The sequence below is a fragment of the Bombyx mori genome, chromosome 11 (genome assembly GCF_030269925.1).
Source record: "Bombyx mori chromosome 11, ASM3026992v2".
NCBI lineage: Eukaryota > Metazoa > Arthropoda > Insecta > Lepidoptera > Bombycidae > Bombyx > Bombyx mori.
In genome coordinates this window covers 13,988,961-14,133,139 of record NC_085117.1, presented here as the reverse complement: position 1 = coordinate 14,133,139, position 144,179 = coordinate 13,988,961, and the positions used below count along the sequence as shown (strand labels likewise).

At 37.6% G+C, this 144,179-nt stretch overlaps 2 protein-coding genes and 1 long non-coding RNA gene across 5 annotated transcripts; 2 read left to right on the top strand and 1 right to left on the bottom strand.

The window, feature by feature from the left end:
- Positions 1–69,680: 69,680 nt before the first annotated feature.
- On the bottom strand, positions 69,681–80,042 carry LOC134199719 (uncharacterized). 3 transcript variants are annotated; one of them, XR_009974331.1, is made up of 5 exons: positions 79,653–80,042; positions 78,295–78,412; positions 78,047–78,192; positions 71,884–72,036; positions 69,681–69,880 (listed from the first exon to the last, which is right to left on the bottom strand). It is a non-coding gene; the product is annotated as an uncharacterized LOC134199719 (long non-coding RNA). The 3 variants fall into 3 exon arrangements; XR_009974332.1 differs by lacking the exon at positions 78,295–78,412; XR_009974330.1 differs by lacking the exon at positions 79,653–80,042 and having other exon boundaries at positions 78,295–78,502.
- Positions 80,043–80,129: 87 nt separating this feature from the next.
- LOC101747147 (sodium-coupled monocarboxylate transporter 2) lies at positions 80,130–93,697 on the top strand. Its single transcript, XM_004932902.5, has 10 exons — positions 80,130–80,425; positions 81,247–81,371; positions 81,868–82,020; positions 82,693–82,912; positions 84,038–84,308; positions 85,658–85,746; positions 85,823–85,931; positions 87,323–87,484; positions 88,295–88,479; positions 93,379–93,697. The coding sequence occupies exons 1-10, from the start codon at positions 80,226–80,228 to the stop codon at positions 93,674–93,676; spliced, it is 1,812 nt and encodes a 603-aa protein (XP_004932959.1). The 5' UTR covers positions 80,130–80,225; the 3' UTR covers positions 93,677–93,697.
- Positions 93,698–109,786: 16,089 nt separating this feature from the next.
- On the top strand, positions 109,787–114,337 carry LOC101741741 (uncharacterized). The gene is made up of 5 exons (XM_012696158.4): positions 109,787–109,942; positions 110,208–110,260; positions 110,810–110,992; positions 112,388–112,512; positions 113,367–114,337. Exons 1-5 carry the CDS (start codon positions 109,918–109,920, stop codon positions 113,743–113,745), a joined length of 765 nt encoding a protein of 254 aa, XP_012551612.2. The 5' UTR covers positions 109,787–109,917; the 3' UTR covers positions 113,746–114,337.
- Positions 114,338–144,179: the final 29,842 nt, after the last annotated feature.

The window sequence follows — 144,179 nt, the reverse complement described above, 5'->3', positions numbered from 1 at the left end:
CGGGAACGAACGTTTTATTGCCGCCCATATAACGTTTTAAAAGTTAGCCAGTTTCGCCGCGCGACCGCCTTTCCTGTGCCATTGTGTAGTGTCACTTTTGTTTTTATACAATAATTACAGTTATCGAGTTTTTTTTTTTTATAATCCTTTTATTATATACACGACAAATTCTCGATAGTTACGACTCAACTTTCACTGAATTATGACTTCGGGGCCCTCATATAAGTGAATGACAGTTGATATATTAGTTTCACAATTATGTAGTTTTCGATTTATTTTATTCTAAGCTTTTTATTGTTCTCTAGCTACAAAGACTTTTCTTTATTTAAGTATATTAGTAATGAACAAGCCTTCGTAATCAAATAGGTCGAACGTTTTTTTTAGGATTGAATGATTACCGGTGGCCCAGTGACCTTTCCAGTTTCACCAAGACAGATGGGCGAGCAAAGGCTTAGCCAGGAGGAGTGGGATTTGCTAACAACTTCCCGAGCGCCTCCGAAGGAGACTTAACAACTCAAGAGCAGCTGCTTCGCGAATGAATATTCTACCGAATTGGAATCGCGACCCGCTGAGAAGATCCGGCGAGAAACTCAGCGAGCTGATGCATGGGTAAAGGTCAAACGTCCGGCGTATTGTACTCAGTGAGTAAAACGTACGTGGTAAAAACCACTGAACAGCCTCATGACTTTTTGTTTAAGCACAGTGATAATTTAAATGAACACAAATTTAGCCTCATGGCTATTCTGTGTTATCTACAATCTCTTTATGTCATGCGAATAATGAGCCCATTTATAAAAATACTAACTGTACCCGTCCGCTTCGCTGGCCATTTAAAACTAACATTATTATTTCTCACCCCCACAAAGATTCCCATCATGAACGCCCCCGCAACTGGTATAGGGAGCCCAACACTCATATAAATATTAGCCTATCAATTAAGTACATGTATTTTCTATGTGGATACCAAGTTTCAAGTCAATCGGATGCATGGTTCAATAGTTATAAGGGAACATCCGTAAAAACCACTGTAGATTTATATATTAGTATAGATGTAATTAGCTTTCAAACACACACTAATTGATACCCGTATACTGTTTATACAAATGCAATGAGATCAATCTGGACAATCAGTTTGGATGTAGCTCGATGATACACATTATCGAATCTAATACTAGCTGGTTCCTCATTTATCTAATATTTCCGTAAAATCGACGTCCTAGATTTGTTTACAAAGTTAAAATGGAAACTAATAAAGGCATTAAAAAAAAACTAACACTCTTAAAAAGTAATAAATACCTAAGCAAAATCCGGGGTGACCTCAATTTTGTTGCACGCCTCGCGCTAACTCAATCAGCTTTCTTCATACAAAACCAACTATGTTTCCGTTGTTAGCAACTTATTTTGCATTCATGGAATATTCTTAAGCATTGTTCGGGGCATAGAGGCATAAAGCTGCCGTGCGGGGACCACGGTGCCATCCAATTTCCCATTCATATATCGAAGCCAATCGTCGAGGTAATTCCGTAGGCCTGCAACGATTGTGACTTGGCTAATGCATTTCGGTATGCACGCATATGCATGTGGGTATGCAAATGTGCGCGCGAAGAATTTCGTATTCAATGTAAGGTTGCTTTGTGGGATGTAAATACATAGATGACGACCCCATGAATTGATAGTTTTTCTTTATTTGTTATACTCAAGTTCTTTGAGCGGCTAATTCTCAGACCAAGTAACTAAAAGGTCTAGTTATATTGAATTTCCCGGAATGGAGCTTATCGTTAACTGTCAAACAATCACCAGCCATGAAGCGTCCTTCTTGCTCTTTGGATTTCCGCGTTTTCGGAACATAACAAATGTTCCAACGTTCCATTAAATTTGGCGCATTCATTAATTTATATACTTGTATGGTGTTAAAATAAAGGATTGATTAGTTACGGTGTTTGCTTACTACACAGATCTCAGTCAAAGTATGACATTATTCTTTCACACGATTTTTAGTTAAGTCTAAGATAAACAAATGTAGTTAATTTGGAATTTAAATTAAAGTAATTGAGTTTTGAGTAGTTGAACATAAATGTCATTTGGAGGTTTTTTAAGCAGACACTGTAAATCATGTTCAAATTGAGTATTTTAATCGAAATCACTACGAGCAGTATTTCATTAATGCGTCCATTCTTTTTTTAGTTGTACGCCAGTCATCATACATTGGTCTAAATATCGGATATTATTTAGCGTGTAAACTTTTATTTTTTGTTTCGTTTTACTCTTTGTTTTGGTTTTTTATGAAACACTATTACAATCTGTTTCCATACGTTAAGCAAGTATTAAAATATTAATTACTTAGCAAATATTAATAATAATAGGTTGGGGAAAAAGTCTATTCGCATAGTATGTATGAATAGTATGAAAGAATAGTATGTATGAACTTGTAATAAAATCTCTTTGCGTGCTGGATAGTCTCGTGCTCATCATACGGGACTTCTTGTCGAACCGCTCTTTTCGATATCGAGTCGAGGGAACCCGCTCCTCCCCACGACCTCTCACAGCTGGAGTCCCGCAAGGCTCTGTCCTCTCACCCCTCCTATTTAGCTTATTCCTCAACGATATTCCCCGGTCGCCGCCGACCCAGTAAGCTTTATTCGCCGACGACACGACTGTTTACTATTCCAGTAGAAACAAGTCCTTAATCGCGAAGAAGCTTCAGAGCGCAGCCCTAGCCCTAGGACAGTGATTCCGAAAATGACGCATAGACATCAACCCAGCGAAAAGTACTGCGGTGCTATTTCAGAGGGGAAGATCCACACGGATTCCCTCCCGGATTAGGAGGAGGAATCTCACACCCCCGATTACTCTCTTTAGACAACCCATACCCTGGGCCAGGAAGGTCAAGTACCTGGGCGTTACCCTGGATGCATCGATAACATTCCGCCCGCATATAAAATCAGTCCGTGACCGTGCCGCGTTTATTCTCGGTAGACTCTACCCCATGATCTGTAAGCGGAGTAAAATGTCCCTTCGGAACAAGGTGACACTTTACAAAACTTGCATAAGGCCCGTCATGACTTACGCGACTGTGGTGTTCGCTCACGCGGCCCGCACACACATAGACACCCTCCAATCTCTACAATCCCGCTTTTGCAGGTTAGCTGTCGGGGCTCCGTGGTTCGTGAGGAACGTTGACCTACACGACGACCTGGGCCTCGAATCAATTCGGAAATACATGAAGTCAGCGTCGGAACGGTACTTCGATAAGACTATGCGTCATGATAATCGCCTTATCGTTGCCGCCGCTGACTACTCCCCGAATCCTGATCATGCAGGAGCCAGTCACCGTCGACGCCCTAGACACGTCCTTACGGATCCATCAGATCCAATAACCTTTGCATTAGACGCCTTCAGCTCTAATACTAGAAGCAGTCTTAGGGACCCCGGTAACCGTACTCGTCGAACTCGACAAAGAGGTCGACGTGCAACCTAACCTATGCATCAGCCCGCTGAGTTTCTCGCCGGATCTTCTCAGCGGGTCGCGATTACGATCCGGTAGTAGATTCATTCGCGAAGCAATTGCTCTTGAGTTGTTAGGTCTCCTTCGGAGGCGCTCAGGCAGTTGTTAGCAAATCCCACCCCTCCTGGCTGAGCCTTTGCTCGCCCACCTGTCCTGGTGAAATTGGAAAGGCCTTCGGGCCACCAGTAATCATTCAATCACAAAAAAAAATCTCTTTGGCTATACTATTTGTATCTGGCTGGTTTTGGTATCAATAAAAGTTTAAATTTTAAATAAGATAATTCCAAATCGAAATTTGTTTATTTATTTTTCGTACTGCCAAGATGAGTGAATTTTAAGTTTTTCTCAACTTGGTTTTTTCTTCGTTTTCCTATGTCGATACGAAGCATACATTCTTACATACGAGTACTATGTTCCATATAAACGTAATCATTTCAAAGTATGATCGCTCGTCGCCAGCAAACGACATTTCAAACCAGACGTATACAGTCTCAATTTGATTTCCTGCGAACGACGACATTTCATTTTTAAGTAGCAATCACGATATGGTGATTTCAATTTCATGAAGTCTTATGCAGCTCTGGTATTGCATCGAGGCGATATAGAAAAAAAATACAATAATAATTTTATATAATAATAAATAGAAGCTAATATAATTTTATATAATAATAATAAAATAACAAATAGAATAATAATTTTCGCGATCACCTTACTACCTCTTTTGTTAGCAAAACCGTCATGCGCTTCGGGTGGAACATTATTGTCATTACTGATGTTAATAACCCTTAGATTCCACCAGCTTCCACTTAGATACCAGCAGGTGACCATATGCTGATTCTATCAGCGGCAGCCGATGCGTCTAATCTTTAATTCTAAATAGTATAGTAAGATTCGTTAAACTGTGAATAGTCACTGGGTCAATAGTGATTTATGGGCATCAGAGCAATGTATAATATAATGGGGCAGTTTTGTCCTTTAAACATACTGCGTTAACGAATTAGGCTGGAATGAACTGGTGGTAGGACCTCTTGTGAGTCCGCGCGGGTGGGTACCAACGCCTTGCCTATTTCTGCCGTGAAGCAGTAATGCGTTTCGGTTTGAAGGGTCGGGCAGCCGTTGTAACTATACTGAGACCTTAGATCTTATATCTCAAGGTGGGTGGCGCATTTACGTTGTGAATGTCTATGGGCTCCAGTAACCAATTAACACCAGGTGGGCTGTGAGCTCGTCCAACAATCTAAGCATTAAAAAAAAGGCTGAATGTCTGTCTGCCCATTGAAACAACAAGTGTTACATAATTTAAAAATATCCCTTTCTTGACAGAAAACTTACCCCATAAAATGACAACGTCGACTTAAAAGTAAAAACATTAACATTTTAATTTTTTTTTTTTATTAAATCGTACGTAAACATCAAATATGATCTTAAGTTTATTTCAAAACATTTAAACGTAGCCAGTTTTACGAGGTCCACGAGGCAAAGGCAATATTTAAGATAAGATACGCACCTAAGTTGCTGCAAACATAATAAAAAGCATTTATGTTAATACCAGCAATTATCTTTATCTATTTATACATTTAATAAAATTATAAACAGGTTTTTATTTGTTTGCTTGTCTGTGTATTTTTGTTTGGATAATTCGCTTTAGCTGTACCAATAGGGTTCCGGTTAAGTACATTCGAGTTTAGTCTTCACAGAGTTTTTTTTTTTGCTTAGATGGGTGGACGACCTCACAGCCCACCTAGCCACCATCCACAACGTAAATGCGCCACCCACCTTGAGATATAAGTTCTAAGGTCTCAAGTACAGTTACAACGGCAGCCCCACCCTTCAAACCGAAACGCATTACTGCTTCACGTCAGAAATAGGCAGGGTGGTGGTACCTACCCGCGCGGACTCACAAGAGGTCCTACCACCAGTAATTACGCAAATTATAATTTTGCGGGTTTGATTTTTATGACACGATGTTATTCCTTCACCGTAGAAGTCAATCGTGAACATTAAAATTTGTTGAGTACGTATTTCATTAGAAAAATTGGTACCCGCCTGCGAGATTCGAACACCGGTGCATCGCTCAACACGAATGCATCGGACGTCTTATCCTTTAGTACATTCGAGTTTAGTCTTGACAGAGTTCGACTGAACTGCTTTTCAAAACTTAAGCTCGGATTACTTTTAGATAGAATTGTTGTTGCTTTCATGTAAATCCGTTACTTTAATTATTATTGTTAATCGTGGTCGTTAATCTCGTGCTTGAATAAAAAAGAATAAAGACCATCCTTTCCTTCCTGTTGTCACTCGGCCTTCCCTCTGTTTGCTTCATCCTCAACCTTCAGACTTAGATTTAATGTGCATGTCATATAAATAAATATTAGTTCTCTAGAATAACGTGAGCCAAATAAATGATGATAATTATACACTTTTACACTTTCATTTTAAAAACATCCATATTAATTCCAATTATAATACGGCTGAAGTCATAGGACATGTTATGTTTGATATTGTATTCGCGTATGAAATTCGCGATCATGTATTCGTTATTAATAAACCCGTTTGTAAATGTATACATCGTTTTTTATTTTCTTTTTTATCTATATATTAATACGTGAAGCAAAAACTTTGTATCCCTTTTTACGAAAATTGCGCGGACGGGGGAGTATGAAATTTTCCACACTTTTAGAGAATATAGAGAAGAAGTGCACAATGCTAATTTTTTTTTTAAATAATGCATAAAAGATACCTTAAATCAATAAAGAAAACATTACACAAACTACATACCATGTATTTAACGTACACACGCATGCATACTATTTATTGTCAAACATTTGTTCTTGACGTCTGTTGTCAAATTGAGAATAGATTAAATATTGTTTGTCTGTATTAATATTTTTTTATAGTGTAGCCGTGGCAAAATTTGTGATTATGTAAGTATAAAATATAATCATAACATAGTGTACAAACTTATTATTCCAATTAATTATAGTCGAATTTCGACTACTGCGGGACCTCTAGTTATAATAGATCTTTGTCTTGAAAAATAATACTCTATAACTATCAAGGCTTCAGAATATTCAGACAGTGAATTAATCTTTTAGTGCTTAGCCATTTGATTGTCATATTGTCAGTTTTCTAATCGTTTTCATTCACTTCGTTCTAGTTACTATCACTACTGTGACAGTTGCGACTTTTTTTTGGTAATGTAGAAATCGCCGGCTTTTCTTCCTACGCATTGGGAGCGACAGGAGTATACCATTGATGATGAACCGACTGAAATCCTGCTATCGGTCAAAAACTCGAGACTCAACAATGAGACTCATCCCCACCATCGTACCCCAAAACCGTGAGCATTCTGAATAACGCTATATACCTGACATCAGAAAACTCAAAAGAGACCGCTGTCTCAAACGAACGCATTTAATTTGTGATTCTTATTGCGTTTTAGAATTAGGAAGCATCCGAATGTCCTTAATTCTAAAACCCAATCTTTACTTCTAATTACATTTTGCACTCGCGTCTCCTTACTGCTATGCAAATAAGGGTCATAATCATAATAATCGCGCAATCAAATAACTATCGATTATATTAAACGAAGCATTCGTACGCAACTACACTCGGCTTTATCTCATACGTTATTGCATTCAATCATCATACGTATTGTATTGAAGTGCTTAACTTTCTCATTACTAGGAATAGTTGAATTAAATCTATGTTTATGTCGAGTGAAAGTTTAATGACCTACCCGAGTGTAATCACTTATAAGATACAATTTTTCTTTTTACTTATAAGTATATATAGTGTATGTAATTCAGTAGTATCACTGGTGTAGTTTATAGTTCCTCATTGCTATGATAAGGCAAAGAGTTTCAGCGGACTCCTCATAAGAGACGATAAACACTCACCACCACCACCACCTGAAGTCGTCGTGGCCTAAAGGATAAGACGTCCGGTGCATTCGGATCTAGCGATGCACCGATGTTCGAATCCCGCAGGCGGGTACCAATTTTTCTAATGAAATACGTACTTGACAATTGTTCACGATTGACTTCCACGGTGAAGGAATAACATCGTGTAAGAAAAATCAAACCCGCAAAATTATAATTTGCGTAATTACTGGTGGTAGGACCTCTTGTGAGTCCGCACGGGTAGGTACCACCGCCCCGCCTATTTCTGCCGTGAAGCAGTAATGCGTTTCGGTCTGAAGGGTAAGGCAGACGTTGTAACTACACTGAGACCTTAGAACTTATATCTCAAGGTGGGTGGCGCATTTACGTCGTAGATGTCTATGGGCTCCAGTAATCACTTAATATCAGGTGGGCTGTGAACACGTCCACCCATCTAAGCAATAAAAAATAAATAAAAAAAGATCGTTATAATGTGTAGACAATAATGTTCGTCTGTCTACAAAACCAATTATAAATTTGCTTACCTTCTAGAAAATATGTACTTCGTATTTGTCTGTTCTGAATCCACTAAATCGATAACATAATAATCGTAATAATCGACAGTAACCGATATAAATAAAACATAAATGAGCTAATCGCTCTAACTCTAAAACTTACGTTAATAGGATTTTTTTTTTAATAAGTCAGCATTAAAATTTTAATTTAAATGTAAATTTCCAGATATTGTATATGGTCCGATTTAAATTTGACCCTGTATTTTAATTAGTAATCTATACTAATATTATAAAGCTGAAGAGTTTGTTTGTTTGAACGCGCTAACCTCAGGAACTACTGGTCCGATTTGAAAAATTGTTTCAGTATTAGATAGTCCATTTATTGAGGAAGGCTATAAGCTATATAACAGCACGGTAAGACCAATAAAGAATGTTTAAAAATAGGGTTTTAAATAGCTCCTTAACATTCTATAATTCAAAAATATCTTCACTTTCTACGTAAATGAAGTGGGGGTTAAAATTTAGCGTTATGCCAAAGTAACTATTCCACGCGGACGGAGTCGCGGGCAAAAGCTAGTTTAGTAATATTTGCATAAATAGTTTTTTTGTTTCATTAATTTTAGACTGCGCTAGTTTTATATAGCAGGGATTGGTAATACCACCCTGTTTTTTTTCTGATTATTCTCCAACTTGAAGAGTTTTTTTTATTTTTTATTGCTTAGATGTGTGGACGAGCTCACAGCCCACCTGATGTTAGCCCATAGACATCTACAACGTAAATGCGCCACACACCTTGAGATATAGTTCTAAGGTCTCAGTATAGTCACAAGTAGGATAGCGGTAGCCATTCAACTGAGGTTTCGACATCATGTCTTAAGATGGTAGGCAGTTTTAATGGGTTGCAGTGATCACCTAAAGCCATTAGCTTGTTTACTAATAGTCTGCATCGCTCCGATGCAATTAATAATCCTTTACTGTGCACAATCAAATATCGATATAACATTACTTTATAAAACATTTCTAAGGAAATACTAAAATTGCGTTAAATTATCATTCGAACGCGAAGTCGATTTGCATTTACACAGCAATTGGCTGTGACTGGTAGACGTCGGCTTACGATTTTATTAACCATCCCCAACGGTGAAGTACGAAATAGTTTTGAATAGGCAATTTACGTTCACACAGTGTCCTCTAATAGGCGAATTATAAGCTTGAAGTTTCAAGCCTTCTAGAATAAAATAACGAGTTACTACATAGTGTTATTGTACCTATGCACAATTGGGTTTTAGATCGGAATAAATATTTTTGACATGTCGTTTTTGTGTCACGTAAATCTATATATTAATACGTGAAGGAAAAACTTTGTATCCCTTTTTATGAAAATTTCCACACTTATAGAGAATATAAAGAAGAAGTGCACAATGCTAATATTTTTTTTTAAATAATGCATAAAATATACATTAAATCAATAAAGAAAACATTACACATTTTTTTTTTTCCTACCTAAGCTGATAGCCTTGAGAGGCTATGTCAGCGTAACCCTAACTTTAGTAGGTGAGCTCACGGGGCTCAAACCTGACGAACACACTACATACCATGTATTTAACGCACACACGCATGCATACTATTTATTGTCTAACTTTTGTTCTTGACGTCTGTGGTCAAATTGAGAATAGATTAAATATTGTTTGTCTTTATTAATATTTTTTTATAGTGTAGCCTTGGTGAAATTTGTGATTATAGAAGTATAAAATACAACCATAATAGTGTACAAACTTACAATTCCAATTAATTATAGTCGAATTTCGACTACTGCGGGACCTCTAGTATGTTCAAATAAATGAAACAAAAAATGGGAAAGTTTTAAAATAAATAATAACTCTACTAGCATCTCTAAAACAACAGTCTTAACAAATCTATAGATCGTAAACACAAAATGGCGACCACACGTAACCCTAAAAGCCTATTACGTGAAATTGTCTGCAATTTCCTCGGTATCCGTTAAACGATTTGCAAATGCCGATTTCACATACGTCATAATTCTTGGGCACACAATGAAATTGCAACTCACTTCTTTATATTTCCGTCTATTTGTTTTGTTGAACAAGATGGTTGGTGAACAAGGACTTATGGCCTGAAGCTTCAAAGATTTGAAAATAAATCGTACGTAATAGTATGTTGTTTTTATTTAAGTTGAGTTCCGAAGCACTCCAAAGTACCGAAAAAATAATAATTTGCGTGATTACTGGTGGTAGGACCTCTTGTGAGTCCGCGTGGGTAGGTACCACCGCCCTGCCTGTTTCTGCCGTGAAGCAGTAATGAGTTTCGGTCTGAAGGGTAGTTGAAGTTGTAACTGTACTGAGATCTTAGAACTTATATCTCAAGGTGAGTGGTGCATTTACGTTGTAGATGTCTACGGGCTCCAGTAACCACTTAACACCAGGTGAGCTGTGAGCTCGTCCATCCATCTAAGCAATAAAAAATATATAATAAAAACGTAAATTTTATATTAATGTATTTTGTTATTTGCTTATAAACATTTCCTAGTTGTTACATAATACAAGGTCTATGAACTGTCATTTTCTGAAGAGCGATTCTCAAAATGTAGTAGCCGTTAATACAAATTTATTTAGTTAATAAACCTTATTTGAGAAAAAAATTTTTTAAAGTAACTAACAACTCCTTTGACAAAATACAAAATCAGAAGCTAACGCGAAAACGAAATTAGGAATGTGAAGAAAAAATGAAAGCTTCGACATCATTTTTTTTATAACCCTTTCAATTACTTTAAATACAGCACGAGCTATTAGGCTCCTAGGGCCGTGTCACACGAGACATGTACCGTGCCTAATAGGAAATATTAAGTAGAATACACGAAACTGAGCCCTCCGTAATATAAAAAAGTTGAAATAAAATCTAACGACTGCGGATCACGCATCGAACTAGGCCGAATTAAAAGTTGACTGTAATAAACAATAGAACGCCGATGCCGACGGCCTATCTGCGTTTGTAACCGGTAGTATAGTGTGTTGGAACAATGAAGGCATATTTTTTTAAATTCAAGCTCTAAAATCGGCAATAGGTATTGCCTAAGATTTTGTATGCAAACGACTAATGTATTTGTCAATATTGTGTTCCTATTTTTATATTGAAAAATAAAAATTTAAGCAATTGTGATGAAAGAAAGCAGAGGACGTACACTGCTGAGGATCGCTAAGATGCCGAAGAAAAAACCTTTTTATTCGACTAATAAAAATGAATTTGAATTAGAAACTAGGAGTAAGAGCGGGGGCACACAAAGCATACCACACAGAATTCACCGTATCGGCGGGCACATGAGCGGTTCGGTGCCGCAACGTTGTTATTTCTTGTTAGAGCGGGGGCAAGCGATGCGTTGCGGCGCCGCACCACAAAGATTTCACCGTATCGGCGGGCACATGAGCGGTGCGGCGCCGCAACGTTGTTATTCCTTGTTAGAGCGGGGGCAAGCGATGCGTTGCGGCGCCGCACCACAAAGATTTCACCGTATCGGCGGGCACATGAGCGGTGCGGCGCCGCAACGTTGTTATTCCTTGTTAGAGCGGGGGCAAGCGATGCGTTGCGGCGCCGCACCACAAAGATTTCACCGTATCGGCGGGCACATGAGCGGTGCGGCGCCGCAACGTTGTTATTCCTTGTTAGAGCGGGGGCAAGCGATGCGTTGCGGCGCCGCACCACAAAGATTTCACCGTATCGGCGGGCACATGAGCGGTGCGGCGCCGCAACGTTGTTATTCCTTGTTAGAGCGGGGGCAAGCGATGCGTTGCGGCGCCGCACCACAAAGATTTCACCGTATCGGCGGGCACATGAGCGGTGCGGCGCCGCAACGTTGTTATTCCTTGTTAGAGCGGGGGCAAGCGATGCGTTGCGGCGCCGCACCACAAAGATTTCACCGTATCGGCGGGCACATGAGCGGTGCGGCGCCGCAACGTTGTTATTCCTTGTTAGAGCGGGGGCAAGCGATGCGTTGCGGCGCCGCACCACAAAGATTTCACCGTATCGGCGGGCACATGAGCGGTGCGGCGCCGCAACGTTGTTATTCCTTGTTAGAGCGGGGGCAAGCGATGCGTTGCGGCGCCGCACCACAAAGATTTCACCGTATTGGCGGGCACATGAGCGGTGCGGCGCCGCAACGTTGTTATTCCTTGTTAGAGCGGGGGCAAGCGATCCCGGTCGCAGACGGGACCCACAGCACCCAATCTGCGTGCTGTGGGTCCCGTCTGCGGAGGAGATGCTGGACTCCTACCGGGCGCGTCCGTAGGTGGCGGATAACGGGATCCTCTGGGCGACATTCCCAGAGGTATCGTCCGATCTTTTTCGTTGCAAGGATTCTTAGGTTTAGGTCCTAGGCTTAGGATTAGGTTTAGATGTAGGTTAAGGTCCTAGGTTTAGGATTAGGTTAAGGTTTAGGTTTAGGATAGTTTAGTTAGGCTTTGCAACGAAAGAGATCGGATGACGCGGACCAAATCAGCACTAGGAGGAGCGGAAGGCCTGCGCCCTCCACACTTTTCACCAAGTGAAGAGTGCTCCTTCTGGAGAGCGCATTTTCCGATGGCACTGGTTCGCCGGCGTGCCGTCAGCGGTGGCACCCTGTGCCCCGTTGTCGAGGAGTGAGCCGGAGTTGCATTTCTGCGACTGCTGGCCGCTGGTTGCCATGTCCCCGGCTTCGGCTACAGGGGAGAGCCCCTCAGATATGAGGGGTACCGGTTCACCGGCGTGGCTCCGTGGTTGCTCGTATCGAGCGTCGGGCGGTTGTCTACTGAGTTGCCCTGTGCACTCGGTAGACTGCCGGCAACCCGTAATCCCCACTATGTGGGGGACGGCGGCCGCTGCCGCAAGGCACGGGGCTGCGAGGACGCAAACCTCTATAAAAAAATACCCCAATCCCAAGCTCTGATGCCCGGTGAGGGGATGAATGGCTGGAGGGAGTCCAGTCCCAAGGGCATCACCCGATCCCAGGGGACCTCACCCCTGGTTAAATAATAAAGGAAAAATATGAAATGGACAGTTGTCAAGAGATAGTACCCCAGGAGGGTACCTCCCGCTTGGCGGGAGGAGAATCCCTCCGTGCCTCTGAGCAATCGGAGGCACGCTGCCCCTCGTATTCTGGGGGGGGCAACAACTGCCACGAAGAAGAGGGCGGTAGCACGAGCCGCGAAAGGGAGAGAGTCCTATTCGTGCACCCCGAACGCTGCGACAGTGCGCTCTCACTGCGCTCGGCGCGAAGCTCTGCAAGGGGCTGCGCTTCGAGCGGTCGAGAGTCGCCACTGTTTGCCCGGGATAGTACCGGACGATTTGTGAGCCGGAACAAGGCTGATCCGAGGACTCGGAGGAAGCGGAAGACGGTCAAACGACCAGTGACTCCCGCTCTCTCCGACTCCTCGGAGATTGAGCTCGCGCCTGCCAAATTTTTGGCAGTCGAAGATGTGCCGGCGGATGCTACAGGATCATCTGCCAAAGAACGCGGTCGACAAGATCTTACGGTGACCTACGGAGAACCGGCTGTCACCACCTCGGTGCGGACCGGAGCCTTCCGCCGTAAAGAAGCTGGTCTGGTGAGAGAAGGCGAGGTCGAGCGACTAACCTGCTCCCTCACAGAAGTGGACACAATGGACCCGCGGAAGGCGGTTGAAATTTCACTGGAAATTGTTTCCATGGTGGCGGCCAAATCAGGCTCCCTGAAGGGCACGTACGTGCGGGCCCTGAAGTGCGTGGCTGCCGCCGTAGAGAAGCTATTGGACGAGTTTCTACGACGCACTAGCACGGAGGAAGTAACCTGTCTGCGGTCGCAACTGGAGCGACTGTTGGCAGAAAACTCAGAGCTTCGAGCGGAGGGCGTGCGGGTGCGGGAAGAGATGGCCGAAATGCGTGCATCCCTTGACGGTTTCTTGGGACAGCAGGGTAGATTAGCCTCTCCGTCGCCCCCGTCCCCATCAAATGAAAGAGCGGAAAATGAGAAGGACAAGGAAATAGAGGAACTGAAAAAACGAATAGCAATCCTCGAGGCCCGCGCCTCCAAGGTTGAACGCGCAAGGCCTCCGCTGGCGCACGAGCGCCAGGCGCCTGCGCCGTCACCGTGCGACGCCTTAGCTGCACTGTCACGCACAAGGGCTGCAGGTACCAGGGTGGGTGCGGCACCTTCGGCACGCGCGTCCTCCAAAGTGGCCGCGTCAAACAAGCCCGTTGGACGGCGAATGGCAGTCCAGCCCGTGAGGCGTCAGGCTGATGCTTCTGCCCCGCTCCAGCCTGCGAAGGCGGGGCCTGGCAGAAGCCGCAAGAATACAAAGGGGTGTGTGAATGCCGCCCAGCCGGCGCAACGCCCACAGCCCCGTCCACTACCTCCAGCCTCGTCCAACATGGAAGCAGCCTGGACGACGGTAGTGAAACGCGGTCGAAGGAGGGCGCTAGACGTTCCTAACTCCCGTCCCGTCCCGACGGTCAACGCTCCCCAGGTAATGGGTCGAGCAGTGACTGAGGGAAAGAGAAAGGGAGGGCGCAAGGCAAGGAAACCGCGCGCCCCGCGGTCGGCGGCTGTCGTATTGGAGCTGCTGCCGGCTGCCAAGGAAAAGGGCCTCACCTATGGGGAGGTGATGGCCCGGGCGCGCGTTAGCGTCGACGTGGATGCTTTGGGCGTTGAGGGTGGCCTCCGAGTCCGGCACACCGCCAATGGGGCCCGGTTGCTGGAGTGTCCTGGTGCCAACACCAGCGCGGTCGCGGACAGGGTAGCAGCCCGGCTCCGCGAAATCCTGCCGGACCCAGAAGTGGTGCGTATAGACAGGCCCGTCAAGATGGCGGAAGTCAAAGTGACGGGCCTGGATGAATGCGCCACTAAGGAGGAAGTGGCCGCCGCCATTGCATCGCAGGGCAATTGCGCCCTTACGCAGGTGAAGGTAGGAGAGCTGCGAAGCTCTTACTCTGGAGCCTTCACTGTGTGGGCGCGTTGCCCTATGCAGGCAGCCACACTCCTGGCTACGCCTCCACAAGGTCGGCCCGCCGACTCACCAGGGAGGCTACGCGTAGGCTGGGTGATAGCCCACGTGCAGCTACAGAAGGCCCGCCCCTGGCGATGCCTCCGGTGTTTCGGCACCGGGCACGGCCTCGCCAGGTGCCCGTCGGCTGTGGACCGCAGCGGTCTTTGTTTCCGCTGCGGCCAGCCCGGTCACAAAGTATCCCGGAACACCAGCGGCACCGCCCGGGCGGCCTGGTAGGGCCGCCGTACCGCGGAGACTGACGTCGTTGGTTGTCGACTATCGCCTCGACGACCCGTCGGTCGGGCGTCCTCGGGGTGGCGCCGCGTGTCTGGTTGTAGTGTTGACCGCGGGAACCCCCCTACTCTGAACGGGTTCTGACCCCGGACGGAGATCGGACGTCGGGTGTAAGAGTGCAGGGGAGTCGTTTAGTGGGTGGGCCCTAAAATCCTTGGGCCCGCGATCTGCTCTCAACACCTGCAGATCGTTGAGTCTCACATACCCCGCGCGCCCCCTAGGCGCGGGGACCTCGTAGGAGGTTCGGCCCCCGGCCCGAGAAAAAAAAAAAAAAAAAAAAAAAAAGGGGGCAAGCGATGCGTTGCGGCGCCGCACCAAAAAGATTTCACCGTATTGGCGGGCACATGAGTGGTGCGGCGCCGCAACGTTGTTATTCCTTGTTAGAGCGGGGGCAAGCGATGCGTTGCGGCGCCGCACCACAAAGATTTCACCGTATTGGCGGGCACATGAGCGGTGCGGCGCCGCAACGTTGTTATTCCTTGTTAGAGCGGGGGCAAGCGATGCGTTGCGGCGCCGCACCACAAAAATTTCACCGTATTGGCGGGCACATGAGCGGTGCGGCGCCGCAACGTTGTTATTCCTTGTTAGAGCGGGGGCAAACGATGCGTTGCGGCGCCGCACCACACAGAATTCACCGTATCGGCGGGCACATGAGCGGTGCGGTGCCGCAACGTTGTTATGTCGCAGTGGCGATGCCGGCGCCCCAGCAGCTCTGGACAGTCTGTTAGTAAAAGTCTGTGGCGGAGTCACTCCGACGCCGCCACGCGTTAACTCCTCCCCACCTCGTCTCGGTGGTTGCCAGTCCAGTACGTCTCCGCAGCGCAACGCATTATGAGCCCCCGCTCTTACACTTAAGCAAATGAGCGGTGCCACTCCGACGTCGCAACGCATTCATCCTTCTCCACCTCGTTTTGGTGGTTGTAAGTATGGCGCGCCGTCGCAGCGGCATCGTGTGCCACCGCTCTAAGTCCTTGTAATTTTATCCCCATTGTCAGAAGTATTTCCACTGCTGCACATAATTATAGTACAATGATCGGTCCTGAGCTGTTTACGTAATCAGCAACGATTCCGAGGATTTTCATTAGCTCACCGATTATGTTTTATTGAACTTTGATTTTTTTTACGAATCGCATCAAATCAAATTCAGTTCTAAAAGTAGATTTTCATTTTCTCTTTCGTCGAAATTTATAATTATTTTTTGTAAATAAATCGTAAACTCTCGTAAGGTTTTTACGATTGTAATATTAGGAGTTAGCTCTTTACTTTTCGAACATACCATAGTCATAGCAACAAATAGCTGTTTAGTACAAAACATTTAGTGAACGTTCGCTGATTTTATTTTTTCTACGAAACGTAATGGTAAATTTTGATTGGTGAAGTTATTAGAATATGAATTACGGATGGGAAGATACCACAAAATCACGTGAAGCCGGTATTAATGGAAATTATCCGAGAAAACAAAAAAAAAGGATCTATTTCTTTACCTATCAAGTTTTAGGATTTTGAAATTGCTTTATCGTGGTCCTCGGTTACAATTGACTGTTTAACTCGAAGTCAATTTCATTATCAATTGAAATTTTCGGATGTAGTTAAACAATCGATGATATGAATTGACATATTAAGATATTAGGACAATTGGAGGATTGAGGATGCGAGTCTATAACTATTGCACCCTCTGAACGACAAGTAATACAAGCTTGCCCACTGAGTTTCCCGCCGGAACTTCTCAGTGGGTCGCGTTTCCGATCCGGCGGTATATTCTGCTGCGAAGTGTTGCTCTTGCTAGGGCCAGTGTTAGCAAAACTTTCCGTTTGAGCCCCATGAGCTCACCTACACGTTAAAGAGAAGCTGAAATAGCCCCTCAAGGTAGGAAAAAAAGTGCAAACATGACGATCCCATCAGAAAACAAACAAACAAACAATGTGTATAAAACACACACAAAAAAGGTAAACAAGAATAACAAAAACACACGTTACATTAACAGACAGTCGTTTAACTTCCGCAGAGAGAAAAATTACCATAAGTAGGTAGCAATTACAGAATTGCCATAATGACGCCCGCTTAGGCATTCACAAACGACTTAGGAAATAATTCTTAATACGACATTGATTAGCTTGTAGTTATGAAAATCAGACGGATTCCCATACGTAGTTAGGGGGACATGGGCCCCCAACTTTTGGAATAGCCGTAATAGAAATCGAATCGAAATAGAAATAGAATCTAGTTTTAGTTGGGTTTTGTGTTTTTAGTTTGATGTCGTTCAATATTCTCAAATTCTCAATACAGTTTTTAAGATCGACCCTGTCTGACTATATGTCTTAGAGACGACCAACGAAAATCTTGAAGTCCCACTTGTATTGTGTAACCAATGTACCTTCGTCCTCAAATCACACATAGGCAAACCACGAAACTTGCCCTTACAGGCTTATAATACCTATACCACCAGTAATTTATCATTAGGTAATTTATCATACCGTTTTGTATTTTCTTAATTTTCTTCTTAGTATAAATGTTAGCTATTGTTTAACTTCGATAAATTGGTATTCGCCAAAGAATTTCATTAGGATTAAGATAGTGCGTATTACTAAACATTAAAGACTAATTATTCAAAGCATAACAGATAAATTCTAAAACCTACGGTCAATTACTCACAAATTAGACAATTAAATCACAACATAAAAAAATAATATTCTCGAGTACGTTCCTGTTAAAACTGCACGCATATAATGACAATTTAAAGACCTAAAGGTCGATTTTATTATCATATTGTATGATTCTCGTGGAACTATTAACCCTTATGACAACAGTGTAATGATACGACAGCACGCAAACCATTTTTCTTATCGGCGTTACGACGACTTGAATCAAATTGGAAGTCTTTAAAGAACTGTAATGTTATCTGATTAATGCTTTATTTTGATATAAGGGTACATCAATCATTCGAACATTTAAGCATGACGTCATTGTGATTAGTGAAATGATTTTCATTATTATATATTTTCTATACTTTGCAATCTTCGTTACATTAGGATTGTTTTAATTTTATGTTGATTAGTACAAGGCTTTAGCTTTGCATGACAGTACTATTCTTCAACGCACTAACTGGGTCTAATATTTCGTCCACTTATGTATATATGAATAGCCACTGGGAAGGTATTTTCTTAGTCGTGTATAATCTAATATATAAAATTCTCGTGTCACAATGTTCGTTCCCATACTCCTCCGAAACCGCTTGACCGATTCTCATGAAATTTTTTATGCATATTCAGTAAGCCTGAGAATCGGCTACTATCTATTTTTCATACCCCTAAGTAATTAGGGTTGTCCACCCCTAACATATTTTTTTTATTTGGACTTTTTTTTTGTTATAATGAGGTATTATGTGGTTGAATGAGGTTTTGTTATTTTTATTATATATTCCCTCATCGTTCACAGCACTACATACCTCTTTCACTCATTTACCACATCCTTACACACTTACAATAAGTTTTTTTTTTTTTTATACACTAGAAATTCCCTAGAAATCTTATATATGGCAAAACAATGTTTGCCGGGTCAGCTAGTAACATATAAAATTTAAAAAGCGAAATCCATTGCTTAATTAGAACTAAATACTTTTTCGGTTTAATCTCGGCCTTTTTTTTCATTATGCTAATTACGATGCTTCGTATACTTGACAGTTATCGTGGCCACAGACGACTCAGTCGTAAAATTAGTTTTAATTATGTCTACAATACTCGAAAACCGAACAAAATACTAGGTTGTTATTTTTCATAACAATATACCTACATATACATAGTTCGCAATGTACACTAATTTTTATAAATTGAAGTAACAAGACACGAAGTAATGAGAAAATATCCAGTAATAATGTGAACTAAGTAACAAGGGGGCGGTCCAATTTAACTAATTTATTAACCACTGTATCGATGGGCCACTATTCAGAAATTAGCTCGCATACTACCTTCATCGCATCGTGCATATTAGAAAATTTCGCCAAAACGATTTTGATATTTGAACATATTATCATGAAACTTATTTTGTTTCTAAATATTTTGAAAATATTGTATTTGAGGTCTATTCTAGAAAAAGAAGTAACGGTTAAATAATGATAGAGTTTAGGAGATGCAAAGAAAAATTGCAAAGTTAAGCACTAAATGTTTTTATTCAAAAGCGATAGTTCACATGGATCTGGTCATCGTTCTCGTCGAACCCGTCGCTCGCGACGAAGGTCTCGGCGAGTAAATTAACCCACAGACACAGCCCACTGAGTTTCTCACCGTATCTTCTCAGTGGGTCGCGTTTGCGATCCGGTGTTAGATTCTACGAAGCACTGCTCTTGCTAGGGTTAGTGTTAGCAACGTCATCAGGTTTGAGCCCGTGAGCTCACCTACTTGTTAGGGTTACGCTAGAATGACCTTGAGAGGCCATCAACTTAGGTGAAAAAAAAAACTAGAATATTCTGATAAAATGAACATAATAATAATAAAGACATGGAAGTAAATTTATAATATGGCTAATGAAAATCATAAGGCTGTATGTATGTCAAACAGGAATTAAATTGGAAACAGGATATTACGTTTTTTAAAGTATCAAAACGATTTCAACCGCCGTCTGTCCACGTCATGGCAACTCATAATAGGCTTGAAATTTTCTTATAGCTCAACTTTAACATAGATTTTCTTCATCGCGGGGGTGGCTTCTGGCTAATCTACGTACACAGGGTTATTGCCGTTCTAATCTAAATTGATGGGGCGTCCAGAAACCGGGTATTTTTTCATAACATTAGTAATTTCTTCGGCGTAAAATAATATAATAAACATAAGCCCCAGTTTCATTACTTAAGGCAGTCTATTAAACTAGCCGACGTTAAGGGAACGATTACGGTGCTTTATGACTGAGTGTTTTGTAACCGAATTAGGATATTCGTACGAACGTTGTTTTTACTGTCTTATTGGGATTCTAATAAAATTATGTTTGATGCTCAATAAAAATAAATTCATTTTTGTATACGGAAAGCGTATAAAATCTCCGGTTGCTTTCTTCTTCTTCTTTGTCTCCACCTTATCCCACTAGGTGAGGTCGGCATAGCGAGTTTTTCTTTTCCATTCTCCTCTATCAGGCGTCATTTCAACAGTCACTTCTCAATCTCTCATATCGTCATTCTCACACTACATCCACGTGTTCTTCGGTCGATCTCTTCTTCCCTGTACCTTGCACTACAATTTCCGTATATCTAGTCCTACGAGGTCCACGCGCCTATAGGGCGTGTGGGACTTGACGATCTGCAGGTGTTGGGAGCAGACCTATATATAAATATACCTATATCTTGTCCTAACTTAGTCTAACCTAACCTAGTCTAGGTTGCTCTAAAATATTAATAAACATGAAATACTTCAAGAACTTGTCCGGTCCGTACTTTTTTAAATTTTAATTTATTATTGACATAATATATTTATGTTTAATGCACTATCCCATTAATGTATGTTACGTTATTAACAGAAATCGGTTATGAAACCGGTCACCATCCTCGTCGAACCCGTCGCTTGCGACGAAGGGCTCGACCAGCGAATTAACCCACAGACACAACCCACTGAGTTTCTCGCCGGATCTTCTCAGTGGGTTGCGTTTCCGATCCGGTGGTAGATTCTGTGGAGCACTGCTCTTGCTAGGGTCAGTGTTAGCAGCTCTCCGGTTTGAGCCCCGTGAGCTCACCCACACACGCTAGGGTAAGCTGAAATAGCCTCTCAAGCCATCAGCATAGGTAGGAAAAATTTTTTTTAATGAAAAATCGCATTGAAATTGAGTTAAATTATACGCAGAATAATAGACGAGGCACCAATTGTCACATGCGCATTGCTCATAATTTGTCACAGACACGTGAGTTAGCGGACTCATTGGCGATCAATTATCCGCAATTTGAGGCACTCGTTCGCAGTATGACGGTCCGGTCGCACTGACAATTTGTACGAAACCACTAATTGTTTACAGTACAACCGCTTTCCAACCACAAATTTGTGTCACTCGTCCTTAGCGTTAGCTAGATAATTAATGTTCGGCTGTTTCATCACGGCTTCAATTGGTCGACGTAGATAAATAAATAATGGCATTCTAATTTTAAAATGACGGTAGCCATTTTATAGGTTTTCACTTGGTTCATTAAAAATCGTTGCCCGTGTTTTTTATTTTTTATTGCTTTAATGGGCGGACGAGCTCACAGCCCACCTGATGTTAAATTGTTACTGGAGCCCATAGACATCTACAACGTAAATGCGCCAACCACCTTGAGATATAAGTTCTAAGATCTCAGTATAGTTACAACGGCTGCCGCACCCTTCAAACCGAAACGCATTACTGCTTCACGGCAGAAATAGGCGGGGTGGTGGTACCTACCCGTGCGGATTCACAAGAGGTCCTACCACCAGCAAAGGTATACCGTGTAGGTATGTTGGTATTTTCTGTGGTTTAATCCTTAAAATATTTCCAAAATCATTACCTTAATTTGAAAAAAGCGACGTACTGTATACTTTCCTGCTTGCATAGTTTAGAAGTTTACACAACCTAACTAAAACTATTCTAGACCGCAGCGATTAAAAGTCACAAACATTAGACTCATCTGCACCGCACAATTAAGCGTGATCTATTAAAACGAGCAGAGATTCATGCAAATGACCCTATCTACGTACAGACAATCAGCACCAATCAATAGTATATTGGCAGGCCTAATGACTAGCCAAGGATGCCGGACGGTTGTCACCGATAATAATTGGTACTCGCCGATCGTAATTGGACTGTCTCGATAATAATTGGAATAATTAAAGCGATCTAGTGCGTCGCCGATTTATACGTTGTTTATTGGCTTGTGACGTAGAATTTATTTGATGATCACGTGTTGGAGCGGATTGTTACTAACGTTACAATCTTTATTAATACTAGCTGACCCGGCAAACGTTGTCTTGCCATATATAAGATTTCTAGGGAATTTCTGGTGTAGAAAAAAAAGTAACTTGTTGTAAGTGTGTAAGGATGTGGTAAATGAGTGAAAGAGGCATGTAGCGCTGTGAACGATTAGGGAGTATAAAAATAACAAAACCTCATTCAACCACGTACTTATGTAATGCCTCATTATAACAAAAAAAAATGTCCAAAAATAAAAATAGGTAAATGTTAGGGGTGGACAATCCTTATCACTTAGGGGTATAAAAAATAGATAGTAGCCGATTCTCAGACCTACTGAACATGCAAATAAAATTTCTTAAAAATCGGTCAAACCGTTTCAGAGGAGTATGGTAACTAACACTGTGACATGAGAATTTTTTATATAAGATATTTCTTCTGTGCGTGTGTTTGTCATTGAACTCCTCCTAAGCAGCTGAACCGATTTTAATGAAATTTTCTGTGTACCTTCAGGTGGATTCGAGAATGGTTTAGATTTAAAAATCAGGCCGGTAGATGGCGTTGCAGTCGGTATCTAGGTTACGTATCTTTCCTAGAAATAATTTATATGGCAATACAACGTTTGCCGGGCGAGTTAGTCTTCATATTATATTTCTGTGAATGAAATGACATTTAGTGTACTTATACCCGTAAGCCGATTTTGTATTTCCTCACGGTTAAAAATCGAATATCCAAATTTTAGTCTCGCTAAAATTCGATTATTATTATGTTAGGGTTAAAATATGATTGTACATATTAAATAAATCAACATTCCTTATTAGTTGCGTATTTGTAATTTATAATACCTAACAACTGTATTGTAGACTAGAGATATATTTTATTTAAAATCCCGGACATTTGACAAAAATATGGTTTCTCTGTACAAATGCCCGTACTTAAATATGGCCAAATATTTTGACATAGAAAAATTAAATACGTTTTTAGGCTTTAGATTTTATTTGGGTACTGTTTTTTTTATACCATAAGGTATATAAATGAGTGGACGAGCTCACGGCCCACCTGGTGTGAAATGGTTACATGTGCCCATAGACATATACAACGTAAATGCCGCCACCTTGAGACATGAGTTCTAAAGTCAATTTTAACAGTACAACGGCTTCCCCGCCCTTGAAACCGAAACGCATTACTGCTTCAGGGCAAAAACAGGCAGGGTGGTGGTACCCCATCTGCAGACTGTCAAGTTCAACATACCCCGCGCGCCACCTAGGCGCGGAAGCCTTGCATGATGTTCGGCCCTATACCCAAAAAAAAAAAGTTCGGTGGTACCTACCCGTGCCGAGTCACAAGACGTCCCATCACCAGTAAAAGTAAAACTCATCGGAACAACACTATGTTGGTATACAAAAATCAGATGTTTGTTGGGAAAATAAATTGTGGGTAAAATATTATTACCTTTTTTTATTACCCACACACGGATCATAGGAAAATTGTAAAAGAAGCTTAAAATAGATAATCTCATAATATTTCCAACATAACAATATTGTAGCCCAATTTGGAATATAAAAAAATATATACCAATATTGGACAAAAGCAACAATTAGTATGAAAACATTGGACCACCGAGGGGCGTCAAACCCACGCACGTTCTAATATACAATAAACTAGAGGTATAAGGAATCCCACACTTTGCCGAGCAATTGTTGTGTCCGGTGTTAATAAAACGGCATATATTTTAGCTATTTTGACAGTTTGAAGCCGTTTCTATAGCTCAATACACACTGTCTTGGACGCTTGACAAACATTCTTAGTGACGACTGTACTTTATCGCGTCAACTAATATTTTAATTTCATTTTTATTGCTTCATTCAAATATGCAAATTTAATTCTCGTATAATAAATGTTACAACTAGTTAATAGCAGCAATTTCAGAATTTGAGTGTCATATTTTTATTCAGGTATCTATATATTAATACGTGAAGCGAAAACTTTGTATCCCTTTTTACGAAAATTGCGGGACGGAGGAGTATGAAATTTTCCACACTCATAGAGACTATAGAGAAGAAGTGTACAATGCTAATATTTTTTTTAAATAATGCATGAAAGATACATTAAATCAATAAAGAAAACATTACACACACTACATACCATGTATTTGACGCAACACGCATGCATACTACTTATTGTCAAACTTTTGTTCTTGACGTCTGTGGTCAAATTGAGAATAGATTAAATATTGTTTGTATTGGCGAAATTGTGATTATAGAAGTATAAAATACAATCATATTATAATAGTGTACAAACTTACAATTCCAATTAATTATAGTCGAATTTCGACTACTACGGGACCTCTAGTTGTAATCATTTTAAATAAGAGTCTACTTTCATATTTGAATAGAAACAACTCTAATTTGTAACTAGTACAACATTACTGTAATTTTAAGCACCTATAAATTGACATTATTTTTAATATTAAAACCCGTAATCCTGCAATAACATTAGCTCTCACTAATTCAATTAAGGCTTGGTTTCTGAAGTTTGCATTCTCTGTCTTTCGTCATCAACGCAGTCACGCAATAGTCTTTGACTGGAAGATGCTGAAGTTCGGTCTCTAATATATCCTTCTGGTCGGTCTAGATAGTCTACCGATTTAATTTCGACCGGACAATACATATATAGAGAACTGGATGATTTCATTTATATATTTGACACAGACAAAGCACTGAAAGGTGAGCTTTGATCTCGTCAATTAAAGCAGTCACTAGTTCCATAGCTTTCGTTTTTTTCGAGACTCTAATTTACATTACTTGCTTAGACGTTTTTTTTTATTATTTCGCGAATCAATAAAAAATTAAATTCATCTTTAAATTATGTTGTCGTTTCGTAGTGACAGTGTGTATCGACAATAGTTGGAAGCGACTAGTGAACCGCCTACGGTGTTCGTGAAAGCTTACAACTTGATTTGTGATTTTAAAGATTATTGCTCGTAGAAGTAGTTATTGGATTTCCGTAATTTAGTTTATTTGAGATTATTGATCTGGTGCTCTACGTAGTTCGGCTAATGTTGAATAGCTTCATGTTAATGTGCTAATGACAGAAAATGTTTCTGAGCTCCCCATTTATAATATGCACATATGTTATCTCATTGTTGTTGTTGTGTTATTAAAAAAATGATTCGAAATTATTTCCATAGCAAATGTGAATAATAATTTTTAGGTGGAACAGAGCTAAATTAATATAGTTTATTAAACAGTACCATGTAGTGAGTAGAAACAAGTATGACCCCTAATAATGTACTATGCTTCAATTCCACTAATGACTACTCGATTTTAAGCTGAAGACAAGCTGATGAGCTGCTAGTGCACCTGGTTAACTAGTTAAATTGTTACCGTTTCCCATAAACATCTAAAAGTACGTCACCATTCAATCTTAATTGTTTTTCTATCAAAGTTGTCCGTCCACCTTCGAAGCCGGAACGCACATTCGCTTTGCAACAAAAGTAACCAAAATAGTGATGTTCTTTTCCACTCGTAATTGAATATTTAATAATTTTCAGCTTCCATTCAATTTTAATACACGATGTTTTTTTTTATTACAGCAATGGCTGCAATTTAAAGCAATATAAATATAATAAAATAGCAAAATTATAAGAAATATAAAAAAATAAAATAGCAATCTATAGTGTCTCGCCTGACTTTTATTGCGGGTGGCAATTGAGATCTGGTGTTTTTTTTTTGTTTTTTTTTTATGGCATAGATGGGTGGACGAGCTCACATCCCATCTGGTGTTAGGTGCTTACCAGAGTCCATAGCAATCTACAACGTAAATGCCGCCACACATCTTGAGATATGAGCTCTAAGGTCTCAGTATAGTTACAATCCACCCTTCAAACCGAAACGCATTACTGGTGGTACCTACCCGTGCGGACTCACAAGACGTCCTACCACCAGTTCTTCTTCCTATTGGGCATTGTTAGCTAGAAAAATAGTGACTATTTCGACATGCGCTTAGTCGCGTCTCTTTATATGTACAGGCGTACCAGTTATCTTACTCATAGGCCACAATGACTTTACTACCAAACAAATAGATAGATATACCTATATGAACTTGCCATAACTATTCTTCTGGGGCGGGCAGCGTAGTTACTTGCGCCCACAGACATCTACAACGTAAATGCGCCACCCACCTTGAGACAAGCTATAAGGTCTCAAGTATAGTTACAACGGCTGCCCCACCCTTCAAACCAAAACGCATCACTGCTTCACGACAGAAATAGGCAAGGTGGTGCTACCTACCCGTGCGAACTCATAAAAGGTCCTACCACCAGTAATAAACCTTCTAATTCTTTTATATCTTCTTTGTTTAGAAGAGCATAAGTACACAATACATTACTCAGTTTCGCTGTTCGTCTCCCGTTTCGATCTAATAATAAAGTACGTTGACCTCATACGATATTTCTTATATCCACAAAAACAACGTTACAAAGCACAAAAAGACGACAAAAAACGCACACACACACACACACACACGCCTTTTCTTTTTATTTATTTATCTTGCATTTATGACAATTTTATTAAGGTAAACGCGGAGCCTACGCGTCTTCTCTCTGCGTTCATTCATTAAAACGACGTGTGTGTTTAAAAATAATAATATGATACGCACTAAGCGCGTCCCTTGGCGATGTCCGTGTTAAATTTAAATAAGTCAGTCCAATGTATCGGTGATAAAACCTTGTGTGTAGGACTTTTGGGGATGAGTTATGTGAGAGCGATTGCTAGCCCGAACTCCTGTTTAAGAACTAAGCCTTGCTGTAATGACTACTACAGCTGCTCGGCGAGTGGCCTAAAGGATAAGACGTCCGGTGCATTCCGATGCACCGGTGTTCGAATTCCGGTGAAAGAATAACACCGTGTAATAAAAATCAAACCCGCAAAATTATAATTTACGTAATTACTGGTGGTAGCACCTCTCATAAGTCTGCACGGGTCCGTCATTGCTGATGTTAATAATGTTTAGATTCCACCAGCTTCCGCTTAGGCCCTGCCTATTTTTGCCGTAAAGCAGTAATGCGTCTCGGTTTGTATGGTGGGGCAGTCGTTGTAACTATACTGAGACCTTAGAACTCATATCTTAAGGTGGGTGGCGGAATTTACGTTGTAGATGTCTATCGGCTCGGGTAACCACTTAACACCAGGTGGGCTGTGAGCTCTTCATCTATGCAATAAAAAAAACAAAACAAAAACACTAGATCTCAATCGCTACCCGCAACACAAAGTCAGGCGAGACACTCTAGATTGTTAAAGTGATGACGTAGGGTCAGCAGAAATATATCTATAACGTAATTTTATTGCATTTAGGATGATGAGTCGTCAAGTAGTACGGGATTTAATAGAATGACTAAGAATGCAACTCAATAAACAAATACAACTGCCAAATATTCAAACGAGCAGACGAAGTTAACCATAAATGAAATGTACGGTAACACACGTTCCCGAGTGCGCCTTATCAGTTGGATCTGAATATTCAAACGCATCCTCACGAATTATTTCATTACCGGCGGCTTCGTTTTAACAGCAGGCACGTGACATGCTTACACGTGAATGTGTCTTCCAAAAAAGGCTGGCTCCCTATGTTTTGGGAACTACATTTAAGGGGTTTTCTAATCGCGATTTGAATAGAGTTTTGCACCCGTCACCGTCTTTAAAACATATAGCTCTATAGCGACCCGCCCTCGCTTCGTTTCGGAAACTATAATTTATTATTGATTTCCCCACTATTTAATGGATGTTATTATACATATAAACATTCCTCTTCAATCACTCTATCTATTGAAAAAAACGGCATCAAAATCCGTTGCGTAGTTTTAAAGATTTAAGCATACATAGGGACAGAGAAAGCGACTTTGTTTTAAACTATGTAGTGAAGCCGCACGTTATATAACATTTTGAAAAAAATTATGAAAGATTCGTTAATGTCTGTTAATGGAAGCTAAAGTTTGACTGTTTAATTAGTAAATAGAACTATTTTCAACGTTTGCCTTGATTTACCATAAACATCCAATTAATCTGATTCCTCGCGAGACTAATCTTGATTCAACCCACGCTGTTTCCGAGAATGTATTAAAAATATAGGTACAAGCCTTTTTTGCAGTGGAAATATTACAGAGAAGGCCTAATATTCTTGAGGCAAACGACACAGTTGACGTGATTGTGATATCATTTAGGTACAGTACAGAGCTTGAATATCGTCCTACTAGCGACATCTGTTGATGGATAGTATTACTGAACTAATTTCGTTATATTTATTTTATTATTTTTCGTTGAATTAGATTATAATAGTTTGAATCACTAATTTAGTTTAACACAAATAAATTTTGCGTCTTGAAAATTATTAAAAAGCTAAACACATGGAACGGACTTAGACAATTCTGCCAAAAATATAAATCGATAGTGTGCTTGAGAAATGTACTCGAAAGATTTTTTGAATAAAGCAAATTTGTTTTAGGTTCCTCTACGACATCATGGTATTTATACAGTCGTAAAGTTTAAATTATTGTGTAATATTGAAAATTCAAGATATATTTAACCAAAAAATTGAACTAGGTAAGTAAAACTCGTTTATATAAATAAACAGTCGTGTTTTTCATAGCATACGGGTTTATAATTGTAGACATAATTAAAATTACTTTTACAGTCTGATCGACAGATGTCCGTGGCCTCGAAAACTGTAAAGTATTCGAAACTTCAAAAACAATATAAATGACAATAACAAAGACGAGACTAAACCGTAAAAGTTCTTTGAAATAATTAAATTAATTTATTTAATGCACTTTTACAAATTTTCTCAAAATTACAATCTTACTGTCCTAATTCCACATTTGTGTCCGGAACAGTCTGGAACAAATTTTTTTGTATCAATTTTTTTTAAATAATTTAAGAGGGAAAATATAATGCAGCTAATAACAAAACTTGATCTCGTTGGATCGATTTTAATTTTCTCCATGCACGAGGAACAAGGGATTCCACAGATTTCAATTAAGGACCACGGTTCGCGGTTAGATACTGTTGTATCGTAAAGTTTGACTGGATGCCGCTTAAACGAAGGTACCGAGTGTGAAGGGTTCGTTTGAAGTCCTTATTAGGAATTCACGTAATTACACCCAACCGAAACGAGGAAGCAGGAAACTATCCTTACAAGCATCCGTAATGAAGGATACGGAAAAGCTTAAAGTTTTCGATGGGCTGCTTTTAAACTATTACACATCGCGATTCAATTAGTGAACGTATTCAACTAGGTTTGCTCCGTGATAGCGTCATTATAAAATAAAAGAATAAATTGGATTAAGAGTTGCCTATGTATCCATCCACGCCTATCCAATCCAAAAGCTGTAGTAAAAAATTGGAAAAGATAATCTCAGTCTATCTCACCCTTGCAACGTAAAAACTTCGCATGCACTTACGCAATTTACAATACACAATTACATAATAATTGCCTTACTCTTTAAGGAGTCTATATATTAAACGTCGTTATATTTAACGTTGAAGTCGCCATGGCCTAAAGGATAAGACGTCCGGTGCATTCGTGTTGAACGATGCACCGGTGTTCGAATCCAAGGCGGGTACCAATTTTTCTAATGAAATACGTACTCAACAAATGTTCACGATTGACTTCCACGGTGAAGGAATAGCATCGTGTAATAAAAATCAAACCCGCAAAATTATAATTTGCATAATTACTGATGGTGGAACCTCTTGTGAGTCCGCGCAGGTAGGTATCACCACCCTGTCCATTGCTGCCGTGAATCAGTAATGCCTTTCGGTTTGAAGGGTGGGGCAGCCGTTGTAACTAACTTAACACCAGGTGGGCTGTGAGCTCGTCCACCCATCTATGCAATAAAAAAAATTAAAACATAATTGCCTTACTCTTTAAGGAGTCTTTCCATTTAACGTATCCCGTCTACATTTATGTGTTAATATGTCGACATTCTTTAATATAAACTCTTAAATAAATAATACTTTAAATACAAAAATGAATTTGTTTTTTTGTTACGCTTTTACGTCTCAAATGTGAGGAACTTAGAGAAGTATGAAACTATGATCTATGAAATACCAAATGCAGTTTTATTAAATAGGTTCCCCGTCGACGATGTTTGCAGACCTTCGCGCCTTAGGTTGTCATTGTCAGGTGTAGATGGCGACTTGACATCAATTACTTATTAATTATTTTAAAAAAATCCTGCTGTGTTTTCACGCGGAACACTTGAAGAGCAGCACAGAAAAAACGCAACACAACAAAACCGGCGGACGATAAATTAGAGCAACATCCGTGATTGAATAAACTTCGTGTACCGATCAAACCAATAAACAAAGGAACTAATGGCTCGTACTGTTACACTGATTTTAATGCTTCGTGACGGGCCCCGACATGCCATCTATTTGTTTTGCTGTTACGATACCATCCAACCAGATACCCGTGAAGCAAATTGTTCTTAATTTAAACAATTCTAAATAAGTACAGTAAGCGACTTAGTAGTCGGTTTAAAAATTGCCAAAAAAGTTGTCAAATTTTGTCCAGTTCTTAATCAACTCAGAAACCTTTTAGTTCTTTCAAGTAATGTGGTAGTCGGCCCGGTTTTAGGGTACGGGCTATGTTACTACACTATGAACATTACTACTTTACTTTAGTTCTACTACTTTAGTTTACTTTAGTCATTCCGATGCGGTGGTAGATTCATTCGCGAAGCAGTTGGTCTTGAGTTGTTAGGTCTCCTTCCCAAATCCCATCCCTCCTGGCTGAGCCTTTGCTCGCCCACCTGTCCTGGTGAAACTGGAAAGGCCTCCGGGCCACCAGTAATCTTTCAAACATAAAAAAAAAACTTTAGCTTACTTTAGTTCTTTTAGCTAGTCGGTTAACCCTGTCTTGGGTAAGGCTCATATTACTACACTATGAACACATCCTCCTCATGCCAGAAAGCGGTATACAGTATGTCTATAGACGTAAACCCAAGACAAGTCATGTGCTGGTCTGATCGTCTACTGCAGTAAAAGTTCTAGCATGGTTTTATTGTAATCAGTCTTATATCTTCTTACGAATACAATTAAAATGTTTATTGGCTTAAAACCGGGCGAGGTGGTTAGGTACTTGTTATTCGCATCAACATGGCGACGCGTATTCGTGCGTCATGGATTAATATCGTTGAATATTGATTGAACTTGTATTTTGGATGTGGCAAATTATTTTTTAGACTATCAAGCACATAGTGCTGTGACAAAAGCTTAGGTAGAGATTCTTAAATGAAGCTTAGAAGATTCCTGTAAACAAAATATACGAAAATACATTAAATTAAATTCCTCTAGGTGTTTTTTTATTTATAATAAAACAATCAAGAATTTCTAAAGAAAGTGGTTTCTAAAGAAGAAAAGAGTGAAATAGGACTGTACCAAGGAATTACTTAACAGTTAAGATCAGGAGCTGGGGTTAATGATAAGATTGTTCTTGTGATTTCACCAGGAATCAACTTTTAAGCTTTAATTAATATATTTATTTTTCCCGGTTACGTTATATGTTGAAAAGGAGAATAATTAGCCCTTGTATTTACTATTTGTCAATGACAAAATCATTATTCACAAATATATAGCAGAGATTGAGTGTAGAATGGAAAAGTGTATGAATTATTGGAGTGTATAGTGTTGACGATAAGTAGAACAAAATTATAACGTCTACTCTGAAACTTTGCTGGTGCATCACAGATTTTATAACCTTTATTAAAATTTTAATCGTGAGCAGTCTTAAGATTTTGTTCTTAAATAAGGATAAAAGAATTATGATAAGTGTTATTGATTATGGTTAATCAGGTCAGGAACAAATTGAAAAATACAAAGGAGAAGATAAAGTGTTCATGGCGCGAGAGATAAGACATCAGATACCTACCAGATTAAAGCATCGAACATGTAACATTAAATCCAATTTATTTTTCAATGTTTAAAAATTTCTTGTAGTAAATACGATAAAATAAGCGAAAGTTTTAGAAAATAAAATTAATAAATAATCCTTTATTATTTGTCCAGTGGAATTGGTTTTTTGCTCTGGCAATTCTAAACCAACTTATTCTATCTGTGTATTGCAATAAAAATTTAATTAAGAAAAAACATTTTAGAACGCATCCTTTTTTTATTTTTTTATTGATTAGGTGGGTGGACCAGCTTACAGCCCACCTGGTGTTAAGTGATTACTGGAGCCCATAGACATCTACAATGTTAATGCGCCACCCACCTTGAGATATAAATTCTAAGGTCTCAGTATAGTTACAACGGCTACCCCACCCTTCAAACCGAAACGCATTACTGCTTCACGGCAGAAATAGGCGGGGTGGTGGTACCTACCCGTGCAGACTCACAAGAGGGCCTACGACCAGTGATTACGCAAATTATAATTTTGCGGGTTTGATTTTTATTACACGATGTTAATCCTTCACCGTAGAAGTCAATCGTGAACGTTTGTAAGTACGTATTTCATTAGAAAAATTGGTACTCACCTGCGGGATTCGAACACCGGTGCATCGCTACATACGAATGCACCGGACGTCTTATCCTTTAGGCCACAACTACTTAATTCATTACATCATTCATCAATAAAACATTCAATGAAAATAATCAAGTGCCGATCCGTGTAGCTACGTCTCCAGCAAAAAAACCTTCTACAATCCACGTCACAGACATTATTCATGCGGCCTGCTATTTGTATTAGTTACAAATGAACGGTTACCGAAATAATTTAAATGCTAATTCAATAATTAAGCCGAACCGCCCGTAACGGAGCGTGCTTTCGAAGCGATATTGATTTGATCGTACCATTGTATGTATTGTTCATTTATTTGTATTGGACACATAATACTACAATGTGTGAGTGTATCAAAATATAATAATATGATATAAGATTCGTTTTTTTTTTATGGCATAGATAGGTGGACGCGCTCACAGCGCACCTGGTGTTAAGTGGTTACTGGAGCCCATAGACATCTACAATGTAAATGCCGCCACACACCTTGAGATATGACTTCTAAGGTCTCAGTATAGTTACAACGGCTGGCCCACCCTTCAAACCGAAACGCATTACTGCTTCACGGTTGAAATAGGTAGGGTGGTGGTAACTACCCGTACCCGTACTCGTATCCGTGGTCAACAGGCAGGTAAGTTTATCTCCTTTGTCGTATCACTCTTGTTAGAGCGCATGTGGTCGTCTTTCAGTATCATTGCTGTGGGCAGATGTTATGCGATTCACGAGCAATCGCCACTTCTTCCGGTCTGTGGTGAGCCTGGTACACCCATGCTAATTCTGAAAAATATACAGGGCCCATGTTGCAGTTTACAGTTGTTAACAATTTATACTAGGCAAACTGCTTTTAGTTTGATGATGGTATTTCGTAGGTGTCGGACAGTCTACAATCTAAATACAATCTGGTTTGTTGAGTTGGGTGGCAGCATTCCCGTTGCGATGTCCATAGGCTACTGTAATCACTTCAATACATGGACAACTTTGACCTTGCAGCACCTGCAACAGTTGAAATATAAGGACTTTTCATAAACCATTCATTATGCTCAATAAAAAAAATAGCATTATAATCTTAGACGCTTGTTCTATTCTTGTTTTAAATTACAATTTTTTATTTAAAATTGTACTAAAAACTTAACTTCTCCTCTTAAGTACATTAAGCATGTAGTGCGAACACAGCCACGGGAGCGAATTAGCCGGCTCTTTGTGCAATCAAGCGAGCCCTTCGCGCCCTAATGAATATGAATACGGCTGAATACGCTTGGCATACTGGAACCCACCCGCGGCCGACGCAACTCATTACCCCGTCCTTACTTCACACCGTAGTGTAATTGCAATTAAAAAAAAAAACACATTTTTAAAAGGGGATAGGCCTAAGTGGCAAGGTTCCTTGTGTACTCTCGTCGTGTAGTGTAATCATGGTGGATCTTTAACTTTCTGATATGTTAGTTCTTTTGTATCTAATATATTATTATGTTACAAACGCCATCTATGGCGAAGGAACAAAAATATATGTAGGTAATTATCAATGTAAAATAAGTATTATAATAGGATATTATTATTCCCTATGGGTAACAAGCGCCCTACTTATTTCTTTCATAAAATAACAAAGGACTCTACTTTGACAGGTACATACATATGTCTAACGTTATTGTAATAAAATTGAGTCTCCAACCGGGGAAGTTAGGCAACGACGTTGTCAAAGTGAATAGTGGAACATCATCAACATTGTTATGTTTCTGGACTTCTATAGTCGCTTAGCCGGTCCCTCATCTGCCAAACGTCGTCAATAACCCCCCCCCCCTATTTTACTTATTCTAGTATCCTCGAGGGGTTATTGTAGATTCACTGAACTAGTAGGTGAGCTCGCGTGGCTCAAACCAATGTTGGTAACACGAGCCCTAACAAGAGCCGTGCTTCGCAGAATCTACCACCGGATCGGAAACGCGACCCACTGATTAGATCCGGCGAGAAGCTCAGTGGGTTGTGTCTGTGGGTTAAGAAGCCCCATGTGGCTTTTCTTTTCATGCAAAATCTGAAAACCAGTTGTTTTCGAAGTTTACGCTATATAGAGGTTATTAAAATTTAAAGATCGTGAATGTCTAATTCATAACGGTATAAATGATACCATTCCTACAGTTATGAATACGCAAATTCGACTTCTGTTCGTTGTTATAACTCTGTTCATTTCAAGTGGCGATCTGAATGAGTTTGTTAAATTCAAACGTAATTTTCTGTCTTCTTCCTCCTCATAACTATCAAAACCATCCAGTGGTTTTTGTGGCTTGATAGCCTTAAAACATATGATGGGAATCTCCAATCCACTGTTACCAATACTGTCACTCCATCGAATAGCAGTATAGCTGATGAATGATGATTGATATTATAGATGATTAATTACTGGTGGTAGGACCTCTTGTGAGTCCGCGCGGGTGGGTACCACCACCCTGCCTATTTCTGTCCTGAAGCAGTAATGCGTTTTGGTTTGAAGGGTGGGGTAGCCGTTGTAACTATACTTGAGACCTTAGAACTTATATCTCAAGATGGGTGGCGCATTTACGTTGTGGATGTCTATGGGCTCCAGTAACCACTTAACACCAGGTGGGCTGTGAGCTCATCCACGCATCTAAGCAATAAAAAATAAAAAAAGAAGATAATATTATGTCAAATAAGAATTTATGTGGATACGTCTTCGGGCTTTTAAAGGATTTCCTGTGCCCATCTCTGCAAATTAGAAGATTTTCAAATTTAAACTTAACAGGTTTATCTGCAGTTTCAGGTTTCTTCAGTTTCTTAATATCTACTACACACTAATATTAAAAATGTGAATTCGTTTGGTTAAACGTCTTAACTATGAAACTGATGATAGAAAACTCCCTGCCCTTCATTCATAAAAAGTATAATTCCCGAGATATTTTTATTTTCCTATATCTACCCGAATAAAGATGCGCGGAAATGCTAGTGAGACTACTTTTAAAAAGTGTACAATACATTAGAAATGATTTTAGCAGAAACTTTAGATCGTTTATTCTACAACATTCTTTACTTTACGAAAACTACTCTAAAAAGAAAACTATAGGTTTGCTTCGGTCACAATAGACGTAAAAAACGGCAATGTTACTTGGAACATTTACCTACCACCAATACAATGGATGTCTCTTCTTCCGCATAAGTAAAGCCCTTGAATGTACTTTATCAATGACCTAAATTATATTTTAGTGGAACTCAAAGATAAGAACCAACGGTACTTGTCTGTGATCACTTACATCAGTGAGCTACACCGTCGTCTGCCTATTAAGGTAAAGAGAACAATTGCAACTTGCAGCTAGTACTCAGAAACAAGACGCTCCTAGATGACAACACATCTGCCGACAAACGTCGAAAATGGCGGAACATACGAGTTCCCGTGAACAAAGATAACATCCATGATGGCTGCATTGTAACAATTAAACTGGCCGAACTGGAACGGAATTAGACGAACATATATATTGAGGAATGAAAGCGATTTACTCTTCTTAACATGAAACGCTCAGAATCTAAGTTGCATTAAGACTGTGTTTTTAAGAGTAGGACAAAAACTTATTTGTTACAATACCTAGGTCGATTTTTAGCCTAGGTTTGGAAAGGGAAATAAAGACACAGGGTGTCCGGTTTAGGTAAATTTTTGACAGTAGTATTAATTAGTTTTACAATAAATCAGAGAGGTTAGATATTAAAAACTTTATTATGCTTTGACGGCGTTTACATTGTAATGTGTCTGTGTTCCGGCAACCACTGTTACCAGGTAAGCCTTGAGATCTTTCACAATTCTATGCAGTAAGAATAGTACTCCGATAACCACCTAAATATGAAACTCAATCCGAACCTGGTTGAAGTTTCGACAAAAAAATGTAGGAGGAACCGGTAGCGTCCGTGCCGCTAATACTGAGCAGGTCACAAACTTAACAAAGGTCTCCATGTTTCTTGTAAAATTAAAGCGATTTTTATCTACATGCAGTAATAAGAGCGTACTCTGTCGCACGTGGTTCCAGTTTTAACGAAGCTATTTTATGATGGATTCTTGTAAAAGCAAGTAACTCATAAATAATTGGAAGATTGTTATTAGTTTCGCTGTGATCTGAACTCCTGGTACCGATAGTGTGGTGGCTGTATATTAATAATAAAACTAAGCGCATCTCGAATGGTGAGCGATCATTATTGATCATGAAAACCAGCAGTAAGTATCAGAACCAAGCTGCCATCTGTTTCGAAGATTTTATTAAAATCTCGTTCAAAGAAGGACATATTTTAGTACTTTTTTTATGATTGAGTGATTACTGGTGGCCCAGAGGCCTTTTTAGTTTCACAAGGACATGTGGGCGAGATAGGGCTCAGCCAGAAGGGGCAGGATTTGCTAACAGCTACCCAAGCGCCGCCAAAGGAGACGTAACAACTCATGAGTAGCTGCTTCGCGAATGAATCTACTACCGGATCAGAACCGCAACCAGCTGGGAAGATCCGGCGAGAAACTCAACGGGCTGATATTTAGGTTAGATCGCACGTCAAACTCTTCGAGCACGGTTATCGGGGTCCCTACTCCTAGTGTCAGAGCTGAAGGCGTCTAATCCAAGGGTTATTGGATCTGAATAATTTAGTACTGAAAACAACGAGGTCATACATTTGTTTCAAATACCATTTTGAGTCCTTCAAGTATTACTGGTTACCGAACCGGTAGATATTAAATAGATAATGTACGATGTTCCGGTGACAGGCGATGCGATGGTCTGTGATCTATTTCTAAGTAAGCGATCGCGGTCAAGTCTTTTAATAATTTTATTGTGCTTTTTTTTTAATAGCGGTCCTAAGAATCTAATAGGACCACTCTAATTTAGCACATCAATTTTACGAGCAGCTTGCTCCAACACGCTCCAAATATAAGATAACTCCACCCACAGCCACAGGGAATGGAATCTAGTCCACTCAGGCTTTGGAAAAACTCAAAATAATAATCCAAGCAGTAAAAACAAACAAACACGAAATCAAACAAACTCCAAGACAATATAAGTAATATATAATCAGTTTAATTGAGATATGTTTCGGATACAAAATTATAATTTGCGTAATTACCGGTGATAGGACCTCTTATGAGTCCGCACGGGTAGGTACCACCACCCTGCCTATTTCTGCCGTCAAGCAGTAATGCGTTTCGGTTAGAAGGGTGGGACAGCCGTTGTAACTATACTGAGATTTTAGAACTTAGGTATATCTCAAGGTGGGTGGCGTATTTACGTTGTAGATGTCTATGGGCTCCAGTAACCACTTAACACCAGGTGGGCTGTGAGCTCGTCCACCCATCTAAGCAATAAAAAAAACACACACACACACAATTATATTTAAATATTAAAAACTATAGACTATTATTAAACACTGAACGTAAATGTAACACAAAGGCGATTAAATTTAATAATAACAATATTTTTCTGACTTCTTAATTTATCTTAAACGCTCATCTTAAGCATGTTTCGGCTAATCACGTCACCAGATATAATCTCGCATCGTCGCGTTTTTTGTACGATTCTTATAATTCTATAATATTATTTAATGTTGTTTTTAATCCAATTTAAATTGCTTAGAGAGTAGGTAAATTAAATAAAAGTAAAAACAGAAGAAGCGAGGCTTCCTTCATGTTAGAGGGTACTAAAACTAAAGTCACAATTTGCCGCAAATAAACGCGATATCCTTATAACATTAGACCATATTCGTATTAAGTGAGTAAGCATATTAACATTATAATTAAGCGAAGTCGTCGTGGTCTAAAAGATAAGACGTCCGGCGCATTCGTAAGCGATGCAACGGTGTTCGAATCTCGCAGGCAAGTACCAATTTTTCTAATGAAATACATACTTAACAAATGTTCACGATTGACTTCCACGGTGAAGGAATAACATCGAGTAATAAAAATCAAATCCGTAAAATTATAATTTACGTAATAACTGGTGGTAGGGCCTCTTATGAGTCCGCACGGGTAGGTACCACCGTCCTGCCTATTTCTGCCAATAGACATACCGTTAATGCGTTTAGGTTTGATGGGTAGGGCAGCCATTTTACTCATTAGGTCACTATAAAACTACAACTCATGTCTCAAAGTGGGTGGCGCCATTTACGTTGGTAATGTCTATGAACCCCGGTAACCATCCAATAAAAAGAAATCTTTAAGCAAGGACGCATCTCTACTATGCGGTGGAAATTGGAATGATGTGGTACCTACGTGTGCAGACTTACAATACGCTGAATATCATACGATTATGATTTCGACCTCAAGGTGAGAGGCGTCATTCACGCTGTGTTGTCCATAGGCTCCGGTAACCGCATTTTACGAAGTGGACGATGAGTAAAACCTAAACCACGTTAAACATTCAGCTGCGAAAACAAATATCCGTAAAACTCAAATCGAACGTCACAAAGAGTAGTCTTCGATCAGCTATCAACATTATCGGGTGACGCGCCCTTAAGATTCAACCCTATATTTGTGTAGTGGGTACAATCGACCACACCTACGTTTTACATACAACACCTACGCGACGATTGATTTCTTTTACGTCTTATTGGGTTTCTTGGACTTTTAATACGCTTAGGCCCTTTTATGGCGGTCTCGGAAGCTTTTACTGGGGTATTCGTATTTAGTACTTTAATATCTCAAATAGCAATTGACTCGGAATCTTTTTAAGGGCTCTTTTTTTTAGATAAATTTAAAAGGTATCGCAGTTTTATTTTTTCACTCCTGTACTTTTTATTACCTAGGACGAAAAAACAAACTCATTACTTGTCTGGTGTTAAAGCGATCAAAGCAGCTCTTAGCGGTAGCTAATAGAATTTCCTTGAATTCCATAGAATAGAGTAGCTGGAGCTGGAGCCCCATAAGCTACCAGCAACTAGGGATGAAAAAAATAGAATTCTATATAACCTGCATCACGCTAACGACATTTACAAGTACCGAACAAAATATAGACGATCAGTTATTATATAATACCTGCATCGTCTCTTTGTCATTTCTTAAAGAGCTTATTGATATGTCATATTAGAACTACTCAGCTTCAAACATAGGATCAAAGTTACTGATTACTTGTTAATGCTTCCGAAGTCAGGACATACAATCCGCTGACTATTACGGCGAACCTTGGGCAAGGCCTATGTCCAGTTGAGGACGTATGTGGGCTGTTAAAAAAACGGTCCACTGGATGGTAAGTTACGTTACGAGTAGATCATCATTCATGCCAGGGACACAGTCGAGTCACTGCAGAGAAACTTGTTTCAAGAAGATACTATAGGTACAAGGGTACATGTCGCACAGATTAACGGAAAACTGTGGATTTAAAATGTCGCTTAATACAATCGATCCTGACAGTTTCGATGGACTTTGCTTAGGTAATGGGAATTGTGATGGTAAAAATAGGTCATGGATCGTTTCAAACAATCGTTCAGGCTACTCCAAGTAAGGGTCTCCTGCCTATTAAATTAGAATAGTTTTATGACAAGTAGAAGGATGATGATATGATCTTGGAATACTATAAAATATGGCATGGAACTATTAATTATGAAGGATCTTCAATTCATAAGTTTCGTGGTATAAGATGGACATAAAATACGTTGAACCTATAACCTTTGATCCATATCGTAATATACTAACTACGACGATCGGTCCCAAAGAAATACTTCAAAGGAAATGGGTAGGGTGCCCTTTTTGCGATTTCAGTATATACATAATATATTCTTAACGGACGCTTAATAGATGAATTATCATACTACATAATTCAAACAAAGAAACCGTATACGGTCCCACCACGCCCATCTAAAAGCGTAGGCAATCCTTTAACATCGATCGCAGTCAGCGGTTCCGGCGACACATTTGCAATATTCTTAAAAACATTCGGGTCGGGGCTTGATCTACTCTCGATCATGAACGAAAAGAATTTCCTATTTGAATGATAAGTTTTTGTAAGAGGGTACCGGTGGCCTTGTTGATAAGCCTTTATTGAAACTCGTGTAATGTAAATATGTAATTCAATCATTCAGGAACGATATCGACGCGACAAAAAACAAGTAGAATAATTGAAGAATAGATAAAAAAAAAAACGTGTGGCACTCGGGAGCTGCCGCGGTAAAGCTATTGCATAGAATTTTTTATCAAATTATGCAATTATAGTTAGACAATGATAATTTAATATTAAAACAATAATAAAACAAGTCGACGCTATATTAAACATTAATAAAAGCAAAACCTTGACTGTCCCCTTCACACTCATAAGCTAGACCGCGCGAGAGAGAGATGGGCAGACTTTTCATGATGCGCATGCAGTGTGACGTCACGCCACGCGCTTATTCACAAACACTACACAAACGCAACGTGTGAATGTGTTGAACGCGAGCTACATGGTAGGCGGAGTGAGGGGTGTTAGGTTTTTTTCGTTACGGAATTTCATGATTGGGTCGTCGCGCTCAAGGCCCGCGACAAAAGCTATGCAATAGCTTAAAAATAAACAAGTCATGTTGTAGCAATTTTAACGAAATTTTGAAGCTCACTTCGGCCAGTAGTTATTAAGATTCTTAGATTAAACAACATATTTTTTGAATCTCTTACAGACATCTTAAATTGTCATTTTTTCTTCTGATATGAAATGCAAAAGCTGTTGAATTGTAAATAATAGTTTAAAAAAACTAACAAAATACGGTTTTATAGAAAATCCAACTAAAAAATAGAAAATAAATTTTAATAAATTTGAATTATTATAAAAATAGTGTAAGAAAAAAATTTTTTATTGTAAAACAAGCGTGGGGTGCATGGTATCAGTAGTTATAAATATTTTATGAACAGATATGAGTAGAAGGGTTATTTTGATAATATCCAGAAAAGCACCCCACGCTTTTTTACAATAAAATCATATTTTCTTACACTATTTTTAATTCAATTTTATTCAAAGTTATTTTCAATTTTTAGTTGGATTTTCTATCGAAGCGTATTTTGATTTTTTTTAAATATTATTTATTTTTCATTTTTTAGTTGAACTTCATTATTTTAATTTATATTTTTTAATATTTAATTGTCATCGGTCCTCGATAAATCTACAAAGTTTGAATTAAATCTGGCCGTTTAAAGTGGGTCAAATTCGCGTCTACAGGAGTCATTTACAAACATACAAACATACATACAAGTGAAGCTAGTAAAAGCGTAAAAAAATAAATGATATCTACTGAAAAAAACTAATCGATGTAATCAGAGTCATATAAGAAAGATGGACCATGAACCTAATCGTGATAAAATCAAACCAACAGGATCAAAGACTTTGAATACCGATTCTTCGACCTAAAATTCCCTCACAATTGTAATTAATACCGTCAACCCGGAAATATCTGCGCACTCCATCAAACTCAATGGATTCACAAAGGCAATCAAACGGCACGAAATTGTACAGTGGAAATTATACATCGTAAATGGGGTAGCTCGCATTCTCCGGATTCCTTGTACAAGTGGCGAAATTAAGGGACAACCCTTGCCTTTTAACCCTTCTTGTCATTTGCGAAGAACAAATTAATCATCATCATTTACATTCAGAACCAGTAGCCAGATTTGTTTCTCCGATTATGTCACCCTCGCTTGTTACTTCTGGGGGCGGTACTCGACAGATTCACAAGTGCGTTTTAATGTTTTCCAACTTAAAAAAAGGCGAAGAACATAAATTGCTCATTTTTGTATTAGCTATCGATAATGTACTGTTGAACTGAAATTGAATTATAGAGCAATGATAAATTTATTCAGTTTCAGTTGGCATTTAGAACATTAGATGAGAATGTACATTAGTTAGTCTCGTATTTAGCTTTTCACTATCATATAAAACACAATGTTCCTTAATTTTGAACAATTCATTAAGGTTTATTCAAATAATCTCTTGTGATAAAAATCGTTTTCAACGATTCATTAACTTTCATTCATTTTTTTTTCTTTTGATAGAAACCTATTTGGTACGAATGAATAAGATGCATTCAAATATTAAAAATACATATCTTTTGCATTAGGTACTGTTAATGAAAATGATGAGAACGTGTATAAAATTGGAGATTATAAACTAGTATTATAAATCTATATATATATAAAATTGAATTGATCGGCAGGACCGATTAGGCTAATTTTGGTCTTGAATTATTCGTGGAAGTCCAGAGAAGGCTTAAAAGGCAGATAAATATGAAAATGCTCGCAAATAAATAAAAATAACAATTTTGTTTTCCCTTTGATATGTACCCCGTCGAACAGATTCCTTTTGTTTATTTTAAGTTTATTTTATACAAAAGTTTAGGTATTTTATTTATCGATTTAGTCACTACAAAGTCTGCCGGGTCAGCTAGTTTAATACAAATACGTCATCGCATTTAATGGGTACCTTCGGTCGGGGTCGAAAACTAGGAGCGTCAATTATTACGTTCATTTGGATTTGGCACATTGGGCGCTTTAGGTCCCAACGGTCACCGAAGGGTTGACAGGAGGGACGCGTGACGAATGGTTGCAGCGGGCATTAGTTAGGATTTTAATGAATTTATTTGCATGTCGCTTTCGACGTCCGCCTTTATCCGCTAATGGTTGGGCAGTGAAATATGTTTAGAGGAATCTAATACGTAATAGTTTGAAGTTTATCAAGCGTTACGCCATAGGCCCATTATAGATAACAATAATAATAGTCATAAGCCTTTATTGCTGTTTTACTTACTAATATTATTAGCTTTATAAATTACTAGAGACCCGCCCTCGCTTCGCTTCGGAAACATTAAAACACATATGAAACAAAAAAAAAATTAAATTTTTTTTTTAATAAGTAGCCTATGTTCATCAGGGACAATGTCGGCTTCTAATGGAAAAAGAATTTTTCAAATCGGTCCAGTAGTTTCGGAGCCTATTCGAAACAAACAAACAAACAAATCTTTCCTCTTTATAATATTAGTATTAGTATAGACTTAATAATAAATTAAATTTAAATGCAACTTATAATCAAGTATTCCGTTCGGCGTTCGGTGTGGTTTTCAAAATAACTTGTCTCTCGAGAAAGGCCTCCTCTAAAGATTACTAATATTCTCTATTTTTGGCCATTTGACTCCAATACGGGCCGGCTACACTCTTTATTTCATCTTTCCAACGTTTTGGCTGTCTTCCTTATTTTCTACGGCCATCCCGTGGGAACCACTCTGTAATTATTTTAGTCCATTTTTCGTATTTCACTCTTAAGATATGTCCTGTCCATCTCCACTACAGTATAGTCGTTTTTTTTTATTGCTTAGATGAGTGGACGCGCTCACAACCCACCTGGTGTTAAGTGGTTACTGGAGCCCATAGACATCTACAACGTAAATGCACCACCCACCATGAGATATAAGTTCTAAGGTCTCAAGTATAGTTACAACGGCTACCCCACCCTTTAAACCGAAACGCATTACTGCTTCACGGCAGAAATAGGCAGGGTGGTGGTACCCACCCGCGCCGACTCACAAGAGGTCCTACCACCAGTAAAAAGCTCGCTTCAATAAAAAATAGGCGTAATTATTAATAACGCTTACCCATTTGATTGATGGTCAATAAATCCCTTCAAGCACATAAGTAAAAAGAAACAATGTACTGAGGCAGGCTTAATAAGCAAGACGAACTCGGATTCGTTCGTGTTTATAAAAAGACGCCGTGAAATCGAATAGATGAATTTTTTTCGCTACCGCTTTTGGTTAACATTCAAAGCGAAGACGCTTTCTTGTAAATGGCGGAAGTTTTCACCGGTTCATTAGTCCCCACCCTTCGGAGCACTGAAGGAGAAACCCAAAGATGTTTGCGCTTCTCCTAATATCGTAGGATTAACGACACCCTTCGAAATTAAAAACGAAATGAAAATTCGTCGTCTGAATTCTAAACAAAACCAGATGTCGTGTTAAATAAATTTTAACGAAAACAAATATTAAACGCCGGTCCTATTGTTCGTAACAATGCCGTCATAATTTACTTTTCGATGCATCTCCGCAACAGATAAAGTCGTGATAACAAATGGTAACTAAAATAAAATAAGCCGTGGCTATACGGCGACATATTTCATTAACAAAGGCAAAACAAAGATACGAACGTCATACGGCCTCACTTCGCAGTGTTCATACGTTACGATATAAAACAAAAGATTGAAAAAAACACATTGAATTATGTGTTATCGAAGCTGAACAATGGATGATCATGACGCCCCATGTGGCGAGTGGTCGAACCGCCAGGTTAAAGTTCAAGACCAAACACGTAGCGACATCTATGGTTGAGTAGTCGTAATATAGTGGATAAGAACGCGAGATGAGGCAATGCTTGCTATAAAGGAACAATTTATTAGTACATTAGAGATGTTATAAGTTAATCAAACTAAATCGCGTATCATTCAACACATTTTATAATACCTACGCAATATATACAACACGTCTGAGTAATTTTTATGATTTTGTTAACAAAAATTCGAGTTAGGTTAAATACCTACAGTTATTTATCTATACGGGTAGAAAGCATTAGTGTGACAACTCTAAATATATTATTACATCATTTTACATCTAGATATCCCAAAGCTGTTATAAAAAAAAAATGCATTCAATTTGCAACAAAAAGTTAAATGAGAAGATTTCCATCCGCCTAATACGGGCTACGAATTTTGCCAAAAATATTCATAAGCTGTCATCAGGCGACTGGACCCACGCCAGATGCGGCAAACCGACGACAAAATATTCCACAGCGAAACACTTACTCACCCCTCCGCTCTTTAAAATCACTTCACTGAAATCGAGCGACAATTCCTTAAAATTGATCTTGCAATTACAATATATCGGTCGATAATTAACGGGCCGACGACTGTTTAAAGGAAAATAAGCCTTATTCTCAGCCACCTAGAGTTTCGGCAGCACGCCAACTTTAATTGAAGCGCGCATATTACCACAAAATTCAAATTTCGTACGTGCGTTATTACAACGTAACAAATAGTGCCCGCTTCCGTACATTTTCCTAAACGAGCCATTATTTAAAGTTACTGGCTGGTTGCGTTATTTATGTCCCGCATTAAAAACAAAATGATATGCCTTCGCCGCTGAAAATCTAAAAAGAATAAGCAATAAAACGATAAAACCCAAATCTGATACATACTACGGCAACGGTCTCCCGCAGGGCGTGCGAACGAGACGGAAATATACATCGGCAAAATAATACGATGCTACTGTTTCATCTCTCACCTCTATCGGTCTGTGATCTTTGAAGCGTCTTAACTCTTGCGCGCAATAAAACCGAAATAGACCTTAAGAACGTTACGTGAACTTTGAATGTCGAATGCAGATTACAACAAATGGATTTGAGATTAATATAGTAAGAGTGCCACCCCGTCTCGTGCCACCCCATTCGGCGCTCAGCATTCAAATAGGAATCGAATGGATGACCAAAACATAATATCGTTGGAAGATTCAGCCGCCATAAATCAAATGAGAAATAATCTGTTTCGGAACGAGATAGTCGCGATGCCGCGCCACATAAAAACGCAAAACGTTTTGTCTGATTGAAATCGGTGCGTTACAGGGTCCGGGTGGCTTTTTCTTGGCGCTATTTCCCTTTTTATTTTGCCTTGATGTATAATCAATGTGTTAACGGATGGCCCTCAGCCGAGAGAGATTTGCCACACAAAAGATTCTGATATTGAGTTCGAAAGTAGTTTTCCTCTTTTAGTACGTTTTATGTTCACGGCAGTTTCGGTGCTCGGTAATGGTCCGCGCGAATAAACGGCCCAGTTTAAGCCAACGCACATGCTAACACATCGCTGTTGTTTATTAGCGGAATTTGCATCTTTTATTTTAATAAATTCCCGCTTTTATTACACGAATATTTGTAAAAGCATCGTAATATTTATTATTATACGCGATTTGACAGGGCTGGCCTACCTATATGTAGTTTCGACATTATTTTAATTTAGGTGCTATTTAAAAATGATGCACATCTTTAGACATTTAGACAATATGACATTTTCAATCTGGCACACGATCGAGGATTTTTTTCCTGCCTAATCATCAGTATCCTTAGGGACTAAACCAATCTACACACGGATCGAAAGGTGAGCTCTTAACCTAAGAGAATTGCTAACACTAACTCTAGCAAGAGCTGTGGTTCGCTATCACCGCATCAGAGTCGCGGCCAACTCAGAAGATCTGGTGAGAATCTCAGTAGGTAGAATTAGCCAATCAGCTATTTTATCAGCCAGTACCTTACCTTAATATATTTAATATGCTACCTATTTTGAGGTTCTAAATGGTTAAGCATTAACACGACGCACTGCCACCTGAATAACATAGCCAAATATTCCAAGAAAACATCCGTTATTTATTCTACAACAAGCTCGGCGTTTGAAAGGAAATCATATTTTAAACTCACCCTAAATAATTCTGTCGGTTAAGTACGTCGTCATCAATGGCCAAAAACAAATTTCATTAACTCAAACGATGCCTTCGAAAATTATAACAATAAAAAAAAAATTGTATTAAAATAGCAGACTTCACCACATGTGGTCAACCTGTCTCATAGCACGGCACATGCCATGCCTACCTCTCACGATTATTACCACGTAAAAAAACATAAAGAATTTATAGCAAACCGTATCAAGCAAGCAGCGCCTTGTGCTTAGACTGGTAAAGTTCAAATTCGAGAGTTGCCTTTTGATTTCGAACATCTGTTCCGGATGATGGCTATCAAAAAATTAACAATTTGTTTAATGTAAATGAACCGAGGTAAAGACGTCGATAAATTATTGGAACATTTAGCAGTTCCTTGGAGTTTTAACTTCTACGTATGTCGCGTCTGCGATATTCAGTGTTTGCTTATCGTATTAATCGGGAATTTTTTATGTTTTTTTTTTTGTTTTTTTTATTTATTTGTCACGCACCATTGAGCATCTGTTCGAACGTTCTGGTTCAGTCGGGCGTTGAGTTTTATTAGTGGTAATTAATTTAATGAAATTCAACGAAGTATTTGCATTTTTTTTAAAAAGTCGTTTTTCGGAAGTTTCTGTAACTTAGAGAATCACATAAATACGTCACGTAAGGTTGTAATTAAAATAAAGAATAGTTTAAAATAACAAAAAAAACGCTTTTATAGAAAATCCAACTAAAAAATAAAAAATAAATTTTAATAAATTTGAATTAAAAATAGTGTAAGAAAAAATGATTTTATTGTAAAAAAAGCGTGGGGTGCATGGTATCAGTAGTTAAAAATGTTTTATGAACAGTTATGAGTAGAGGGGTTATTTTGTTAATATCCTGAAAAACATCCCACGCTTTTTTTACAATAAAATAATTTTTGATTTTATTTTTATATTTTAGTTGGTTTTTCTATAGAAGCGTATTTTTTAAGTTTTTTTAAACTATTATTTATTTTTCATATTTTAGTTGAATTTCAAAGTTTTCAATTTTTTTTTATATTGAGTTGTCATCGGTCCTTAATAAGTATACCAACTTTCGAGTTAATCCGACGTTTTGAAGGGGGTCAAAATCATGTTCAAAGATTCCGTTACATACTAACATACACATACGTCTGAAGCTAATAAAAGCTTATTAAAAAAACTGTAACTCATATAATAAAAACTAAGCTAGATAATTCTATGGATTTTAACTTCAATAAAAACAATATAAGCCGATACGGCTTCATAGCTCCGTGTTCGCGTAACTTCTTCCGTGATATCTCTTCATTTAGACGTCATTAACGAAATGATATATTAAGGTGAAATAAAAAGGCGAATTAACCGGCAGTGCACCGAACAGACTGTCGCATGCTGACAAGTAATTATCCGAACTGTATTCTTTTAACAATTTCTTTTTTTTTTGAGTTTCGTGACTGTTAAAATAATAAATCTTCGGTTAATGAGATATTTATGCGAGCCTATGTCAGCTATTAATCGAAGTTTTAGTCATAAACTGTACGTTACAATCGTTGTCGGTTTAATTGTATTTTTATTGCTGACGAATCGAAGTATACAGTAGTGTTTTTTCTTTTATTTATTTTTTTATTGCCATTGTAGGCAGACGGGCATACGGCCCACCTGATGGTGAGTGGTTACCGTCGCCCATGGACTTCAGCAATGCCAGGGGCAGAGCCAAGTCGCTGCCTACCGCTTAATACTCTCCACAAGCCACGTTTGAAGAAGGACATGTCATAGCGCTCGGGAAATACCAAAGTGTATTAGGTACATGCGTAATGACGATACTTGAAACCCTGAATTGTTAGCGAGTTAAAAGCCAACACACGTATCGGTACCAATATTTATGTCTGGAATATTCGATCTCCTATCTCAAGCTAGGCTATCAGATTGTGACGACTACTAGTAATCTAGTAGGCGTCACTAGTAGTCAGTACTAGTACTGAGACCTTAGAACTTATATCTCAGAGTGGGTGGCACATTTACGTTGTAGATGTCTATGGGCTTCAGTAACCACTTAACACCAGGTGGGATGTGAGCAACTCCACCCATCATAGAAAAAAAAAATATTTTGCGTTCTTTTTTAATTGCCCTTATATTATTTGCGGCATTCCGAATACCTTAATTTTCGTAGTCAGATGTCAGCGAATAGCATCTTAGTCAACTGCGACCACAGAATATCTAGTGTTCAGAAATAATATGCCAAAAAAAATGGCGAGAGAGTTGTTTTAGTTACATTTATTTCTTTTTGTTCCAATAAAAATCCGACATGGCAACATATATCAATGGCAAGATAGATTAAGTCTTCAAACAAAGAACAGATTAGAGCATTTAGTAAATAAACAATTTGCAAAAAAAAATCAGTCACATTATTCGCTTCTCCCTACAGTCCGCTTGCCTCAATAACTGATGTACCATAAATTCGAGCATACATTTTACGTGTAAACTCAAGTTACTATGACTGTTTTAACCCACAGACACAGCCCACTGAGTTTCTCGCCGGTTCTTCTCAATGGGTCGCGTTTCCGATCCGGTGGTAGATTCTACGAAGCACTGCTCTTGCTAGGGCCAGTGTTAGCACCACTCCGGTTTGAGCCCGTGAGGTCACCTATACGTTAGAGCGAAGCTGATATAGCCCCTCAAGGCTATCAGCATAGGTAGGTACAAAAAAATGACTGTCGTTTAAATCAATAAAAATAAAAAATCCAAAATTCAAGTACCGATTAACTTAACTATCGCTGTTAAGTGACACGAAGGCTTCAACAGACAGCTTACAATTAACGTGAGGGGTGCATCTCATTACCCACAACTAATTGCCGTGTAATCGTCGTTTAGTTAACTATTACCGACGGATAATCATCTGTAGTGGAGTCAGTCATTGTTTATTTTTCATCGAGGGAATCAAATAGTAAAAATTGAATACGGAGATAGAGAGGATGCTTTATTGCACACCAAAATACAATTTGCATTTAAATCAGTTAATAAGCAGTCTGAGTTGTTACATAAGTGGTATGTTAGCTAAAAGAAATTCGCTTCCAGACAACCGTTTTCATACGTGAAATTTCTGATTAAGATACAGCAAGTACGTTGCGATGTACTACTAACAACATTCAGATAGGTACTTCTATTAAAAGTATTAAGTAACGTGCTTTGAAAAATTCTACGTTTGAAATATGAAGAATGATAAACATTCAATAGACAATTCATGAATTCATGAATCGACAACATTGTGTGGTATGGACATGTGATGCGTTGAGAGAAGATGCATGTGACTAGGAGATGTATGGAAATGGTAGTGCAAGGTAAAGGGGGAAGAGGTCGACCGAAGTAGACATGGATGGAGTGTGTGAATGACGATATGAGAGAGAGAGAGGAGTGAGTGTTGAGATGACGGCTGATAGAAGAGAATGGAAGAGAAAAATTAGCTGTGCCGACCCCACCTAGTGGGATAAGGTGGAGAAAAAGAGATGAATCGACAACATTCAAGGATTGTGGCGATTTGACAAGTTCAAATTTAATTAATGTCCCAAAAATATACACGACCAATTTTCTTATATATAAAACGATACATAAACGTATACCTAGTCCGAAATGAAAACCTCCTAATGAAGTCGATTAAGTAGATTTAAATGTAAAATAATATAAAAATATCAATTTTAAAATAATTAATTATAATTTTTTACATAAAATGTACAATTTAAATCTACAAATTCGAGTCATTATGACGTAGTTAAAAGATTATAATATTTGTTTCAGGACACTTGACTGAGAGGCAGCATCGGAGATTGAGGAGCGGCATTCTCTGAGTTTTTTACCAAGACACTAGAATCGCAAACGTGCAGTCATTAACAATAAAGTATACTATGAGTCTGAATTTGATCATGCCTATTTCTCCAGCGAAATGTTCCGGTTTGAGAGGTGCGGGACAGGCGTAATGCTTATGCAATTGTGATACCCATCTCAATATATGGTGGGTGTGACATTACATTGTCTGTGTTACAGTAACCACTTAATAGCAGACAGGCCATAAGCATCGCCAATGTATTCTCACAAACATCCAAGTTATCCAAGTTACACTTTATTGGTTGTAGGACGACGTCTTGTGAGTCCGCACGGGTAGGTACCACCACCCTGCCTATTTCTGTCGTGAAGCAGTAATGCGTTTTGGTTTGAAGGGTGGGGCAGCCGTTGTAACTATACTGAGACCTTAGAACTCATATTATCTTAAGGTGGGTGGCGGCATTTGCGTTGTAGATGTCTGTGGGCTCCGGTAACCACTTAACAGCAGGTGGGCCATGAGCTCGTCCACCAGTCAATGCAGTAATAAAAAAAAGATAATAATATATTATCTGTCATAAAATAATAAAGTCCTAAATGAAATAAATGAACTTTAAAAATTGAACAAATTATTGAACCAAACATCCTGTAATTAACATAATTATTGAGTAAAACAAGCCGTTAGTAGATATGGATCTCGGAGCAGTGTTGACTATTCATTGCTGCAATTAACACTTTGGACTTATAAATTACGTGACCAAAAGCCGTGACGACGAGAAATGTACTACGATGTTATCATAGTATACATTACGTTGAATAAATTTATGACTAATATGGTACTAATAATCGTAAATAAATGCAACATAGCTTTCTACCCGCTTAATTAGACAATGCTATTGTTTAATTGTAACTTTCTTTGGTGAACTGCCCATTTATAACTGCAACCCTCATTCACATATATTATTATGTAGGTGTGATTTTATAAAAATTTTGATTTAATCTTTTCTATATATTGTACTTAAATGTGCTTATTTTGTAATATAAATAGTCTCAATTATTATATAATGATGTTAATTTTATTTTTTCTATATATTGTGCTTAGCTGTATTTAGATCGTAGTTGATAATCTATAACTAGTTTGATAACCTCAAATGACGTCACACGAAATCAATTTGCGACCAGTTAAGTTACCGAAAATAATCGAGGCATTTTGTTAAAAAGAATTGTACGATTCCATGTTCTATCTAGATAGAAATAAGATATTTTAGGAGTGAGTCCAAAACAAAAAATATGACGAGGCTATTTAAGAAACGTCCGGGAAACTGATGTGCTATCAGCAATATCAGTGACTACCCAAACCATAAGAAAACTTAAACGTAGAAACAAAAATTAAAAACCAACTAGAGGTCCCGCAGTAGTCGAAATTCGACTATAATTAATTGGAATTGTAAGCTTGTACACTATTATTATTGTATTTTATACGTCTATAATCACAAATTATGCCAAGACTACTACATACACTATAAAAAATATTAACAAAGACAAACAATATTTAATCTATTCTCAATTTGACAACAGACGTCAAGAACAAAAGTTTGACAATAAATAGTATGCATGCGTGTGTGCGTCAAATACATGGTATGTAGTGTGTGTAATGTTTTCTTTATTGATTTAATATATTTTTTATGCATTACTTTAAAAAAATATTAGCACTGTGCACTTCTCTATATTCTCTATAAATGTGGAAAATTTCATACTCCTCCGTCCGCGCAATTTTCGTAGAAAGGGATACAAAGTTTTTGCTTCACGTATTAATATTAAAAACCAATAAACAGATAGCTTTGTTTATATTAGGCATATATTAAGAGAAAATAACACATGGAATGTACTAGAAGCGGGAAACAATAAATTACCAAACTACCCACATGTCACGGGCCAACTGTTCAACATTCAGCACTCATTGCGGGCTATTTGTCGCGTTGACGTTGTTTTAATTTGCATATGAATTTCACTTTTCCAAACCAAAAAAAAAAAGAAGTCACACGATAGACCATTTTGCCTGTTTTTTTTTAAGGAAATAAACTCGAGTCTAGATCAGAACCGAAACGTTAATTTCGTTATTTTAATAAGGTGTTTTTTTTAAGAAGTTATTCTGCTACAGCCTGCTTGTGTTAAGAGCTAGCCCCGAGAAAGGATCCTATATAAATCCACCGCCACCCGCCTAGAAAAATAACGACGAAGTTTCAATTCTTCATTACTTCATAACTTAAATCAAGACTATTTCGAGGCTAAAATAGGCATGGATTGTGGTCCCTATTAGTGTGAGTTCAAATTGGGCCTTACCACCAGTAACATCATACATAATATTAACGACGAACATTTATAAGCTTTATCGTATATTCAGATGATAAGTAAAGCCAAGTAAATCTTCAATTATGTGAGAGAAAAAAACGGCATTGAGAATGTACTATTACAATTCTCTCTTTGAAAAATAACGCGTTACACGAATTACAAAAATTACCCATATAAATCCGGGTATAAAATCCTCTTTCGGACAAACTCAGGTAATTTATGACCGAGGAGCGAATAATCACTGAGGTGTCGTATAAATCGTGAACCATTTGTAAAATAGGAATTAGGATTCCGGGACGATTGTCACCCGGGTACACCCTCGAGGGTGGGGTGTGTGAGAGTGTACTCACGGAAACCAGAGTCCAGAGGCCTTCTGAACGGTAAGGAAAATTTAGTTATCAGTGCCTATTGATGTCCATAAACAAAGCAAATTTAATGGTGCCCCCTACATCTACCAGTATAGGTACTTAATATTATAAAGCTGAAGTGTTTGTTTGTTCGGTTGGTTGAACGCGCTAATCTCAGGAACTACTGGTCGGATTTGAAAATATCTTTCAGTGTTAGATAGCCCATGCATTGAGGAAGGCTATAGGTTAAATAACATTTAGTCATAAAATGACGGCCTCAGTTTTGCAAGCCTTCAAACCGTAAAGCGTGAAGCTGTGATGCTAAGATCAATAGAAATACCTAACGACTTTTTGAAAAGTTATACAATTAAATGCAACGGACACTTAATCATCATCAGCCTGTATCTCTCCACTGCTGGATGTAGGCCTCTCCCATAGTCCGCCACAATGAACGATCCTCCGCCTTCCGCATCCAATCTCTCTCAGCATATCGCCGCAAGTCATCGGTCCAACGGGCAGAGGGAGGGACACTTAATAGAGACCAATAATAATAACAACTGTAAAGTAAATCTGTATTTAAATAGAGACATACAAAACAGTGAAGTAAGATTTTTTTCCCTGTTTGAAGGTAGATATATTTTTTAAAATATTGTTTATAATGCTTTTAATGGAAACACCTTAGACGAGTTTCAACGCTCTTAGTTAAAAATCATTGATTTTTATTTTTCAAAATATAAACAAAACAAAAAAGAACACGTAAATAGATAAAATGAAAATCTAAATGCATACTGTGATGTATCTAGTTTCCCGCAGCCACATAACATCTCTAGCAATGCCTACTCATATAACAATCTCCCCATCGAAATCTCATTCATAGTACTATTATTTGAATTGCTCGTATGATAATACGAGCGCGTATTAGAGAGTATTAGAGTATAGATATATACTCTAATACTCCGAAAGTAAAAGTTTGTATGTTTGTTGTTCATTAACTAAAAAAATGCTGAACAGATTTGTTAAACATGATTTATGGTCTGGATTAACCTAGAAATACTTTTATGATAAACCCGATGACCCGAACGATACCTGTGTATATGTGCTATCATAAACAAGACGGTTTGTACGATAGTTCATGACCTAAACAAAAAATTCTTTGTACCAGAAAAATGCAACGCGTTTGATTCTGAGCTACCTATTGAACACGGACGAAACCGCATGGCACATTTAATGATTATTTATTTAATCTACATATTAATACGTGAAGCAAAAACTTTGTACCCCTTTTTACGAAAATTGCGCAGACGGAGTAGTGTGAAATTTGTCACAATTATAGAGAATATAGAGTAGCAGTACAGAATGCAAATATATTTTATATTATACATAAAAAAATACATTAAATCAATAATAAAAACTATTACACATGTGGCATGTATTTGACACACACACGCACATACCTATACTGTTTTGTTTATTGTATAAAGTCTATAGTCAAATTAAGAATAGTTTAATAATGTTTGTTTTCAATATAATTTGTCTATAATGTAGCCTTGGGGAAGTCTGTGATTATAGAAGTAAAGTCTTGGACAACATAACCATAATAATGTTCAAACTTATAATTTGAATTAATAACTATGGTTGAATTTCGACGGCTGGACGACCACTAGTTTATTTAAAAACGTAAAAGTAATGCTGATCCCTCACAAAAATATATCTACATATGGTAAATTGAAGAAGGAAGACTTTTTTGGTAAAAGCGAGTCATGCACTCGCCTTGTGATCTCAGATCAGCACCCTTTAATGTTGGCTGCACGATACGTCGCTTCTTCGGAATTTTTAATAGTTTCGCATCACTCCTCTTTCGTGTCCCAAACGTTGTTATAACGTGGATAGTCCTCACAATAATGATATCTGAATTTAATTTTTCCTGGAATTACAAAAAAAATATTTTTATTTACAACAGACTGTGTGTCTCAAGCAGTCGATTCGTTGAATTTAATGGTGCTTTGCAAGACTAAAGGAGGATATTTAGATCACAGATATTTTATGAAGAAAATGTAGGGCCCTTTTCCTTAAAGAATAGTGAAAATTAATTTGTTAATCTCATCTTCATTAATGCTATTTGAAGTGATTGATTTGGCAATTTTATTAGCGTTTTCGAAAAGATCAAATAACCTCTCGCCTGAAGTGGAGCAGCTACCAGAGCACATGGAAACCATGATATATGAGGTCGAACTTTTGATTGTATAGGCATTCCCGATCCTACGGACCGAATTATAAACAGTCGATGTCGCTCAAAACACGTTATTTCAGATTCTCCCGATCCACTAACGGTGCTTTTAGGTACCTCAAGCACCAGTCATCGTTCTGGTCGAACCCGTCGCTTGCGACGAACTGCTCGGCGAGTGAATGAACCCATAGACACAGCCCATTGAGTTTCTCGCCGAATCTTCTCAGTGGATCGCGTTTCCGATCCGCTGGTAGATTCTGAGAAGCACGGCTCTTGCTAGGGTTAGTGTTAGCAACGACGTCATGTTTGAGCCCCGTGAGCTCACTTACTAGTTCGATGAATCTAGAATCACCCCTCGGTGTTACTAGAATAGGTAGAAAAAAAAATAGAGGGATCACGGCTCGTTCACCTTGTAGCTCATTGTTCCACGGGATAAATAGGCAGCTTAGTTCAGGAGAAGAAGACCAGGTTCGTATACTTTTTATGGACAGGTGAACGAGTTCAAATCCCATTCTAACGTGTGCCTTTTCATAGTGTTCTTTTTTTAGAATGTCTATTGGATTTAAATCGGTAATAACCGCCGATGGTCACTAGCAGAAAGCACTGGCTCTCTCATTATTTCTACTGTCGAACCATTCTCAGTCTTCCTTTTTAATGGATAAATAAGAATTTCAGTACACAATACGTGAAGCGGTTTCTTAATATGCGAATGGAACTTTCAAAGGACTCGATTTGAAAAAACAGAACTAAATTTTTTGGAACGAAATTTGAATGCAGCGGAACACATCCATAATAATGTTTCGCCCTCTCCAAGCCTTCCGGGTTATCGGAGGCGTCACAGCCTAATGTATTTGGAATCTGTCTCGAAGCTTTATCTATTGGAAATGGCTGTTTCCAACTACTGTTGGCCTTACGAACTACTTTTAACTACGAGTAATAAATCCTATATAAGGCCAGCAGCGTTATTTGCTAGTCTGCATGCGGATATGTTTGGGGGCACAGTGGGGAAATTCACGTATGGATGAACGACATTTTTCGACGAATCTATTTATTTACTAAAACACGCTTTAATATAAAGTCGAATTTCGTTCGTTGTATTTCTGTTTTTTTTTTTCGAAGGTAACGTGCCCTTGAAATCTTAGATTAGTAGTACCTAGTATTAAATCTGAAACTGTTTCGGTAATACATACTTTTTAACGAAACCGTGTATTAATTGGAACGAACTGGTGTTGTGTGGTCAGAGCCCACAACAGCACCACCGAATACTGCCTTTGACTGAGATATTGGTCAAACTCTCAATTGTAGTGTATAAAATTATCCCACTCTTCAAAGGGGAAGACATGATTTTTTCGCAGCAGATATCACTGTGATTACGGGGTAATTACGGCTTATAATATACTCTAGAATCACAAAATATTTAATAATTTTATTACAGCAAATTTTTTAAATTTTAATATGTTTTAATATTATGAAGGATAATGTTAGTGTATTATAGCATATTAATAATGTTAGCAACGTTAAAAGCGTGTAATTTTTTTTTAAACCCACTGCCCGTTCCACTCCGACCCCTCATTGTATCGCAGACTGGGGCTCTATACGAATCTCCACGAAAATGCACATTAATATTAAATGGCTTGGAAATGCTGCGTCCCGGGGTGGGGGTGTTGGGGGGGGGGGCTGCAATAAAAAGCAAGCGGGCGTCGATGATACGATCCTACTTGTTACTGTTTTCTCATTGTTTTAAACGAAACAGTGAATGTTCTTGGGTTCATTGACATTAGAGATGAATTGCATATCGAGTTTTTTTTTGTTACCTTGACATATGACATATGAATCGGTATTCATTAGAGATATACCTAAAAAGAACGCTTCTATGATTTTAGGACGGAGCGCCACCCACCTTGGGAAATGAGGCACGAAGATCAGGAAAATCATGCTTTTAAAATATCTATTACAAGTTTCATTGTCTCATTTAAGTTTCATTTTGAAGTCGTCGTAGCCTAAGGGATAAGACGTCCGGTGCATTCGTGTGTAGCGATGCACCGGTGTTCGAATCCCGCAGGCGGGTACCAATTTTTCTAGTGAAATACGTAGGTACTCAACAAATGTTCGCGATTGACTTCCACGGTGAAGGTATAACATCGTGTAATAAAAATCAAACCCGCAAAATTATAATTTGCGTAATTACTGGTGGTAGGATTTCTTGTGAGTCCGCGCTGGTAGGTACCACCACCCTGCCTCTTTCTGCTGTGAAGCAGTAATGCGTTTCAGTTTGAAGGGTAAGGCAGCCGTTGTAGTGTTAAAACTGAGACTTAGAACTTATGTCTCAAGGTGGGTGGCGCATTTACGTTGTAGATGTCTTTAGGCTCCACTAGCCACTTAACACCAGGTGGGGTGTGAGCTCGTCCACCCATCTAAGCAACAAAAATAAAATTATTACACGAAGCTGTTCCGTCATCACGTACATTTTATCTTGTCTTAATCATTTTTTACTACATTCGTTATTCAAACTATTTAAAAACTGAGCCTTAATGAGTATATCGTCTTTAAATAAATAAATAAAATAAATAAATATTTACTAACAATCACGCCACGTTAACTGGTTCCGTGATAAGTTCGTAAAGAACTTGTGTTACAGGTACCAGATAACGGAAATAAATGTAAGATTTTTATTATACACATACATATATTTAAGATACATCCATAACCCTGGAAAAGACATTTATATTTATCATACAAATAACTTCCCTTGGCGGGATTCGAACCCGCGACCCCCTTGTGTAGTGACCATGTCACTTACCACTACACCAGACGGCCGTTGGTTGGTATTGCTTGGCCTCGATCTCCTCTTACCATAACTATATCTAGTAAATCAACATTCTTACTAGGCATCTTATTATTATTTCTTTTTTTATCCAAACGATAAAATAAACGCCTAATAGAATGCTTAAGTCTTGATGGTAAGTATTACGATGTTTTCGTTGCTAAAATAATAGTTTTATTCCTTTCATTCGCGTTTATAAAACAAATCATAAAGCCTTCGCGGCTACATAATTGAATTGACATTTAATTACTCAATCAAAATAAAGCGTAATTATGTTATTATTAATCTCTGTACTAAGCTCGTTTACTTTCCACCCAAACAAGATCCCGACAAGCAATTTACTCAACCATCAACTTTGCAACGTCAACCGAGCCATTTCCCTCGCAAGGAGAGTAGTCGTACGTGTTTTCCTTATATTAACTACGGTACACTATTCCCCCTTTTCTCCCCCTACCCGCAGATTCCCGCATCCAATAAGAGGTGGCGCTCAAGCAAAACTAGTGCTCTCTCTCACGATCAATTTACTCCTTACACTAATTAAAAGAGCGACTGAGAGAACCACGCCCACCTCCGAGAACAAACAGACCGGGGGAACGCATCAGCCAATCAGGAGGCTTGATTGTTTGTAATTAGAACGCTCTGTTCTTCCTCTCGGCGCGATGACCAATGGGATTCGAAAATTTGCGGCAACAATCCGACATCAAAGGAATTTCTCTCGGTGATTTAATTAAAAACTCGATTTTCCGAGTACTTCGATTTGTTAGAATTTAACACAATCACGAAATGGGCGTTCGGTTACTAATAGAATATTTGTAATCAATGACGCCTAGTACAAACTCAACAGAATTACTTAGTAATTAAAAAAAAATCAATTTCTTCTTTTAAAATAACCTTAACACACGAGCTTCGAGTATAGGTACATAACTATTACTGTTTGGTTATGTTCTTCTAAAATGATCAATTAAGTTCATAAAATCACATTAAAAACCAATAAGTTATTCCGTTTTCGATTCACTGTTACGTTACACGAAAACTATTCGGATGCTTGTTCGTTTTTCTCGCCGACTCATTTTTCTTTTATAATCCGTGAAAAGTTCTACAGAAAAAATGAAAAAAAAAAAGTAAATTACACTCGTATTCAAACGGGATCTAGACCGCGGGGAGTTCGCAACTCAACAAAAACTTCTTCATTGCGAGAGAACCATTGGAACAGCGCAATCATTCACGAGGAAACTTACGAAGAAAGAATCAACCGGCCACAATGAACGGACCAACTTCTAGCTGCCAGTTTGCATATAGAGATAAAAGTGGGGAATATTAATGTGAATCGCCGTCCTCTGACTCCCCTCTCCTTTCTTAAGGGGGAGGGTGGTGGTCGGTGGGATGAGGGCGCCACCACTCCAACTGGACCACGGGACAGTCGTGATTTTAATTATATCGGGACGTAAGACGCCAGAGTTATGGTTTCAAAGAAAGTTTTAATGTATTTTTTATCTGTTTTAGTTTGAAGATTAATAAATGCTTGATATTACAGTCATGTTTTTGCGACACGTACAGACAGTTAGTTACCTTAAGTTAATTGGAAGAAATCCTTACATCAAACAACAATAAAAACAATTAACAGAGTTTATTTGAAAATTAAAATCTTCTATTTACGTGTTTGCTTGTTGCTGACTAATAAAACTGATCGAGCCGACGGCTTAACTGGTGATAAGTGGTCATTTGAGGCCGAAAACAACCTGGTTCCTGCAACCCACCTTGAGACGTGGAGTCAAAATATCATTTTTGTTATGACTCATTCTGTAACTGCTCTTAACTAAGATGAAGGAGGAAGAGGCGTGTGCGTCGGTTGTTTGTTGCGTGTTGTCCTCCATAAACCTCATCGGAGCGGTCAATAAAACACTACGTATAATTACCTACATGTTTATTCGTGTCAGCGACCGCGGTGGATCGCTGCACGTTGACCACTGACTGACTAACGTATGCTGCTCATAACTATATGCACAATAACTGCATAGTAAGCTAAGCTAACTAACGCATACATACGATAACTATAGTCAACAAAAGCTCGTGTTAGCATTATTCATAAAATCATTACTAAACAGAAGCCCAAGTTCATGTTACATCTTAAAGTTATCCACGATCAATCTTGTCCGATTTATTCTCGTTCGTAATTTATAGCAAAAATCTCGTATAGTAAATACCCGACAATACATAAAACGTACGAACTAACCTCCTTATACAACAACTAAACATCTAACTCGCATAAATTTTCTCACGACAAACTAATGTCAATGTAAGAACGCCATTACTCGCGTTAAACAAATTCCGAGATCCGAACGCACACAACGAGACGCGCCTGTTTGCGTACGCCCAACTCCGAATTTGCATATGTGGGGAGCGTATGTAAATATACGAAAACGTTAAATCGCGAGGATGTGTGATGTTGAGGCTCCGTAGAGAGGTCTCCTCATTATCGACCTCGGGTCACAGCGCATGCTCCAAGTAGGTACAGTCTCGACCCTGCTAACGAACGCCTTATTGCGACAGGCGGTTCATCGCCGTAATTGAGTTACGACTTTTTACGTAGCAATTTCGTTTTTTTTTTTTTCTCTTAGAACCCGGTCGTACGCTAATTGGGCCGAATATTTTTTTTTTTCTCTGCCAAGCAAATATTGGATTAGACCGAGTAATTCGCTTCAAATAGGTCAGCCTTTGATGGTATTTCGTGTAACGATGTTACTCCTATTACGTTAGTTACAAAGTTGGTTTTTATTAACGTCCGTACTGTGCGAATAGAAAATTTGACGTCACGAAAAGCTGCGATGAAATATGAACATTTTCAAATTAGAACTTTTTTTTTTTTGGAACGAAGTTCCTTGTGGGACTATGCGGAGCGGTACCCTAACCGGGAAAAAACGTCCGTAACGTAAGATTTTTATTATTTATGTATAGTCTTAGGTATGATGGCTATGTACAGTCTACGTGATGACGGTTATTATTATTATTCATATAAATAGCTGTTTCTTTGCATATTATTATATATTTTTTATAAATCATTGTGAATAAAATAAAGTTGATAACTTTGTATACCCGAATAATGGTTTTCTTTATACATCGAATAGCACTTAAAATTAATATTTTTATAATAAGGAACTTCGTTCCTATCCGGTGTCCCACGACACCACACATCTTTTTTTATTTATTTCAGACTCGAATTAACTCGAATCATCTGTCAATTATGGTCTATAGAAAACGGAGATTTACATATTTTTGTGATTTCGGTCATGATTTTGTCATTATGAAATTCTGAATGTACTTGTATCATTCGTAGACGTAGTTAAATAGTTCGAAGATCGGTCTTATCTTCGCGAGCCAGACTGTACTCGGATCGATACAACTTGATCCTCTAACATGAATATCACGCTTTAAACACGAATGCCAAGTTAAATTGTTTTTACTAAATTTCTCCTAGTTTATGTATATTTTGAAAATATTGCTCCTAAATTTACCAGACATAATTAAGAGAAACAAATAAACGTTAATAAATTTCATTTAGGTACTAACTACTTCAAAACTGTCTAGCTATAATCAAAATCTAATAAGAAACCTAAGGAATTTAGAAACTTAATATTAAACCAACTTAGACATAAAGTTCAAGGTAAAATAAAGCTTAGTTATAGCACTACCTAATGAATCTTCAGATGATAAATTTTGACATAGGTATATTAGTATATAAAATATAATTCTTTTGGTTTATGTTAGACTTATTTGTAGTAAGAAAATTGCGTTATTTTTTGTCCCCAGTATTTTTATTTTGTACGCCTATAACGTTTGTAATTTATAAGTCGACTATGAAAAACCCAACATCACTGTAAATTACATATGTTTTGACAAATAAATGTTTCTACCTTTCTTTCGTCATATCTCGACCCTTTCATTGAGCGATCATCACTTATATCCTTAATTATAATTCTTCTTAATACTCAATCTTAAATCTTAATTCTAGCCTTTTTTCTGCCTGCTGGTCTTGAGAGACTATGTCAGCGTAACCTTAACAAGTAGGTGAGCTCACGGGGCTCAAACCTGACGTCGTTGCTAACACTAACCCTGGCAAGAGCAGTGCTTCGCAGAATCTACCACCGGATCGGAAACGCGACCCTCAGAGAAGATCCGGCGAGAAACTCAGTGAGCTAATTCTAGCCTAAGGAGCTATTCCAGCTTTGTGTGAACGGGTAGGTGGGATCATGGGCTCAACCTGAGAGCTTGCTAACGCTAGTCCTGATCAGAACAGTGCTTTGCAGAATGTTCCATCAAAATATAATCGTGATCAACTGAGAAGATCCGGTGAAAATCTCAGCAAGTTGTGTCTATGGGTCATAATCCGGGGACGGTAATCGGTGCTTGATAAGCCTAAAAACACCGAGAGTGGATCCGGGGGATCCGACAAGTACCTAAACCTTAGGGCGACGGCGACTTTGGGTTGCGCCCTCGCCTGGGTCGGTTATGAGACTCAATCGTGCTGATTGCGTTGAAAGCAAAAAGCAGTAGAAGTAAAATAGTTGCAAACGGAAAGTTTTAATAAGCATAATAAAATTATGGCTAGCAAAACTATAGACTAAACTGTTTTCAGCTAATTTGGTCCAATGTGAATCATATACCTAGTCTAAATAAAGGTCAGTGCCGAAACTCTTCCCTAGAGAAAATGCCAATTTATTATCGCTTGACAAACACAAAATCTAGCCTATTGTAAATTCCACTGTCTATTTCGATACATTCTCAGTTTCCATAATTTAAGCCATAGCACCCTATTTGTGCAAATTTTCCGATTTCTACCAAAAGTATTCTATATATTAACAATGTCTCATCAGTAATACTCAAAGTAGGATAATAAAGTCAAGTCAATACGAAAGAGGAATAGGGCAGTAGTAATTAATTATTTATGTTCATTGTGCAATGAAAAACTTGTCAGATTATTATCCTATGAGATTATTTGGCAATAAAAAAGAAGAGTAAAGTATAATTTTGTATTTGTCAATAATAATAGCCTTATCACAAAATCTAGTTTGGAATCAATACTGAAATATTAAATGACAATATTAACCCTCAATCTGTGTTGCTCCAACTAAATTACTCCGTTTCTTACCTTATATATCTACCTTCAGTCGGCTACGAGGGTGGGATGGGGTTACGCGTTTGTTCACCAAGAAAGCCATAGTGAGGATATTACAAAGAAATTTGAAGACAGAAATGTTATATTTATTTGTTACTGTCAGGAAGGATGTCTTGGGAGTCCACACGCGTAGGTACCACCACTGGACCTATTTCTGCCGTAAAGCAGTAGGTAATGCGTTTCGGTTTGAAGGGTAGGGCATCTATTGTAACTATACTGAGACTTTAGAACTCATATCTCAAGCTGGGCGACGGTATTAACGTGGTTGATATTTGTGGGCTTCGATGATCCCTTAACACCGGGTGGGCAATCGTCCATCCAACTTAGCAATACAAAGAAAACATACAGTAAATGAACACCGTCTATGTCTACAACATTAAGCTGATAAGACCTTTCTATTCTATTCTATTAGCCTACAGACTGCTGGACATAGGTTACCGTTACTTACTGATAACAAATTTCATACCTAGATACTGATAGAAATCAAATCATGTTTATTTATCAACACTATGTTTCTCCTTGAGGCTATAACTAGAAATAATAAATAATATTCTTCTAGGTACTAACTTTTTATTAACTATCATTGAAGTTCAGTTTCATACTTCTGACCAAATTCTAATTATCTTCTGCTTAAGTTGCAATATCCAAGACAAATGAGCTTTCTCTCGAGCAACCTGAACTTAATCGTCCAGAGCCTTTTCGTTTGGTTTCCACTATGGATCTTATTGCACAGAACTCACAGTGGAGGAAATAAACGATTGTTCCAAATTCAGTCATTTATCCCATTTATTTTCCGCTGTTGATTCAAGGCAAATTGAAAAAACATTCCAAAATGAAACATCTAAATATTTCAAGGTATGTCCATAGTAAATACTTCGTGGGAGGCTGCACGACGCCCGCCCTGGTCAGCGGGGGTGTCGAGTGGCGCAAATTAATCTCCATACGTTTTGCAATCCCCCTCTTGTTACTTTTGTCTCGCTAGGACTTTTACTGTTGGCATTAGAATTTCTGATCCCAGACTGTGGAAGTTTAAGACAGCATTACAACGAATTTTCTTTTAAATTAATTTATAATAGAGAAAAGGAACAGCTTACAGACACATTATCTAATTTACCTTAGGGTATTCCTAAGTGAAGCTACTGAGGATAAATTGTGTATATTACTGAAAATAGTTGACGTGTATGAGGAGTTAATTCTACAAGTAGGTAACGCTAGGGTATTCCAATCACAAAAGTATCACAAATTTTATTGTACCGTCAAACGTTTTGAAATAGATTTAGCTTCTTTAATAGGTACAAATTTAGAAGCATCATCCGCACAAAGCCCGAATAACCCTATTAGGGCTGTCAAAACTTAAGTCTCGAGTACCATTTATTTGAACAATATCCTGCGGTATAATGTATGGAGATTAGGTAGTGGACAGACGCGTTCGCCCGCCGGTTGATCCGACATGATACATCAACGTCGCCGTGGACGGTGGGCACCCCCTGCTCTGAAACGTGGACTAACTTAGAATTTTGGATGCGATAGAAAAATAATAATAGAGATGGCATGAGGAAATCTACTTTACTATCTACTACTTCTTTTCTATCTACTAATCTAAAACTAATCTAATCTACTTTTTTATTTGTTTATTGCGTTGTTGGGTGGACGAGCTCACAGCCGACCTGGTGTTAAGTGGTTACCGAAGCCTATAGACATCTACAAAGTAAATGCCGCCACCCACTTTGAGATATAAGTTATAAGGTCTCAGTATAGTTACATTAGTAAACACAAATTTAAATGTGTTATCGATTTGTCGTTTTCTCTATTTGATCTTAAATAGCAATTTAGTCTTTCTTCTTTCTGTGTTGGAACAGAAAACAATTACATTTTTTTATAATTGCTTAAATCAATATGTTATCGACAGATACACAAAAATGTCAACCGCAAAACTGAAACTAATTGTCAAACTAAAAAGCTCTATTCAGGAATCATTCGATAAATGTATAATAATTATTTATAAAAAGTTTATTTAAGTTAAATTATTTATTAAGATACATTCCGTATCATCTAAATCTATATTTGTTGTGTTTATTTTGTACGAAGACATACACTTTAAAAAAAAATCTACACTAATAATAAGACTACTAATTATATCATTTACTGACCTACGTTTTATACTATTATTTTATGTTTAATATTTAAGCTTCGCGTCCAGTATTATTCATCTATAGAGCCATGGTTTCAAAGACTAATAGCTTAGCGGACGTTAATAATACGGATAAGATTTGCTGCTTATAGATTCAAGGATTGTTGTCATTGGAAAGTAGTTGCTCGATTTTCTATGTTAACCCTTATCCATATTACATTTTTAAATGAGCTCGATAATACATTAGTATTTTTTTCGTCAAGCAACGTTAGCAATGCCAGGGGTATAGTCAAATTGCTACTGTTGCGGTGTAATTGCATAGATACATTGTGCCGGTATTCAAATCCCACAGGCAAGCACTGGTATTGCTGACATATAAAGTAGTTACTAGATTTTCTATATTAACCCTTATCCATATTACATTTTTAAATGAGCTCGATAATACATTAGTATTTTTTTCGTCAAGCAACGTTAGCAATGCCAGGGGTATAGTCAAATTGCTACTGTTGCGGTGTAATTGCATAGATACATTGTGCCGGTATTCAAATCCCACAGGCAAGCACTGGTATTGCTGACATATAAAGTAGTTACTAGATTTTCTATATTAACCCTTATCCATATTACATTTTTAAATGAGTTCGATAATACATTAGTATTTTTTTCGTCAAGCAACGTTAGCAATGCCAGGGGTATAGTCAAATTGCTACTGTTGCGGTGTAATTGCATAGATACATTGTGCCGGTATTCAAATCCCACAGGCAAGCACTGGTATTGCTGACATATAAAGTAGTTACTCGATTTTCTATGTTAACCCTTATCCATATTACATTTTTAAATGAGTTCGATAATACATTAGTATTTTTTTCGTCAAGCAACGTTAGCAATGCCAGGGGTATAGTCAAATTGCTACTGTCGCGGTGTAATTGCATAGATACATTGTGGTATTCAAATCCCACAGGCAAGCACTGGTATTGCAGACATATATTAGCGACGGTGACTACCTACCCTCGGGTGGGCCGTATGCTCGTCTGCGTACAGGACTAAGATAAAAAAAAAACTTTACGAGCTCGGAAGTCGCTAGTATAAAAAAGAAAAAAGCTGGAAAAAAAATACGCTGAAAAAAGATAATACAATAAAACCTTGCACGTTTCTCTTAAAATTGCCTAACTTTTGTTTGTGATCGATTTGTACTGTAAAAATGCTTTTTTTTTAATTCTCTTCTTCTTCTTTTTCTCCACCTTATCCCACTAGTTAGGGTCGGCACAGCTAATTTTTCTCTCCCATTCTCTTCTATCAGCCGTCATCTCAACACTCACTCCTCTCTCTCTCATATCGTACTTCACACACTCCACAATGAACATAAGCTAAATTCATCACAGTTGAAGTTTTATTTGTGTTGATGCAAGAGCTGCCCTGCTTGCGAGGTTGCTTCATGTCTGAAATCAGCAGATTGTGGCTACTCATCCAAACTCGCACTTGGCCTATCACCAGCTCAATGCATCAGATAAACGTGCCATTATCACGAAACTATTTCTCATAGTATTATCAAGGGATCAAACATTATTATGTTAGTATGATACGTTAAACGCTTTCGTGAAAGTTAAGCCAGCGTTTTATTATTAAAAATATACATACACGCCGCCGGCTTTGATACGAAAACCTCGCCATAAATTATTTAGAAGAGCCTTTTGCGAAGAAAATCGATTTGAGAATCGAACTCTTAATTGAGTTACAAAGCAGTCATGTAGTAGTTTCTTTTTTTTTATTGCTTAGATGTGTGGACGAACTCACAGCCCACCTGCTGTTAAGTGGTTACTGGAGCCCATAGACATCTACAATGTAAATGGGCCACCCACCTTGAGAATATAAGTTCTAAGGTCTCAGTATAGTTACATCGGCTGCTTCACCCTTCAAACCGAAACGCATTACTGCTTCTCGGCAGAAATAAGCAGGGCGGTGATACCTACCCGCGCGGACTCACAAGTGGTCCTACCACCAGTAATTACGCAAATTATATTTTTGCGGGTTTGATTTTTATTACACGATGTTATTCCTTCACCGTGGAAGTCAATCGTGAACATTTGTTAAGTACATATTTCATTAGAAAAATTTTTATTTTTTATTTTTTTATTGCTTAGACGTGTGGACGAGCTCACAGCCCACCTGGTGTTAAGTGGTTACTGGAGCCCATAGACATCTACAACGTAAATGCGCCGCACACCTTGAGATATAGTTCTAAGGTCTCAGTATAGTCACAACGGCTGCCCCACCCTTCAAACCGAAACGCATTACTGCTTCACGGCAGAAATAGGCGGGGCGGTGGCACCTACCCGTGCGGACTCACAAGAGGTCCTACCACCAGTAATTACGCAAATTATAATTTTGCGGGTTTGATTTTTATTGCACGATGTTATTCCTTCACCGTGGAAGTCAATCGTGAACATTTGTTGAGTACGTATTTCATTAGAAAAATTGGTACCCGCCAGCGAGATTCGAACACCAGTGCATCGCTCGATACGAATGCACCGGACGTCTTATCCTTTAGGCCACGACGACTTCAAAAATATATATATTAATGTACAATATTTGCATTACTTTAGTGAACGAGAATGTAATTTAAAACAAAATCGCTTTTGCCGTTAGTATTACGCAAGTACATTGCCAGAAAGCGGCTGGCTGTACGGACCATTTGTGTACACCCGGCTATTGGATTATCGTACTGTGAAAAAGAAAATTCTTAGAGTCTGCACCACGATAAGGCGCTATTATGAACGAATTTTCGACCAAAAATACAACAAATATAACCGAGAAATTACCTTATTCACCAGAAATGATTCCAGCTGATTTTTTTTTCTTCTTAAACTAAAATTACTATTTCATGGCACCCGTTTTCAATCGGTAGAAGACATACAGGAGCATTCGCGGTAGAGAACTGAGCTCCATTCTCAGAAAGCGCTCCATATTTTTTTTCGATGATTGGATTTGGATTTGGAGTATTGGATTGGAACGAATACGTTGGCGTAATAATATCGTTTCTGAAAGAAAACACTTTGAAGTTTTTCATCCAGTTTTGGATGAGTAACTAACATTTTGTGTATTATTGATCTTTTCTCGGTACTTTCTCGACACAGTAGTATGTAACGGATTGTACCTTCAGCCACGAGTAGCTTTCTTATAGTATGTAGTAGTGATACAAAGAGCCTACCAAAACTGAACATCTAATAATTTCACTCTCAATATTTTAATTGCAAAAAAAATATTATTTTCCCGAGGGGGAGGGCGATAGGAGCTTCACTTTCCCCTCTTTGCCTTTTCATGAGTTCTGTCTCATTTCGAGGTTTGGACGTTGGTTGTTGAGCTACAGGAGGTTTTAGTCGGTTCGACTCCGACATGCTCCGCCCGCCATCTCCAGTGGAGGGCGGAAGTCCGGAGATTTCCTCCTGACAAAAAAAAAGTTTCGCTGTTAGCTGATTATCTCATTTATCATTAAGCTGTAAAGTATTCTAATTTTGTAAGAAGAATTTGCAAGATATCGATAGTATTCATTTATAGAAAATAGGAAAAGACTACAACTCGACGAATAAGTCTGAATAAGGTAGAAAATGAGGTAGCAATTACTGTTTTTGAATAGCTATTCAATTACCGTAACTTTTCTGTGAGGATTATATTTTTAAACTTAGATTTTCGGTAGATTTTAGGAAGATCGATAATTGAAACTAATTGTATTGTATGTTTAATTGTATTTATAATTGAATTTTTAGGATCTGTCAATTTTAGTATTTGCCATTAATCGCACATTGATCGTGAGTTGCTAGTTTCACTGTCGTGAATTCTGTGTTGCGTGATTTTCATAGCGCTTCCATTCTCTAATATTCTTCGAGATCAAGACTTTACAATGTTTTCGTTCGATCAGGCGCTCGTGCCGCTGAAATGAAGTCGGGTATTAGAAACGCAGCTATCTCCCGGACTATTTCCAATTTGTTTGTTAACGTTTTCTTCCATGGACGATTTTTGTTGACAATACTTGAAGGTGAAGAGTATTTTTTTTTTGCAAAATGAATTGTTTATTCTATTTTTCGTGATATTTTTACATGATAAAATCTCCGAAAAGATTTATCTAATATACCTACAGTCACTTACGTTCTGAGATCCGTGATCATCTTTAACCACTTGACAACAGGTTTGTCGTGAATGTTTTTTTTTTTTTATTGCCCTTGTAGGCAGACGAGCGTACGGCCATCTGATGGTGAGTGGTTACCGTCGCCCATGGGCTTCAGCAATGCCAGGGGCAGAGCTAAGCCGCTGCTTACCGCTTAATACTCTCCGCAAGCCTCGTTTGAAGATGGACATGTCATATGTATATCCTATATGCTATATGCCTAGACCTCGCACACTCACAACCATACCAAGTATCCTGCAGAGTATCTTTCCATTACGAATACCGAATATATTATATCACACATTGTACATACACAGGCACGTCACTGTGTAATCGAAATTAGAATTTATTAGGCAAACGTATGTTCAATTTGATTCCGCGTGTGGCAATAATGCGTAAAAACTCATCTCCGTTTCTCCCCATTCCCCCTCCCCCCGTTCTCGGTGAAATATGATGTTTTCCGTACCCAGGACGCGATTAGAAAATTTCTCAGCACTGCGTGTATATATATTTGTAGTATATGTGTATAGTTCCATTTAGTTTTATAAATATTTATTATTTTACTTTTACTTAGATGTCGTATCAAAATCAAAATAGACTGGCTTGCGACCCTCCTTTTTAAGAGGAAGCAGATTAACTAATTTTACTCTATATAAAAGTAGCTACTTCATGAAAATATTTTGTGAATATATATATTTTGTGAATACGGATATCTCACGGATACAGATATCTCACGGATCGTTTGGAACCTCTGGGTCTGCGGAGGGACTTCGGTTCCTTCTGTATTTTGTGCCGTATGTTCCATGGGCATAATTCCTCCTCTGAGGAACTGTTTGAGATGATACCATCATCTCGTTTTTACCATCGCACCGAGCGCCACCGGAGTAGAGTTTATCCATACTACTTGGAGCCACTGCGTTCATCCACAGTGCGCTTCCAGAGATCTTTTTTCCCGAGCGCTCTGACATTCAAACGGGGCTTGTAGAGAGTACTTAACGGTAGGCTTGGCTCTGCCCCTGGCATTGCTAAAGTCCATGGGCAACGGTAACCACTCACCATCACGTGGGCCGTATGCTCGTCTGCCTACACGGGCAATAAAAAAAATACATATTAAAAACGTATATGCTTATCGAAACAGGGTACCTGATTGCCAGATTTGTACATTAGCATAGTCACATCGCTCGATACGAGTATACTAGGCGTCTTATCGTTTAGACCACAATAATACCTTTTATACCTACGTCTTTCATAGCATGCGTACCACCTAAACCATAGCTGTTTGCTGTTACCGCAAAAAAAAAATCTTTAAAATTTCTAATCACCCAAATTCATTCTATTTTATCAAAATTTATTTCATTACTTATTTGCCACAGTCACCCAAAAAAACATCCATGTTTTTACTACCACTTAGTACCTACAACCGTCGTCTGAAATCATATATGTACATATGTGTATCGGAAACAAATACTAAAAAAGAACACGTCTTTACATAATAATATAGATCCTGAACTATACTTAACTATACTTGAGACCTTAGAACTTATATCTCAAGGTGGGTGGCGCATTTACGTTATAGATGTCTATGGGCTCCAGTAACCACTTAACACCAGGTGGGCTGTGAGCTCGTCCACCCATCTAAGCAATAAAAAAAATGGCATATCTTTCTCAAAGGTACCTACTCACTCCAACGGGGATTTCCAAAGTAAAGGTCATCATCATCATCATCATCAGCTCAGAGTCGTCCACTGCTGAATACATTCGTTTCTTACCTTTCACAATTCATGGTTCCAGCGGAACGGTGGGTATCCCATCCCACACTAAGTTTGCCGGTGCGTGATTCCCACTCAAGAACCCAGTCTTCTCCAGCGATAGTTTCTACGGCATATATTTTTAAACCACTGCAAATTCAGCTTGCCGAATCTCTAAGCTAAAGTAGTAGTAAAGTAGTGAATATCGTTGACCAAGCAAATCAATGATCTGTTCTTTGAGTTTAAAAGCCAACATGAAAGTTGCAGCATTAACATTGTGTTGTACAAATCGTCTTCTCGCATTAAAACTGTATAATCTCAAAACTTACAAATTTTACAGGAAAGGTTTAACATGTGATATTTTTAATGTTAATGATCTTTGCAAAAATTATTTCTTATACTAGTTACATTATCTGTCTTTGAAAGTAAGATAAAATTATGTATTAATTTTGTTAATAGTAGTCAAAACAGAAGTAAAAAAAAGAAAAAAACTAAAACTAATCTACGCTATTTTGACAGTATTTATGAGAAAAATACTGACGGTACCAAATGGTTCCGCATATTAACTCAATTTCGAATATTTAAGGAAATTGTAATCTTTTAATGCGAAAAGTCGATATATGTTTTTTTTTATATCATGGCAACACGTCTTATCGACATCAAAAACAAAAAAAAAACAAATCCTTCTTAAACGATAGTAAAAAAGGGACATTTTTCCTCATTTCATTTCCATTGCGATAATGTACGCATGAATCACGGTCCGGGTCCCTCAGACCGAAGGTTCAGATCCATATATCAAACTAATACTGATACGATACGTTAAATAAATATCGACCACCAGGATATTGGATGAGAACGTAACGACGTATGTAAATAACGTTGTTTTCGTAAAAGAAACATAATTCATCATTCGCGTAAGATCGGTTTCAGTTTAACTATTTATTAGTTGATTGTGATAATTGGCAGATTTATTTATCAGTAAGTATTAATTTTTACACTTCAATTTTTTTAGGTTTATTTTAATGCAATTTTAATCAAAAACAGAGAAACTAACTCTCCTATGAGAGCTCGGTGATTAAAAGTAAATCTTGTCTAATAATCCGATCCTATTTTATTACAAATTAAACAAAGATCATAATACTTATTTAATCATGAAGCATGTACGACTAAGTCAGCATCTAGTGAAACAACTTTGAAACAACTGACTCTTCAACAACTTAATCTATTGAAATTTAGTCCCCGGTCTCAGATAAAAACAATTTCTTTGTCACAAATTTTCACAAAAACACAATTCAATTTGTCAAATGTAAGAATGCGCACGGCTCTGACAATTTTCCTTTTGTAAGCAAAACACGTCGCAAGCATATTCCAATGTGACGTATACCTTTCATCGCAACATCTTCGATTTAATGATATTATTGGGATATTGGCTCACGCGAGGTTGTAGTGTTGACGAAATTTTGCTATCACTCCATCGCATCGCACTTTGGTATCGCAGTCAATAGGGTGTGACACTATGCTGCTGTCAACATTCTAGTTCAGGCAAACTTCAAAATACCCTGATGTTACAGAAGCTACATTTTCGAATTCAGCCGAATCCAATGGAATCGAATACAACTGGAACTAAGCTAAACTAATACTATCATATGAATGCTTCCCCGCCTTTGAAAGGAGGAAGGGGTCTCAAGGAGCTTTTAAATTAACTTCAAAGCAGAACTTGGTTTTGCGAATTCCATTTTTTGTTTTTTTTTTTAATTGCATTTACCTGTTTATTTTTAACTTTATTGTTAGGTATTTATAAGTACATAATACAAGTTCCGAAGATATCACATAAATATCACATAAATTATAATAAAGTCTGCTGTCGTGTAGGCTTAGTTGCTACGCATATCCGATGGATGATGTTGATTGTATTCTATTAAATCTCGATAAATATGTTTAAAACTAATCTAAATTACTTCTGGAAATAGATAATAGTATCTGATAATTAGCTGAAACAATTTTAAATAATTGTTTAATTGACTCGGTTGACTTCACTCGTCTAGTGACGTCGATCGCACCACCATTCCGTTGTGGTGGGGCGATCAGACAATATATATTCGAGCACACCGAGGTAGCATTCATTCTCGACAGAGAGTTGAAAGTGTAAGCACGATCACTGTAAAATTACTCTGTAAGTGAAAAAGTGGAAATAAATACAAGCTGTTTGTGCAAAGTGACGCATTATTGAATTCCTGCTGACCTAAGCCCTTTATTATTAATGAAATATTATTAAAGAAATTCAATTCGTGATTAAGTCCACGTAAAACCTTATATGTATATTTTACTTGATGAATAAGCGACGAGCTCACAGTATACCTGATTTCAAAGAGTTACTATTCTAAATCCCAAAGATATCGTCAAATGACTGCAATTGCCCACCCTTAAACGGCAGCTCGAAGTTTCAATGGAATAATTGCAAGATGGTTCCTCCTTTAAAACAAGAACGTAACTTCGTAGTATCTTTTCTTTTTTATTGCTTAGATGGGTGGACGAGCTCACAGCCCACCTGGTGTTAAGCGGTTCCTGTAACCCATATACATCTACAACGTAAATGCGCCACCCACCTTGACATATAAATTCTAAGGTCTCAGTATGGTTACAACGGCTCCCCCATCCCTTCAAATCGAAATGCATTACTGCTTCACGGTAGAAAGAGGCAGGGCGGTGATACCTACCTGTGCGGACTCACAAGAGGTCCTACCACTAGTAAGTAATAATACGTTGTAGCAAGCAACAAAAACTAACTTTTTTATTATTATACAAAAATAAACATTCTATAATGGTCACGTTTGACACATACACCGCAGCATCGACACTACATAAGAAATTACACGTTCCTCTCTATCAGGTCTAGGGGTGGTGACGTCACAGGCCCGCCTCAAATAAATGTGATGGAAATTGGAGGATTTGTTTACCCATATTCTTCTCAGGCTGTCAACACTAAAACGTGGAGTTGTCTATGTGGAGTTATTGTTCTAGTAGTAATGCTGTGTATACGAGACTTCGACCCAAAAACGACTTTATTCGATACTATTATAAGGCCTAAGTTGGCTACCTGTTTTTTGGGGAGTTGGCCAGACAGGTTCAGGGCTTTTCTGGTGTAATATTGGACATCAAAAAGGCCGCCGCCCTAATGATATGAACATTCAAATGCATCTGAGAAGCCACACGACTATTCTACTGCTTCAAACTAGTGAAACAAATCGCGAAGGCTAAATTTTAAGTTTTGGAACGAAGTTCCTTATGGGACGACGCGGAGGGGTACCCTAACCGGGAAAAAACGTCCGTAACGTAAGATTTTTATTAGTAATTCACACAGTGTACGACTTAACTTTGTAATAATGTACAAAAAATAACATATTTTTTTATCATTCATTGACCACGATCTCAGAGCGTTCGTTTGAGCAATACACTAACTCTTATGCAAACAACCGTGAATGGAGTGTACCACAATAAGTTCGCACAATGACCGTGGGTTGTTGTGAAACCTCCAGTTTTATTTTCTTTATATCTCGAATACAACTTAAAATTAATATTTTTATAATAAGGAAGTTCGTTCTTATCCGTAGTCCCACGACACCACACATCTTTTTTTTACCTTAATAATAGAACGCGAGCAAAAAATTCATCGCATACATCCCCTCGATCACGCTGAATAAATTCAAAACAAACGAATTTAACTAAAACACGAGACCATCTTCCAGCAATATGTGTAAAATAATATATCATAAATTTGGCCTAAGGATAGGACCTTCTAGAAGGGCCGGGCTATAGTCCAAGCTTATCTACGAGAGGCGTAAAATTTATGTTAATGACAGCCTAGAAACGGGAAATAACATAACGTTAACCAAAGAAAGCATTTTCCTCGATAACGTGTCCCTGTTAAATGAACGCGGCGACACACTATACTGAAAGACGCGCGAGATTTTGTCGATAGCCCGATGAATTGGTATCAGGAAGTGATTTTTCTCTAATTTGGTACAGGCAATCGGACAGTAACATCAAAATAACCTAATACTTAGTTAAAAATGATGGGAACTAAATGAAAACTCACAAAGTAAATAACCTAATAATTTTTTTTATACAATTCAAGAATTTCTGTTGTAAATCTAAATGTTACAACGCATGAATATACCTAGCCCATTATTCAATTTTTTTTTTTTTTTATTGCCTATGTGTATGGACGAGCTCACAGCCCACCTGATGTTAAGTGGTTACTGGAACCCATAGACATCTACGATGTAAATGCGCCACACACCTTGAGATATAAGTTCTAAGGTCTCAGTATAGTTACAACGGCTGCCCCACCCTTCAAACCGAAACGCATTACTGCTTCACGGCAGAAATAGGCGGGGCGGTGGTACCTACTCGTGCGGACTCACAAGAGGTCCTACCACCAGTAATATTGGGTACCAACATGTTATACATCAGCACAGAACGTTACAGGTATCATATACATTAATTTCACACTAAATGCTAACACAATTACAGGTACCGACCGCATGCATCGAAAAAAAGCGGTTCATTATATAAAAAAAAACAAAAAAAACTATATATAACATATAAAATAGGCACAAACAAAACAGATAAGTACCATTTTCTCTTTCTTTTGTCGATCGATTGTTTTTTCTTTGTGTTGTAGGTATTAAATCGATGTACTTAGTTGTATTAAAGGAATATTAGAATAGTGAGTTTATGTATTAAAACAAATCGACAATATTTCAAAAGGTAATAGGTTACAGTTGAAATTAACCTAAGTAATTAGTAATTAATGTTAGTGATTATACCTAGTCGGAAATCTATGAGTGGTTGCATACGATTTATCCTTTTCTATTTATAGTACGACTTATTTGTGGTTGTAAATTTATTTGAACACTAGCGACCCGCCCTCGCTTCGCTTCGGAAACATTAAAACACACATGAAACCAAAAAAAAAATTAAAAAAAGTAGCCTATGTTCATCAGGGACAATGTCGGCTTCTAATGGAAAAAGAATTTTTCAAATCGGTCCAGTAGTTTCGGAGCCTATTCGAAACAAACAAACAAACAAACAAATCTTTCCTCTTTATAATATTAGTATAGAGAAATAAACACAGAACGAAATTTCGTTCAGACAAGTTTTGTAAAATTCGTGGGCTAATATTTAGAAATAAACGGTCGCATTTCCAAATAGTTCTTAAGCACCAAAACTCAACTAAAACCAAAAATTGGAACGGTGAAGGAATAACATCGTGTAATAAAAATCAAACCCGCTAAATTATAATTTGCGTAATTACTGGTGGTAGGACCTCTTGTGAGTCCGCGCGGGTAGGTACCACCACCCCTGCCTATTTCAGCCGTGAAGCAGTGATGCGTTTCGGTTTGCAGGGTGGGACAGCCGTTGTAACTATACTTGAGACCTTAGAACTTATATCTCAGAGTGGGTGGCGCATTTGCATTGTAGATGTCTATGGGCTCCAATAGCATCCACCTCGTCCATCCATCTAAGCAATAAATTAAAAAACTATCGATTAAAATAAATCGAATATGATAGATACGAATAGCCAATATCGTATGACTTTATAATCGGGTTCGCAAAAGCACCAGCGCGTGCAAAAAACTTAGCTCCAAGCGACCAATTCATTCGTTCCCATATCCGGTTATCGCCGGTTTATCATACGCCCGAGGGCCCACTGTGACTCCTACCGAGATTATTTTAAGCATCAACCCTTAACGTTTGATTAAACCACCGTTCTTTGACTCAGTTACGTAGTTGACATTTTTTTAGTAATACCCAAAGATTACCTAATATTATTGGTAATATCATATTAGATTTGATTCTGATACAGCTTATTGTTATTCAGGATATTCGATTGTGTTTAAGTATATTTAGATGCGTATGGTAAACTCTGGTAGACTGTGAGATCGGCCGTCATTAGAGCAAGAAATGAAAATCAAGTCTTAAACATACTTCGAAAATCCACATATAATTCCATTCTTCTCTAATACAATGCTATGGAATTTGTCCTTGATTATTTCTTCTAAGTAGAACAAGCTGAATATTGTTTAGAATTGTACTTCTTTACATCACTGCTCCGCTTCTATTACTTTTAATAATGTAGATATTAAGCCGATACAACACGCATATATTACAACATGCATACCCGGTTATAATAATATAACGATCCCAATAGTCCTATACAAAGAAAGCCTCTCATTGATTTACACGAACACATTTCGCCAGAATCCATTTGCAATCTGGTCCCACAACTATTCCAAATAAAAGGAATTCCTCGTACAAAAGGGAAACCTGGGGAAAAGAAATAAAAAAATATAATAATTCAAAATGGCGTCTGGCCACTTAATAACTGCCTGACACCATTGGGAAATATAATTTAATTTTTCTTTATACCCCTTCTGTTTTCTCTCGTTTGAATTGAATCTTGTGTCTTTATCTCGCATTTCCTTGGTTAACCCCCCTCCGCCCCAAAACTTCCGTTTGTTCGGGTGGTCCCGTGTCACCCAATGTTCTGGACAAGAATTATTTGCGATATTGTGTGTAAAATGATTTGTGTATGAGAATGTACTGAAAATTTATCGTAGTATTACAAGAAGTTTTGTGAAATATTTTTATATTATTCTCAGAGTTGTTTTACCTGTCATGATAGGCGAGGTCAATAATTTGACTACATATTATTAAATAAAAAAAATGTTTTCCAGTTTGAATAAAAAATCAAACCTTTGGTAATTAATTAAGGTGAACATCGACAATTAATAGAACAATCTGAAGAAAACTTTAAAATATTCATTTTTGTGGACTAATAACGCATACATATACATATTATATTGGTATTTATGACCGACAATAGTAATATTAATCGCGGAAGTTCGTATTTACTTACATTAAAACATTTTTTAAGTCGTGCCTCTACGTACTTTATTGTCCAACCATAAAATTGAAATCAGTGACATCTTTTCGCATTTATATGAACTACAATATCATTATTCTAAAATTGAACAATGCCCTCTAGGGCTCTATTGACAAACTAAATAATCAAAGACAGAAAGAGCTTATTATTACTTTATAATTATGACACTAGAGGGCGTTGAGACAAAAAAAAGTATTTTTATGTCAGCAGCATTAACTTGGTTCTAGTAGTATCTATAATCAGTAGAGAAATTTCAGTTAGTAATGCAGCCCACTCTGAACCCACTGAGTTTCTCGCCGGATCTTCTCAGTGGGTCGCGTTTCCGATCCGGTGGTAGATTCTGCGAAGCACGACTCTTGCTAGGGTTAGTATTAGCAACAACGTCAGGTTTGAGCTTCGTGAGCTCACCTACTCGCCCAGTTACGCTGATATGGTCTCTCAAGACCATCAGCTTAGGTAGGAAATGAAAAATAGTAATGATATTATTTGCAAAAATTAAATAAGAAAACATATCAACATGAATTTATTTACTGTGGACGTGAATAAAATGATAGAGCTCATAAAGAAAATGCTGCCAATGACTTTGAATCATGAACTCGAAATCAAAATTCTATCGAGTAGGTATCTGCAGTCTATATGAGGTAGAAAACGATCAACTCAATAAAAAAATATTGTCTCACATAATATAATTGACGCAATGTAAAATGAATTAAAAGTTGGATGATTTTACATTCCTTGATAGCAAAATATGAATTCAACACACTTAAACAACAAGTAGGTATATTTAATTTAGTAAATAATTAATATATTATAATTTCCGTCCACATTAAGATGCATGTACCTAATCACCGAGCTGACTTCGGGAGTGTTTTAACTGCTCCTGATGCTTTATACGTGGAAGATCCTTTCAAATTACAATATTTTAATGTACGAAAGAAACTAGATTAAATGTGAAAGTATTTTGTAACCTTATCCCGTATCATAGCATCTAAATTAAACAACGCTTGATATCACTTTACGAAAACGTTCAACAAAAACGCTAGAGAACTCGACAAACCATTTCATGACGTCATTTTTAACTATTTATTTATGGATAAGCATTCTACTGTTTGTTTTGATAAGGGCAAGATACAAGCACGCGCACTTTCGGGCACATATGAAGTGAATTACTTTTGGCCTTTACGAGACAGAAATGGGAAACCGTTAGACTGAATTATCAAAAAATAAAACCATACGAAATGCAAAACGTTTGCAATCTTCTATTTGCAAAGGGATTGTTATAAAATCTAGTTTTATCTCACTATATCTGTTTTATTATTGTCAGGAGTGAAGCACTGATAATATAAGTCTTATTTGCAACTAGATAGAGTGTTCGACACACGCCAGTTAATAATTAAAAAAAATATTTTTTAAAATGAATAATGTTAATTATACAGTTTCACAAATATACTTCAATATCGCCGAGTATTGCCTTTTTGGTATTATACTCGGCGTTATAATAGGTATTATATTGTATTATAATTTAATAAACAGAAAGTATAATACAGTTGCTGGATTCTTATTTGGAGGGAAAAATATGTCCGTTATTTCTGTGACATTGGCTCTTATTGCAAGGTAAGAATTTGAAAGAAATCACTTATATTTTCGTTGTAATGTATCGATTTTATTCTGTTCTATCAGCTCAAAGACGTACACTGCTGTACATAAACTTCCCCCAAGCCTCGTTAGAAAGATCGATCTTTGTCTGCTTGCATCCAGCGGATTCCTGCCAACCTTAACAGGTCATCAGGCCATCTTGTGGGAGGCCTACCCACTACGTCAATACCTAATGTATTGATAGGCGCTGGTGCTCGGGATAAATAAAAATTCTACTGGAGTTACAACTTAAAATTGTATTGGCACTTAGAACACTCACAGAACACGTTAAAATTCTTAATTCACTTTTTCCACTTCACTTCAGGTGATCCGTTCACTGTTTCGCTTCGTCTAGTTCCGATTACACTCACTGAGTGCGATCTCTGCAACGTTTTTATAGTCGATACGGCATCCCTAGCATTGTTGAGCACATTCCTCACAAGTCGAGTATTTCGATGTGCATTTCCGCTATTTGACAATAGATGACGTTGTACTTCTCTAGCGTTCTAGATGTTACAAAATCCTTCGAAATTCGTTCGGCTATTCGGCGATAGATGTCGTTACTCTTACCGACGCGACGTAACAATATCAACCTCGTTATTATCTGAAGGGTTTGTTGGATTTATACCATCTGCTCCGAAGGATAGAACAATCATGTTGCAGTTATAATGAGATTAGGTGATGTCTCCAAGCGGGCGGTGTTGTGGTACTTATGTGCTATGTGACACTAAGTAAACTACATTATTTTTTATCTACAAACTTACTAAGCACTAAAACGCTTACCTTTTTTTTTATTACAGTCACATAACCAGCATCACTTTGCTCGGTGTGCCAGTCGAGATATATCTAAGAGGAACGCAATATTGGGCGTCTGCTCTGTCTCTGATCATTGTAACATTTCTCACAGCCGTTATTTATTTACCAGGTAACGTTATCTCCGATATTTAAATTAGGCCTTCAAAAACGATAAGCGTCGTATTTGACTTTCAAATTTAAAAAAATCACTACCTGCTCGTACTATTATGTATGTACTTGTGATTATGTGTTCAATTCATGACAGACTCAAATTGATTTTCGCTATATTTCGGTATATGAGACATTTGAAAATGAATTACCAATTAATTAATTTGAAGGCTTTAGGATTATTTTTTTTTCTATAATTTGTGTCCGCAATTTTCCCCCCTACTTATTCGCTAGTAGTCTAGGAGGCTATTCCAGCTACCGGCAGACTAGTAGGTGAGCTTACTGGCTTACCCTGAGTGAATTTGCTAACACTAGCTCTAGAAAGAGCAGTGCTTCGCAGAATCAGCCGCTGGATCGGAATCGCGACCCACTGAGAAGATCCGACGAGAAACTCAATGGGCTGTGTCTATTAGGACCACAATGTTTTTGGACAAGTTCACGTAATTAATTTGTTTTAGTGTTCCACAAACTGCAACTGTCGTCGAGCTTCGAGTATTTAGAGATAAGATTTTCGACACACACCAGAACGATTGCTGCCGTGATGTTCATCATCAGCAAATTGATGTTGCTGCCTATTGTTCCTTACGTGCCTCTCACAGCCTTCAGACTCGGTAAGACTTACAGTTTAGAAATTTATAAGGAGCATAGACCACAATACGAGACGTTGTCCTAATAAAAAATACTTTCGTTTTAATAATATGGAATAATCCAACTATACCAATAAATTCCTAGAGTAAGGACAATTTTTTCTCAATAAGAACCTAGCTAATACATGTATACGAACGACATTTACGCCCAACGAATATCGTCATACTAAAAAAGCAAATTACAGCAAATTTATAACTTCAATTATTTAGTTTACACTGATCGTCGAGGCTTCTTTTTCTTAATCCCTTTTTTTATTACTTAAATGACTATATAGCTATACTATAATAAAATACGTGTGCTAAGGCAAAATTAAAAACGAAAAACAAAATGGCGGTAAAACAAGGCCAGTGTCAAAAATTTATGTTTGTTAATCTTGTTCACCAATCGGCTCTAAAGAGATGATGACATTAATAATATTGGAATTCTGCCTATTTCTACTATTCTATTCATAAGGGTCGAAAAGTTAATACGGCACAGTGAGATTTCAAAATAAACGAAATAGAACTCACAACTAAAATTTTACAGGAACATTTAGAGATAAAATCGCGAGGTTAATTCCAACAATCTTGACTTAAATGATTACATTTCCTTTTCTTTAACGTGTTTTAATATCGCAATTTGTTTGTTGATTACAGTAACAGATCAATTAGCCGAACGCATTACGGCTGTAGTATGCGTGTCTTGTGCTACTTTAATAGCTGTCGGTGGACTACAGGCTATAGTTACGCTCGGCATGGTCACAGTATTCCTGGCAATAGCCGGTACTGGCTTGCCGAGTGGATTAGCTCTTTTGCCAATGGGCTTGGCGAAGATGTGGGAACTTAATAGTCTCGGCGGGAGATTGGTTTTGTACGAGTAAGTTTTTTTTTTTTTTACTTTCGAATTTTTATTTTTATTATTATTTATTGTTATTATTATTTATTTTTCGAATATTTTATTGTTTATTTTTGTCCTAGAATAATTTATTCTTTTTTAATAGAATATTTGTATGTACCTATACCTATATGTTAGATTTAAAAAAAACATAAAAAATTTCTTCAATAAAATCATTTAATTAACCTAGAGTCAGAATGTAAGTAACGCGATATATGAAAAAGAGACGGACAGATTTGCGTAGCTATGTTTACAGCTATTGTGTTTTTTGTATCAATCTATGTCATATTTATTTTTTATTGCCCTTGTAGGCAGTCGAGCATACGGCCCACCTGATGGTGAGTGGTTACCGTCGCCCATGGACTTCAGCAATGCCAGGGGCAGAGTCAAGCCGCTGCCTACCGGTATAGCACTTATTTCAATTGAAATTTCGTCATAATTAATAACCGTGCGTGCTGAATGTCAAAATAGACTATCTCTATCACCGGTCCCAAAAAAACCACAGCCCAGAGATGAACTGGAGAAACAATAAACTCAAAAGATTATTGTTCTTTCTAAATTACATTTACTCATTTTCAAACTATAGATTTACATTTTAAAATATTTAAACGTATCCCTCGAGGATTCGGCGATGATCTACATCAGCACATTACATTAACACGTCCTTACGGATTCACCAGATTCAAAAACCTTTGCCTTAGACGCCTTCAGCTCTAACACTAGGAGCAGGGTTAGGGACCACAGTAACCGTACTCGTCGAGCTCAACAAAGAGTTCGACGTGCAACTTAACCCATGATTCAGCTCGCTGAGTTTCTCGTCGGATCTTCTCAGCAGGTCGCGATTCCGATTCGGAAGCAGCAGCTCTTGACTTCGGAGGCACTCGGGCAGCTGTTAGCAAATCCCACCCCTCCCCTCTGAGCCTTTGCTCGCCTACCTGTCCTGGTGAAACTGGAAAGGCCACCAGTAATCCTTCAATCCTAAAAAAAGAAAAAACATTGCATAAAACATATACTTGCAAATCTCCGCAAAACGAAGACATATAGAAATAAATGTTGTAAGACTAGCGTATTCTTTAAATTGGCATTTATTTTACATTTTATTTTTAGTCCCGATCCCGAATTGGAGCACCACACGTCCTTCTTTGCAGTCACATTAGCATTAAGTACCAATTGGCTGTGGAAAATGGCCTTGAGTCAGGGAACTCTCCAGAAGCTCCAAGCAGTATCGACGATAAATAAAGCAAGAGTATGTTTGATCATTGCATGCGTTGGAGTGATCTTAATGAAATTGCTTTCTTGTACACTCGGCTTGGCGCTGTACGCCTGGTTTGTCGGCTGCGATCCATTGCTCGCTGGAAAAATTAAGAAACATGAACAGGTAATGATGTTAAGTTAAAATGGTAAGTTAAAAACCTATATATTGCTATTGGAACGAAGTACCTTATCGCGCGTTGTGAAAGGGGGCTAGACGGAAAAAATTCTTACGTAAAGTTGTCACGACACTTTTTAGATCCGTCATTCTGACCAATCAACGTGTAGGCGCTTATCGCGTGACATTGCTCGTATCCGATTGGTCCGCGTAATGAGTACAGTTTCTCGAGATAGCGTTTCAACAATAGTAATTTAGTTCATAGTATTGTTTTTTCTTCTTCATAATGCCGTAATTTATTATTATAACTTAAAAAAAATATTACAATTCCTTCACTAATTAATCGAAAGGAACTTCGTTCCATCCGGGTGTCCCTTGACACCTCTGAAGTTTGTTATTTTACATTTTTTGAGTCTCTTTTTTCTTATATATAGACATACTATATGCGAGCTTATGGTCCCCCCGTTTGAAGAGGTTGCCGTAGACTATCCGAATCAAAAATTGAATACTGTCAACTATATGAAGACAAGAGATCTTTGTCTCAGTTGTATACAGCTATCCAATACTACGAATTCTATCGCATTTGGTTGACGGCAAAAAAAGCAGGGTCATGTATGATTTTTGCAATAATAAAAACAAACCAGGCGCAAAAAAGGCGGTCTTACTAAAACGCATTTCTCAAAAACTACTATTTTTTATTTTTTTATTGCTTAGATGGATGGACGAGCTCATAGCCCACCTGGTGTTAAGTGGTTACTGGAGCCCATAGACATCTACAACGTAAATGCGCCACCCACCTCGAGATATAAGTTCTAAGATCTCAGTATAGTTACAACGGCTACCCCATCCCTTCGAACCGAAACGCATTACTGCTTCACGGCGGAAATAGGCGGGGAGGTGGTACCTACCCGTGCGGACTCCCAAGAGGTCCTACCACCAGTGATTACGCAAGTTATAATTTTGCGGGTTTGATTTTTATTACACGATGTTATTCCTTCACCGTGGAAGTCAATCGTGAACATTTGTTGAGTACGTATTTCATTAGAAAAAATAGTACCCGCCTGCGGGATTCGAACACTGGTACATCGCTACATACGAATGCACCGGACGTCTTATCCTTTAGGCCACAACGACTTACTTACACTACTAGCTATAATCTTCTTGAACTTCTGTATATTCCTAATGTTTCTATTCTCACCTGCCGTTGTACGTATTCCTATCTTTTCAGACCACTAGCATTAGGCTTTCCGTCTTTAGACTTTTCCCTCTCTGTTTTGCCGGTATTCCGAAACATACGAAATATACAGACATATAAAAAAATATATAATTACCAGTTAAAGATAATATCTTATTTTCAGTTAGTTCCGCAATTCTTGAACCACCTGTCGACAATGTTTCCTGGTATCTGTGGTATATTCATTATATCGATATTCAGCGCCACTGCCGGGTAAAGTAGAATATTTAATTACCAAATTGTTTTAAGTTCTGTCGTCAAACAATTAATTTTATTATAAACTTTTAAGGTGCATAGCAACGATAATTAATTCAATAACTGGAGTGTTGTTTGAGGAATTCATCAGGCCGTGGATGCCGCAAGACACCAACGAACTAACATGTTGCAAAATCATGAAAGTAAGTTCAAATATCATTATTATTATTATTATTATTATTATATTTCCATAAATGGAAAATATTAATTTGCTAAATTGAATTAAAATTTTTAATTATTTACATTATCACTATTTCTTCAAGTGAAACGTGTTTGTTTGTGAGAAGTTCAAGTTCAAATGTCTTCTTAAGACAATTATTAGGTTTTCGTATTTCTATCTATAGGTATTATTATTTCGTATTTCTATCTAGATTTTAATCAGACGATACAAGCTTGCGATCTTAATCTTCTTCAGTAATTAGATATCCCATAAACCGTCCATTACCCCATTACCCAGTTCTGTTGTTGTTTTTTAAAGTTTTCCCTTACCACTGTTGCCACTAATCAATTGCGTTTTCATTATTACATCTCGGGGTGGGCAGCGTTTGTAAAGTCGTTTTTTTTTCCTAGCTAAACTGATGGTCTAGAAAGACCATATCAGCGTAACCTTAACTAGTAGGTGACCTCCGGGGCTCAAACCTGACGATGTTGCTAACACGAACAGTACCAAAGCCGTGCTTTGCAGAATCTACCACCGGATCGGAAACGCGACCCATTAAGATCCAGCGAGAAACTCAGTGGGCTGTGTTTGTGGGCTAATTTACTCGCCGAGCCGTTCATCGCAAGCGACGGGTTCGACGAGGACGTTTACCGGTGCTTGTGGTACCTAAAAGCACCGTCAATGGATTGGGAGGATCCGTAATGACGTGTTTAGGGCGACGTCGACTGTTTACCAATGAGGATCATGGAGATCCATGTTCCGTAGGAACCATGGTGCTCCGACAGCTATCCTGCAAAAACGGGATTGAATAACTTGAAGGGGTTTCAAACTGGTGCGGGCCGCGTGAGCGAACACTACACTTGTATAGGTCATGAACAGTGTTCAAATACCACAGTCATGTACCAAGTTTTCTATAGATAGATGATACTCAACGGCCGTCTGGTGTAGTGGTAAGTGACATGGTCACTACATAAGGGGGTCGCGGGTTCGAATCCCGCCAAGGGAAGATATTTGTATGATAAATATAAATGTCTTTTCCAGGGTTATGGATGTATATTAAATATATGTATGTGTATAATAAAAATCTTACATTTATTTCCGTTATCTGGTACCTGTAACACAAGTTCTTTACGAACTTATCACGGGACTAGTTAACGTGGCGTGATCGTTAGTAAATATTTATATTTATTTATTTATTTATGATAACGTACATTGACGATTACTACAACGATGTAGGATTGACGTCATGATATAATCCTGTAAACGTTTTAACATCATGTAAGCGGTGAGATTGCTAACCTTTGATTAAAGAAATGGGTAGGCAATTTGAAATCCAAGAGCCATCTAATTATTCTCCATTCAATCTTAATCCAGGTTCTTTGTATGCTGGTTGGGTGTTACTGCGCATGCGTGGTCTGGTTTGCGAAGGACTTAGACCGCTTGCAGCACGTCGCTTCAGGTGTGACAGGAGTATCTGCAGGCACTTTACTAGGCTTGTTCACGCTTGGCATTGTCTTCTCGAGGGCAAACAGTTGTGTGAGTAGATGTTTTTCAATACGATATGTTATTGGTCTCGTAATGTTAAAAAAAGGACTAAAATCGATACATTTTTAAAAATTTGCGTAGGTAATTACTGGTGTTGTGGAACCCGTACGGGTAGGTACCACTGCCCCTGCCTATTTCCGCCGTGGATCGGTAATGCGTTTCGGTTTGAAGGGTTGGGCAGCCGTTGTACTGTGACTCGTGTCTCGAGGTGGGTGGCGGCATTTACGTTGTCGATGTCTATGAGCTCTAGTGATTTAATACCAGGTGGGCAGTGAGCTCGTTTTCTAAATATATTCATATAAAACCTATAAAACATTCATAAAAAATTACATCCAAAATACTAAAATTTAAATTATTGCCATCTGTTGAAGGCTTTATAAACTACTACAAGTGCTGCATTTGGATTATTTTCAATTTCTTAATAGTTCACTAATGTACATTAAGATGGCAGCACTAAGTTAAGTCATTTTCCGATAGATGGCGATGCATTTTATTCTGTTAGGTTTTTTCAATGATGTTCAAAGATTATCACTGATTTTTCTTTCTTTTACGTTACTGACTTATTAAGCGTCCGACCCACCTGATGTTAAGTAGTTACGGGAGCCAACAGGTATCGTCATAAAAGTGCTACCACCTGCATTGCGATATAAGGTCTGCCTTAATTCATAGTATAATAGATCTTCCACCCTGGACATCACAACGCATTACTGCTCAGCGCTACCTACCCGTGCGAGTACACAAGATGCCATACCACAAGTAAAAACTGCCTACAATACTAAATACAAAGCGTCTTTCTTTTAGGGTGCATTAGGAGGGAGCTTGCTAAGTCTACTCTTATGTGGATGGCTGCTCATTGGCGCGGAGAATTCTCTAGCAAGAGGTGCATTAACGTTCCAAGGAAAACCTTTGACAACCGCTGGCTGTGGCAAAGTCAACTTCACGCTCACCGCCTTTGATACCACTACAACTCCAATGCCTAATCTACTGTAAGTACTGAGTTTGTTTGACTTACAAACACCAATCATTATAGAATCTTAAGTAGGTATCTGTAAATTTTAAATTTCAGTTTTAATCATCCTTAAAACTTGAATAATTTAACTAAATTCGTAACTGGTCGTAGGGCACATTGTAATCTCACCCTTTTAGATAACACCGCCATGTCTATGTCTCTCTCGAAGCAGTAATGCTTTCTTATTTTGAAGAGCGTCACAGTCGTAATAATATATAATTGAAATTTCAAAGTAATGTCTCCAAGTGGGTGGCGGCATTTAGGTTGTGATTTACATAATATGAACTACAGTAAGCACTACACACCAGGTAGACGGTAAGTTTTAACATTCAATTAAGCATTTAAAAATGATCAAATTTCTTTATTTTCAATTTTATTATTATATTATAAGTATTTCGTTTTGAATTTTCGAATACTTTACATTTTTCGTGGCCAGCACAATATTCTAATTTCCGAAATGATATATCTAATAACAATTAAACCTTAAGTGTTGTTCAATTATGTCTTAAGTAAGACAACAATACTCGACCATAATGTGGTAAGGTTTATAATATACCTATATAAGGTAATTACTAATATATGTTAATTTGGATAAATCACTTCTTTTTTGTTCTAAGACTGTGAACACCGGAGCCTGAACTATATCATATAGTTGATAAAATTCCTCTCAGAATGGGCTTCAGAATACGCATCTGAATCGGTGCAAATATCTACTTCAATAACAGCACACACCTGATTATAGCACGCACCTGATTATATCTATAGTTTTATTTGTCGTAGTCTGGAGATAATTACCAAGCGGAACTAGCAAGACACGAGCCACGTCACCGGCAGCCTCTAAACCAGCCTTTCCCAAAGTGGGCGATAACGCCCCCTTGTGGGCGCTGCAGGTTTAAAAGGGGGCGTTAAGAGACCTTGAAAAAAATGGGGGCGTTGTGTAGAGGTTTGGGAGGCGATTTGTAATTTCATCTAGAAGGATTCTTAGACACCAACTGAACTCTCGCTATAGTGTTTCTTAAGTAGGTGAAAAAATGGCGGCGCTAAAAAGTAATTTATTCTCAAAGAGGGCAGTAGAAAAAATAAGTTTGGGAGCCGCTGCCTAAGCAAAGTCTAGTCTACAACTTCGCTTCGAACGCGGTTATTACGAACAATAGGGCGAAATGAAAATAACAGTTCTTGTCTTGATTAACCGTACCTGTAAATAATTAAGTCCGCAAAACTCGTAATCAGAAGCAAATTATTGTACATTAATTAATACTAAAATCTCTTTCATGCGGAGACTAGCTTGAGTGTGTGCGTGTGTGTAGTTTGTTGTTGGACCAAATAACAAATTGAAATGTTCCATTCGATATTTTGAAATCATGGATGCTGTGTTCATTTTTAGTTTTAACGAGATGCCGTTGTTTCGACTAGTTATAGCGTTTTTCCATTTACCTCTTTCCCTATATCCATACAACATATCTATCAAACAAATAAAATTAAAATTTTCTTTTGGAAAATGAAACCATTCCATCAGTATTTTCTTATGACGTTCAACTGTCGTCAGTAAACCGACTTTTTTCCTACTTATTCTAGTAAACCTGAGGGGTTAAACTAGATTCACAGACGGGTTCGACGGGAACGGTGACCGGTGTTTGAAGTACCTAAAAGCACCGATAGTAGATCGGGAGGATCCGAAATGACGTGTTTAGGGCGACGTCGACTGTTTACCATGCGATCCGCGGGACCGGATATATAATTACCGGCGGTCTCGACGAGCGGGCTTTTGTGTCTTGCCGTTTTCTCGAAATGGCGCACTGATGCCGTCTGTAAATACTTACTGATGGACTCGAGGTCCATGTCGTCGTGGAGATCCACGTTTCTTACCTACCATGGTGCTCCGACGGCTTCCCTGAAAAACGGGATTGAATCTCATGACTGGAACTCCATAAAGATGCATTACAAATGCTATGTAGGAAGCAAAGCGGAACCGTTTAGAACTAAATTACTTTAAGATGGAACGTTAATGTTTTACGATCGCAAACGGTTTTCACTACCACCGACGACTTCGCACCCGGTTAAAGATTCCCTGTCGGAGTTTTAATCTCCCCTCGCAACTTCCGTGATATCGAAGCTCAGTTTTATTCCCCCCTTATTAAAACTTTTCCCATATTACTATTACACGTTCTCCGCATTTTTATGAGTTTTCTTTGGTGTTATATTTTTTCGATGCGCTTGGCCCGTATCGTGTTCGATAATTGGTGCACAAATTATTGGGTTCTATTGTATCATTCAATTAACAAAGTTTTTTGGAACGAAGTTCCTTATGGGACTATGCGGAGGGCTATCCTAACCGGGAAAAAACGTCCGTAACGTAAGATTTATTTATTTAGTTTGTTATCAACAGATGTCGCTACACGTAAATTCCACAATTCCTGAATCGCGGTGACGAGATGTTACACAGTCGATAAACCTTCTCGTATTTCTCTTGCTAAATCATACTTACCTGGCGTAGAGGGATACTGTGTTCATGCCGTCGGTTCCCTCAGGGCGAGGTTGCTCTGCGGAGTGGTTGACCCTTGCGATTTTTTTTTATCAACCGTAAAAAATTAAAAAAATGTATACCCGAATAATTATTTTCTTTATACCTCGAATAGAACTTAAAATTAATATTTTTATATTATGGAACTTCGTTCCTATCCGGTGTCCCACGATACCACACGTCTTTTTTCTTGTGCGAGAGACAACGCGTGGGGTTATTAACTGACAATAGTCTTGTAATAAGATAAGCTTGTTATTCGTACTGCAGTAAAAAGTGCTAATTAAATTTAATTGAAGTTTGCGGGATCCGCTGGACGCAAGCAGGGCAGGACCGATCCTTTTTAGGGGAGGCCTATGTCCAGGAGTGGACGTATGTGGGCTGATAGAATAGAATAGATGGTAGGGCGTGGTGTGAACCCGCATGTGCTTGTACGACCATTTCAACTATTTATGCCGTATTGCCAACCATCATACTATACAATTAAAATTTATAATGCACGTCTCAAAGTGGGTGATGGTATTCACGTGACGATGTCTACCGATTCCGGTAAACACTTATGGATGATATTTTTTTTTTCAAAGACACTGAAAAGTTGATTAACAAACCAAAGTATAACAGAAAAAAAAAACCTGTATACATTTGATAAGTTTAAACATATGTTTTTGTAATAAGATTGATAGTAAATTCTGGCTATTTCTGCGGCGAAGCAGTAATTTCAGGTAAAGATCGGTTTGAAGGATGGGCTAGGTCAACCGCTGTTCTCACCTTCCGAGCGACGCAGGTGCTCACGGGACACGGCTGTTTCGGTCGCTACCTGCACCTTGTCGCCCGGAGGGAGCCGACGTCGAAGTGCCACCACTGCAGTGGCTGCAACGAGGACACGGCGGAGCACACGCTCGCGTACTGCCCCGCTTTCACGGAGCAGCGCCGCGTCCTCGTTGCAAAAATAGGTCCGGACTTGTCGCTTCCGACCGTCGTGGCTACGATGCTCGGCAGCGACGAGTCCTGGCAGGCGATGCTCGACTTCTGCGAGTCCACCATCTCGCAGAAGGAGGCGGCGGAACGGGAGAGGGAGAGCTCTTCTTCCCTCTCGGCGCCGTGCCGCCGCCGTCGGGCCGGGGGCCGGAGGAGGGCGTTTGTCCAGCTCCAGCCCCTATGAGGAGGCAGTCTCCTCCCGGTGATGGTCACGGGGCGACCTAAGGGGGTTGAGGCTGCGCCGCACGCTACCGTCACTCTAGCGCGCTGGCACCAGGAGGACGGGACGGCGCGTCGGCGGCTGCGGACTGCGATGCGGTCCGCATTTTCGTCGTCGCTGTCGTCGCCGAACATACTGTTGAAGAGCAACCCGGTCGGCGGTGTATCGCGTTCCGACCCGGCAGGCTGGTCTGGCCCAGCGGGGTATCCCGGAACACCAGCGGCACCGCCCGGGCGGCCTGGTAGGGCCGCCGTACCGCGGAGACTGACGTCGTTGGTCGTCGACTATCGCCTCGACGACCCGTCAGTCGGGCGTCCTCGGGGTGGCGCCGCGTGTCTGGTTGTAGTGTTGACCGCGGGAACCCCCCCTACTCTGAACGGGTTCTGACCCCGGACGGAGATCGGACGTCGGGTGTAAGAGTGCAGGGGAGTCGTTTAGTGGGTGGGCCCTAAAATCCTTGGGCCCGCGATCTGCTCTCAACACCTGCAGATCGTTGAGTCTCACATACCCCGCGCGCCCCCTAGGCGCGGGGACCTCGTAGGAGGTTCGGCCACCGGCCCGAAAAAAAAAAAAAAAAGGTCAACCGCTGTACTGTAAAACTGAGCCTTAGAACTCGTGTCTCAAGGTGGGTGGTCGAATTTGCGTTCTATATGTCTATGGGCTCCGGTACACAATTAACACCAAGTGACTCGACCACTCATCTTAGGTGTAAAAAAAATGTTTTTTTGTTTGGTGAAATCTTAAGAAGATTGACAACCATAAAGCTAGTCAGTAACTTACTGGTGGTAGGACCTCTTGTGAGTTCGCGCGGGTAGGTACCACCACCCTGTCTATTTCTGCCGTGAAGCAGTTATGCGTTTCGGTTTGAAGGGTGGGGCAGCCGTTGTAACTATACTTGAGATCTTAGAACTTATATCTCAAGGTGGGTGGCGCATTTACGTTATAGATGTATATGGGCTCCAGTAACCACTTAACACCAGGTGGGCTGCGAGCTCGTCCATTCATCTAAGCAATAAAAAATAAAAAACTACTAAACAAAAAATGGGTTCACGAAAAAGAGAAAATTGTACATAGCCGTTTTGTCTTTGCTCATATAAATAAATATTATGTAATAAATTTACAAAAATCATGTTTGAAAAGTTACCCTCGTCTGTTTTCAGAAACCCAATCGCCAGCAAACCTCTTCAGTCACTCTTCAGGATATCATTCACGTACTGTCCGTTCGCTGGAGCAATAACGGTGTTGCTTATAGGCGTACCCCTAAGTTATATGACCGGAAAGTCTCGCACCGATTCCATGAACCCTGACGTATTCTGCCCGCTGACCCAGAGCATGCTGCACAAGCCCCAGATGCGAAGCAGGACCGTTTCCGTGGAGGCCAGAGCTCCGAACACTCAGGAAGTGTATTTAGCTTTGGACGAAGCTCTCAAGCACCTAAAGGATGTCATTGATCGATAATAAAGTGCTACTTTTTGTTAATTTTGTTTTTATTTTTTTATTCTTTAAATAAAAAGTAAATTCATTTTTAAAAAATTTAAATACGGAATATGTAGCTGGTGTTGACATAAAGTGCTGAAGCTTTATTATACAAATAGCTAAGTCCTAAACAATTTTTTTTTTGCTTAGATGGGTGATCTAGCTCACAGCCCACCTGGTGTTAAGGGGTTACTAGAGCCCATAGACATCTACAACGTAAATGCGCCACCCACCTTGAGATAAAAGTTCTAAGGTCTCAGGTATAGTTACAACGGCTGCCCCACCATTCAAACCAAAACGCATTACTGCTCCACGCCAGAAATAGGCAGGATGGTGGTACCTACCCGCGCGGGCTCTCACAAAGACCTACCACCAGTAATTACGCAAATGATACAAATTACAAATTACCAGTATACTACGATGATGGACGAACATCTACTAGATATAGGGCGTATTATAAGCCCGCACGAGGAAGCACCACTATCCTGTCTACTTCTGCCACGAAGCGTGACGCATTCCGGTTTGAAAAATGGGGCAGTATCATACAGCTGTTTTTTTCCTACCTATACTCATAGCCTTGAGAGGCTATTTCAGCTTCGCCTTGACGTGTAGGTGAGCTCACGGGGCTCAAACCGGAAGTTTTGCTAGCACCGGCCCTAGCAAAAGCAGTGTTTCGCAGAATCTACCACCGGCTCGGAAACGCGACCCACTCAGTGGGCATACCTCTGTACCATAGAACTGAGACTATAGAACTCATTACTCAAGTTGTATGGCGGAAGTTCCGTTGTTGATACGTTCTAGGGGCTCCGGTACCCTCTTAACACAAGGTGAGCCGTGAATTCATTCAAACTTCGACTTCAAATTTTCTAAGTAATAAAAAAATCTACTAACGTTTTGTGTAATTTCAATTGCATTCAAGGATCTACGTGCGGGCGTAAGCACCTCTGCCCATGCACGTAATGATAATTTTACTGTTTCGTAGAAGGAATTGTTAAGTCTTCAATTTAAAGACAAAATACATCCCCCTTTTAATTATTACTCTTAATTACAATTATCGCTGTTTATACAAAAGAAAAACAATGCTTATTCTATAACATCGGGTCTACAAAATTTTGAGAGCGTTTCAAAATATTATTCGTTTATTTTCTCAAATCTTTTCGATATATTTCCATTGTGACTAGTCCAGTTCCGGACTGTAAGCTGATTTGCTGAATAGCAATCGGTAATCAGATTCGTTTTCTAAATTCAATTTGAACAACAATGTAACCTCAACGGGTTCGTCCGAAAGAACGTCATTTTGACTAGATAAAATAAGGGCACATCTACCCGCATTACCAACAAATTATTTTTTTTAATATTATTCAAGCCATTACCATTGCTCATGGACATTGGCAATACTACGGGTCAACTAGAGCACTGACTAGAGGCTGGACCATACATAGCGAAAACTCTGATAACACATTATGATGATGCTTAGTGGTGGGTGATGCAATATTTCGGAATATAGGATTATATTAATAACTTTATGACATGTCTGACATATTATGCTTGAAGCTTTTGCGGAATTTTATGTAATTCACACCATTGGTGTGTGTGCGCGTATGGTGAGCATTATCAGAAATATGAGCCGAGAAGTCAAATTTTTTTTTTTTTTTTTTTATTGCTTAGATGTGTGGACGAGCTCACAGCCCACCTGATGTTAAGTGGTTACTGGAGCCCATAGACATCTACAACGTAAATGCGCCACACACCTTGAGATACAGTTCTAAGGTCTCAGTATAGTCACAACGGCTGCCCCACCCTTCAAACCGAAACGCATTACTGCTTCACGGCAGAAATAGGCGGGGCGGTGGTACCTACCCGTGCGGACTCACAAGAGGTCCTACCACCAGTAATTACGCAAATTATAATTTTGCGGGTTTCATTTTTATTACACGATGTTATTCCTTCACCGTGGAATTCAATCGTGAACATTTGTTGAGTACGTATTTCATTAGAAAAATTGGTACCCGCCAGCGGGATTCGAACACCGGTGCATCGCTTCAACACGAATGCACCGGACGTCTTATCCGTTAGGCCACGACGACTTCTTGAATTGGATCAATAAGCCTTCTACCTTCACAACTATAATGTAGCAAAAGAACGCCTTTTTCCAAAACTTCAAGACTACATAGAGAAAATAGTTGGTATTGGATCCTTTCAAATTCATGTAGGTACGTTTTGGAACATTCTTTTTTTACTGTACTGGAAAACCGTTTAGTCTGTAACCCTTTTCAGTGGTAGGCTGGCGGAAATATGCAATGAGGCGTGTAATCATATCGCAATCATCGCGAACATATGGAAATGGATTTTTATACGAAATGTGTAGATTTAGAACATAAAGTACTACCAATATAATCTATCTATATATATAAATGAATTGCTGTTTGTTAGTCACGCTAAAACTCGAGAACGGCTGGACCAATTTGGCTAATTTTGGTGTTGAATTATTTGTGGAAGTCCAGAGAAGGTTTGAAAGGTAGATAAATATGAAAATGCTCGAAATTAAATAAAAATAACAATTTTGTTTTCCCTTTGATGTGTCCCCCGTCAGACGGATTCCTTTTGTTTGTTTTTAGTTTATTTTATACAAAAGTTTAGGTCTTTTATTTATCGATTGAGGCACTACGAAGTCTGCCGGGTCAGCTAGTATTAAATAAATAAAAAATAGACGTGTGGCACTCGGAGACTGCCACGGTAAAGCTATTATATAGCATTTGTTTAACAACTTATGCAATTATAAATCGACAATAATAATTTAATATTAAAACAAAAAATAAAATAAAATCCGGCGAGAAGCTCAGTGGGCTTACTTTTAATGAATCTGCTACATTGTGGGTATTCCATTTTGACCGCGCACCCACTAGAGGGCGCTACTTGGGATAGAGACACGCCTTTGGATGCTAGTGCTAACTCTCATTCGCCCAGAATCAACAATTTAGCTATTTTATTTTTAATGCCACTCCAATCACTGAATGAGTAGTAGGAGTAGTAATAAAAGTCTTCGACTGAGCGATGGAAAATGGCACGCCCAACGCATTGTAATGTGATATAATTTTCTATTTTACGATTCCATTTGTCGCCGATAGACGGCGCTTGACGCAAAAGTTGAATCGCGCTATCGTTGTGTTACTCACGACATTATATCACATATTTTGATAGTACATAAATCGGTTCTTAGGCTTCTTACTTTAAGCACTACACAAGCGCAACGTGTGAATGTGTTGAATGCCAGCTACATAGTAGGCGTAGTGAGGGGTGGAAGGTCTTTTTCGTTACGGAATTTCATGATTCCGCTCTCAAACCACGCTCAAAGCCCGCGATAAAATCTATGCAATAGCTTAAAAATACGCAATAGTTACCGTTGAAAATCTTCGTTACTCTATTTAGTCTTCATATTTCTTCGTGAATTTAATTACGTTAAATGCAACACGGTTATAAAATAAATTAGATCTCTAAACATCTCGAGAGGAGAGACTCTACAAGGAACAGGTACATTCAGTAAATCAATTACCGGAATCAATTCGATTCCTTTAGTTTCGTAATGAATTCCGTTCGAATAAAAGCTTCGTTGAGTGCGAAGTTTCCTTTCACGATTTTTTTTAAAGGTAGATGTTGGAAATGGAAATTCTGCAGTTTTTTTAATCGTGATTCATTTAAAACTTTCCAGCGGTTTTTTTTGTGTCGACTGCCCCAGAAAGAGGGTAATTTTTTTCAAGAGTATGAATATTGGCTCGCGATACTTTACTACATGATATATTTTTAAGAAACCAGCATTAAACATTTTAGGTATTTTTGAATTGCTCCTTCTTAGTCTGAATATGGCAAACATTAGACGATATGTTGCTATTTTCGTTGCATAGACGACTGCACGAACTAAAGTCTTACCCGGTGTTAAGTGGTTACTACATAGGCGGCACTGAAAATTTCGGGAATTAACGAAGTGACACAACATTACTATTTAAAAATGTATTTATTGCTTTTCGAAGTATTCTCCGCGAAATTTGATACATTTTTCCAGACGATGGAACCAATCATTGAAGCAACCATTCCATTCGGAAGTTGGGGTCTCCAAAATGGCCGTTTTGTAGGCGTCCACAGCTTCTTCAGGTGATGAAAATCTCTGTCCACGCAATTTATTCTTTATTTTAAGGAAAGTATAGAAATCATTAGGGCTTAGGTCGGGGCTGTACGGCGGATGGTCTAATAATTCTATATTTTCTTGCTCTAAAAACTCTTTTGTTCTGTGCGCGGTGTGAGAACTCGCATTGTCGTGATGGAGGATGATGCGGCGGTTGCAGTTCTCTTTACGGAGTTCAGAAACGACCTGTGGCAAACAAATGCTAGCATACCATTCTGCATTAACCGTTCTTTGTCCCTCAAGAGGAATAGTCGCAACATGGCCGGTTTTGGAGACAAACGTGGCCACCATTTTTTTTGCAACACTCCGTGAACGAACAATTTTTGTTGGCTTTAACTCATTTTCGAACACCCAAACTCGTGACTGGTTTTTTGTTTCGGGTTCGTACGCGTATATCCAGGATTCGTCACCTGATACAATGTTGTATACAGCATTTGAGGATCCTGCGTGAAATCTTTCGAGAGTTCTGATGCACCAAGTAACGCGAGCCGCTTTTTGCTCTTCACAGAGCGAATGCGGTATCCATCGGGAAAACAACTTTTTTGCACCTAATTGTTCATGCAAGATTATTTGTATTTGACTCATGCCAATGTCTAAAGTTGCCTGAATTTCGCGGTATGTCACATGTCGATCTTCCTCAATCAGCTCACGCACCGCATCAACGTTTTCTTGGGTGACTGCAGTTTTTGGACGACCTTGGCGGGGATCATACTGAGCTTGACACGTCCACGTTGAACTCTGCAAACCAGCGATAAATTGTGGTTTTGGATGGGGCTTCATCACCAAATGCAGAAATCATCCGGTCAACACACTGTTTTTGTGTTAAACCACTTCGAAAGTCATAATAAATCATCGCTCTTGAATTTTCTCGAGTCAATTCCATTTTCTCAACGACTAAACAAGTTTGACAAAACCTCGTGACAAGACCGAGAATCTTTTTTTAAATAAATAAATGGTATTCGATTTTTAAAACCAAGGAGTTTTCAATTAAAAAGATTTTAATATGACAGGAACAGTGGAAATATTCCATTCCCGATACTTTTAGTGCAGCCCTCGTAGTTTTTTTTTTTTTTTTAATACTTGGATGGGTGGATGAGCTCACAGTCCACCTGATATTAAGTGGTTACCGGAGGCCATAGACATCTACAATGTAAATACTGCCACCCGCCTTGAGACATGAGTTTTAAGATCTCACTTTTGACAGTAGTACAACGGCCCGCCCTTCAAACCGAAGCGTATTACTACTTCGCGGCAGAAATAGGCAGGGTCGTGATACTACCACTACCTAAACAGGTTCACAGTATGCTTTACCATCAGTAGTAGTTTTGCTAATTTGCACATCGTGAAATCATCTTCATCGTGAAATATGTTTGGAAGAACGCGCTAGGTAAGTAATATTATTATTTATTTAAAGAATTAAAACTCGCTTACGGGATTTTAATTAACATCTCTTACTTCATTACTTAAGTGTCCGAGAATTTCATTGATTAGAAAAAATACGCATCCCAAGCTATCAAGGCTTATAATACGATTCTAAATATTCAGGATTCTAAATTTCACTGTAATTCGTATTGATCTCGTGTTTAAGTAAACATCAACAAAATAAATTACTGTACATTCTGAATTTACACTTTACTGCAATTTTTACTTGAAAATGTCCCAGTCTTACATATCGACTCTATTAATGTATCCTATGTTCCAGTTTTAGGAATAACGCTTAATGTATATTCCCTTTTCTCAGAAATTCATAGCTCAAATAATAAAATATAATACGATTGTTATTCTCAAGACGGAAATTCCAGAATGTTCAAAATTGATTCTTACAATACTTAAACGTGCAAATCAGACTTCTCTCATACATTTTAATCGAGACGAGGATGTGGAAAAGTTACTTGGATGTTAGTAAAGTTGTTTTTCGCTTGGCATAAAATCTAACCCTTCGTAGGAACCATAAAATGCTGCGCAAATATTGTTGTGAAATTTATATGCATGATAAACACGATTATTCAAAGAATTCGGTTTTTGTTACCCTTTTTTACGTTAATACTGGTTTATCTTCGTCTTTTTCAAGTACGGTACCTACTATTTATCTTTTAATAAGGTCAGAAGATGTTTATGAAGATAAACTGTCCAGCCCTGCCTATTTCTGCCGAGAAGCAGTAATGCGTTTCGGTTTGAAGGTGGGGCAGCCGTTGTAACTATATTGAGACCTTAGAACTTATATCTCAAGGTGAGTGGCGCATTTACGTCGTAGTTGTCTATGAGCTCCAGTAACCACTTAACACCAGGTGGTCTATGAGCTCCTCCAAACATCTAAGCAATAAAAAAAAGCTATTAAAATTACGGGTACCGTCTACTGTTAGGCATATGCAAAAGGTGATGTTGGAAATAATATTTTTCGTCGGTGCATTGAATCACCTTCTACCCCACGTATTGAGACTGGGAATTTATTTGGGAGTACAATTCGCCAAGTAACCTACCCATCTGTGGCTTTTCTACCCTGTCTACAATACGCGGGTCTAATTTTCGTGAGATAAACGACCTTAATTTTCTTTGGACGTTGACCTATCCGGAGCCTACCTATGCGGTACCAAATGTAAGCAACATCCTTGAATCACCCTTCCATTCTTCATAATAACGACAACGCGCAGGTTGAGTGCGCCTTATCTTTTGAAGTACTAACCGAAAGAGCCTATATGTCTGATGACGTAAAAGTCGTGTCAAAAGCCCATTCCAAGTTACGTGAAAGCAGAATGGTGCTGTGAGAGAAAAAGCTCTCTTCCGGACATTTTCTCGAGAATCGCCTTCAGTATTCGTGATAATCGAAAATCGTAGCAACGATGTTCACAGATATTATTATATAAAATGCTGTTCGTGAAAGTCTTCTAAATTTTATCTCTGTTATTCGGACTGGACTAGCAAAGTAAATTCGGAAAATTTTATGTTTATTTACATATTATCAACATCAACCACTACCACATGGGAAGTTAGTAGAGGTTCGAATACAATGCAGTGCAATACCGCCTTTGTATATTAGAAAATACTAATAATTACGTAAGATTAACTCGAATAGTCTACCCTGATAAGCGCCATCGACCATTTTCCTATAGACGTAAAAGTATAAAGGTCGCTTACACTCTTGGCAGAGTGGTCGTGGTTATCATTTATTACTTAAATACTTTACAAAAACCATAATTTTACTGCCAGTCCTTACTTATTTATGGAATGCGATGGTGTCGCATATGGACTCCAATAATGCTTTAAGCACAGCGAGATCCGATAATAGCAGAGTATAAGATGGGGTCTAATTAGGTTTGGAAACGTAAGTAATTTATGAGGCTGCACTGATGAGCTCCACTTTGGTTAAGAATTGTGGGTAGGTGAAGATGAGTTAATCCTACTGAATTCTGATTTGAAGTCGTCGTGGCCTTGTAGATAAAACCCCCGCTGTACTCATATCGAGCGGTACAACTATGCCTGGGTTCAAATCCCGCAAGAAGGTACTAATTTTTCTAAATTCGAATTAAATCTTACCTCATATTCACAACTCATTTTCTATAATATAAATAAGATCGATTAAGAAAAATGGAACATGAAATTTATTAAATAGGAAATTTATAATTTGCATTTCCCGATTGAGATATGCACCCGAGGCGCAAGATGGGTGGCGGCATTAAAGTTATGACATCTTCTGGGTCCAGTAACCACTGCATACCATAAATTAAATTAAATTTATTATTAAAACCTTCCCGTTAATCGTTAAAAGTATCAAAACTGTTTTATTCTCCTAGTTTAATCCAAATTCGTTTTAGGAAAGGGTTGTCCAATTGGGTGGTCCATTTCGCGAGCGTTGCGAGGTCGTTGCAACAGTCACGTGACATTAATTCTAACGTATCCTAATGTATGGGTCTGGTCGTTTCAATCCCTAACATCCTTTTAAGTCCTATTCGCAAGCATCGGCGCATGTAGTGACACTCCGCCTTTAATGTACATAAGTAAATACAAACATATCTACAATAAAACCGATAGTAGCTTCGCTACTAAGCTAAAAGGTCCCAGACCTTTTCAGTATTTCCGAAAATTGGCACCGCATTCATAGATTTGTTTTAGTACATTCTTACTTACTCTTAGTTTTTATTGTGAGACGGTGTCAGTAGTGATCACTCCTCTATGTATATCTGCAGCCAGCCGGTCATTCGTTTGAAAGGACAGGTAGGACATCATTTATCAGAATATCTATATATATAAAAATGAATTGCTGTTCGTTAGTCTCGCTAAAACTCGAGAACGGCTGAATCGATTTGGCTAATTTTGATCTTGAATTATTTGTCGAAGTCCAGAGAAGGTTTAAATCTATATATATAAAAATGAATTGCTGTTCGTTAGTCTCGCTAAAACTCGAGAACGGCTGAATCGATTTGGCTAATTTTGGTCTTGAATTATTTGTGGAAGTCCAGAGAAGGCTTAAAGGTAGATAAATATGAAAATTCTGGGAATTAAATAAAAATAAAAATAAATTTTGTCCTTTGATGTGTCCCCCGTCGGACGGAATCCTATTGTTTGTTTTAAGTTTAATTTATACAAATGTTTAGATTTTTTATTTATCGATTGTGGCACAACGAAGTCTGCCGGATCAGCTAGTAATACTATAAAAATAAATAAAAGTTCCTAAATCAGGTACGTAGATCCTTCTTGTCAAAAAATTATCCTAAATCCTAAATGGTTCCATATTATATAAATTAGAAAAAAATATATTATAAATTACAATAAAATATGTACTTAAATGTGGACTATGAGTTATGGTCGCCCATACTGTTCGCTGCTCGAATTTAAATACTCGCAATGACTTACGCACTCACGCTTGTATGCAATAGAATCAGTCAGAGAAAAATTCGTATAGTGGGGTCAATATGATTTTTCGTTACGTGATTATTCCTATCAGTTAAATTCTAGCGCAAGCCGTATTAAGTAACTAAGTGGCATTTTAATTTATATGTAATACATATAACTTAATAAATTCAATTCAATTATTATTGTTCGAAAACAATTACAATTTCGCTGTGCTGTCACTCGAAGTCATTCCAATATTGCGTCCTGAAAACATAAAAAGTCACACAAATCACAATCATTAATTGATTTTAGAATTTATTCTTAAGGGTGAACGGCCTATAGTGTACGTTAGCGGCCTATGACATATGTCATTTTACATCTGAGCAAGGTCCTCGAGACAGTAGCTTCTCAGTCTGAGTTGCGGCCTAGGAATTAATGTGGCGTGTCTAAAACCCAACACGCACCTCTCGTGTGAGTTTTTTTCTTTTGTTGTTTCACACAATGACGGCTGAAAAGAGACGAGATATTTCCCTGAGGCACAACCATTAAAGACAGTAAAATAAGGAAAAAAAAACAAAGCTTCACAGAAGAGAGGTATAAAAAAGACTAAAGTAACAGATGTATTACAAGTTTATCACGAAATCGTAACTTTATGTGACACTATAAGGTAGAGAGATTAGTGAATTTGAAACATTAGCACATATTCTTGTGATGGGAGCTTAAGTAAGTTCCACAATCCTATTCGCGAAGGAGGCATGTATTCGGATTCGAAAGGCAGCTGTCATATTATAATCTATACTAATATATAAATCTACAGTGGTTTTTACGGATGTTCCGTTATAACTACTAAACCATGCATCCGATTGACTTGAAACTTGGTATCCGTGTAGAAAATACATGTACTTAATATTTATATGAGTGTTGGACTCCCTACACCAATTGTGGGGGCGTTAATGATGAGAATCTTTGTGGGGGTGAGAAATAATAATATTAATTTTAAATTCCCAGCGAAGCGGACAGCTAGTATATTAATACAATTGAACTTTGAACTTCGTGTCTGAAGGTGAATGACACGGTCATGTTATATTATTTATGGACTTCACCAACCACTTTACACCAAGCCGTAAATTCGTTCACACATCTATGCAAAACAAATCGACAATAAAAGCCTGAAGTCTGAATTTGAAACATTGATCATCGAACAAATCCTGTGTTAGTAAGTAGTAGACTTTGACAATATATTTGCTACAAATAATTACTTTTTACATTTTTATTTCTATAAATAGGGAGAAGAAAAGTCTTAAAATTCCGGAAATAAAGAGCCTATGGCCGAGCGGAACAAAACTGTACATACGTCTCAGACAGTACTTAAATTATTAGAGACTAGCGGACCGCACCGGCTCCGCAAGGGTCTTTAAAAAAATTTCAACCATATTTGACGCTTTCTTTTTTTAAATAAAAGAACACTTATTGCGGCATAACTATAACAGTTAGACATATGCTGTCGCGACATTTTTTTAAATAAATAATGTGTTCTACAAAGTGGTAGTACATTATTTTATTCTATCATCAATAGTTTTCGCAGGGCACGCGATATAAAGAATATTTTAGGTAACTTTTTTACACCTTGGGTTACATTATTGCCGTTTTAGTAAGGATGCCTAATTTTTTTCATAAAAGAAAAGCCTATGTCACTCGGGAATAGTGTTCCAAACAGTGAAATAATTTTTCAAATCGGTTCAGTATTTTCGGAGCCTATTCAATACAAACAAATTTTCCTCTTTATAATATTAAGTATAGATAATGGGTAAAGATCGTAGCATTAAAAGAACATACGATCAAATTCCTATTCCTCCTGGCTTATGTCCAGTCGGATCTGGATCTACAGGAGCACTAACTTGGTATCTGACGAAAAATTTCACAAAACCGTGATCATTGGAAAATTTAAGTTGCTGTATCTGCAGCGTAAGCAAAATGAAGAGACGAGCTTACACTTGAGTTGATGGAAGCCAATGGACTGATATTATTTTCTTTACATTAACTTCTACGCAGGAATCTCTTAAATCAGAGATTAAACTACTTTTTTTTAAATTATAATTCCGAAATGTGTAAATTAATGTCGACAACATTCATAGCGCAAAACCTTCTTATCAGGCAAACGACTTAATGATGGCTAATACATCATGGCGGCATCACATGAATAATGGAGGTGACTGGAGAATTTGCTAAGGAGCACCGAATCGTAAAATCGCATTCATTTTTTATCGCTAATGGAATGTAGGCTTTAGGGGTGTTAGGATCTATTATGCAGTAACGGGCGATAATATTTTGATTTTTATCCGATCATACCAGAAACGAAAATAGGAATTTTTCGAGTATTTGTTTATTTGGCCTGCCCTTATTTCAAACGCCACGAGCGATTTTGATACGAAAAATTACGTTACTTTCATTTTATATCATAGTATTTTATGTAAATAAAATAAATGCGCAAATAAAGAAAGTCTCAAAATTTATTCTGAGATTTTTAATTTTCGCTTATTTTATAATTCATGGGAAACTAACAACTAATACATACTGTTTTTCGCACATAGTTTTTTTAAAATTAATTGATCATAATTACTATATTATGTATGTTTGCAGAAATAATAGGTTCATCACTGGGCTCAAAACATTTTTGTCAGTCAATAATTTTGTTTCAAAGTAAATACGATATTATGCTTCTTTAACGAATGTATTCTCATTGCTGCCATTATCTGCCACCTTAATACACAAAAAAAGGTGTTTTGTGTAAAGAATGCAAAGTCACAAGATGATACAAACAGAGGACCAATTAATTTATAAAAAAGCTTCCTCGGTTATTTTTCTTTTAGATTTTACTGAACACTTAAATTTTACTGTAACACCTTTAAAACATATCCACGTAACATTTTCGGCTTGACCAAAGAGCTCTGTTAAAAAGAAGTCTAAAATCTTAATCAAAATTCAACTTTTTACTTCTCACATCAAAATTTATTTTATTTCTTGTTTAAATATAATAGCAAAAGCAACCCTCGGGCCGGTGACGATATTTCAAAACAATTGAGAGGCATCACGCTCTTCGAAATATTATATTTTGAATGTTAAGTAATTTTGACGCATACGTAGTTTTTACATCATGGTAGGAATATGATTTCTTTTGTTTTGAAAAGTTGACAATTAACAAAAACAAAAAATGTTAGAACGTATTATTGACGAATACGTTCTTAAACATTCTTAAACATATTTTATTTTAGTTTATGAAAACTTTTATAAAATAGAAAATTGTTTGTTTTTCCGCCATATTGCTGCAAAGCAGATTGAAACTTGAAACATTGTGGGAAGCTGTTGATTTCTGCAATGAAACGTGACTTTGCAGAGTTTGTGAGTGTTACGGGAAAAGTCATAATCGAGTAGGTTATTTCTAGCAGCTATAGTCGTGATTTTTAATGCTCGGAAGCTGATAATATTGTATTAATGTATTAAGGGTAAGTACATTATATTTATAAATTTTCACAAAGTGCACTTTCTAATATTTCGTAGGTACTTTACTGCTATTGTGGTATGCTAGCAACTACTATTGTACCTATTTTCTATCTTCGTGTATGGCACTTGCTTTTACCCAAATTCAGATTAATCGAATTGCCGTGAATGACGTGTTTATAATATGATTATGAATATTGTCATTAATACGCTTTTATTAGCTTATTATGTTTGTATGGTGATTTTGACCCCCTTCAAAACGTCGGATTAACTCGAAATTTGGTATACTTATTAAGGAATTATGACAATTCAAAAGCATTGAAAAAAATATATAGAAAACATTGAAATTCAACTAAAAAATGAAAAATAAATAATAGTTTAAAAAGTGTATGATATCAGTAATTATAAATATTTTATGAACAGATATGAGTAGAAGGGTTATATTGATAATATCTTGAAAAGCACCTCACTCTTTTTTACAATAAAATCATTTTTTCTTACACTATTTTTAATTCAAATTTATTAAAATGTATTTCCTATTACTTAGTTGGATACTCATAAAAGCGTATTTTGTTACTTTTTTTAAACTATTATTTATTTTAATAATTATTTATGTTATCTATTAGATTTTTTTTTTTATTATTTTCAATTCTTGTGCAGGTAGTAAGTAGGACTTTTTCTGACCCCGTACGGGCAGGTGTCACCAACCTGCCTATTTCTGCCGTGAAGCGGTAATGCGTATTAGTTTCAGAGATTTTCTGTTACTTAAGTCGTAGCGGTTGTGCCATAATTTTTCAATTGCTACTATACATATCCATCGACGCATTTGGACGCATACTTCTCTGCTTTATATACAAAATAAATATCATAACACAGTTCAATTCGTGTGAAAAGTAAAGCCTGACTGCCGTGAAGCAGTGATGCATTTCGGTTTGAAGGGTGGGGCAGCCGTTGTAACTATATTTGAGACCTTAGAACTTATATCTCAAGGTGGGTGGCGCATTTACGTCGTAGGTGTCTATGGGCTCCGGTTACTACTTAACACCAGGTGGGCTGTGAGCTTGTCCACCCATCTAAGCAATAAAAAAAAGTAGTTTTGTGAAAGTTTGAGATATTCAATGAAGATTCAGCTTTTGACAAATAAGTTGGGGTGCACAAAAATCTTGATATTTAGGAAAAAATTATCCATAGATGATATCGCAAAAGGTGAGCCAAGCCTATCTACACAGTAAGATGAGACATAAACTATTTACAATAGTTAGTACTTGTACAAACGAAATATGTTTTACTCGAATACGTGTTCAGCAAACTAACGGTGTTTGTGTAAAATACTACAATGTTGCGTAATTGTTATTATTTTTACAACTATTTCATTCATTGTTGGCGGTAATCAAGTTAAGCTGCAGTCTCATTAATACGCTTTTTTTTATTGTTCAGTGCAGTTCGAATATTGAGGCTTTGTAATACGATATTTACAAAATACCTATGATATTATGAAATAATTCAGAACCTGATCGCTCCGGCAGTGGCTCCGTAAAATTGGCATACATTTATTTTAGTTCACATAGAAGTGGGTCACTCCAATTGTCGATATTACAGTTTGCTCCATGCGATTTTTTTAACTTCTCGATCGAGTAAAAGTATACGTAGGGGCGCTGTTTTAACTCCATACAAATTCGAGTTAACTTTTACGCGATCGAGAAGTTAGAATACTCGCACTAAGCACAGGGATCGCAGCGACAGTTCAGAATCACTGGGTCTATTTATCTTCTCTTTTGAACAACGGTACTTGCAGTACAGTAGGTCAAGAAAATATCGTCATCCGTTTTAACGTCGCAACATCTGCTGGTTTAACGGCAAGACGTACTATAACCCTGCTCTATCTCTAATTGTGCTAAAGTAAAATTCTTCGTTACTGACTCTAACTCTGCTCTAGCATTGCAAAAATTGGATATTTAGAAACGTCTAAATATCCATTTACTGTGAAAGGTAACATTTACGTACAGTTTAGGAATGAATCTCCAAAGTGCTTCGCGGGCGTTTAGAAATATCATTATTCAATATGAGATTTGACAACAGCCAGATAGGTAGCGGACTTGTGCCTCTATCTGCAGATGTCTTGAATAAATGAATGAACTATGTCCACTCGCTGTCAAAGTCGTGTCTGTCTTTGAAGTCAATATAAAATAGAAATAGATATTAATTTAATACGACTGTTGCTTAGAGTGCACATGCATATTTATCTATCATCCATTAGTTGTAACCATTAGTGCATAAGAGCCTCTGGATGATAGGATAGCAATATTATAGTACAATAGAGTCTTAAGCGCGGGCGGGTATAACGTGTCTAAGCCAGAGCGGTCTCATTACTTTGTGATAGGTTTTTTTCCCTACCTATGCTGATAGCCTTATGAGGCTATTTCAGCTTCGCCCTAACATGTAGATGAGCTCACGGGGCTCAAACCGGAGTGTTGCTAACACTGGCCCTAGTAAGGGCAGTGCTTCGCAGAATCGACCACTGGATCGGAAACGCGACCCAATGCGAAGATCCGGCGAGAAACTCAGTGGGCTTTGTCTGTGGGGTGATAGCTGCTAGAGCTCAAAAAACACCAAGTGTACCGTATGCTTGCTTAGTTCATCTTCACTGTAACAATATTCAAAAACTATATTGACCATAATTAATTGTATTAATATTTTATATTATCGTCTAAGTATTTAAATAAAACAGAGTAAATATAAAAAAAAAAAAAACACCATTTGCCCATAATTGTGTGTCAAATTTTCATGTGGCTAAACAAGAATATAATAATATGTGCAATTCATAAGCAGCATAAGTGAACTTTCCGAAGTATTGTATCTCTTTCTCTGGCAGAATCAATTTAATTCAATTCAAGAATAATAACGATAATGTCGAGCTGAAAATTTGGATAAAGAGATCTTGTAATTATATTTCGAGAAATCTTAGTTAAAGCACTGAATACTTTAGAATGAAAAAAAAATGTAAGACAACCTAACAAGTTTCGTTACAAGAACCAGTTTGTAAGCAATGATAATACGAAGGTCACTGGACAAACTAGGGCTGTCACAAAGTCAAATAGTAACCACTTCATTTATTTTCTGTGTCGTTTTTACGGGTTTTTTTTTTCAGTGTATAATATGTATAATGATATCGTTACAGCTATATTGGCCATGCAATTCTTGCAGTTAAATACGAGTACCTCGCACTCATCTTTGCGTTTAAAATTATAAATAACGTGCTATTACTCTATTTGTTTAGAAGCGATTAATAATAATTGTATTAAAAAAAAAAACTATTCACCACTCGTGAGCATCATGATCGTGAGTTAAAAACATTTATCACGATGGCTTAGACTGGTTCTCCAAATGATATTAAGTACGAATTAGAGATTGGATCACGTGAAATTAGGTTTTAATAATGAGTTCATAACTACTACTGAAGAACGGGAAGGAATAATATCATGAATTTAATAATTAAATTTTCATTAAATTCGATGCGATATTAATAATTACAGATTTAATAGTTTTGTTAAAAGAGCAGCCCTATTATAAATGAATCGTGCACGCTAGACTATCCATGTTGTCAATGTCAACATGTCAGCAAGTTGATTTTATTTTATTTAGTGTTAACGCAGTGGGCAACGCGTGCGCATGTCTCATTCAATAAACGGCTCGGGTTCTTAGTCTTTTAAGTAAAATGGAGTGGTTCACGACCGATGATGGTATGTATGGCTTATTTATTTTTCTATTTATTCAAGCATTCCAACACGTTTGTACTATTTGAATAGAACACAATTGAATTAATTGTCAAATATCATATTGTCGTGATTGTCACAGTTATTGGGTGAACGAACTTTATCATACACAAAAGTATCGCGATGTTTATTGTTATAAAACATAATAGAATATTACGAAACGAAAATAATCAAAAGATTTTGGTGGAAAATTAAAAACAGTTCCATTGTCTTTAATTTTACGCTTTTACAGGGAAATACAAGATTGTATCCTTAACAGCTGCGACATTCCCCGGGGCCTTAGATGTGAGTACAAACGTTCGCACTTTGTTCAATTTTCTCTTAAAAATTTCGAGTATTTTTTATTTCGTTTTTGTGGCACTCTCTGAGATAGTTTTACAGTTATGGTAAAGTTATTATTTATTATATGTAAATTCACTACAGTGTTTTTAAATTGTGAAACAAAAAACAGCTGACTTGTGTGATGCGAGATAGCTAGTTCCGTTTTCGATTCCGGGACACGAAACAGGTAAGCACTAAAACCGATGACAATAAGTATGATACTTATTCTAATTAGTGTTAGATTTAACCGCAATGATTGACACCTCAATATTTTATTTACTGAGTATTGGAGTATAATGAGGCGCTATTTTTACACTAGGTATTCTTTAGAATCATAATATAAATTTTATTAAGTATTTTCTTTTTAACCTACATACAGTAAATAGCATTTATCTTATCACAGAGACCCAAGTAATTTAAAACTTTAAGTTGAATTTTGCGATTAGATAGCCCCTTAAGAAAATAAAGTAGTCTGACAGTGAAGACTTCTTCAATCATAATAATGTGTTTTAGATAATCAGGGAAGATTTTTGTCAAGATGAGTCCGTGTGCATCGGCACAGAGGTAAACAAGAATCCATTGGCAGCAGAGGAATTGTTGGAGCTGTGCGCTGATGCTGCTATAGATGGAGCATCTCTAGTAGCCGTTGCTGTTGACAGCGGAGAGGTTGCAGCAGTCGCTTTTAATAAGCTACAGGTATTTTTATTTTAAAAAAGATTTAAAGAAGACTATATGCGCTAAGACACATCTATCTATATATTAATACGTGAAGCAAAAACTTTGTACCCCTTTTTACGAAAATTGCGCCGACAGAGGAGTATGAAATTTCCCACACTTATAGAGAATGTAGAGAAGGAGTTCAGAATGTTAATTTATTTTTAAATTATGCTTAAAAATACATTAAATCAATAAATAATACATTACACACACTACCGTGTATTTGACACACACACGTATACCTACTCTTTGTTTATTGTCAAACTTTTGTTATTGCTTAAAGTCTGTGGCCAAATTGAGAATAAGTTAATATTGTTTATCTTTCTTGGCGAAATCTGTCACTATAAAAATATAATAATAGTCTTTGACATGGTTCTATTGTCTATCTATTTAAACCTAAGAGATAGATAGATAGACAATAGAACCATATTAATGTTCAAACTTATAATTTCAATTAATTATAGTCGAATTTCGAATACTGCGGGTCCACTGGTTTTTAAAAATTCGCCGAATCATCACTTAACTTTATGCGACCGGGGTAGAATGTAATAATGAACCATTCACCAAAGCACTTCTGCGTTTATCGTCTACTCAATCCAATCCGAGAAAGAATTCGGAAAGGACAAGCACGGCAGGTAGCTTAATAAAAATTCCACCCAAAAGGTTGCCGAGCTGAAGTGGAACTTCAAATTCTCTGGCCTATCGCTTCGCTTAATGATGGTGATAATCAATAGCTTGGGCTACCATAGCGTTGCTCATCTCTTTTGGGTCAAACAGCGAGCTTGTTCTAAAATGTATCAACGTCGCACCACTACCCACTGCCTTTCGTCCATCTATATTTAATGTAAGAACTAGCTGACCCGGCAGACTTTGCTGTGCCTCTATCGATAAATACAAGACCTAAACATTTGTATAAAATAAACATAAAACAAACAAATAGAATCCGTCTAACGGTAGCATCTTAAAGCAAAAACAAAATTGATATTTTTATTTAATTCCGAGCATTTTCATATCTACCTTTTAAACCTTCTCCGAATTTCCACAAATAATTCAAGACCAAAATTAGCCAAATCGGTCCAGCCGTTCTCGAGTTTTAGCGAGACTAACGAAGAGCAATTCATTTTTATATATATACTAGCGACCCGCCCTCGCTTCGCTTCGGAAACATTAAAACACACATGAAACAAAAAAAATAATTAAAAAAGTAGCCTATGTTCATCAGGGACAATGTCGGCTTCTAATGGAAAAAGAATTTTTCAAATCGGTCCAGTAGTGTCGGAGCCTATTCGAAACAAACAAACAAACAAATCTTTCCTCTTTATAATATTAGTATAGATGAATAGATAATTTGTAAATTTTTATTTGTTAATCAAGGTATCGAGTTCAACTGAAAAACCTTTCTTCGAAATATTTGCAGAAGAACGTTGCACACAAACTTCCTCTCGTGCGCTAATAGAATTCATGGCTGAGGTTGACGGAAGATGTAATTTCTTTGAAAAGTAAGTCTGTGAAATTCTTTTATTGTGACTAATTTGACGGCAATCAGAGCTCATAGACATTATACCAAGTGAATATCGTCTGTGATCCTGACGAGTCCACTATATCCGTTGTATTAAAAGAAGTGTTGACCCACTTTTCATAATACTGGAACATACAGCTAACAGTAATCATGCTTCAGAGTTTATTGATTGTAGAACATATGTTTTATTTAAAATGTAAAGTAAGTATCTCACAGATAAAACTTCACAGAAGTATCAACTCAAGTATTAAATGCAAGGCTTTTTATCAGCCTTGAGATTCAATAGCGAATGCACTTTTCATTCTATGTATTCCAGTCACAAAATTATCTTGCGTTTTATTTAAAAATCAATACGTATCTAAATATTTTCGCTCTCATATTTCAAATAAGATTCATTTTTAAAAAACAAAATCGCCATGAAAACTCGGATTCTGACTTGATTCTGTTTGCGCTTGTTTGTTAAAAATAGCTGATAAAAATATACAGTCAACCTTAACAGAGTCATATGAATGCCATACTCATGAATTTCCATGCAAATGGTAATTGCCATCATTGTCCATTCACTGTACAATTTGTTCCCGCTAATGATGCTACTTATTGTTAATCTCCGAACGTAAATTACGTCACGTTTTCGACGAGTTTCACGTCAAAACTAATTTGTTAGGATTGTTATCTGATAAACCATTAAATCAGCCACAGTAACTTAATATTTAGAATGTAACATAATACGTGTTGCTTCCATTTTACATCTGTTTTAAGATGTTGCGATAAGTGATACCAAGATAAGTTGCCAATGAACGGAAAATAATCTTTAAAACTGCTATTATTTTTTAGATTCCAAGCGGATTGCAGCTTAGAAATCATGTTTCTCGGAACACAACGTGCACATAGAAACAGAAAACTTGGAACCATTCTATGCAAGTACTCGATAGAAGTCGCGAAGAAACTGAAAACTGGGCCTGTTTCATCCTTAACTTTAGATGATTTAGGACAAAATTATTCAAGCATGAAGCCCCGTGATATTACGACAAAATACCCAAAATTCTGCCAAGCACTCTGGACGTCTATTGCGACGCAAAAAATAGGAAAAAAACTCGGCTTCACCGTACATTTGCGCGTATCGTTCGAACAGTTCACGTACAATGGAAAAAGCTACGTCGAAAGGATAGGATATGATCCGTTCTGTGAAGCGGTTGCCATGTCTCTTTATTAAAACTAGTGGTCCTCCGGTAGTCGAAATTGGACTATAATTACTTGAAATTATAAGTTTGTACACTATTATGATTCTATTATCAAAGAATATAATACTTCTATAATCACAGATTTCGTTAAGACTATACTTTATACAAATATTATGTAATAAAGACAAACAATATTTAATTTATTCTCAATTTGACCACAGACTATAAGCAATAAGAAAAGATTGTAAACAAATACTATGTAATTGTAAAAAAAAAAAAAAAAAATGTGTGCGTGTGTGTGTGTGTGTCAAATACATGGTAGTGTGTGTAATGTTTTCTTTAATGATTTCATGTATTGTTTATGCATAATTTAAAAAAATATTAACTTTCTGCACTCCTTCCCTATAATCACTATGTGGGAAATTTCATACTCCTTCGTCCGGGAAATAGTCGTAAAAATGGGTACAAAGTTTTTGCTTCACGTATTAATGGATATGTTTTTAAATACGTGAAATTTCCTGATAGACGACATGAGCGGAAATCCAACGCGATTTCAGTGTCTTGTAAGATTTATGCACTGGCAGAACTGGTAGAAACATAATAAAAATTCATAATTTTTACTAATAGAAATATTTTAAATTTCATGACAATAATACGACCACCATATTTATTTGATTGTATTACCTACTATTACAGCTTCCAAACCAGAATAATTAAGTTGGCGAGCCTTGCAATATTGATGTGAGGAATAAATCCATTCGACATACTTTAAAGCAGCAGTTTATCAGTTTTTATATAGAAAGTGGATGAGTTTGAAGTTTCATGTCTTTCGAATTCTACATTTAATTATGATTTAATGCTAGCTTATGAATTTAAATCCATCAAGACGGCAGGCCACGAGCTAAGTGAAAATATCAACATATTTTTAAGCAATAAGGTACTTTTGAACAGACGGGTTATTTATTTATTTACTTGTATAATTGGTCGTTGACGTGGCCTAAAAGATAAGACGCTTGGTTGACTGGCTTCGAGCGATGAGACTATACCAGTGTTCAAATCCCGCATCCGGGTACCGATTTTTCTAACGTACTTAGCTCACGTTTACAAGAAACATCCATGATGAAAGCGATAACATCATGTATAAAATAATTAATTCTTAAAAAATATAATTTGCATATTTACTGAATTTATGGCGTCATGAGAGACTTAGATCTCATATTCTTAAATGAATTTAATGTTCCTAATTTCATAATATATTCAACATAACAAATATATTTTTAAATTATTTTTCTAATTTTTTTTGTTCTACAAAATTATTTTCATTGAAAAGTAGATGATTCTTCAGATCTTAATTTCATCTAAAACATTGTCATTTAGTTTGATTTGTACGTAGTATTCAAGTCACAGTGACAAAATACTTGATTACCTATATATATATATATATTTTTTTTTTTTTTTATTGCCCTTGTAAGCAGACGACCATACGGCTCACCTGATGGTGAGTGGTTACCGTCGCCCATGGACATCAGCAATGCTAGGGGCACAGCCAAGCCGCTGCCTACCGCTTAATACTCTCCACAAGCCTCGTTTGAAGAAGGACATGTCATAGCGCTCGGGAAACACCGTATATATTTGTTACATCCCAACTACAAATGATTATAGATTCAATCGTCACACTAGATTTTTCACTAAAACTAGCAGACCCGGCCACACGTTACTGTGGCTAAATTTTTTGTTTCTAATTAATACGTGGCCGGCTATGCTAATACCAAAAATTAACTAACTAAGAACAATTAGATTTCACTGTATTGCGTTTACTACGAAATTATTTTAATTTTTTAAACTTATGAAACTTACAATTAATAACAATACCCAACATAAGAAATTATTGGAACGAAGTTCCTTACGGCAGGCTTGGAGGGGATAGAGATTTTGCTGCGCGAACGAACTGAAAAAAATGTGATAGTAAAACCGTAAGAAAAAAAGTGTGTGTGTCCGCTCCGACGCACGACTGGAGTTTACTGGATATAAAAAATTAAACGAAACAATACGAGAAATAGTTCTATATTACGACAACACGATACACTACAGATTATTAACAAATTAACGAGACACAAAACAAACGACTAACAAATATATGAAAATACAATAATGAGAGAAACGCGCGATCAGTACGAGGCTTTGTGGCGGACTGCCGGCGCAGGCGCATAACGCATTTCGTGTGACATGCTAGTACGATTTTGGTCCCCATAATTTTCATACCCCGGGCCTATATATGTAAATCGATTCTAAAGGAGTAAACTCCAAAAATCCGTGGAAAAAAGTGCGTGGAATAAAACCGTTAAATGAGACGTGCGCAGGCGCGAGCGCGACAGTCGTATACACAAGCGAGTAGTGTATAATACCTTTCTGTTTCTCCTTATTTTTTTTGCAAATTGTGTCGATTCTACATTAGCCGAAGGAACTTCGTTCCTACCTGGTGTCCCACGACACCACATTTTAGTTTTTTTTATTGTTAATTAATAAATATAGCGACCATTAATCGAAATAAAAACCATCCCATGACCGAAGTTGGAACAAAACACATATTTAAAAAAAGGTGTTAAGTTGTCCATCGCGGACAAACAACGTGACATGTAATTTATATACATTAAGATCTTATTTGCAACTAAAGAACCAGTAAAAGACTCCTTCTTGCGTCGTATTCTTCAATGCTGAGCGTCGCGACCAGCCTTCTGTATCATTTTCTCTCGTAAAAAAAAAAAAATGATGGTACGTATTAATTTGAATAGTAATCAAAAGCTTTTTTTTTACGATTCAGTACATCAAATTTTCGACATAATCGCCTTGAATAATGCTTAACTCCAAAATGCTAATTGTCTAGCTAACTATTGTATTATCTAAATACGTGTCTGTGCAACAACCACTGAGTTGCAGTATAATCGCACTGCAGTCAATCACAAATCCCAGTCAATTAACGGAAACCAATTTGCTAGAAGTTCGACGATGCAATTAGGAACGTCGTACCCCATCGAACAAGCTGAGACAGGGCAAGGAAATTAGTTTAATTTTCTTTTTTATTTTATTCTCAGTCTTTTGGATCCCTTTTAATAAATAGTAGCTCATTAACAATTATTTTTTTTAAAATACCGATTTATTTTATTCTTACTTTTCCATGGTTTTGTTAATTTCATATCAGCTTATCAGAGTTTGAGAATTGTACGCTACTAAAATGAAGACAAATTTTCTATATTCTACTACTTCCTATTCGGATTAGGCGATCCAAATAAAAATAAATATGATGCCGATATAATCACCAACTCATCAATTTAAGATAGCTATAAAATGAAATAAAGAAGCTTTTGATACAATACTTATTAAAGCACCACATCGTATTTTAAAAGGCAATAGTAAAACCAGATCAAATTTATCGGGTAATATATAACGTTCTAGATATAATTTTAAATGGATGCAATACCATGAAATTTATTCAGAAGATATTCCCGGAGCCCAGAACTATATTTACAGAGGCAGACAACTTATTTCATACGTCAACGATTCAGAAAATTAACTAAAGAAATAACTCGAACAGAACGCTTACGTATCTTACCCCGTTTTACGTACCTACGTAGTTCAAGAAACTCACAGTTACAAAATTAATATTATGAGAACCAATCGTAGTTAAAATTTTGTTATATTTTAATTTAGCAGTTCACAGCAATTTGGATATAAAATCAACAATAGTAGACTTTACAATATATAGACGAGTTAAAATTCAAGAAAATTAAAAAGTAGAATACTTATTTGCATTTGAATTAGAAATATTTACACACCGGTTAGGTTAAGTTACGATAGGTTACAACAAAAGGTCAAAGTATAATGAATAATTTTACCGATAAATGTTATCTCTGCTACAAAAATAATGAACGAAGTTAATTATAATGTGATAGTGAAATAATTCGAAAAGCTTTCTTTTACTGCCCGAGCAGGCAGACGAGCATACGGCCCACCTGATGGTAAGTAGTTTCCGTCGCTCGTGGACGTCAGCAATGCCTGGGGCAGAGCCAAGCCGCTGCCTACCGCTAATTAATAATTAATATAAGAATCTTTTTACAGCTGTGTATCAGTTTTTATTTGCTTTTGCTTAAGCTTGAGGCCTTCACTCCATTGAATCCTCACTCCTACCTCACTCCTCAAATCGGAATGGATGACCTTTTTTCAAAAATAAACACTCAAAACCAAATACACCCTATAGTATAAGACCTAGCGGGAAATCAGGTAGGAAAAGAAGATGACGTTGCTGCAACTACGGACTGTAGGTGTACCTAGCTTCTCTTATCTTCTGATTAAAATTATGAATGAACAGTTTTATTTATTTTTTATTTATTGCATTGATGGGTGGACGAGCTCACGACCCACCTGGTGTTAAGTGGTTACCGGAGCCCATAGACATCTATAACGTAAACGTCGCCACACACCTTGTGATATGAGATATGAGTTCTAAGGTCTCAGTATAGTTACAACGGCTGCCGCACTCTTCAAACCGAAACGCATTACTGCTTCACGGCAGAAATAGGCAGTGCGGTGGTACCTACCCGTGCGGACTCACAAGAGGTCCTACCACCAGTATTACACAAATTATAATTTTGCGAGTTTGTTTTTTATTACACGATGTTATACCTTCACCGTGGAAGTGAATCGTGAACATTTGTTAAGTACGTATTTCATTAGAAAAATTGGTATCCGCCTGCAGGATTTGAACATCGTTGCGTCGATAGACACGAATCCACCGGATGTCTTATCCTTTAGGCCACGACGACTTTACACATTTCGACAAACCATCCTCTCTGAACAATCCATTGTCCATAAAGACGTGAGATACTGACGTTCCATCGACTGTGACCCAGTTTTTACACCGAAAACTTTATATTTGTTTCTTCAGACGATTTCAGGACAACTTTACTCGCAACATCTGTTCGTATCTAATGTCGTTCTCGAACCAACATAAAATTATGAAATACGCCAACAACCCAAGTTTTTCATCAAGGACTTGTTATACGCGAATAAATTGAAATTACTACAAGTTATTCAATTTTCATGACTATAAATTATCAGGTCTCACTCGTTTGTTTTCTCGAACAATTTAAGCTTAGCTGAACCATAATAACTTTTGAATACAATAACTGAAAGATAACCGGTGATCGATCGCAATAATGAAGAAAAGGTGAATTTCTTCTTTTATACTTCTATTTTAATTTTGGGCTTTATGTGCCGTTTATATATTATATTCCGTTACATGTATGTAATTTTATTTTTCATATGATGGTACCAAATGCAATAGAGTGACTCTCATTATTCTAATGATGAGTAAATATCACCTTAAAATATGTTTAATATCGTTTGGGACAGGCATTGGTTGTCTTAATTGAATTGTACCTATCCTACCCCTCTGGTGTTACTTGTATTTAGATGAAATTTAAATCATCATTATTCATAGTGAAAATTGTTCCTGAGTACATTTTTGGTTGTAAATTATTTTGGAGATTAAGAAAAAAAAATTTTTTTTTTTATTGACTCGATGCGTGGACGAGCTCACAGCCCACCTGGTGTTGAGTGGTTACTGGAGCCCATAGACATCTACAACGTAAATGCACCACCCACCTTCAGATATAAGTTCTAAGGTCTCAGTATAGTAGCTGCCCTACCCTTCAAACCGAAACGCATTACTGCTTCACGACAGAAAATAGGCGGGGCGTTGGTACCTACCCGTGCGAACTCACAAGAGGTCCTACTACCAGTAATTACGCAAATTATCATTTCACGGGTTTCATTTGTATTACACGATGTTATTCCTTCACCGTGGAAGTCAATCGTGAACAATTGTTAAGTACGTATTTCATTAGAAAAATTCAAGCGCGGTATTGTCACATAACTCGATACAAATATTGCGGGTGTCTTGTGCAACCATGAGCATCTTACAATACTAATCAATTTCTCACTCACGCAAATGAAGTGAAGGTAAATGAAGGTTACAAAATTTCTAATTATTATAACAAAAAAGTTAACTATACGTCGTAAACATCCTAACAATGCAATTTAAAGTTTGGAATCGACTTGGTTTTCACCGTTATAAACAATTCAGAAGCCATCGGAATTCAATTACGCCTTATCAATTAAATACATCAAACGTTGAACAACTAATGGTACAATCGTGTACAAACGTTTTTGGTGGAACCCCACTAAAATTAAAATGTATTGCTCGTCGGTGATATGTTTCATTGGAGTTTACTCCTTTAGAATCGATTTACATATATAGGCCCGGGGTATGAAAATTATGGGGACCAAAATCGTACTAGCATGTCACACGAAATGCGTTATGCGCATTTCGTGTGACATGCTAGTACATGCGCCGGCAGTCCGCCACAAAGCCTCGTACTGATCGCGCGTTTCTCTCATTATTGTATTTTCATATATTTGTTAGTCGTTTGTTTTGTGTCTCGTTAATTTGTTAATAATCTGTAGTGTATCGTGTTGTCGTAATATAGAACTATTTCTCGTATTGTTTCGTTTAATTTTTTATATCCAGTAAACTCCAGTCGTGCGTCGGAGCGGACACACACACTTTTTTTCAATTCAGTTTGTTTTTTTGCCCAAATTTACAAAACAAGCTTTTGAGCACAGAAGTTCGTAAATTCAAGATTATTACTTACTACCTTTCGTTTTTACTAAAATTTGATTGAGTAACTAACTGATACAGAAGAAATTACATGTAATATCTTCTATCTTGGGAAAGTTAGTAGGTGAAGTAAGATATTGTTGTGTATCTTTTCTTCTTAGTCGGTCTCTTCATTGCTGGTGGTCGTGTCTAGCTTGAAGTATTGATCACTCGATGCATGTATACGGTTATTTTGTATGTATATGAGTGTGTAAATCAGTGTGTGGAGTTCAGAGCATCTTGATTCTTGAGAGCTGAAGGGAATGACAACCTACCACTTCAACTCTCAGAGATCTTTTGTACCAAAGCCGTGGTCCGCCAATCCCCTTCTCCAGGCACAGCTTCTATGACTTTTATTAGAATATAATAGTAGAATTTGGTAAAAATCTTGATTAAGGTAGCCGGCGTCTAAAGTGCATTCATATGTAAACTTTGTGATGAAAAAATTTTACAGTTAGAGCTTTCAGCCATATTTGTCTTGCAAAGGGCTGTACTAAATTGTCCATTCGGTACTTTAAGCAAAGATGTCTAAAGGTCAAATATCTACTGATTTCTATAGGTATTTGTCCTATAAATTACAATTAGATTCAGTTTTATTATAATAATTTGTTGCTTATAAGCAACTCACATAATAACCAAATCAATCAAACAAAAATTATACTTCTGATAAGTGATCTAACTCAAGCAAAGCTGACCAAAAGTTGAGTACGAGTATAAAATTAAATTTTAATTTTAGAATTTAAACTTGAAATTCTTAACGATGGTACCTTCGATATCCGATCCTCTGAAATCGATCGCCCTCAGGATTGTTTGTGAAGTGCTTCGCGATGTAATGATCAATTACTGTGAGAATTTGCATTGTAGTAGGTCTTTTGTGTTGTATCCCATCCGTTATTCCCTATTTCCCCTTTTATTATTATTTGAAAAGGCTTTGCATTTTGATCGCTTATCTGCTCGTTTGAAAAGTGCTCGGGATAAAACCTCTGACTTTGTGGATATTGTTATAGCGTCTATAGTCGGAATCCCATCACCTTCCTTGAAACATGAAGTCGAAATCTCTAATAACATCTGTCTTATCCTTGAAATATGAATATATAGGATGCTATTTCTACGGGTATACAATACATCACTGCTAACATCATTAACATCACTACTCAACTTGAGAAAAATGGGAACTTCAACGAAACAGTTAAGTAGAAAAGTAAAATGTTCTAAAGGCTGAACTTGATGAGGTTTTGCTTAGTTTTAATTTATCTTGCCTACTAAATTAAAATGTTCTAAAGGCTGAATTTGATGAGGTTTTGCTTTGTTTTGCTATATTTTTATTAGCACTGTTTGGGTAATGAATGATAATAGTTCAGGTAGAATTTTATAATTGTTATTTAATTTTCTAATGAGCTAGAGACTCGAAATTTTGAATATACTAGTAGCGTAGAATTCGTACGAAAAACATAACTTAAAATATAAAATAGTTATTAATTACTTAAAATAGTACGATTCGCTTCACATTTAGCAGTTAATGGAGTAAAATGGCGTAGTACAAGCTAATACCACCGTTCGAGCTGGGGGTTGAAATTGCAATTGTATTGCATTTGACTGCTCTATGAGTCAAAACAGACTGTAAAACTATTTTACATGAAAAATATAAAGGATGAGTTGGGCTTACAGGGCTCCCAATATACTCTACCATCATCAAACTGTAATTGCGTTGACCATGAATCCATTATTTGAACCAAAGCCAATTAATTTTTCGAAACTAAAACAAAGACATTAATTCAAGTGTCAGACATAGTCGTCTTCTTTGAAGGTATTTCCTTGCCGGTCTTCCGACGTAATCACTTCAGACGAGCCTCAAACAATAATAACCGAATGAAACGTTGATGTCCGTGTTTTCTAAAGTACATTTAAACCTCACTCAATGGTTCTCAGATCGGATTCACTTTGCATAGCACTTGAAATTCAAATGGTGCAGTTCATATTGAGCCCCCCTCCGCTGTAAGTGCCTACGGTCGCCATAGCAACGGTTAATATCCGAGAGGATACGTCGATGATAAAACTTCAGCTGGTATTCTAGAGGGAGCATTTTGCAGAATAAAATTGAGGGTTGATTTTATGAAATTGATATTTTTAACTTTCAGAAGAACCTTTGGTCGGATGTCAGTGAAGCGTTTGGTTTTAGAAACTACAGAAGAAATTGAGTTAAACTGAAAACGTGTCGTATGTGTAATGCCTTTGTGAACAAATAAATATTTAGTCCTAGTATGGGTTCAACAAGAACCCTTGAACTTAAAATAAGATAATGCATGACATTTTCAACGTTTTAAAAAAAAGTACTGAATGTGTCCTGTATAATACCAGTTTTCGACATTTATATATTTCATAGAAAGTAAAGAATTTTTCTCACGTTCCACGTGTACACAGAGGTCGGAGATTTATGGTATAAAAAATGGCGAACCATCACCATATTTCCCCCTATAACTGTGATCTAAAATTCGTTACCATCCGACGCAGTTATTTGACCCTTGGCCGTCACTAAACATCGCTAAAGAGATCCTGAAGAAATACACGCTTTACGATCGCCTCGTAAAGTAAATATCTCTGATCCCTTCCAAAAAAGATGTCCGCAGCATAAATGTGCGCTTATTAAGCCATGTTTATGGCTTATTTACGGTTTTACGACTGGTTTATTCTGCAAAGGTTTTTCATGTGTTGAAATGAACTGTTAATCAGGACACTGATATTTGCAAGGTTAAGTAATACAGTTTGCTTAATCAGATTTATGGCCAAATAAAAGTTATTACTGAGATTACTGACTCTGACCTGTTGTCAAAATTATACTTTGTATTTGGAATTTTACGAGAAAACACTTAAGGGACAATAAAGATGATTTGAATATATATTTTGATCATTTTTTGTGGAAAATTACTAAACAAAACATAATAGAAGATCTTCAACTGATTCTAATCGTTTTCCTAAAGAAGCCACCCTAAAAAACGCACTGAACGAAAATAAATAAACATGTTTTTTTCGCCCACACTTTCTCGGCTTGCTTAAATAAAAGGAAACTTTTTTCCAATAGGATGTAAATAACTCTCCCATTTGACATCCTCAAGGGCTTGAAAGCAATCTAAAGGCCCTACTATTTTTCTTTTGAAACGAACACAAAGCAATTGTCGGCGGTTATTGCCGTCAACGAAAAATACGTATAGTGCGCCATATTGAACTGCCATTTTTTTTACTATTCACTGCAATGGTTTCTTGTTTACATCACTTTTTCCCATAAAATATTGAAATCAATATTAATTTTATTTTAATGCGAATAGAGGTTAATCAATGAAAAATTCAGACAACATAATATATGTGTAAAGAAAAACCGTTATTATTTAAAACTAGTTTTTAAAAAGGATTTCTCTTCAGTGTCATGGAGTGAAATCTGTCATTGAGTAAAAAAGAGAGTTCAGTTTTGTATAGTTTATTAATACTGCATACTAATTATATTATTATTATTTTTTGTATTAATTTTAAAAGATATTAAGGGCTTGAAATGTTTATATTATTATGTTACATTATTATACATATACCTAACAGAAAACGTAATTAAATTTTTTATTGTTTATTCATTAACAAAGACATTAACAAAGTTAGCTTTTATCAAATGATGCTTTTTTTTTTATTGCCTAGATGGTTGGACGAGCTCACAGCCCACCTGGTGTTAAGTGGTTACTGGGGCCCATAGACATCCACAGCGTAAATGCGCCACCCACCTTGAGATATAGGTTCTAAGGTCTCAGGTATTGTTACAACGGCTGCCCCACCCTTCAAACCGAAACGCATTACTGCTTCACGGCAGAAATAGGCAGGGCGGTGGTACCTACCCGCGCGGACTCACAAGAGGTCCTACCACCAGCATCATCTGGCATACATCATTTGCATAATCTGGCAACACAAGTAAATGATGATGGGATAAAATTGGAAAATTTTTGGACTCGCGTGTACACATGTTTGAAGGTAAGTATAAATCTAATCCCCGGGGAACACAAAGTGAAAGGTATTTTTGTATCCAATTGTACGTATGAGGGAGACTCGTGCCATTGTTGTCGAAGATTATATATACTTTATTCAACACAAGCTTTTGTACTTTAAATTTAGTCAAAACTTTAATATATTGATGGCAAATACGTATTCTATAAACTGTTTTATTAACTTCGGGTGTGTCTGGAATTGAAACTGTAGATATTAAGAAAAAAAAACTTATTTAACATTTCTCACTAACTAATTGGTAGCCAAGCTTATCTCAAAAATCCTATTTAATAAATAAATAACATAATAATATGTTATTGTGGAAATCAGCATGTTCGAACACATGGTGCCCAGATGAGTAATCAAACAAAAAGTATTTTAACAATTACTAGCTGAGCCGGCAGACTTCGTAGTGCCTCAATCGATTAATAAAAGACCTAAACTTTAGTATAAAATAAACTTAAAACAAACAAAAGGAATCCGTCCGACAGAGGATACATCAAAGGAAAAACAAAATTGTTATTTTTATTTAATACCGGGCATTTTCATATTTATCTACCTTTTAAACCTTCTCTGGACTTCCACAAATAATTCAAGAATAAAATTAGCCCAATCGGTCCAGCCGTTCTCGAGTTTTAGCGAGACTAACGAACAGCAATTCATTTTTATATATACATATAGATCATATTTTCATATGCCTGCCCACAAGGGGAATAAAAAAAACCACGATGAAACTTAATTTGTCGTCAAAATTGACGAGATTTGTTCAACACCTAAATCAATTTAATAATAATTTTATTTAAGCTATAAAAAGTGCTTCTCACGATTTCTTTAAGTCATTGAATAAACACTATTTTTTATTTAAAAATATTGAAGATTAATCAGGCAGCGGTACCATAACTGTCATCCTGATCAGTAACATAATATTCAATTATACGTATCTTATATATATGAATATGAATTGCTGTTCGTTAGTCTCGCTAAAACTCGAGAACAGCTGGACCGATTTGACTAATTTTGGTCTTGAATTATTTGTGGAAGTCCAGAGAAGGTTTGAAAGGTAGATAAATATAAAAATGCTCGGAATTAAATAAAAATAACAATTTTGTTGTGTCCCCCGTCAGACGGATTCCTTTTGTTTGTTTTAAGTTTATTTTATACAAAAGCTTAGGTCTTTTATTTATTGGTCGTGGCACTGCGAAGTCTGCCAGGTCAACTAGTTTTTAATAAATAAATCCTTCCTTACTAGCTCCGTCTATTTATTAGCGATGAATTCAATGAAATAATAGAAAAAAGGCTTGTTCGAAAAAAAAAGACGACAAAAAATCACACAAAGTACAATTTGATTAACTCCACAAAACAATTGTTTGATATATTACAGTAAATCGAGAAACACGTAAATTGGAAGCCTCAAAACCGAAAAGCTTTTTGCCAATATGTCTAGACATGTCCCAGGGACCATTACTCAAGTAACAATGGATTGTATTTACTTAAGGTTTCTACTGAGGAATTAACAATTGAATACGCACGAGGCCGTCCTGGTATATCAATGTACTCTTCTATCTATATGTTTATCGGAGCATGAAAATTACTGTGAATTTGTTATTCTAAGGGAATTGGATGTATTGATTATATTTAATTTAAATGTAACAGGTTTATTCAGTGAATTCATCTCTAATTATGATTGGAAGCTAGATATATTTTCTAATCCGTATCCGTAAACTTGGATTAAAGTGTTGTGAGTCTACATGTAAAAAAAGAGATACTATTATTGTGAGAATTCCTGCCACGTTGCTATCATGGGTTCCAATTTAAAGAGTGGCACCGCTGTTAAAAAATGCAGTTGAGATTTCAACTTCAAGTGTCGGGGTTAGTTTATGACATTATTTTTAACACTGGGTTGATCATGAGATTTTCTGTTGCTCTACAGTAATAATCATATTCGATTCAGGCGTTTTCCCCGTCGTTGTCAGATCCCCTGATCTACACACGCTACATTTAGGCCCTTCTAGCACCGGTCACTGTCCTCGTCGAAATCGTCGGTTCGACGAGCGAACTAGCCCATAGACACAGCCCACTGAGTTTCTCGCTGGATCTTCTCAGTGGGTCGCGATTCCAATCAGATGGTATATTCTGAGAAGCATTGCTCTAGCTAGGGCTAGTATTGACCAATTATCTGAGCTCGTGAGCTCACCTACCCGTCCACGAGAAGCTGGAATGGCCATTAGGTCACCCGTGAATGGATAGGGAAAAAACAGTAATAAAAAAATATACACTAAAAAATATTTTGACGATCGTAATTTAATATCTGCCACACTGATTTGAAGCTGCTTGTATGTTATCACTGGCAGCGAGCTATCGCGAAGCAATTTTGCATTCCGGTTTCACAGATAGGAATGACTCAATTCAATTACATAAAGAAATTAAGTTACCTAATTAAATTACCTTTTGGATTGGCGATTAAAAGAAAAGTGACCCAATTTGTGGCTAAAACATAAATAAGCGGTAACCACGATCGTAATAGTAGATGATTTTATATTTTCATAATATTTTTACAAAGAAAAATTAAATTAAAATACAATAAGAAAATAAATTATAAATTGAACAAACATAGTCTGAAAATGAACTTAGAGAACCAATAAAAGTTCATGGAGTTATACCGGCAGTATCTGTAGCACTTACCTACACTATTTACGATCTCCAACTTCATGAACTATGAAAACTGAACTACCGCACTTCAAAAATAAAATAAAACTTCTCTTTAAAACTTATACGCGCAACTAAGAAGTTTAGTCCGGCTCTTTAATACGAAGAACTCCATTTTAACACCTCCATATGAACCCAACATCAATAAAATCTTTTTACTTACGATATTAACTCTCTGGGATTGTCAGGTCTGTGTATCAAAATAGTTTCTTGTTTATTATGTATGATTAAGATGCTATTGAGTACTATACTCATAATATAATGGAAACTTTTTAGAGACGCAAATTAAGCTTTTGGCTTTTCCATGACTAACTAATTTATTAAAAACAATAAATTATTGTTTTCGTAATATTATAGTGTTAGGCTGATAGAAGACAACATGTTACCTTATACTCAAGACGTGCTATCGGTTATTTTTTGGACACTCTAGCACGATAATGGTCAAAAGCATCCTGCCATCACCGTTAAGGAAATTCTCACATCAGTTTATATCTCTGATTTGTCAGCTAACAATCCAGATCTAAACCTGAGCAACTTTGGGGCAATGTCAAGAGAAAGGTTTCAAATCGACAGTGTAGCAATTTAAAAAACTAATGAGACAAACGTATAATATTAAATTTCTTTTTTTAGGCACTTGCCATTAATGCTATTTATTAAATTTAAGTTTCGTATGAAGCAACTCAGGAACAGCTTAATAAATCGTTCTAAATTGTGACCACAACTGCATATTTATTAATAGCCTATATTTTTTCAGACGTGCTAATAATTATTGTACAAGAAATGTGGGTGAATTACAAATGAAACAACGTAGAGATGTATCATCTAACGATAGTTCTGTAGCTATGAAACTATACTAATTAGTACTAATACATAACATGATATCAAATTATTCCATACAAAGGAAATATCACACTGGAGTTGGTGCCTTATCACGACTCCGCGACCATAAGTCCTCTCAAATGAACAATAGCACGAATCAAGATGTAGTGCCTTATTCAGGCAAACTAGCTAACATCAAAGCGGACGGAAATGGAAAGGCAGGGGTGGACTTAGAATTATAATTTTCGTAGCAATGAGAGATGTCATTCGAAAAATGTTTTGTCGCTTAAACTTCAATGTGTTCACGTATTTTACATTAAATATTTACTTAATTTAAATTAATATTGAGAGTTGACGTCCGCTATTACCGTAATTTCAAACTGTCAAAATTTGAAAGACTCTATTTTACTATTAAAACTATTTAACTAAATGAATCTTTTTGTAAAAATCAAATGACTATTGTTCTTCATGAAAATACTAGAAAAAAATATTGAGTAAGTAGCCCATGAATGTCTCTTCTTTTTTTTCTCCACCTTATCCCACTAGGTAGGGTCGGCACAGCTAATTTTTCTCTTCCATTCTCTTCTATCAGCCGTCATCTCAACACTCACTCCTCTCTCTCTCATATCGTCATTCACACACTCCATCCATGTCTTCTTCGGTCGACCTCTTCCCCCTCTACCTTGCAATACCATTTCCATACATCTCCTAGTCACATGCATCTTCTCTCTACGCATCACATGTCCATACCACGCTAACCGTCCGCTCCTTAATTTATTGCTTACCGGGGCCACTTTCCCCGTTTTCACTTAACCCATGACCGTATGTGTGTATAAATTTAGCATTATTTCAATATAGTTGTGTATTAAATCGCCACGTATTTAAATATATTATATGTGTGTGGGTGTCAAATATGCGGTAGCGTGTGTAATGTTGTTTTTTAATGATTTCATGTATTAATAAGCATAATTAAAAAAAAAAAAAGGTACTGTTACGCGCTGGGGTTCGGGATAAATAAAAATTCTACCGGAGTACAACTTAAAACTGTATTCAACAATTAGAACACTTAAAACACTCAACAAACACTTTATAATACTCAATTCACTTCTTCCGCTTCACTTCAGGTGATCCGTTCGCTGTTTCGCTTCGAGTAGTTCCGATTACTAACTGACTGCGTGCCATCTCTGCAACGCTTTTATAGCCATATCCCTAGAATTATTGAGAATATTCCACACATTTCTAGTATTGTGTTTCCGCTATCTGACAATAAATGGCGTTGTACTTCTCGAGCGTTTTAAGTGCTACTAGATCCTTCGATATTCGTTCGACTATTCGGCGATAGATGGCGTTACTCTTACCAGCGTAACAATACCCTTTGTTTACTGTTAAACTTTTGTTAATGCTTTAAGTATCAAATTGAGATTATATTATAATTGTTTGTCTTTAATATTATTTGTCTATAGTGTAGTCTTGACAAAATCTGTGATTATACTTTTAGAAGTATAATAAAATATAGTCTTTACAATAAAGCCATAATAATGTATCAAACTATAAATATTTCAATTAATTATAGTCGAATTTCGACTACTGCGGGACTACTAGTCTTTATAAAGTCGTAACCCCCCCCTTATAGACAGATGTCTAAATCCGTTCCCGCAATGTGATCGTATCGTTGCTACGCCTAATGGGTGCAATTTTGCTATTTCAATCAAACGTAGTATTATCTGAGAAGTGCTCCTCAGTAACGTTGGATATAGATGCCGCAAATTATAATCCATGGTACATAGAATTTGTCATGTCAGATTTAATGACTTCTGGTTGAGGCAATGTTAGAGATTGGTTCGAAGTAAGCCTTCTGGTACATAAATGTTTTATTAAACGACTAACTCATAAAATATAAATTGCGAGCGTCGTTAATTAGCGAAAGTTTCCGAAACCTAGGTGTAGGCGCGTGAACTTTAAATAAATGGAATGGTTGCATGGTAGTAAAAGATAAAAGTTTGTTCTCCATCCCAAATGTACGAGAACAGAAAGTTTTACGGCAATCTTTCTTTATGTTCTCATGAGAGGGTCTTAAAAATAATAGTCAGAACAATGCCGTTTATTCCGGTCCATTACAAACATAACTTAATGCGTGGATATGAAACATAGTTTCTGGGGTTGTTCAACTAACCCTAAAGCTGAAAGCTTTCGGTTCCTTGATCCAGTGCGTGAGGGATAATCAACCCCTTCATAGGGGTGTGCCGCCTGAATTATTCACGAAGGTGTTTTAAATTGAACCCAAATTTCTATCTGAGATGATACCTTTGGTAACAAGCAAGATTTGGGGTACTCAAAGAAGTTTTATCGAGAATTGTGTGTCCATGTTGTTCCATGATGTTCAATTCTTAACGTTTTGTTAGTTTGTTTTGGGTTCATTCTTGTAAGGTACGTTAGATGTGAAAAAGATGAAATGGCAAACAAATCAATCAAAGCTGTTTTTGCGTAATAGTGTAAAAAAACTGTATAAAAAAAATATATATATATATATTGATATGTACGTGTAAATTAGAAAATGGAGGCTTAATAAAAATTATTACCAATTTATACAGTATAACTTAATTTTACTTCAAAATTTATGATAAAAGGGACTGGTGTCATATTTCATGAACGCGTAACTAAAGCAAGTTTAGATGGTGAATACTTCTCTGAGTTCTATTCCGCGTAATACATTAGTAAAATTTTATTTTTAGATATCAGATTTTGTTGTATAAGAAATCTCTAGTACTACATTCAAGCTGTCGTAGTTTTCAAAAATTATTCCAATATACATACCCTGTTTTTTAGATAAGTAAATGTTCTACATTGAACGGCTCGCATCCAACCAGAATTGTCTTATGTGTTATGGCTATGCCGAAAACAAATATACTCTGGTCCCAAATACCAAATACTTTTCACACAACAAAGTAACGAAAACCCCGAACGAGAACAGAAACCTTCTTGCCAGTCATGGTCACGTAAGCAAGACTTATAAAACATGTAAATACATATAGTTAAATGTTTAAAATGAATTCAGCTTACTATGTACAAGCATTTACTTTTACCAGTCACTCACTCGCTTTGAGCACGCTCATTTAGTGTTCGGATCAAAACCTCACAAACAAAAAAAAATCTTACTAAAAAAATGAACTTGAATTTTAGAGGAATCCTTTTTAGAAGGTTTCGTTAAGTTTTCTCCATAAATTCTACAGGCTTCGTCAGAGTAATGAACGGAATTTTAATCTTGAATTCCTCGATAACAATCTACCCGATTCGTCTTGTTTTATCCTCCGATGAATATAATAAATCTCTTATAATAAATCTAATAGATCAAGATCTTGTTTATAATTAGAATTTGATTTCATGAAATTGTGTATGAATTGAGCTCATTCAAAAAGCTAAAAACTATGTTCTGCGAGAGCACTGTTTTCTGTTATCAGTGATTACAGAAATTCCGAGCACATATGTCGACAAGCCCCATTTCCCGTAGGCCCTAACTCCGCAACATCTCCTGTTTTCCGTCAATTTACTCAACAACGCCCCGGAGGCCTGTGCCCTCGTGCCGCCGCCCTATGAAATATTTGCATACTAAGGGATGGTTAATCAAGCTTGAGAGTGTTTGAATGGTACCGTGAATTTACTTCAATCTACCCAAAGCTCTTCACGTCGGTCCTTTGTTTCCAATTCTTTAAGGCTAAACCTTGACTTGGTTTTTTAAAGATTCTGTTGCATATATATCGGTCACATTTCACAGAAGGATGGTAGCAATCTCGAGATTGGGAAAAGGCCTCGGAGATGTAGCCCAATACGTTTGTCCGACCAGATCCGCACCACTCTTGATTCCACATTTCACAACGCTCTCCACACCGCCAGAGACAAGAATAGATGGAGAAAGATCGCGTGAGCGAAGGTGATACATAATGGTGGTCACGAACTTCAGTAGTGAGGAATACGACGCAAGGAGGAGAAAACTAAGTGCAGGATATCTTCAGGCTCGGTGGACTGATGATCTGTGCCGGGTGGCTGGCAGGAGCTGGATGAGAGAAGCTGACGATCGTGCTCAGTAGCGAACAATTGGAGAGGCCTATGTCCAGCAGTGGACTGCTATAGGCTGATGATGGGTATTTCATTCGTTTTATCCCTTTATCCTTTCCTAGCGTTTCCTAGCGTTTTATCCTTTAAGCCACGACGATTCCGAACAGAACTATCATTATAGCATACTACAGAAGTTTTTTTTCTCAAGAAAGCATATTTGTCAGCCGAATTCCCCTCCACCATTTCCCTTTCTGTCACAATTCGTTTCCGGAGCACGAATAAGAAACACTTTTGATCTCAACACGGACAGCCCAATTCCGTATTCACGAAATTTGTTCTTTATGAATATTAATAATGAATTTTAAATAACATAGAAGGTAACAAAATACCGTCCGCTTATGTGGGGTTAAGATCAGATATGAATACCGTTTAACCCTTCTTATTATACGACAACCACTATTAATACTTAATAGACACGTAATTGCGTTTCTCCGGGGCTTTGCAAAAAGGACTTTCATCTAAAGATTAAAAGGGGTCAGTTAATCTCGGTTATAAACCTACCCAATTAAGGAGAACGCACCACGATAATAATAGCCGGCGGGTTTTGTGGTATTCTACTTAATGCAACTGCATTAACTTCTCCATAAAGGTTTCGGGATGCTAGCTTAGAATTTTTATTTTTTAAAAGTTTAAACTCTTACAGGGACAGGTAGAAACTAAAAAGAGACAAACATATATTTACGTAAATATATATAAGTTAACTTGTGAGAAAATGAGATAGGTAAATTAATTATAAAGGCTTCATTTGTACGGTGTATAAACTGCATATATGATTATATTTTTCAAAAATTTTTTGGACAAACGAGTTCCGCATTTTCTTGTATTAAATTATTACCAGAGTCTATTATGGACATCATAACTTGAACGCCACCAAGAAATATGAGGTCGAAACCTTAATTGTATTGTGTATCAGGTACCCCACCCTCGAAACCGGAACACATGACCATTCAGCGACAGAAATGTGCAAGACAAAGCCCACCAGAGCGAAGAAGAGAAGAGAAGAGAGCAAAGTATCGACGGCAAAAAACAAGAAAATTGTCCTATTGAACCAGTAATAGTCGGCATTGATTTTCTGAACGTGAGAAACATAGCCTATTTATTTATCAAAGTATTTTTAACTCTACAATTTCTGTTCTAAAGCTATGTTCTCCAGTGTAGTCAGAGCGCGAAGGGCCCAATCTCGGCAGTCCGTGCTGGAGTCATCAGGCGGCTGGCCGATCCTTCGGCTGGTCGTAGGACCGTCGAGGCGATTCGCCCGGTCCTTCTGGATTGGGTGAATCGTGACAGAGGATTCCTCATTTTTCGGTTCATGCAGGTGCTCACTGAGCATGATTGTTTCGGTGAGCTCCTGAACCAGATCAGAGCCAAGGCGACGGCAGAGTGCCACCATTGTAGTTGCAACTTGGACACGGCAGAGCGTACGCGCGTCGCCTGCCTCGCATGGGAGGGGTGGCCGTGTCCTCGTCGCAAAAATAGGAAATGACTTATCGTTGCCGAGTGTTGTGGCATCGATGCTCGGTGACGACGAGTCGTGGAAGGCGATGCTCAACTTCTGCGAGTGCACCATCTCGCAGAAGGAGGCGGCGGGGCGCGTGAGAGATGCACAGGCTCGCCGCCGTCGAGCGGGGGCCAGGGAGGCGGATCTCGCCCAAGCCCTGGCCCTCTAAGTGTTTCGGGTCTCCCTCACATGTCGGCCTGGGGACCAGCGAAGGGGGCCTAAGAAGACGACGTGCAAATTGCTCCACACGCGTTTTATGCATGAGCATCCGGGTGATGGAAGGCCGGCTATGCTCAACCCACGCTGGTTCTGCGAGTGGCTGGCAGGCTTCGGATAACCTGCCGACCGAGAGGGCTGGTGGTCGTGGCGCCGACGACCGCCAGTCCGGCGTCCCGAGGGGGAGGGTGATGGGAGAGATGTGCTCCGCAATAAACGCTTCGCTTTCCCCCCTTTGCCTTTTCATGAGCTCTGTCTCATGCGAGGTTTGGATGCTGGTTGTTGAGCGACAGGAGGTTTTAGTCGGTTCGACTCCGACATGCCCCGTCCTCCATCCCCAGTGAAGGGCGGAAGTCCGGTGATTTCCTCCTGACAAAAAAAAAAGCTATGTTCTATATCCAAAAAAATTTTCATTTATATGGGCTATATTCTCCTTTAACAAAATCCCAACGGTACGGTAGTACATTTCCACTGCTTTATAAATGCGATCTACACTAGTCTAGCTCAAACGGACGGCTTCGAACAACAGATGCTCGAAGCCTCGAGAGAAACAAAACTAAATGAAATCATTCCACATTTTTTCCTACGGTTATACTGAAAGTCGTTGTCGCTTTCGCGCCGCTACGATTTTAATTAAACTTGTCTGCGCTCCGGAGCCGTTTTAAAAATCCATTAAAATCCTTTACCGGAAATTTTCGTAAACAACTAATTCATTTTCGGCTCGACTTCGAAATAAAATGAGCGTTATTTACGATGCGCCGTGCACGAGTCACGCAGGCTCTCGACGTGGATGTTTATATGACAAAACGACCGGCGAAATTTAATGAGATTAAACGTAATTTACCTGCATTCTCCTCATATAATTTACGTGTGTCATAAAACAGACTTGTACTATAAAAAAAAAGTATGACGAAAGGTGTTTGTGTGTGTGTGTTGTACTACTAAGAAAAAAGTAGTTATTACTGGTGGTAGGACCTCTTGGGAGTCCGCACGGGTAGATACCACCACCTTGCCTATTTCTGTCGTGAAGCAGTAATGCGTTTCGGTTTGAATGGTGGGGCAGCCGTTGTAAATATACTTGAGACCTAAGAACTTATAGCTCAAGGTGGGTGGGGCATTTACGTTGTAGATGTCTATGGGCTCCAGTAACCACTTAACACCAGGTGGGCTGTGAGCTCGTCCACCCATCTAAGCAATAAATAAATAAATAAAAAATGCGTAGTATTGTAAATTTTGCAGATTATTCATTACTTTAATTTTAAAATTCAATATACTAATTTACTATAAAACGGAAATTTATTGTTTGGTATGGCGTATTGTGAATCCACACTAGCCTATTTTTGCAGCAAAACATCAATTAATATAAAGGGTGAGACAGCCGTTTTACAATACAATTAAAGCATCAACTTTTGGTTCAATGTGGATTGAGATAGGTATTCACACGTTCGGTTATTAATAGGATCTGGAAATTTTATCCGTCAGATGGTTCATCAGCTTGTTCATACATCTAGTGCTTTAAAAAAAGTTCATTTCATGTCACGTATTTGTGTTATTATTCGAACCGCTATTTGTCCAAACTTAGTGAATGGAATCACGGGACAAGACTAGTACATAACTTAACCTTTTATTTTGTCTCGGGATTTTGTGAAAAATGTCCAGAAAAAATCCTGGTTCATAATAATTCATACCATAATATCACGCACGGTCTTGATAAAAAAGCAGATATTCTTATAGTCTCAGACAGAGAGCTTATTTGTAACTTCCCAAAAAAAAAAGCTGTTAAAAAATGGTAATGTGATGGTTACAGAGTAAGAAGATATTACTAGTAACCAAAAAATACACACCCAATGTTTAATATACCCAGTCAGGTCATAAGTATTGTCACATAGTAAAAACTTTTCTTTTAGAATGCTGGCCACAAAAAAGTTTATTGAATTCGAATTTCGAATTGTTCATGAAAATAAAAATGTATACTTTTAGAATTTTTACTAATTTTTAAATATGGAGTGGACGCTTAAAGAAGACCGTGTTGCAGTTATTGCGTTGCATCGTTGCGGTTACGCGCCAATTCAAATTTTTAACATACTGAAAAATTTGAATATAACCAAAAGATTCGTTTATCGTACCATCAAACGATACAATGAAGACTCTAGTGTAGATGACAGGTCAAGAAGTGGTCGCCCTCGGTCTGTTAGGACTCCAGCAGTGATAAAAGCTGTGAAGGCGCGAATTCAAAGAAATCCCAAACGTAAGCAGAAACTGTTGGCCCTTCAGTTGGGGTTAAATGAAGACTTAGGGCTTCGGGCATATCGAAGAAAAACAGGACATCGTTTGAATGCTCGTCTAATGGACCTGAGACTGAAGAGATGCCGCGCTTTGTTGAAGCGGTACGCGGGAAAAAAATATCGGGAAATTCTTTTTTCGGATGAAAAGATTTTTACCGTAGAAGAGAGCTACAACAAACAAAATGATAAGGTGTACGCACACAGTAGTGAAGAAGCGAGCAACCGTATTCCGCGTGTCCAACGAGGTCATTTTCCATCCTCGCTCATGGTATGGTTGGGAGTTTCTTATTGGGGCTTAACAGAGGTACATTTTTGTGAGAAAGGTGTAAAAACGAATGCAGTTGTGTATCAAAATACAGTCCTGACGAACCTTGTGGAACCTGTTTCTCATACCATGTTCAATAACAGGCACTGGGTATTCCAATAAGATTCGGCGCCAGCTCATAGAGCGAAGAGCACACAAGACTGGCTGGCGGCGCGTGAAATCGACTTCATCCGCCACGAAAACTGGCCCTCCTCCAGTCCAGATTTGAATCCGTTAGATTACAAGATATGGCAACACTTGGAGGAAAAGGCGTGCTCAAAGCCTCATCCCAATTTGGAGTCACTCAAGACATCCTTGATTAAGGCAGCCGCCGATATTGACATGGACCTCGTTCGTGCTGCGATAGACGACTGGCCGCGCAGATTGAAGGCCTGTATTCAAAATCACGGAGGTTATTTTGAATAAACTTTAGTGTCATAAGAATCTGTTTTGTTAAGTTCATTTTGGTATATGAATGGTTACATAATGAATAAACTTTTTTCAATTATTTTACATTAAACATGTGACAGAATTTATGACCTGACTAGGTATAAAAGAATACTCGAATGTGCCGATAAAACTATCGTCTCTACGTTTTTCAACTTATACTTTAATTTTTCCAGCAAATTCGGCACCCCATCGTTAATTTACTCAACATAAATGATTGCCTCGTAAATGTCTCAAGAGAAGACTGAATGCGTTTTCAATAGCCATAGTAGAGGATTAAGCGGATAACCCTGGTTGTTACGATCGTATAAACAGAATCTTCATTTGGCTAAAACTGGGTAACTCATTACCATTTGGGCTCGGAAACGGTTCGAATATTAAACGGGCCGGTATTATAGGCAACGGGTAGCGAGGTGAGAATTGAATTAGATATGTTGCAGAGAAAATGCGTGGTACAGGTGGTTTTGATATTGACTTGCAGAAATATGTACACGATTATTTTTTTTTTTATTGCCCGACCAGGCATACGAGCATACGGCCCACCTGATGTTAAGTGGCTACCGTCGCCCATGGACTTCAGCAATGCCAGGGGCAGAGCCAAGCCGCTGCCTACCGGAATAATATGGATGAACTATAATACTCCGGTGGCGGGCGGTGCGATGATAAAAACGAGATGATAGTATCATCACTAACAACTCTTCGAGATCACGAGATCATGAAAACACAAACCTGACATTTGATACCATTTAAAAAGATATTGTGGACAGGACGAAGCTCACAGGAAATTTCTTAACAACAGACGTGTTATTAAATATAATAGTTTCAAGATATCACAACTTATTGTACAAGAAGTGTTAATAAATCATTCACTAAGTGGGAGCCGTCTTCTACCTTGAGACAAGGGGTTGAAGTATAAGAAGAAGGTAGAATAGTGCTGTTTCGCTTTTCGGATCAGATCGATTTTCTATTTTGCCACTGAAATAGTTTGGATGAACTGCATGCAATAAAACAGATCATTAAATTTGTAAATTAGTAACGTGATTAATATATATTAGAAATCATTTCGGAAGCCTAACAAATAGTGCTTAATCATTGTTAGTTTTGTAAGTGTAGTAATTAGTAATATTGTTTGGCGGTCCAAATTGATTTTGATTTAGTAATTAATTAGGCTTTTCAGAAATTCGATACTCGCGGTTTCAACTTTCAAATTTTACTTCTAGAAGCCGTTAGAACTCAAGGCTCAAATTGAAACGGAATAATGAAAGCTCTCGAGTTTTACGTTTTCGAATATCGTTAGCAGAATTCACAAACACGTTTCGAGTGGGCTTAGAACGTGTCGAACATAAACGATTTCAATATAATAATTTATTCAAGTGAAGTATCGACTCGTTGAGACCAAAAATGCTTTGTTATCATACACTTCGCCATGTTGGTGTAGGGTTGGTGAATCATCGACGCGCATAGTGCGCCAGCGTTGGCGTGGGGAGCTCCTAGAAAATTCGACCTACGGCCCAGAAATAACTAGGGATCCAGATTTGTACACTAAACTGTATTCGGCTTTTGGTCGTACTGAGTTTCTTCATTGATATATTTAGAAGTCGCTCTGAATGTTAGTCTTAACTAGTATATTTTGTTTATGGAGAAAATTTGACCTGATATTCTAACAATCTGTTCAACATTCTGTTTTTAAGACAAACCACGATGAAATCTACTTTTACGATTTCATCTAATAATCTATTAACCAATAATGTCCCGATATGCCGTCCAGAATTAAATTTTTGTGATCGTGGAAGTTAAAAGATAAGGCACGGAATTTTTTATGTAAACCAAAAAATTTCAATGAACAACAACTCGATACGTCGAAAGATAAAATCAACACAATAGATTCTCCTCCTCAATCGTTCTTTCATTGCTGAAGAACATAAGTATTATGACCCAGTTTCTTAATAGTCTCTCACCGTTGATTTTTGTTACTGGATTGATCGAGAGCTGTGCATAGAGTATACAATACATGTTCCGATCTGATCCCATAGCTTTGGGATTTCCTCCTCTTTTCCTGGGATTTATTTTCCTCTCCTCCTCCTTAGTATCATATTGTTAATTCACTTCATTAGACGCTGAAGGCTGTCATATCTTCCACGCATAAAATTTTCGATATGCCCTGAAAACATTGTAATTTTTATTATTACGACGAACCTATATTGGTATTCATAGGAGTTAGGTTTGACACCTACATCACAAACTAATACATACTAGTGGTTCCTCAATAGTCGAAATTCGACTATAATTAATTGAAATTATAAGTTTGAACATTATTAAGGTTCTATTGCCAAAGACTATTATTTTACTTCACATTTATAAATAATCACAGATTTCGCCAAGACTACATCATAGACAAATAATATTGAAGACAAACAATATTAATCTATTCTCACTTTGACCACAGACTTTAAACAATAACAAAAGTTTGTCAATAAACAAAATAGTATATGTGTGTGTATGTCAAATAGATGGTAGTGTGTGTCATGTTTCTTTTAGGAATAATAAATAAAAAAAAATTAGCATTGTGCACTCCTTCTCTATATTCTCTATAAATGTGGGACATTTCATATTCCTCCGTCTGCGTAATTTGCGTAAAAAGAGTGAGGGAGTTGATTTAGAGTCCCTTCTTTATTTCGCCGTAAAGTCGTGTTTTATGTAATTAACACCACAGTTGAAACAATATAAATTTTATTGTTGTAGCGATATAAACAATTCTAAGTAATATTACATTAGTTATTACATTAGTAAGTAATATTAAATTAGTTATTAAACACATTATAAATTATTATATGTTTTAAATTTTCGGCGGTAAAAAGGTCCCGTGTCACAGACTATATTCTTTTTCCCACATCTCGTGCGTTCCGGCTTACGCATCATAAAAATGTGCGTTCATAAACGCCACAAGAGGTACAAAGTTTTTGCTTCACGTATTAATTTATAGATACTTTGTATTTTTAAAGTCAAACGAAAACACTTTCCAGACTTCAGAGTATTCAGTACCGAAAACTCGATTTCATCGATTTTCGAACATCGCCTGTAACATTCACAAACATGTTTCGAACCGGCTCAAAACGTGTCGTACATAAATAGCGTTGTCGTGTCGAATACTGAACGATATTCAATGTTACTTTGCGAACGTGTTTGATGAGCATTGTCGTTGTGTCGTCACGTTGACTAGACTGTGAAACGAACGGAAATTAGTAGGTACATCTGTTATTAGCGTCGGTTATAGTGGCTTTTAATTCGTATGGTAACTCCAAAGGCTTAATATGCGCTAGAAGAGTTAGTAACACGATGTTAGAGGACAAATTCATTATTGGCAAATTAGGGCTGCTAGTAAAAAAATGTCTCACATCTCGGAAGTACAAAAACAGGCTACTTAAAAGTCATCGTGGCCTAAAGGATAAGACGCCCGGTGCATTCGTATATAGCGATGCAACGGTGTTCGAATCCCGCAGGCGGGTACCAATTTTCCTGATGAAATACGTACTTAACAATTGTTCACGATTGACTTCCACGGTGAAGAAATAACATCGTGTAATAAAAATCAAACCCGCAAAATTATAATTTACGTAATTACTGGTGGTAGGACCTCTTGTTAGTCCGCACGGGTAGGTACCACCGCCCCGCCTATTTCTGCCGTGAAGCAGTAATGCGTTTCGGTTTGAAGGGTGGGGCAGCCGTTGTAACTATACTGAGACCTTAGAACTTATATATCTCAAGGTGTGTGGCGCATTTACGTTGTAGATGTCTATGGGCTCCAGTAACCACTTAACATCAGGTGGGCTGTGAGCTCGTCCACACATCTAGGCAATAAAAAATAAAAAAATAAAAAAACTCACAACAGGGTAGGTACTTACTACTCACAGAAAAAGTTCTCGGCGCTCTTAATCTGACGTGTTTACTTAGAATTATTTTCAATTTTCCACACTTCTCTCTTAACTACTCCAATGTATTGCAAGCCAATAATTTTCGGTGTCGAAACAATTGTTCTAAAATGATAACCACTATTCTGATCCAGCTGATATCTAATCTTTCAGGATGCGTGACTGCATTTATTGCTGCGCCGTGAGGACTATTAACTTTAAATCTCACAAAAAAAAAAACGAACTTTATTACAGTTTATTTAGAAGATTTTTGGTTCATGATGACAGTAAAATGTACTTTGTAGATCAGTATAATAATAATACATTGCAAATGAAAATAAATACACACACAATTGAGAGTGTTATGGCCTAGAGCGATTCGTTTTAGACAACCTACAAATTGACAAGAATCAGCTAAGTAGTAAGAAGCACTCTTACAGTAATATGTTGTTTTATCTAGGTTTATTGGTGGTCGGACGTTTTACAAGCGCGTAGGAGTAGGTAAAAGCACATTTTTTTAATACAATTGAAATTTATACCACGTAGCCTTCACAATGTCGTATCTAGGGGTTTCGCTAATTATTTAACATCTCATCAGAATGTAAATTGCTTCACCCATCGCAGGAATAAATAAATAAAATAAATAGAAATGAAACAACATGGCACGCATTTTGAAGCTTGATTTATGGATCAAAGTACACAGCCTTTTTCAGGTCACGTAAACGATAGCAAAGATTTCTTTAAATCTACAAATGATCCGATTTTTACGTTCAAACGAAGCCATTGACCATAAAATAGAAACGTGGGTGTGAATCGCTCCGCAATCGATTCTATCGCGAGACGCAAAAGGCTGCAGCCTTACAACGCCTTTTCAGGCACTTTCTCGAAGCTTATGTTACAGAAAATGTGACATTCAATACACGCCTCTGCCATTGTTATCCGTACACCCTTCGGTAGTTTAAATTCTGTTTAAAACTGTCTTATGAAACTTTTATGGTAACAGGAATATTAAACTTTGCTACGTTGTAATAAACGCGAAATTAGGCCGCAGTTACGTGCGTTTCGAGGGATTTCAAATGTGAGATGTTATCACTAAAGAAAATCGTCAGGTGTGAATTGTGAACTACTTTACATGAGGTTATTACAAATAAGGTTTTGGACTTACAAAAAATGAGTTGAAAAGAAAAAGCACAAAGCAAAAATGTTATTAATTTTATCTTTTTAGAGTTAAGTTTCCTCAATGTAAGGCACTAGCTAAGCAGCAAAATCAGCCTTGGCATAAAGTTTAAATCACAATTATAATTTATAGTGAGGTGAAACTTATAATAATCAAAATCGTGAAGACAATGTTTAATCAATGCACTCGTGTATTAATTTAAATGGTACTTAAATATTGTATCACTAAAAATTTGTGTACTTTGACATAGTATTAAAAGTGTGTAATAGGGTGTATTAGGTGGGAAGTGATCTTATTTATCTAGTGCAATAAAACTAATCAAGCATGTCGGGTTATTTAATGGTGAATATTACCGGCGCTCATGAAATTCAGTAATGCCAAGATAACCTCATGTGAATCATCATAAAGAATTTCTCAGAGCACTCCACATTGAACATATGGCACGAAACACAAGAGAGCCCAGTGGTTCCAAACGATCTGTGTGACACCCGATCTCCATTAAAGTCTAATTTGTTACTGTCAACAGGCAACAAATGAACCCATTTCAGCAAGTCTCAACAATCCATCCACACATTATATACACAACTAACAATTACGCTCTTGGCGTAGTGACACCCACTTACGCCGTTTGTCTTGTGTCGCAAATTTTCTCACTTAATATCTCAGTGGAATCAAATTACGAAACCCGTAGCTTAGGGAACATATTAAGAGACGGATGGAAGGCCCCAAGTGATATGTGAAATATGTATGGACTATACGAGAACATTTCCAAGAGTTATTTGTTTCCTAATGTCTTGACTCAAGAGCGTGACCGCAATAATTTCAAGGCAAGTTAAGGGTAAGATTTTTGCCTTCGTTGATTTTGATGTGCACTTTCTTGGAGTTAATCTTTCATGTTATGACAATTTTATTATCAGTTCTTTTATTGTTCTTGAGTTACATTTTGAAATGGATTTTGTGAGTGGTATTTTGGATTCTAATAGGGACATACCTATACTTGAACAAAATAAAATAAATCACTAGTTACCACAGTTGATAGTCATGACAACCTCAATACCGCTATCCGTAATAAGGCCCAATGTCTTTTAGCTCCCCCCCCCCCTTTTTTTTAACCGGAACCCGTGATTTACCTACTACGGTAACAGCACGTCAAGCTATACTGTGTATACTGTCAATTTTCCAGTAAATCCCTAAAGTTGCTTTTTATGTAACTAACAAAAGAAAAAAAAAGGATGATGCTGTTCTGTGCCACATCACACTTGCTTTGCTTATCTCAGTACTAGAAGTGATGACAATTTATTCAATTAAGTCATCAACTCTGTCACCTGTTTTTACTATAACGACAGTACAGAGTATTGAGAGTCCAGTTTGTACGATCATTTTATTACTGCCACCAAACATATTTCAGTTAAGAAGGTATGACAGGTTATATTTTCAACTCATATGTCACTCCTATGTGTGGAATTTCGATAATCTTCACTATTAAGCATTAACTATTTAATTTCAGTTAAGCCGTAAACCTGGCCACCTATCTAAAGCAGTAAAAAAAACATTAGTTTCTTTTCTTATTTTACATCTACTCCGGTATTCGTAAAAGCGCCATAAGGCGTCACTATAAATCTTCTCGCTCTTTCATAACTCAATATCTTTAGTATCAGACTACAAAAGCTAGTAAAGTGTGATACAATATAAAAAAATTATCCGCTTAAGTACTATTTTTGTCTAAAAAACTAAAGCGGTAGAAACAATGTATTATATTTTATGATTGTTTTAGTTAAGCAGATTTTTCACTATCCATAAATGGGTCTCTAAAGTTTATAGCCTCTACGATATGAATGAGACATGTAGTTAAAGATTAATACCTAATAGGGTACACCATCCTTTAATACTGGTCTTAATACTTATTAGTTAATACCTCACTTAATTGGCTTAATACTTAATACCCCACTTGTAATTGTTTCACTTTTTCACTATCCGAAATTGTTTACAAAAAAAAAGGATTACGTTGTATTTATACAATTTAATCAGTATTTATCAGCCTCTTCGGATACTTCAAAGTTTTCAAACACACTGAAGACTGGAGGGTCCTAATCCATCACGTGAAGTTTTATACGTCATTAATTTTTATCATTTAGACAAACTAAAACAATGAATAATTGTAACATTCTTGAATTTAGTCTGCGTCAAATGAACACCATAGATTGCTACAATTATTTTAAAATTGTAGTCCGATTTTAAAAGCTGTAACACAATAATAC

Excerpts from the sequence above, each read along its gene's own strand:
- LOC101747147 (XM_004932902.5), top strand. The coding sequence starts at position 80,226 with ATGAATAATGTTAATTATACAGTTTCACAAATATACTTCAATATCGCC. Across the intron at positions 82,913-84,037 it reads GGGAGATTGGTTTTGTACGA|TCCCGATCCCGAATTGGAGC; the intron begins GTAAGTTTTTTT and ends TTTTATTTTTAG. Across the intron at positions 88,480-93,378 it reads ACTCCAATGCCTAATCTACT|AAACCCAATCGCCAGCAAAC; the intron begins GTAAGTACTGAG and ends GTCTGTTTTCAG.
- LOC101741741 (XM_012696158.4), top strand. The coding sequence starts at position 109,918 with ATGGAGTGGTTCACGACCGATGATG. Across the intron at positions 109,943-110,207 it reads GTGGTTCACGACCGATGATG|GGAAATACAAGATTGTATCC; the intron begins GTATGTATGGCT and ends ACGCTTTTACAG. Across the intron at positions 110,261-110,809 it reads CATTCCCCGGGGCCTTAGAT|ATAATCAGGGAAGATTTTTG; the intron begins GTGAGTACAAAC and ends AATGTGTTTTAG.